Source organism: Rhinopithecus roxellana, chromosome 6, assembly GCF_007565055.1.
Source record: "Rhinopithecus roxellana isolate Shanxi Qingling chromosome 6, ASM756505v1, whole genome shotgun sequence".
NCBI classification, from domain to species: Eukaryota; Metazoa; Chordata; class Mammalia; order Primates; family Cercopithecidae; genus Rhinopithecus; species Rhinopithecus roxellana.
In genome coordinates, this window is record NC_044554.1 from 134,180,462 (window position 1) to 134,294,643 (window position 114,182).

The 114,182-nt window shown below is 41.4% G+C and overlaps 2 protein-coding genes and 4 pseudogenes across 6 annotated transcripts; 3 read left to right on the forward strand and 3 right to left on the reverse strand.

The window, feature by feature from the left end:
* Positions 1 to 26,155: 26,155 nt before the first annotated feature.
* Positions 26,156 to 69,846, reverse strand: CCDC126 (coiled-coil domain containing 126). 4 transcript variants are annotated; one of them, XM_010353045.2, is made up of 4 exons: positions 69,569 to 69,846; positions 69,127 to 69,211; positions 55,445 to 55,827; positions 26,156 to 27,941 (listed from the first exon to the last, which is right to left on the reverse strand). In XM_010353045.2, the coding sequence occupies exons 3-4, from the start codon at positions 55,680 to 55,682 to the stop codon at positions 27,757 to 27,759; spliced, it is 423 nt and encodes a 140-aa protein (XP_010351347.1). In that variant the 5' UTR covers positions 55,683 to 55,827; positions 69,127 to 69,211; positions 69,569 to 69,846; the 3' UTR covers positions 26,156 to 27,756. The 4 variants fall into 4 exon arrangements, with proteins under 4 accessions (XP_010351347.1, XP_030788176.1, XP_010351348.1 ...); XM_030932316.1 differs by having other exon boundaries at positions 26,960 to 27,941; positions 69,566 to 69,782; XM_010353046.2 differs by lacking the exon at positions 69,127 to 69,211 and having other exon boundaries at positions 26,960 to 27,941; positions 69,569 to 69,782.
* Positions 47,056 to 47,858, reverse strand: LOC115898251 (annotated as a pseudogene).
* Positions 69,847 to 80,347: 10,501 nt separating the features above from the next.
* On the forward strand, positions 80,348 to 82,083 carry LOC104653983 (annotated as a pseudogene).
* LOC104653978 (60S ribosomal protein L36) lies at positions 81,412 to 81,808 on the reverse strand. The gene has a single exon (XM_010353047.2). The coding sequence runs from the start codon at positions 81,773 to 81,775 to the stop codon at positions 81,458 to 81,460; it is 318 nt and encodes a 105-aa protein (XP_010351349.2). The 5' UTR covers positions 81,776 to 81,808; the 3' UTR covers positions 81,412 to 81,457.
* Positions 82,084 to 104,039: 21,956 nt separating the features above from the next.
* On the forward strand, positions 104,040 to 106,422 carry LOC104653984 (annotated as a pseudogene).
* A 1,407-nt stretch (positions 106,423 to 107,829) lies between these two features.
* On the forward strand, positions 107,830 to 109,570 carry LOC104653985 (annotated as a pseudogene). Its single transcript, XR_004058103.1, has one exon. The product of XR_004058103.1 is annotated as an alpha-enolase pseudogene (transcript).
* Positions 109,571 to 114,182: the final 4,612 nt, after the last annotated feature.

The window sequence follows — 114,182 nt, forward strand, 5'->3', positions numbered from 1 at the left end:
GGAGGACTTAAAGCTAACAAGGTTATTGGTCACGTAAACTCTATCCCACTACAGCCTTTTCAACCCAATGTGTTCATGAATCTCTGATGGTTTATGGAAGCATCATCTCCAAGCCAAACCTAGAAAAACATGTTTTTGAGACCCACAAGGTAAAGTTCCTGAGCCACCTCTCCTTAGTAGAGGGTTCCAAAGAACGTAACAACAGTTCTATAGTAGGCCAGGCATGGTGGTTCAGGCCTGTAATCCCAGCACTTTGGAAGGCCAAGGTGGGCAGATTGCTTGAGCCCAGGAGTTCGACACAAACCTGGGCAACATGGCAAAACCTCGTCTCTACAAAAAATACAAACATTATCCAGGTGTGGTGGTGTGTGCTTATAGTCCCAGCTACTCAGGAGACTGAAGTGGGAGAATTGCTTGAGCCTGGGAGTTTGAGACTGCAGTGAGCCAAGATGGCACTACTGCACTCCCGCCTGGGTAACAGAACGAGACACTGCTTAAAAAAAGAAAAGAAAAAAAAAAAGTTCTAGTTCTATAGTGAAACCTTCCTTCTCTCTAGTCTATCAGGGACATTTAGCAACTCTTAGAGTTCCTTGACTATTCCAAAGTCTTTCCACAGCTTAGGAACCCAAGCCACATTCCACCCAAGGGAGTTAGTGGAGTAGAGGATAGTAGTTCTTCAAACAGGTCACCCTGAGTATATTATCAAAAAGATCTTAGTTTAATGTCTAGCACTTCTGGGATTCTTTCCCAATTCTGTCTTCTCCCCACCCTGAACCACTAGCTGTACATGGCTGGGCAGGAAGAAACACAGGAGTAAGATAATGATTCTGGGAGACAGAAGTAACCTAATCAATAGTGAATTTGTCTTTATTATGGTGTAGAAATATCTCACTGGCCTTTACTGGAGCTTGGAATAAATATTCTATGCCTATTTCCTCCAAACAACTTTCTGAATCAAAATTTATCTTCTCAAGTATCTTAACATTTAAAAAGTACTGTGCTAGGAAACTGGGACATCAATAGAAAGGAACAAAGTTTATTCTGAATGAACAAAACAGCTTTCTGTTTAAATACCAGTCTCAAGTAATACTAGTAACTAACACTTATGTAGAGTTTCCTATGTACCAGGTCCTGTTCTCAGAGCTTTATCTATATTGACTCCTTTCATTCTTATAACGGTCCTATGATAAAGTAGATTCTGTTGCTGTTCTCATTTTGTGAATGAAGATACTAAATCATAAAAATGTTAGGTAATTTTTTAAGGTCACATTCACTGGTAATTAGTGACAGAGCTGAGATTTAAACTCAGGCAGTCTGGCACAGAATCTATTTTCCCAACCTCTGTGCTATTTGGTGTGGAATCTGCCTGACTGAACTGCAAAGTTAAGGCCCAAGCCTAGGACGTGAAGTTCTAACCAATATGCTGATCCTAACAAGCCCTGACAACACTTCAGGCCCCCAGTAATAATTCAAGAGGGTGATCCTTCATTGCCCAAAATGTGTGTCACATAATGAATAACTCAAAGACTGATGGAAAAGTTTTCATTAATGCTCAGATCATTTCAGATGTTAGTGCCTTCACATGTGGTAGCAATAATTTCTGCTCTTTTTCTCCACCTTGCAGACACCTACCCCTGTCAGTTTCAGGACAAGCATCTTGTCCTCTGGAAGGTCTTCCCTCATTGCTACCCCTAAAGGCAATCCTTCTGCACTCTCTGTTGTAGCATTTGGCACCTTCTATTAAGTTTGTTCTCGTCTCTTGAGGTGGTGAACTCTTTGCTAGAAAAACTCTTTGAAAAGTCTTTGTCTCCTCATTTGTGTATTTAGAATAATAAAATTACCTCTCCTATGAGAATTGACTGAGAAAATCCCTGCAAAGAACTTACTTGACATTGTTAGCTCTCAGCAAAGGATAGCTACTATAAAAGTATAATTTTTTGTCCTTAGGTAGTTGGCACACTATACATTTAATAAATGTTTTTTAAGTGACTACTAAATTATATATCCAAAAGCCCACTGGAGATAGACTTTAAAAGTATTAGTTAAAAGTCTTTAATGTACTGCTAGCCTTGATTTGTCAATTTCATCTATTTACATTTCATAGTCTGGCCAGGCATAGTGGCTTACACCTGTAATCTCAGTACTTTGGGAGGCCGAGGTGGGAGAATCACTTGGGTCCAGGAGTTTGAGACCAGCCTGGGCGAGCTAGGAAAACCCTGTCTCTACAAAAACTTTAAAAATTAGCTGGGCATGGTGGTACATACCTGTGGTCCCAGCTACTTGGGAGGCTGAAGTGGCAGGATCACTTGAACCCAGGAGGTGGAGGCTGCAATCAGCTGTGTTCATGCCATGGCACTCCAGCCTGGACAACAGAGCAAGACCCTGACTCAAAAATAAATTTCTCAGTCCAAATTGTCGTATATCACGTTGGTGTCATTTCATTTTTGGTTACATTTGAAGGGGATGCTGTGCTCAAGACTGAAATTGAAATAGAAAAGCATTAGGATGGTACAAAAGTAATTGCGTTTTTTGCCATAAAAGTAATAAAAAACAATTACTTTTGCACCAACCTAATAAATACATTCAGGAGAAGATCCCTTTGCTTTTATTTCATTAAGACATTTAATCATCTTACCTTTTATTTATTTATTTATTTGGAGACAGAGTCTTGCTCTGTTGCCCAGGCTCTAATGCAGTGGTGTAATCTCGGCTCACTGCAACGTCCGTCTCCCGGGTTCAAGCAATTCTCATGCCTCAGCCTCCTGAGTAGCGGGGACTACAGGCATGTGCCACCATGCCCAGCTAATTTTTTGTATTTTAGTAGAGATAAGGTTCCACCATGTTGCCCAGGCTGGTTTTAAACTCTTGAGCTCAGGCAATCCACCCACCTCAGCCTCCCAAAGTGCTGGGATTACAGGTGAGGGCCACCGCACCTGGTCATAGTCATCTTACATTTTAAAAATTAGGACACAGTTAAAAATAGTCCTCATTTTTCCCTTTTTTGTTCCTTTCCCTGCCTCATCGTTTAAGATTTGAATAAGGAATAATAACTGCTTTCAAAAATTTATTGTATAACCAGATTAAGTTTTGTTAATAATTACCAGCACAACAAAAATTTCAGTGTATCCCAAAAATTTCTAAGCTCCTTAACATTGTCCAGTTTACTGGATTACTATTAATACAATAAAAAATCCACAGCAACAAAAGAATTTGAAAAATTCCTTTGCCGGGCGCGGTGGCTCAAGCCTGTAATCCCAGCACTTTGGGAGGCCGAGACGGGCGGATCACGAGGTCAGGAGATCGAGACCATCCTGGCTAACACGGTGAAACCCCGTCTCTACTAAAAAATACAAAAAACTAGCCGGGCGACGAGGCGGGCGCCTGTAGTCCCAGCTACTGGGGAGGCTGAGACAGGAGAATGGCGTGAACCCGGGAGGCAGAGCTTGCAGTGAGCTGAGAGCTGGCCACTGCACTCCAGCCCGGGCGTCAGAGCGAGACTCCGTCTCAAAAAAAAAAAAAAAAAAAAAAAAAAAAAAAAAAAAAAAAAAGAAAAATTCCTTTGAGAAATGGGATTTTACCTATTGGAAAAAGTCATTTCTGACTCTATGTATCTCTTGATCTGTATTTTACTTACTTTCTTGAATTCCTCACCAGTATCTCTAAAACTCTGCATGCTACTAATTACAAATACATATAAACATCGAGTAGTACTAAGTTGTTTATTTTACCTTAATTCCTTTGAAAGAAATAAAAGAGCCATTCATTCCATCTTATTTTATAAAGCTTTTTTTCTTTTTTTTTTTTTCTTTTTTGAGACAGGGTCTCGCTGTGTCACTTAGGATGGAATGCAGTGGCATAATCACAGTTCACTGCAGCTTCAACTTCCCAGGCACAGGTGAGTGATCCTCCCAACTCAGTCTCCCAAATAGCTGGTACTACAGGCATGTACTACCACACTCAGCTAAAGTTTTATTTTATTTTTTTGGTAGAGATGAGGTTTCACCATCTTGCCCAGGCTGGCCTCAAACTCTTGGGCTCAAGCGATCCTCCAGCCTCAGCCTCCTAAAGTGCTCAGATTACAGACGTGAGCCACCATTTTAAATTTTCTAGTAGCCATATTTAAAAAGCGAAAAGAAGCAAGTGAAATTAATTTTAATAACACATTTTAATTGACCTTATATAACCAAAATATTATCATCTCCACACGTAATCAGTATAATAAAATATTAATGAGATCTTTTACTTTTTTCTTTCTTACTAAGTCTTTAAAGTCCAGCATGTATCTTATACTCACAGCACATCTCAATTCAGACTAGCCATGTTTCAAGTACTCAATAGCTACATATGGTAGCCACCATATTTAATTATGCAAGCATAGAAAATTGTAAAGCACTGAAAATTGTAAAGGGAAAATACACAAAAATAAAGAGAACAGCATAATGAACTCAATGTTGCTCTCACTAGATTTCAGTAATTAGCAATACATGGCCAATCTTTTTTTTTTTTTTTGAGACAGAGTCTCACTCTGTCGCCCAGGCTAGAGTGCAGTGGCACAATCTCAGCTCACTGCAACCTCCATCTCCCAGGTTCAAGGGATTCTCCTGCCTCAGCCTCCTAAGTAGCTGGGATTACAGGCACATGCCACCACACCTGGCTATTTTTTATATTTTTAGTAGAGACAGGGTTTCACCATGTTGGCCAGGCTGATCTCGAACTCGTGACCCCAAGAGATCTGCCTGCCCCTCAGCCCCCCAAAGTGCTAGGATTACAAGTGTGAGCCACTGCACCCGGCCAATACATGGCCAATCTTAATTCACCTGTACCTCCACCCACTCCTCCCAAACCCTGAATATTTTGAAGGAGTTGCATGGATGGAAACCTGAAGACTTATTACAAGACTATCACAATAATCCAGGCAAACCAGCGGCAACTTAGCCTAGGGCGATGGCAGTGGAGATGGCGAGAAATAGAAGGTTGATCGGATCCTTGGCATATTTCAAAGGTAGAAGCTGACAAGATATACTGATGAATACATGGGATGTGAGAGAGAAAATCAGGAATAACTTCAAGGTATTATGCCTGAACAAAATAATGCAGTTGCCTTTTACTGAAACAGGACGCTGCTAAGGGAACAGTTGGGTGGTAATCAAGAGTTCATTTTTGGACATGTTAAATTTAAACTACCTATTAGACACCCGGAGATGATAAATAAAGAGCTGGTTATCTAGATCTGCAATTCAGGAAAGAAGTCCAGGCAGCACACACAAACTGAAAGTCAGAAAGTCAGAAAATCATTGGTATTTAAAACCATGAAACAAGATGAGTTTATTTAGTAGGAGGTGAATGCAAATAGAGTAGAACGGAGGTCTTCGGACACTTCCAAGTTTAGAGCAGGAAAAGGAGGAACCAGGAAGAGAGACTGAGTAGAAGCCTTCAGTAAGATAAAAAAGAAAATGAAACACAAGAAAAAGTAATGCCACAGAAGACAAGCAAAAGAGGTGTTTCAAGGAGGTGTTTCAAGCCTGTCCTCCCAGGAGTTTCAGGTTTAATTCATCGTAACTACCTACTCTTGTAACCACCAAAATAAAAAGATAAAAATTAAACCTAGAGGGATAGCAACACTCCCAGGATACCTGGTAGAAAGCAAATGCAAAATGACTATCAGGATACAAACTTCAGCCCAGGCCTGGCAGGATTCCCACTACAAAAGGCACCTTGAACATGAGATCACAATCCAAAATTACAAAGAAATAAGAAGCAAACTCTCACTAATTAATATCCGTAGTTACAACAAACAGCAGGTTTAAACCATCAAGAACTTTAAACAATGAAATCACCTTTGCAAAAATTACAACAATGAGAAAATTATGACAGTGAAAGAGATCTGATCTATCCAGTTCCACCTTGCTTCTAACCTCCTAAACTGCCCTTGTTCATTCTTGGGTGCAGGCCAAGCTAACTTTGGAAGAAATTTAGTTTATATTTTAAATGATAATAGCCCTTCCCAAAAAATAAACTGCCTCTGTAAAACTCACTAAAGGCCAAGAGGTTAGGAAGATGAGAGGGGCCTGAATTCTGCTAAGATGTAAGCATAGTTAAATGATTACCAGCCATTATTCCAGCAGTCGCAAGATGTGCAACTTCCCCAATTCACTATTGTAGAACCTAAGATTGGCCTTCTGAGATCTCCTTTCAGGCTTTTGCATTTCTGATGACTAGATGGCCCCACCTAGACCCATGACTCTTGTCTCAACTGGTCCTGTGGCCCTCACCCAGAAGCAGACTCAGTACACGAGGACCGTTTTCCACACCCCTATGATTGTATCCCCAACCAATCAGCATCACTCATTCCTTTGACTGCCAAACTATCCTTGGAAAACCCTTGCCTCCAAATTTTCAGGAAAACTGATTTGAGTAACAACTCTGTGTCCTGTGTGATGTGGCTGGCCCTGTGTAAAACTCTTTCTTTATTGCAATATCATGGTCTCAGTGAATTAGTTTTGCCTGTGCAATGGGCAGGAAGAACCCATCAGGCAATTATAATAATAGAATTTTATAAATAGAGACTATGAAACAGAGAGAGGAATAGCACTGGGTATAAAACAGGAAGTAGGCAATGAAACCATAGATAACAGAAAAACCAAAATGAGGGAGAGAAAACAGTCAAAACCCTGGTCAGGGTGACATGTCTGTCACTCTCCAGGCAACCCCAAATAAGGGATAAAAGGGGGTGGTAATGAGGATGGGGAGGTCCCTGAAATCCCCTCCTTTTCCAGAATAACTAGTGATTATTCCATCGCCTAATTTTTAAAAACCTATAAAATTAGAAACCCAAACTCCATTGTGCACAACTCATTCTCACAAGCATGCCCACACTTCTCTCTTAAGTGTGTACTTTTACTTGGCAATAAAAGCTTCTTGCCTTTTGCTTCATTCCAACTGATCCCTGAATTCTTTCTCAAGATAATGTCAAGAACCTGGAAACCGGCTGGGGCTGGGGTCTCACCAGCTTCTGGAAACCCACCTAAGCCCTCCAGCAACAAAGTAAGTACATTGTCAACAAAAATAGTCAAACTCTGTAAAATATTTGAAGAGATTTATTCTGAGCCAAATATGAGTGACCAATGGCCCAAGGCACAGGCCTCAGGAGAGCCTGAGAACATGTGCCCAAGATGGTTGGGGAAGAGCTTGGTTTTATACATTTTAGAGAGACATGAGACATTAATCAAATACATGTTAGATGTACATTGGTTCAATCTGGAAATGTGGGACAACTGGAAGCAGGGGGCGCTTCGAGGTGATAGGTAGATTCAAAGATTTTCTGATTGGTCATTGGTTGAAAAAGTTACTGTCTAAAGACTTAGGAATATCTGGGTTAAGATAAGGGTATGGAGACCAAGATTTTATCATGCAGGTGAAGCCTCCAGGTAGCAGGCCTCAGAGAGAATAGATTGTAAATGCTTCTTATCGGACTTAACGAGTCTGTTCTCTCATTAATTCTAAAAGGGAGAAGAATATAATGAGGCATGTCCGACCACCTGCCTTCCCATCATGGCCCAAAACAGTTTTTCAGGTTAGCTTTGGAATGCCCTTTGTGAGAGGAGAGGTCCTTTCAGGTGGTCATAAGGCTTAGAATTTTATTTTTGGTTTACAACATTTATTATTATTTTTGAAAAAATCCAAAGCATGAGGGAAAAAAGCACATTTAAAAAAAAAAAAAAAAAAAACAGGCATATTCAAAAAAAGAACTTCCACTTCCAGCTGTGAGGGAGCAATAGGAACTGGATTTACCCTCTGTGGTAGGCTGAATAATGATCCCCCAAAATTTCCAAGCCCAAATCCCTAGAAGCTGTGAATGCTACCTTATGTGGCAAAAGAGGCTTTGAAGATTAAACTACGGATCTTGCAATGAGGAGATTATCTAATGGACACTAAATGTAGTCACAAATGTCCTTATAAGAGGGAAGCAGAGAGAGGTTTGACAACAGAAACAGAGGCAATGTGATGACTGAAGCAAGATGCTACACTGCTGGCTTTGGAAATGGGAAAAGGGGCCTAAAGCCAAAGAATGCAAGGAATGAAGCTCTAGAAGCTGAAAAGGCAAGGAAATATTCTCCCCTAGAGCTTCCAGGGGAGCTAAGTCCTGCCAACACCTTGATTTCAGCCAGTGTAACTGATTTCAGATTTCTGACTTCCAGAACTCTAAGAAAATAAATGTATTGTTTTTGAGAAAGAAAGGAAACTTTTTATGTGAGAAATTGAGCCTCTTCTAAATTACCAGGCCAGAGAGGCATGGGAAATGTGACAGCAGTCACGTCATGTCACCCTTCCCCCCTTTGAGCTAAGTAATCATCTCTAGAAGCTGCTTGCTATGTGGACTCTAGACCAGTGGTCCCCAACCTTTTTGGCACCAGGGACCAGTTTCATGGAAGACAAATTTTCCATGGACCAGGGAGGTGGGGCAGGATGGTTTGGGGATGAAACTGTTCCACTTCAGATCATCAGGCATTAGTTAGATTCTCATAAGGAGCATGCAACCTAGATCCCTCACATGTGCAATAGTGTCTGCACTCCCATAAGGATCTAATGCTGCTGCTGATCTGCCAGGAGGCAGAGCTCAGGTGATAGTGCTTGCTCACCGCTGCTCACCTCCTGCTGTGCTCCCAGTTTCTAACAGGCCACAGACCAGTACAGGTTCATGGCCTGAGAGTTGGGGACCCCTGCTCTAGACTGTCACCATGGACACCACAACCCACACCCTGTAGTTCAACAATGTATAGCCAATTACTAATCAGTGTTATTTTCTGGAAAGCAATGAGAATTCCTGACAAATAGCTTTGTAGCAGCCCACTCCTCCTCTCTGTTTTTGCCTTTAAAAACCTACTTGTAACAAAGGTCTAATGGAGTTCAACATACCCAAGGTTACTTGGGTCTGTCTTCCAGGCAACTGTCCTCATTCTGGCTCAAGTCAGCTCTTTGAAATTATATTTTGTGCCTCAGTTTCTTCCTTTAGACCGATATTTTAATCCACCAAATTTGTGGTGATTTTGTTAACATACCCTTCCTCCACTTTAAACAAACAAAAATCCAGAAAAAAACATGTAAAACAGTTTTTAGATGTTGAACAACAGGAACCACAGAACAGTGATCCCTGAGAGAAGGAAAACAAATGAAGGAAGCCCTATAATTGCCGCCAGCATACTGCACGAGTTTCCAGGCCACAGCACAGGGAAAGGGAACCCAAACAGGGCCATTCTCTCCAAATTGAAAAGGAAAGGTTGAGAATTCAGCAAAGCCAGTGCAGCTAGAATTTGCAAGGCAGGGAATTCTTCCACTGAGTACTGATCAGAATGCTTTATGACAGTGATTTAGTCATAGTGATTAGAATTGCTAAATTTTTTTAAACTGACCATATCAAATGCTGATGAAGAAGCAGAACTAGAGCTCTTCATACATTGCTGTTGGGAATATAAAATCGTACAGTTACTCTGGAAAACAGTTTCATGGTTTCTTATAAAGTTAAACACGCACTTATCATATGACCCAAAAATGCCAACACTCCTGGGTATTTACTGAAGAGAAATAAAAATCTATATAAACAAGTAAAGGCCTACACATAAACGTTTGTATTCATTTTACTCACAATCACAAGAAACTATAATAAAATAGCCCAAATGTCCATCAACTGGTGCATGGATAAACAAATTATGGTACATTTATACAATGGAATACTGTAACCACCCAAAGTGTTCATTTTGCCCACTGCCCAGATACAGCCAATTTATCAAGACAGGAGAAGTGCAAAAGATTAAAAGTTTGATGCACCTACATCCAGCTAAATGGGAGACTGGAGCTTTATAGTTACTCAAATCAGCCTCCTTGAAAATTTGGAGGCTAGGGTTTTTGAAAGATAGTTTGGGGAGAGGGGAGTAGCTAGGGAATACGTGCTGCTGATTGGTTGGGGGTGCAATCATAGGGGTGTGGGAAATGGTCCTCTTCTGAGAAGCACTGAATCTGCTTCTGGTCGGGTCCCAGGACCAGTTGCGGGGTGTGGGTGAGGCCATCAGTAGTCAGAAATGCAAAAGCCTGAAAATACATCTCAAAAGGCCAGTCTTAAGTTCTACAATAATGATGTTATCTGCAGGAGGAATTGGGGAAGTTGCAAATCTTGTGATCCCTGGAATAATGGCTGGTAACTGTTAATGTCTACACTTTAGCAGAATTCAGACTCCTCTCATCCTTCTAATCCTGCAATCTTTCATTAGCTTTACAAAAGCAGCATGGTTTTGGTGAATGGCTATTATCATTTAAATTACAAACTAAATTTCTCCCAAAATTAACTTGGCCCACACCTAGGAAGATTAAGGACAATTTGGGGGTTAAAGGGAAGATGGGCTTGGTTAGATCTCCTTCACTGTCATAAATTTCTCACTATTCTAAGTTTTGCAAGGGCAGTTTCAATACTACTCGGCAATACAATAAATGAACTACTGATTCATGCTACAACATCCCATAAACTTTTTTTTCTTTTTCTTTTTCTTTTTCTTCAGATGGAGTTTTGCTCTTGTTGCCCCGGCTGAAGTGCAATGGTGCAATCTCAGCTCATTGCAACTTCCACGTCCTGGGTTCAAGTGATTCTCCTGTCTCAGCCTCCCAAGTAGATGGGATTACAGGCATATGCCACCATGCCCAGCTACTTTTGTATTTTTAGTAGAGATAGGGTTTTTCCATGTTGGTCAGGCTGGTCTTGAACTCCTAACCTCAGAAGCTCTACCCGCCTTGGCCTCCCAAAGTGCTGAGATTACAGGTGTGAGCCACTGCGCCCAGAAACATCCTCCAATCTTAAAAACATTATGCTAAGTAAAAAAGACAGACACAAAAACCACATAATGTACAATTTCATTTATAGAACATTCTGGAAAGGGCAAAACTTCAGAAAAAGAAACTGGATCAGTGAATTTATCAGGCCTTGGGGAAAGGGACAAAATACAAAGGAACCAAGATAACTTTCCGGAATGGTGGGAATATTCCATATATCTTGATTATGGTAGTGGTTATATGTATGTATATATTGGTCAACACTTTAAAAAAAGTAAATTAACCTAAAATGTATAAATTTATACTTCAGTAAAACCAGCTTCAAAACTTTTAAGCAAAAGGCAGGAGGGAAATAGTTAGCATTAACACATTCTCAGATTCTATTGTTCTAGGAGAAGGTCAAAGTTTTTATTAACTTTAAAGTCAAGTAGGCATAAAATATTTAAAGAAAACTAGTATATTATTAGAAATACAATGTATCATTTCCAAAACAATAGAGGGGAAAGGAGATGTTGGATATAAAAATGCTCTAGGAATAAACGCTCGGTGCTGCAAAGTGAGACTAGCACTCAGGCAAAAGTTGTCTCAGCAAGGAAATTTACTTCTGCAGAAGGGTGCCACTCATGTCAATCCATATTGCTAGAGCACACCACACAGAGGAGAGCAGCAAGTTTTTATTCCTGATGCATAGTCCCTACTTCTGGGTCACGGCCCCATGGGCTGGGGCCGGACCGCACAATCTGAGCTGATCCGATTGGCTACTTGCAAATATTTTTCTAAATATGGAAGAGAAGGGGGACATGAGGTACAGTGGTGAAGCATGTGAGACCTGCAGTTTCAGGGCAACAGTGGGTGCAGGTAACCAAGTGAACAGATGTGAGTTATTGATTAGAGCTGATGGGAAGGGGGTAGGCTGCTTACAATAACTAGGGGTGAGGAGGAACAAGACAGGTGAGTTTGAAAACAAAGGACAAGGAAGTCAGCAGCCCAAATCTTTGAAGAGAAACTCAGAGAAATTCATTGTCTCTTACAATTCCTCCCTTTTAATTTTCTTACGATTCTTTCTCTTTAAACTTTTGTTTTTAACATGTCTTGGCTTTGCCAGTTGATCTTCTAAAAGGAAAAGTTTACTTGAATAAGGTGGAGAAGAACTAAGGGAGGCTTTAATAAGTGCTGTTTGTACAATCCTTTGTACTAGCCTACGGATGCATGATATGACACAACACCCAACAAGAATGAGTACACCTATTACGATTGCAAGAGAAATAACAATTAAAGCTATGATTTTTTTCCATTTACCAAACTACTTTCTTAGCCATCCTGAAATAGGGTCATTGACTCCCAAATTTTTAGCTAATTTATTGGATAAAGTGGTAAGTCCTTGTAAGGCCTTTGTTACACTCCCCTTGAGGGCAGTGTTGTTTGGATGAAGGTACAACATTGGGTTTTAATCATAACAAAAAACACATCCTTTTGGCTAATAACACGTTTAGAGCTATTCTGTTTTCCCAAGCCATTTGGCTAGTAGGCCCTACTTGGTTGGCTAGTCCTTTGATAGCATCCCTGATGTAATTAATAAACTGCTGCCAATTATAATAGATGTAATTTATCCAAGCTACATTTTTATTAATAGTTACCTGTGGAAATATGGAGTCAAATCCTGCAGCTATTTGGTCATGGGCTTTGAACCTGTCAGGCACTCCCCGTGGGACTCCAGTGGCATCTATGTCAACTTGAGAGTCAAAAGACCCATAAGGGGCTTCTCTTATTGTTTGGTGTTGTAGTTTTTCTTTCTCTGGTTGATGAAATGCCAGGGTGAAAGGGATAGTCAATTGGACAAGAGCACAAGTGCCGCTCAGTTACTTGGCAGAGTGTCCAGTAAGGGTCCACTGCAATACCACCATACACCCACTCAAGGATGACTAAGGGCAGACTGATGGGTAAGCTATTGGAAGGGCCTGAGCTCACTACATCCTGTTGAGCTTCCAAGGAACGCCAAGTTCTCCCCCTGTGGTATGAGACACAAGGTGAAATTGACGTTGGGAGATGGAAGCTGGATGACTCTTGGGGGCTGACCCACAGGGTGTTGAACTTCAGGATATAACAGAAAGAGAGCTTGACACGACTTGTTGCCCCAACTGTGGAATTCTGGAAAAGAGCTACCATACAGTCCATACCTGGTCAACTGAAGGACCATCCTAGTTTTGGAAAGAGGACAACCTGGGCCTCTGGTCTGCCATGTGCACAAGCATAACAATTGCTTTTGTTCTTGATACCCTGTTTCAATTGCTAGAGTTTGTCTTAGATCCTTCACTTCTACAATATTGACCTTGGCATTGTTGTTGGGCAGGGTAGAAGGTTTAGAAGGAGGAGAAGTGGGTTAATAAAGCGTATTTTAAAGAAGCCTATAGGGTAGGGTCATATCCATTCGCCTCTGCTCCTAAGCCATAAAAGTGTTCTAAAGGGGGTGCAGGGCTGGTGAAGGTAGGGGCATTAATAGAGATAGTTACTGGGTTACAATGGTAAAGTTGACAATTAGAGGGTGTGGTTCATTTGGTAAGGCGGAGGTAAGATTTTCGGTCCATACAGCCCTCTGGGGAGGTCCCGCCATGTTCACTGGTAGTCAGGATGACATCTGCCCATTGAGAACATATCTCCCAACTTGGGGTGCCTTGGTACCCATGCCATGAGCAAGGCGTGGGGTCAGTGGCATCTCTGAAGGGCAGAGGTATTTTTCTAAAGTAGAGACATACTTTGCCGCAAGGCAAGGCAAGCATCAAAGGTAATGATTTGGGGTGAGTCTGACTTAGTTGCATTGATAACAAGGTCAGCAATAGAATGAGGAAAGAAGAAAGGGTAATAGAAGAGATAAAAGAGTTAAACTTTTCTTAACCTTAGAGGAGGTTTTGCCTTTTTCCTGACGCATAGTCCCTACTTCTGGGTCACGCCCCCACGGGCTGGAGCCAGACCACACAATCTGAGCTGATCCAATTGGCTACTTGCAAATATTTTTCTAAATATGGAAGAGAAGGGGGACATTATTCCCTTGGATAATGGCCCATGACTTCGGGGATGGTGATGCCTTCTTGACTTGGATGTGATGTGTCCATCTTTTCTTGCTGTTTGGACTGCAGTTTTAGTGGTTAGAAGCACTAGGCCAGCTCCTTAGGCTGGTGTTGATGTACTGGGAACTCTAGGGGCGGCGCCTGTACCGGAAAATTTTGAGTTTTGAGGGAAGAGAAAGTGGAAGATAAACCAAGTATGTAGGAATGTTGGCATTGGATTGTTTTGAAACGTAGTTTGGATTTTTACTAGGGTAATAGGAAGATAGAAGACATTTGATTTATGGCAACCAAGTCTCTAGACTTGTTTGACTAAGGGTATAAATTCCTACACACATATAAACTTTGACTGTGCTATACGTAGCTTGGGGTCTTTAATGGGTAACATTTTTTGAGTTCCCTTTAGTGCCTACAGGAGAAACAGCAGCCTATTTGGCTTATCTGATTTGCTAGGTTATTTTAAAAGACAGGCTTTTCTGGTGCTTGGAGACATGGACCATAGACACTTGGGTGATTAACTCCTCATGAACAAGGTTTTGACTTTTACTATTAATTTAGTCTGAAATTTTCTAAATGTATGAGCCACTGTAAAGGTGTATTTAGAATTACTATAGATGGTTCTTTCCTAGTCCTGCAAGTACTTTAAAGCTTGACTAAGTGCATACAACTTATAAATTTGAATAGACTTTTATTAAACACTTTGACTTTATTTTTCCAGGAACTTCTTTATTAATTACTGAACACCTGTTGCATTCTTTTTCCCTTAGTCATTCCTGAAGAGGGTTTCTCCTAAGTTTGGCCAGATGTTTATAACCAGTCAAATCTAAATATGTGTGCTTTCTTTTCAGATTTGGATCTTTTGTTAAGAAACTTGCTAGGTTAGGTGAATTATCAGTAGTTAATGTTAAACCATCCTTTTTGACAGAATAGCCTTATACACATGTAATACTTTTCTGGTGGTACATTTTAATATAAGTGACCTTAAAGAATTAAAGTTCTTTTCTGGTGGATGTTTTCACTTTAACATTGGCCTGACCACAATATGTGCTAGCGGATATATCACCTGAAAGATTATCTACTACTTACTTAGGAAACTTAACTGCGGGGATGCTTAGCTGCTTGGAGCCGCGGCTGAAGCCCCATGTTACTTGGCCCTGGCAAACGTAAGGCAGATGTTCCCTAATGTAGTCGGCTTGGGGCATAGGCTGCAGCCTGGCCCGCGTGTCCCGCAGAGCCGCCATCAATATGGTGCCGGGACCCTGAACCAGCCCCGGGGACAGGAGCATAAGCTATGGGCTGGAGGACGCCAACAACATGTTGCAGCGGATCCTTGATGTTGCTAGCCCGGCAAAAGCCACCTGGTGAATTAGGAGCTTGGAGTCCTTTCAGAGAGGGGGACTTAGGCTGGACCTGATGGGAAAGGTTGGGGGGTATTAGGTGGGGGACTAGGGGTATTAGGTGGAGGATGATCTAAGGGATCCGGTGAGCTGTTCTCTTTGCCAGATCCCGGGAATCCCTTCCTTCACTGTCTTTACAGTAAGGGCAGGTGCATAAGGGAAAAGGGAGGACAGGTCTTTGCTTCCAGTGAAGAGCATAGTCCAGTTCTTCTTGAGAAACCGGGCTTTTATTATGTACATGTTGAATTAAAAGTTGACATAGTATCCCCTCAGTCGACCCAAACTTTGGCCAGAAAATTGAGGGATTGAGGATAGGTCTTGAGTCCAAATAGAACAGCAACATTTTATCATTTGTTGCCTTTCCTTATGGTCTTTCATTATCTTCCCAACATTTTAGCATGAGACTTAGGGGCTATCAGGTGGTATACTTTTGTTACTATTCTTATCTTTTTTCATGGGATCTAGGGAACTATCAGGTGGTATATCTTTTTCACTGTTCCTATCATTTTTGCTTTCCCATATTGGGTCTTGGCTAGGTGCAATCCCTCTTATTAGGAATTTCTTGCCTAGCAGGGGCTTGCTGTGGCTCAACCCCTCATATTAAGGATTTCTTGCCTATTTAGGGGGGTTCCTTGTGGCTCAACCCCTCATATTAGGGAATCTCTTGCCTATCCTTCACTGGAAGCTTTACTAAGGCTCAATGCTAACATATTAGAGATGTCTTGCCTATCCTTTGTTTTTTTTTTTTTTTGAGATGGAGTCTCACTCAGTTGCCCAGGCTGGAGTGCAGTGGCGCGATCTCGGCTCACTGCAAGCTCCACCTCCCGGGTTCATGCCATTCTCCTGCCTCAACCTCCCGAGTAGCTGGGACTCCAGGTGCCCGCCACCACGCCCAACTAATTTTTTGTATTTTTAGTAGAGATGGGGTTTCACCATGTTAGCCAGGATGGTCTCAATCTCCTGACCTCCTGATCAGCCCGCCTCGGCCTCCCGAAGTGCTGGATTACAGGCATGAGCCACCACGCCTGGCCTTCTTGCCTATCCTTTAGCCCTGTCTGCTGGAGGTTCCTTGCATCCTTTCACTTCATCCGCTCTGGCCACTTCCCTCAAGGGAATATTTCAGGTCCCTCTTAGCATTAATGACAGGTCAGTATAAACCCCTGATGGGACTCCCGGAGGGCCTCCCTAAGCTATATGAGGTGACCAAGGAAAAGCAGATTGGACTCACTTCGCACAGTAGTGTTTGTTACCATTCACACACTTTCAACCTCCAGAATGCCCCAACACCCATCCCGACCACCAAGGAAGTACTTTGTCGCCCCTGCAATGTTTCCTACCTTGATCTGCGCACAGAATTTACCTGCTCACCGTGGTATTGCAAGCCCCCCTCCCCACGTTGCTGAGAGTCCAGGTTTATTCATCACAATGGGTGGGTCTCAATCTCCCATCCCTGAGGCTACTGCAACGGGGCAGTGGAATGCATCTCCCCTGGGTAGGGTGATCGAAGACCCCTTCCCGAAGGTGAATGGGGATCCTGATGAGCCCCCAGAATTGCTGGATATAAAAATGCTCTAGGAATAAATGCCCGGTGCTGCAAAGTGAAACCAGCACTCAGGCAAAAGTTGTCTCAGCAAGGCAATTTACTTCTGCAGAAGGGTGCCACTCACATCAATCAAGATCACAAGAGCACACCAAACAAAGGAGAGCAACAGGTTTTATTCCTGACACATAGTCCCTACTTCTGGGTCACTCCCCCCTGGGTTGGGGCCAGACTGCACAATCTGAGCTGACCCAATTGGCTACTTGCAAATATTTTTCTAAATATGGAAGAGAAGGGGGATGTGAGGTACAGTGGTGCAGCATGTGAGACGTGCAGTTTCGGGGCAACAATGGGTGCAGGTAACCAAGGGAACAGATGTGAGTTATTGATTAGAGCTGATGGGAAAGGGGTAGGCTGCTTATAGTAACTAGGGGCAAGGAGGAACAATAAAGTTGAGTTTGAAAACAAACGACAAGGAATTTAGCAGGGTAAATCTTTGAAGAGAAACTCAGAAATTCATTGTATGTTACCAAGAAATACAAAAATAGAATTAATCTAATAGAAAGCAAGAAAGGGAAAAATGAAAGCATAAACAAGGATTGTGATATTGTGATTTAAAATAAATATAGATTTGGTTTTCACTCCATCCTGTTTCTTGACACACAGCTCCAAAAACCCTTGGAATCTCTGAAGTAGTGTCTTTTTCTATGGTAAGGTTAATGGATGGGGGGTTTGGTTGCCAGGCAAGCCAACTATTTGATTAGAGGGTTGGGACTTTCAGCTTCACCTTCCCTACCTCCAGGGAGATGAGAGGGGATGAGGGTTGAGTTGATTACCAATGATCAATGACATAATTAATCATGCCTACTTAATGAGGAACTCACAAAAGCCTAAAAGGACAGGGTTTGGGGAGCTTGAAAATTGCTGAACAAGTGGAGGTTCCTGGAGTGTGGTGCGCCTAGAGGGGGTATGGAAGCTCTCTACCCCTTCCCACATACCATTGCCCTGCATATCTCTTCCATCTGGCTGTTCATTTGTATATTTTAAAACATCCTTTTAGTAAATGGGTAAATGTAAGTGAAATGTTACCCTCTGTTCTGGGAGCAACCCTAGCAAATTAAACCCAAAAAGAGGGTAATGGGAACCCCCAGTTTATAGTCGGTTGGTCACTGATTGGCACCTGAAATGGCACTGTATGGGATGAAGCCTTTAACCTGTGGGACCTGACACTATCTCCTGGTAGACTGTGTCAGAACTGAACTGAATTACAGACACCCAGCTGGTGTCTGCTGAAGAACTGCTTGGTGTGAGGAGAAATCACCCTCCCATATTTTGGTCACAGAATTGTTCTGTGCTCTATGTGTGTAGTAGTAGAAAAAGCTGTTTGTTTTCCTACATCAAACAAGGATAGGCCGGGCTCAGTGGCTCATGCCTGTAATCCTAGCACTTTAGGAGGCCAAGGCAGGTGGATCACCTGAGGTCAGGAGTTCAAGACCAGCCTGGCCAACATGGCAACACCCCGTCTCTACTAAAAATACAAAAATTAGCCAGGCATGGTGCCAGGCGTCTATAATCCCAGCTACTTGGGAGGCCGAGGCAGGAGAATCACTTGAACCTGGGGGGTGGAGGTTGCAGTGAGACGAGATCAGGCCACTTCACTCCAGCCTGGGCAAAAGAGCACAACGCCATCTCAAAAAAAAAAAAAAAAGAATAAAGAGCACAAAATAAGACAAGTAAATGAAAACATATCAGTAATCATAACAAAGGTAAATAGATTAAGCTCACCAGTTAAAAGAAAAAGAATCTCAGATTAGAGAAATTAAAACATCTGAACATAGGCTATTGACACATCTAAAACATACAGGGGAAAAAACTTCAAAGGAAAAGGCAGGGAAAAAAAAACAAGCAAATATTAACCAAAAGAAATTACACTTGTATTTTGAGATAGTATATTGGTATTCTGAGATAATTATTTTAGTGTCAGACAAAATATACTTTTAAGAAAAAAAATCCTTATTATGGACAAAAAAAGTTACAACATGAGAATAAAAATAATTCATTAGAAAGATAAAACAAACTTTATATAAATTTTTTTCTTTTCATATTTTATAAAACTTACGAACACGTAAAAGAAAAAAAGTACAATGAACACCTAAAAATCAACAACTTAGGTATGAAAACTCACCTTTTTCACTTTATTTCAGCGTGAAATGTTATAATGTGTGAAACTTACTTTGAAACAGTTCAACCACAATTATAAAAAACAAAATATAGATAAATCAGGAAGCTATTATGACAAACTGTTAACAATGGATGACTCGCATTATCACCTCAACACATAAAAATAGCTCTATAATTTCATCTCATGCTCATTCTATAAATTTCCCCATTGTCACCAAAAATACCGTTTATAGCACATATTTTTTCATAGCAATATCCAATCAAGGATCATCTGTTGCATTCCATTGTTTTATCTTTTATAAGGAAGAAAAATCACAGATCATTTTCTTCTCATTACATGTAGATTTTTAAATTTCCTACGATGAAATAATAGCAAATTAACTCTAGTAAAATATAAAAATAATAATACAAACCTTTTGTACCAAGTTGGGTTTTTTCCAGGAATGCAAAATTGGCTTAACATCGATCAATGCAATTCACCGTATTAACAGAGTAAAGAAGAAAATAATGCAAACTGACAATAACATGGAATAGGAATCAAAAGCCCATTATAACCAGATGCCTCAGAGCACAGTAAGTCTACAACACAAGCAAAAACAAAAACAAGACAAAAGCCACATAATTATTTACAGAGAAATAGGTAGCAATTTGGTTTTGAATTTTGCCAAAGGACGAGTCATCTCTAGACTAGACCTTACTTTTTTTTTTTTTTTTGAGATAAGAGTTTTGCTTTTGTTGCCCAGGCTGGAGTGTAATGGCGCAATCTCAGCTCACTGCAACTTCCACCTCCCAGGTTCAAGCGATTCTCCTGCCTCAGCCTCCCAAATAGCTGGGATTACAGGTACCCGCCATCATACCCGGCTAATGTTTTGTGTTTTTAAGTAGAGACAGGGTTTTACCATGTTGGTCAGGCTGGTCTTGAACTCCTGACCTTAGGTGATCCACCCACCTAGGCCTCCCAAAGTGCTAGGATTACAGGTGTTAGCCACCACACCCAGCCACTTTCTTTATATAACAATTGACAAAACAAGTTTGGGGACACCAAAAGACAGTGACTGATCAAAAAGTCATTCTACTAGTACCTTTATTCTCTGTTTTAAAGACAATATTTTGCATTTCCCTGATGGAAGGAGGTATTATGACCCTTCTATTACCTTTTACCTACCCCGGGAATGAGGGAATATGGAGACATCCAATCATTGGGAATGTAAAATAGCACAAACATTTTGGGGAAAGATCATTTGGAAAAAGGTGCATTTCTCTTTGTTTTTTTGTTTTTTTTTTTTGAGGCGGAGTCTCGCTCTGTCACCCGGACTGGAGTGCAGTGGCCGGATCTCAGCTCACTGCAAGCTCCGCCTCTCGGGTTTACGCCATTCTCCTGCCTCAGCCTCCCGAGTAGCTGGGACTACAGGAGCCCGCCACCTCGCCCGGCTAGTTTTTGTATTTTTAGTAGAGACGGGGTTTCACTGTGTTAGCCAGGATGGTCTCGATCTCCTGACCTTGTGATCCGCCCGTCTCGGCCTCCCAAAGTGCTGGGATTACAGGCTTGAGCCACCGCGCCCGGCCAAAGGTGCATTTCTTAATGCATTATCCTAAGATCCAGTAATTTCACCCCTAGATATTTATCCAAAAGACATGAAAGGTTAAATTCACAAGAAGGCTTCTATTAGAATGTTCATATCAGCTTTATTCATGATAGCCAAACACTAGAAATAGCCCAGGTGTTCATCAATAGGAGAATGGATATACAAACTATGTCAGATTCACACAATGAAACACAACTCAGCAATCAATTACTGACACACGAAACAATGTGAATGAATACCAAAAACTGATGAGTGAAAGCTGCCAGACATGAGAATACATGTTTTATTATTACATTTATGTGAAATTCTAAAATAGGCAACACAAATCTATGGTAGAAAATTTTGCCTTGTGCGAAGAGAGGTGAGAATTGACCAGGAGGAGTATGAGGGGCCTTTTCGGTGTGACAGTCATGGTCTGTATCTATAGGAGTTTGCGTAAGCAGGTCAATGCATTTGTCAAAACTCAGCTAGTGCATACTTAAAATTTGTGCATTTTACTTTTATATCAAAAGAAGAAAACCTTAAACAAATACCAAATTTGCTAATGATTTACATGCTAAAGTGTTTATGGGGAAGTGTACTGATGTCTGTAATTTGTTTTGAAAAGCATTAAAGATAAAATGGATTAGTAGCTGTGGTGGAGTATAATTTAAAAACTAGCACTTTGGGAGGATGAGGCGGACAGATCACATAAAGGTCAGGAGTTTGAGACCAGCCTGGCCAACATGGTGAAACCCCATCTCTACTAAAAACACAAAAATTAGCCAGGCATGATGGCACGAACATCTCAGCGACTCAGGAAATTATATATATATTTTATATAATCTTATGTGTGTTCACTGTCATTTTTTTCAGTTTGGCTGCATGCTTGAAATATTTTATAAAATGTTGAAAAAAATTTTGAGCTCTATTGCCTCATTTGGAGCAAGTTAGTCAGGAAGTTTTCTCTAAGTTGATAGATTAAGTAGCAAGTAAGCATAATTTTAAGAGGAACTTGTAACAGGAATTTTTTAAAACATCAAATTTTCATTCCTTTTAAGCAACACATATAATTTGTCTTCAGGGTAGGGTGTTCACAATTCTTAGTGTGACTTTTAAAATGTTAGTTGAGGCCGGGCACGGTGGCTCACGTCTGTAATCCCAACACTTTGGGAGGCCGAGGTGGGCAGATCACCTGAGGTCGGGAGTTCAAGACCAGCCTGACCAACATGTAGAAACGAAACCCCCACCTCTACTAATAATACAAAACTAGATGGGCGTGGTGGTACATGCCTGTAATCCCAGCTACTCGGGAGGCTAAGGTAGGAGAATCCCTTGAACCCGGAAGGCAGAGGTTGCGGTGAGCCAAGATTACACCATTGCACTCCAGCCTGGGCAACAAGAGTGAAACTCTATCTCAAAAAATAAATAAATAAACAAACAAGTTAGTTGACAGTTAAAATGACAATTCCATTTTTTTCTCATAAGAAATGGGAGAAATCATTAATTGCATAGTATGAGGGAAGGGGGAAGGAAAGTCTTCAAAAATATTTGACCAAGAGTCTCCCAAAACATGACCTGAGCCTATTAGTAAAGTAGGTGTATTTTAGTTTCTTCTAATTACCTCCTCCACCTGAAAAATAGTCCCTTCTACATCCATTATTTTGTTTTTTAAATCAAGCAAAATGAGAACAGCACTGTGTAAATTATAATCTGTATAACTATACTGGGTCAACGACTTTTAAAACTTCAACTTACCTAAGGAATACATTTTATATCATGACCCAGCGCGCGCGCACACACACACACACACATACAGTTGAAGCTTCAGGAAACATTTACCCTTATAATTTATAACAGAATTTTTCTGTTTTTCTTACTGTATGCCCCAACTTAAAGCTCATGATATTTCATATTCCATTGCTTTAAAATGTTAATCACAACCCGCTAAACTGATAACATCTAGTGGATTGTAATATACCATTTGAAACACAATACTATGCATTCTTTAAGATTTTTTAGAAATACTGGATTTGGACTGTGTTGTGATACAGTCTAAGAACTGTAGGACCATGAAATATCTTTATATTGCTTTATATGTGCTATTCCAAAGATGCCTTTTCGCACATAACAAATATATATTGAACACCTATTTGTGCAAGGCCTCATACTAGAAACTTGTGAACAATCTGATAATTCTTTTATATATTTTCTTCTTAAGAATTGAAAGGGGCCGGGCGAGGTGGCTCAAGCCTGTAATCCCAGCACTTTGGGAGGTCGAGACGGGCGGATCACGAGGTCAGGAGATCGAGACCATCCTGGCTAACACGGTGAAACCCCGTCTCTGCTAAAAAATACAAAAAATTAACCGGGCGTGGTGGCGGGCGCCTGTAGTCCCAGCTACTTGGGAGGCTGAGGCAGGAGAATGGCGTGAACCTGAGAGGCAGAGCTTGCAGTGAGCTGAGATCCGGCCACTGCACTCCAGCCTGGGCGACAGAGCGAGACTCCGTCTCAAAAAAAAGAAAAAGAAAAAGAAAAAAACAAAAAAAATTATTAAATATCTGGCTATGGTGACCCATGCCTGTAGTCCCAACTACTCTGGGGGCTGAGGTGGGAGGACTGCTTGAGCCCAGGAAGTCCAGGCTGCAGTGAGCCGATTGCCCAGTTCACACAGCTACTGTACTGTAGCCTGGGCAATTGAACAAGAACCTATCTCAGAAAAAAAAAAAAAAAGAAAAAAGAAAAGAAAGCACATACATACTTGCCCACAGTCATACCATTAAATCGATGGAAGGACCAAATTTTCCCAACCTCTGTTCTAAAAATATAAGGTATTTTAAAACAACTTCAAAATAATATTTTCTATATTAAAATAAATGCTCTTTTTGCATAGAAACAATCACAAAAATGTGTCCTCTCCCCAAGCCTTGATATCACATCAACTGTATCACCCTCTCCCCTCCATAGACTCCTCAGAAAGTTTCTTTGCCTGAATAATTAGTAAAGAAAGGGTGGGTGGGTGGGTGGATGAATTAAGCACCAAAGAAGATTAAGTTAAAAACAGTGATTTATTCAAATAGATAATGCTGCTAACCAAAACTTAAAAGCAGTGTGAAGTTACATACACTTGCCCTACGAAGGACTCAATGGAGGTCCGAAACTCATCTGAAAAGATATGTGAAACATACTGATACTGGTAACATCTGAAGAACAATAATTTTTTTTAAATCTTCATGTCCTAACTTCCTTACTTAAATGCACAGTATTATTGATTCATTTAAACCAAAAGCAACAAACTCAATCTGATTCAAGCAAAAATCTGACCATTACTCAATCTCCTCCCCACTCTCAAACAAAATTATGAATTAGCCATTGTACATTTTATTCTGTCTTCTCCCTATGCTGCAAAATGCTTCTAGCCTGCTGCTCTTGATATAAAACAAAGTCTGAGGATGAACACCTATTTTGGATTTTCTATGTCCTTATATATCAATACAAATGGAGATATTTCACCATTCTGTCTTCCCCCATATGGGTATTAATCATATTTTGTTATGTTACCTCCAACATCTAAAATAACAGTAACAGCATGAAGCAATAAAAGAGTGTGAGTGTGAGTCTAATTTCCCCTCCCCACACTCTATTATAGACTTCCCACTTCTCTTTAGACTTGTCTCACACCTCGGGCTAAATCTTTTCTCTGCAACCAAAATGCTTAATAATTAAGTGAAAGATATACCAATGTGATATAGCCACACAATGGAGTAACTATGAAAGTTATTTACTTGCTGACTTAGAAATTCATCCTATATTGTATAAAAATGTATATTATTTTTAAAACATATGTATATATGCACAAAGCAAAAAAGTATAGAATGGGTTTAGTAACTCATTAACAAATATTAATTGGGTACCTATTATGAGCTAGACACAGTTGTAAATACCCAGGTTACATAAATGAACAAAATGAAGTCCTTGCCTCCATGGAGTTTATATTCTAAGAAACACGAGAGAAAACAAAATAAGTTAATATACCATTTAAAGTTGAGTATATCAGAACTACAAAGAAAAGTAAAATGGCTAAGCGTGCTGAGGCCTAGTATTTTAGGAAGGTGGTCAAAGATGACTTCCCTTAAGAAGTAACATTTGAATGAACACCTGAATGCTGTTTGGGAGGGAACCATGACGTTATCTGTGGGTGAGAGTGGTGGCAGGTAGAGGAATATCATGTTTGAAGTTACCGAGGCAAAAGCATGCTTGGTATGTCCTAGGAAGGACAAGTCAGTATGACTGAACAGGAATTGGGAAGGAAGAGGGTGGTAAGAAATGAGGTCAGGAGGCATCCAGGGGCACATTAGGCCTTTGAAGGCCACAGTGGGAACTTTGGATTTTAAGTAGAAATGGGAAGTCACTAGAGAGTGTAGGGAGGGGAGATCAGATTCACATTTATCTACTAAAATATCAACAGTAGTTATCCCTGGGTAGAAAGATTTCAGACTTTTTCCCATTGTGTTTCTCTATATTCTCATTGTTTCTCCTGGTTTGTTGTTGTTGTTACTGTTTTGGGACAGGATCTTGCTGTATCGCCCAGGCTAGAGTGCAGTAGTGCAATCATGGCTCACTGCAGCCTCCACTTCCCAGGCTCAAGCAGTCCTCCTGCCTCAGCCCCTGAGTAGCTGAGACTACATGAGCAATACCAGTTCCCTAAACAAAAGTTCTCAAGAATCATTCAGGGCTTTTAATTATGGGAGAAAAATGGTTTCAATTAACTATATATTTTTTGGTCTGTTTCATTACATCATGCTCCCTTTTCAGGTAGATACTTCTGTAAGAGAAAGGGGGAAAAATGGTAACTATATTAATAGCTACTCAGCTCAAAGTGTGTGGTTAAAAACAGAACATTGTTTACATTTAAACCAAAACTGTATGTGAGAGGTTCCTATGTAAGCTGCTAACACTTTGGGCTTCCAAGGCATAACTAAATGAGATGAGACAGATTTCTATAAATTCAAAATAAGTAATATGATCAATAAAAAAGCAGATTTGAGTCTCTGCAGTCTATGTAACTCCAGAGTCAAAATCATACGTGTTTCTTGAAAACTAATGAGACCTAAGTTATCTATCATTAACTACCTGAAATAATATTTAAATTACTTTTTAACTCATATATTTGCTTAAAGTAAACCCAAAAACACCCTGATGCAAGTTTGCAAGTTTTTAGTACCTTTAATGATGCCCTCTGTGCTAATGTCCAAATTAAGATTAACTGAAGATATAAATACTAAGGCTTGACTTCTTAAAATCAACAGTCTACTGTTGATTTGTAAATGTGGCTGCTACCCATTTCAGATTATCAGTTTACTGTTGATTTTTAAGAAGTCAAGCCTTAGTTCTCCAATCTCTCTCTGCACTCAGACTCTCCTACCCTAGGTACCAAATGAGAGGCACTATTGGGTAACCTTCAGTTTTTCTCTTTTGAAAAAGTTATCTGAAATTGAAACAAAACCAAAATTTTCTTAATATTCCTTTTAACTATTTATCATTTATTAAATGCACAACCAACATTAAAGAAAAAAGCCTGTAATACTTTGTAGGTAGAAATAATATATTTTATTTCATCCCTGAAAAAAAAAACCCCAAAAACAAAAATGTCCACATCTAATAGGAGAGACTAAACAATTATTCCAAACTTCTACCTGGCAATGGCATATAATTAATTTCTTCACGTAAGGGTAGAGAGTACAGAGAAGAGAACAGAGATTTGGAAATCTGTCTTTCATGAAACAATATTTCACATATTTATTTTAATAAAATATTATAATTATTGCTACTACATGTGGTAGCATATTATAATAATGAACAATACAATATCTAAACTAAATTCTACACAGTCTAAATCTAGAAGCTAGCTGCACTTAAGCAGTTATTATAGAGAATAAATACTATGAAATATAGGGCACCATGTGGCAATTAGATTTGCTACAAGGGAAATTTAAATAAAAGTATAATTTGTTTTATACCAGAATTACCCAAGATTAGGGTTCCCTGTACTATATACAACTTTTTTCCTGAAAAGATAGTCAATCTTCATAGTTTATACTTTAAATGTTCTTAATTAAGTGGCCATTATATAAAATGAATATCTAATGTATCTGTTATACAAATTCAAAATTTCATAAAGGATACTCTTATATAATATAATGTTAACATTTTCCAAGCAATTTAATGCAGCACAAAAGTACCTTTATTATATACATCTGGCTAAAGTCCTCAAGAATTCGTCTCCCAAATCCCTTCTTCCTGGACAAAAGCAAAATTAACCCAAATATAGAAATAATGTGCTTTCCTGATAGCATCACTCAAAGGGTTAAACTTTTAAAAGAACATTCATGTATGTGAAAAATCATGAATAATTTAGTTATTGTTACTCTCATCATAAAAATATATTTTATTCTTCAGAATATAAGAAAAATTTAAGTATGAGATTAGAGTTTACAACTATTTTAATGCTGTTATTAAATTGCCCCAATGTTTATGATAGGTAATGGACAGTGGCTGCTACCCATTTCAAGATTATACTCTTATAAGTGTAGTTTTTTAAAATATACAATAATTAACCTTCGGTTATTCTGAAGGATAGTGCAAATGAATACATTCTTTGGGTCATGATTTCAAAACATTACTTCCAACATTATATTTCCTTTCTCTGCTCATAATTGGAACAACAAAATATAGTACTAGAAATAAGCACATTTTCAAATAGCCTTAGTCTAACATGTTACATCATTGAGAACAAATGACAGAATGATTAAATATTCTCCACTTGTCCAAAAAACATGTTATATACTTAAATAAATATGTTATAGAAATGAATCCATGTTTTCAGAGTTTTCATTTCAGCTTGATCTCAAACACAAAAGATTTCTACAAAACTCACCTACCTGCTTATCACATCAACCAAATTACCAAATTCCCTTTAAGGACATAGTACAGCATTGAACAGACTAGCCTGAAAGCAAACAAATAACTTTAAAATTTTTATGTACAGAATTAGAGTTCCATTAATCCAGCATACTCCTTGAAAATGTGTAGAGCTTTTATTCTAAAGTATTACTCTGCCATAGGATATAAAGCTTTTCTGCCATAGGATAAAATCCACAGTGGATGGAGCAGCATAAGGTGATTTTCAACTGCTATCTGATACTGCCTGAGACATTCGTTCTTTTATTTGTGGTTACTGGCACCAAATTCCCACTAGTACCATTGGTGGTGTTGGTTGCTGAGCCATTCACAACAATATAGTCAACTTTGTTCTCCAGCTTCACCAATCGTTGCAAAATGTCATCCAGAAGGACAGCAATTGTTCTTTTCAGATCCGCTAGGGGAAAAAATCAGAATAAAATAAACATTAATAGAGCTCTTAATTTTTGTGTTTTTACAGTTTGAAGGAAAGAGGTGGACAACTACTGGGTCATCTAGAGAAAATGTACTAGAGAGAATGCACTCATACTACAAATAGGAAAAGCCTATTTTTTTTTTAAGACAGTTTCCCTCTGTCACCCAGGCTGGAGTGCAGTGGCATGATCTCAGCTCACTGCAGCCTGCACCTCCTAGGTTCCAGTGATTCTCCTGCCTCAGCCTCCTGGGTAGCTGGGATTACAGGCTCCCGCCACCATGCCCAGCTAATTTTTGTATTTTTAGTGGAGATGGGGTTTTACCATGTTGGCCAGGCTGCTCTTGAACTCCTGACCTCAGGTGATCCACACTCCTCAGCCTCCCAAAGTGCTAGGATTACAGGTGTGAGCCACTGATCCTGGCCCTAATTTTTAAATCAACAGCATCATTTACAAAGAGTTTCCAAAAGGAATTTTGGAGTTGTAAATGTGGGGGAAACTCTCACTTTTCCAGTGCGATATAATAGATTTCAAAGTCTGGTTCAAAACGTTAGTCCTGCTGTGAGTAATTCATTTATCTTGAGTTTCTTAAGCAGTTTGTAAAAAATACCACAGACCTGTAATCCCAGCATTTTGGGAGGCCGAGGCAGACGGATCACAAGGTCAGGAGATTGAGACCATCCTGGCTAACATGGTGAAACCCCGTCTCTACTAAAAATATAAATAATTAGCCAGGCGTGGTCGCATGCGCCTGTGGTCCCAGCTACTTGGGAGGCTGAGGCAGGAGAATCCCTTGAACCTGGGAGGCAGAGCTTGCAGCGAGCCAAGATTGCGCCACTGCACTCCAGCCTGGGCGACACAGCGAGACTCCATCTCGAAAATATAAAAATAAAAAATAACACAGACTAAGCCGGTAAAGTTAAAAGCTAGCTAAGTAAGAGAGTCCATGAAATACAGAAATAGAGAACCTCTACAGGGATGGAGTTGTGAGGGAGCCTAGGGTCCAGTGCAAATGCCAGGGACCTGTTCAGTGCAGTAGGACACTAGCAGTAGTTCTGACTTAAAGTTCCTACAGAAAAAAGGTGGGGAAGACAATATCTTCTAACCTCTTTGTAATGTTATGGAGTTTTAGTAAACTTTACTTGGCAAGAATAAAATTATGAGGCTTTTCTGCCTTAGAATTCTCTTTCTCAGGTTTCCCAAAATCATGTAGCATGTATTAGGTACTCAGTTAGTGACAACGGATACTGTTATTTTTGTTGATCATGTACCAAAAAATCAGCCCACGCCCTAATTCAGGATCACCAGGAGAGAAATCATCTAACAACTGATAAATGTGCTGATGGTTCTATCAGAAAACCACAAGCAACAAGAGAGAAAATAAATTGAACTTCATCAACATTTAAAACTTTTGTGGGAAAAAACTGCTTTAAAGTTCATATGGAACCAAAAAAGAGCCCACATTGCCAAGACAATCCTAAGTCAAAAGGACAAAGCTGGAGGCGTCACGCTACCTGACTTCAAACTATACTACAAGGCTACAGTAACCAAAACAGCATGCTACTGGTACCAAAACAGAGATATAGACCAATGGAACAGAACAGAGTCCTCAGAAATAATACCACACATCTACAGCCATCTGATCTTTGACAAACCTGAGAGAAACAAGAAATGGGGAAAGGATTCCCTATTTAATAAATGGTGCTGGCAAAATTGGCTAGCCATAAGTAGAAAGCTGAAACTGGATCCTTTCCTTACTCCTCATACGAAGATTAATTCAAGATGGATTAGAGACTTAAATGTTAGACCTAATACCATAAAAACCCTAGAAGAAAATCTAGGTAGTACCATTCAGGACATAGGCATGGGCAAGGACTTCATGTCTAAAACACCAAAAGCAACGGCAGCAAAAGCAAAAATTGACAAATGGGACCTAATTAAACTAAAGAGCTTCTGCACAGCAAAAGAAACTACCATCAGAGTGAACAGGCAACCTACAGAATGGGAGAAAATTTTTGCAATCTACTCATCTGACAAAGGGCTAATATCCAGAATCTACAAAGAACTCAAACAAATATACAAGAAAAAAACAAACAACCCCATCGAAAAGTGGGCAAAGGATATGAACAGACATTTCTCAAAAGAAGACATTCATACAGCCAACAGACACATGAAAAAATGCTCATCATCACTCGCCATCAGAGAAATGCAAATCAAAACCACAATGAGATACCATCTCACACCAGCTAGAATGGCAATCATTAAAAAATCAGGAAACAACAGTTGTTGGAGAGGATGTGGAGAAATAGGAACACTTTTACACTGTTGGTGGGATTGTAAACTAGTTCAACCATTATGGAAAACAGTATGGCAATTCCTCAAGGATCTAGAACTAGATGTACCATATGACCCAGCCATCCCACTACTGGGTATATACCCAAAGGATTATAAATTATTCTACTACAAAGACACATGCACACGTATGTTTATTGTGGCACTATTCACAATAGCAAAGACTTGGAATCAACCCAAATGTCCATCTGTGACAGACTGGATTAAGAAAATGTGGCACATATACACCATGGAATACTATGCAGCCATAAAAAAGGATGAGTTTGCGTCCTTTGTAGGGACATGGATGCAGCTGGAAACCATCATTCTTAGCAAACTATCACAAGAACAGAAAACCAAACACCGCATGTTCTCACTCATAGGTGGGAACTGAACAATGAGATCACTTGGACTCGGGAAGGGGAACATCACACACCAGGGCCTATCATGGGGAGGGGGGAGGGGGGAGGGATTGCATTGGGGAGTTACACATGATATAAATGATGAATTGATGGGTGCTGACGAGTTGATGGGTGCAGCACACCAACGTGGCACAAATATACATATGTAACAAACCTGCACGTTATGCACATGTACCCTAGAACTTAAAGTATAATAAAAAATAAATAAATAAATAAAAACTTTTGTGCATAAACGGACATTAATCAAGAAAATGAAAAGACAACCTATAGAAGGGGAAAAAACATTTGCAAACCATATACGTGATAAAGATCTACTATCCAGAATATATAAAGATCTCTTACAATTCGTGAACAAAAAGATCAATCAAGTTTTAAAATGGGCAAAGGACTTGAATAGACACTCTCAAAAGAAGATATGCAAATGGCCAATAAGTACATGAAAAGATGTTCAATATCACTGGCCACTATGGAAATATAAACCAAAACTCAATGAGATGCCATTTCACACTTACTAGGATAGCTGTCACCAAAGAAATGAAAAATAAGTGTTGGCAAGGATGCAGAGAAACTGAAACCCTCACACATTAGTGGTGGGAATATAAAATGGTGCAGATGCTGTAGAAGATAGTTTGTCAGTTCCTCAAAAACTTAAATATAAAATTGCCATATGACCCAGGAATTCCACTCCTAGGTATATACTCAAAAAAAAAAAAAAAAAAAAAAAATCAAAAGCAAGGACTCAGAGCTCACAGGGATACTTACACACCAATGTTCATTTCAGGTTTATTCACAACAGTCAAAAGGTAGAAACAACTCAAGTGTCCACCAACAGATAAACAGATAAACAAAATGTGGTATATATGTAAACACAATGGAATATTATTCAGCCAGAAAAAGGAATGACATTCTGATACATGCTATAACACAGATGAACCTTGAAAACGTTATGGTAAGTGAAATAAGCCAGACACAAAACATCACATATTGTACAATTCCACTTATATAGAATATGTAGAATAGGTATATGTATACAAACAGAAAGTAGACTACAGGCTATCAAGGACCAGGGGAAGGAATAAAGATTTACTGCTCAGATGTTACAGATTTCTTGTTTGGAGTGGTACAAGTTTTGGAAAGATACAGTAGTGATGGCTGCACAACACTGTGAATATAATGAATATTGATGAACTGCATATTTTAAAAACAATTTTTTTTTTTTTTGAGACAGAGTTAAATTCTTGTTGCCCAGGCTGGAGTGCAATGGCACGATCTTGGCTCATCACAACCTCCACCTCCCAGGTACAAGTGATTCTCCTGCCTCAGCCTCCTGAGCAGCTGGGATTACAGGCATGTGCCACCATGCCTGGCTAATTCTGTATTATTAGTAGAGGTGGGGTTTCTCCATGTTGGTCAGGCTGGCCTCAAACTCCCAACCTCAGGTAAGCTACCCACCTCGGCCTCCCAAAGTGCTGGGATTACAGAAGTGAGCCACTGTGCCCCGCCCCTGATTTTTTTTTTTTTTTTTTTTTTTTTTTGAGACGGAGTCTCACTCTGTCACCCAGGCTGGAGTGCACTGGAGCAATTTTGGATCACTGCAACCTCCACCTCCCAGGTTCAAGTGATTCTCCTGTCTCAGCCTCCTGAGTAGCTGGGATTACAGACATGCGCCACCATGGTCAGCTAATTTTTGTATTTTTAGTAGAGACAGGGTTTCACCATGTTGGCCAGGCTGGTCTTTGATCTCAAACTCCTGACTTCAGGTGATCCGCCCACCTCGGCCTCCCAAAGTGTTGGGATTACAGGCGTGAGCCACTGCAGCCAGCCTTAAAAATTATTTTAATGGCAAATTTTATGTTATCAATATTTTACAACTGTTTAGAAGTGGGAAAAAAAAGGTATCAGAAAGGAGTAGTACTACGATAGCGGTTGTGATAGAGGGTGATAAAAAATACTTACAAAAATAGAAATGTAATATAAAGTGAGGGGGAAACTATTTGGAGCAAGTCTTATGCTAAAATGAGATTTACCAAGCAGTGCATCTCTGGCATCATTCATCATGAACACCTCAACATTCTAGTTTAAAGGGGATATACAAGAAAAACATTTACAAAAATCCTTCAGCAAGAAGTACCCAGGAATGAAATATCATGACATATACTTCTTTCAGATGGTACCAAAAAGAAATAAACATAGATATTTGTATATATAAAGAGGATTGGGCACGGCGGCTCACACCTGTAATCCCAGCACTTTGGGCGGCCGAGGCAGGGTGGATCACTTGAGGTCAGGCATTCGAGACCAGCCTGGACACCATGGCCAACACGGTAAAACCCCATCTCCACTAAAATACAAAAAACTTAGCCCAGGCGTGGTGGCATATGTCTGTAGTCCCAGCTACTCTGGAGGCTGAAGCAGAAGAACTGCATGAATCTGGGAGGTGGAGGTTGCAGTGAGCTGAGATCGCGCCACTGCACTCCAGCCTGGGCAACAGAGCAAGACTTCATCTCAAAAAAAGAAAAGAAAAAGCAGACATTAAAAAAAAAAAATGTTAGCCAATTGTGAGCTTAGATGAAAGATATATGATGTTTACCATACAATTTTTAAATTTCTTCTGTAGAGCTGAAAATTTTCAAAATAAAACATTGGGAGAGGGGACATTTATTTATTAATACCTTTCAATCAAGAGTTGCAATAGTATTTGGTAAACAGGAGATAATCATATTTTTTAAAACTCTTCAGCAGTTAAGACTAAATCATAAATCCTGGATCTCCTTTTCCATGGCAATCACTCCTTTATAATACTAAAAGAAGTAGCAACCTAAAATGGGCAGGCAGGGGACAGTCTTAACACATTAATGAAACGAAGCTAAAGACCTTGGAGGTTTGACATTAAACTGAGGTGTGAGAATTATAAAGGTACAGTCTAATCACTTATTTCAGTCAGGGTTAGAAACTGGCAATTAAAGAAAAAGGATAAATGAGAAACAACTATATGATAACTTTACAATGTTCTAAATTATTATTAAATATAGAGCTTTTAAATTTTCTAAAATCGACTATTTTAATATTATAAAAAAAAGAGACGAAGAGATTATATCTGCCTTCCTCCATGATATAAAATCACTTAGTTGAATTTGGAGTTCTTTCAAATATACCAAATATCTTCCTTTCTCTACATTCACAATACAATTTTATGTTTACATGAGACGACATCTTTAAGGGAATTATATGCTTGTATTAATATTATATGTGCATCTATAATACTCTCCCCCATAAAGCTCCATCACTGAAGGTGCTAGCAGTAAGAACCCCTTCCCTATCTTAGACCTTGAACCCCTAAAAGCAACTTGGAAATAGAGATCCTGTCATATCTATCCTTTTAGGGTGCTTCATCACACAGTAGACACTCGACAAATGTTTGAAATGAACATTTGCTGAAGGTCTAATTCACAGGTTTGGTAGGTAGCATCATCACTGAGATAGAAATGAAGGATCCAATTTAAAAAATAAACCACTTTAAGGTTGCTCTGTTTCTACTTTAACTTCCTTATTCTGGGAGAAGATCAAATAGTTTAAGAAGGGGAAAAAAATCACATAAAAACATAAACCTAGCCTGATTATTTCATAGCACACAAAAATCAAAAGAAGGGTATATGATGCTATTAAATATGCTAAAGATACTGGGTATAAAAAGATTCTAACTATGCCAAACATAATCAGTGATTGTAAGGCACAGCAGGAAGCCATTATCATCCCTTGAACTATGGAACAGAGGGAGAACGCAGTGATTTACCAGAGGCCAAGTCCAAGCTCACCTTGTGGAAAAACAGAACCAAAGCAGGCTGTCTGGCAGAAGGTAGCACTACAAAACAATCATGGGCTCTGCCAGAGACCCCACCTGAAGCAGAGAGGGAGGGGGAAAAATACCTTCCCTTCTTCCTGCTTTCCAAATTCCTTCCATACCTCCCACTGGCTGAACCCAGGCAGAAGCCAGCTGATTTGGGAACTTGGAAAATGCCACCTACTGGAATCACTCACTCTTCCTTGAGAAATAGAACAGAGAAAGGGTAAGGAATAAATCTGAGGGCCACCAGCCACATGACTGGCACAAACATAAGCACACAGGCTCTTGCAGACCCCCTACTTAAGTCATATGTCTCTTATCTTTTTTTTTTTTTTTTTTTTTTTGAGACAGGGTCCTGCTCTACCGCCCAGGCTGGAGTGCAATAGCACAATCATGGCTCACTGCAGCCTTGACCTCCTGGATTCAAATGATTTCCTCCCACCTCAGCGCCCCCTCCCCACTCCCTGCCGAATAGCTGGGACTACAGGCACACACCACCATGCTGGGTTAATTTTTGTAGAGATAGGATTTCATCATGTTGCCTGGGCTATTCTCGAACTTCCGGGCTCGAGCAATCCATCCACCTCAGCCTCCCAAAGTGCTGGGAGTACAGGCGTGAGCCACCAGGCCTGGCCGTACTTTACCTTTTTATACCTAAATATTGTTTTCTGGTTTGTACTCTTAATGTCAGCTGTCTCAAATCTATTTAGTAGAGAGGCAGGTCTAAATAGATAAACCTGTATGTACACACAAAAGGAATAAAACTGTTGCAAAATGCAAAATGACACAGAAGTGTTTAATATACATTGTACAAGTCAAAAACTTTTCCTTATTAATACTTTTCAAATTCAAATCAATACTTTGCCACCACTACATATTAGCTTAATGGTGCGAGCAAGAAAATTTAGAAATCACTTCTTTTCTTTTTTCGGATACAGGGTCTCACTGTCTCTGCCCAGGCTGGAGTGCTGTGGTGCAATCTCGGCTCATTGCAGCCTCAACCTCTGGGCTCAGGAGGTCCTCCCATCTCAGTCTACCAAGTAGCTGGGATTACAGGTGCCCACCACCACACTCAGCTAATTTTCTGTAGAGACAAGATTTTGCCATGTTGCCAGGCTGGTATCAAAGTCCTGAGCTCAAGTGATCCTCCCTCCTTGGCCTCCCAAAGTGCTAGGATTACAGGTATGAGTCACCACGCCCAGCCAGAAGTTGCTTTTTGGTTATCAAAGTGAGTTACCCAGTGTAAAGTTTTATTATGAAGCTACTAGCAGTAAAGAAAGAATGCTTCCAAAGAAATACAAACTAAATATCATAGCAAAGAGAACACTGTTAGGTAAAAGTGCTTTCAAAGACTTCATTAATTCTATGATTAAGTGTACATTCATTGTTTAATCTTTTGTATTTTTAATATAGCTACCTTCTCCCACTGGGTGCTTAATAAATTATGTCACTCAACAATTACTTTATTCCTTCTCTTCTTAAGATTGCAAGGCAGGGCCGGGCACAGTGGCTCACGCCTGTAATCCCAGCACTTTGGGAGGCCAAGGCCGGCAGATCACCTGAGGTTGGGAGTTTGAGATCAGTCTGACCAACATGGAGAAACCCTGTCCCTACTAAAAATACAAAATTAGCTGAGTGTGGTGACCCATGCCTGCAATCCCAGCTACTCAGGATGCTAAGGCAGAAGAATCACTTGAACCCGGGAGGTGGAGGTTGTCATGAGCCGAGATTGCGCCATTGTACTCCAGCCTGGGCAACAAGAGCGAAACTCTGTCTCAAAAAAAAAAAAAGATTGGCCGGGCGCGGTGTCTCAAGGCTGTAATCCCAGCACTTTGGGAGGCCGAGGCGGGCGGATCACAAGGTCAGGAGATCGAGACCATCCTGGCTAACACAGTGAAACCCCGTCTCTACTAAAAAATACAAAAAACTAGCCGGGCGAGGTGGTGGGCACCTGTAGTCCCAGCTACTCGGGAGGCTGAGGCAGGAGAACGGCGTGAACCCGGGAGGCGGAGCTTGCAGTGAGCTGAGATCTGGCCACTGCACTCCAGCTTGGGCGACAGAGCGAGACTCCCTCTCAAAAAAAAAAAAAAAAAAAAAAAAAGATTGCAAGGCAGTTTAGATCACGAGTGAACTAAGATAAGTTCTCATCAAACATTAAATACAAATACCTTAGTTCCTAAAATAAGCCCAATTTTTCCTAAGAAATGCTAGATAATGGCTTTGCCTAAATGATACAAATCACCATAAAGAGACTATGCTGTTTTGTTTTGTTTTTTTTTTTTTTTGAGACGGAGTCTCGCTCTGTCGCCCAGGCTGGAGTGCAGTGGCCGGATCTCAGCTCACTGCAAGCTCCGCCTCCCGGGTTTACGCCATACTCCTGCCTCAGCCTCCTGAGTAGCTGGGACTATAGGCGTCCGCCACCTCACCTGGCTAGTTTTTTGTATTTTTTAGTATAGACGGGGTTTCACCGTGTTAGCCAAATCTCCTGACCTCGTGATCCGTCCATCTCGGCCTCCCAAAGGGCTGGGATTACAGCCTTGAGACACCGCGCCCAGCCAACAGACCATGCTTTAAATAGCTACATAAAAATCATATCTAATAGGAATTCTGAGATTGACTTTCCTTTAACATATCTGGAATACAAGGACCACGCATTTTACAGATTTGGCTTCGGGTTTTTTCCTTAATTGTTAAATTAACTTTTTGTTTTGAGATAACTGTAGATTTCCAAATAATGAATACAAAAATTCCAATGCCCCTTGCCCAGTTTTCCTACAATGGTAACATCTTGCAAAACTGTATACAAAATCACAAGAAGAATGCTGACATTGATAAGAGTTAAGATGCAGAATATTTCTATCACCACTAGGATCCCTATGTTGCCCTTCTACAGTAAAACCCATTTCCCTCCCATTAATCTGTTTATTTGGTATATGGTATTACAATGATTGATCTTCAAATACTGAACAGCTTTGCATCTTTGGAATAAATACCACTTTGTGGCCGGACGTGGTGGCTCATACCTGTAATCCCAGCACTTTGGAAGGCCAAGGCGGGCGGATCACTTGAGGTCGGGTGTTCAAGACCAGCTTGGCCAACATGGTGAAACACTGCCTTTACTAAAAATACAAAAATTAGCCAGGCATGGTGGCAGGCACCTGTAATCCAAGCTACTTGGAAGACTGAGGTGGGAGAATTGCTTGAACCTGGGAGGCAGAGGTTTCACTGAGCTGAGATCACACCACTGCAGTCCACCCTGGGCAACAGAGTGAAACTCCATCTCAAAAAAAAAAAAAAAACAACAACAACAACAAAAAAAAAACTTGGTGTTTAATTCTTTTTATATGCTGCTGAATTGTTTGCTAATATTTTCTTAAGAATGTTCACATCTATATTCGGGGGAATTTTGATCTGTAGTTTTTATTTTTTTATGCTGTATTTGCCTACTTGGATGTAAAGATAAACTAGCTTTATAAAATGAACTAGGAATTGCTCCTCCTTCTATTTTCTGGAAAAGACTGCATAAAATTATGCTAATTCTTCTTTAAACTGCAGAGAGAATTCTCCAGCAAAATCATCTGAGCCTAGAGATTTTTTTCTGGTGTGGGGGGGGGAACTTTTAAATTACAAATTAAGTTTCTTCTTTTTTTTTTTTTTTCTTTTTGAGATAGGGTCTCCCTCTGTCACCCAGGCTGGAGTGCAGTGGCTCTATCTCTGCTCACTGCAACCTCTGCCTCTCAGGTTCAAGCAATTCTCCTGCCTCAGCCTCCTGAGTAGCTGGGATTACAGGTGCGCGACACAACGCTCGACTAATTTTTTTTGTTTTTAGTAGAGATGGGGTTTCGGCATGTTGGTAAAGCTGGTCTTGAACTCCTAACCTCGTGATCCGCCTCAGCCTCCCAAAATGCTGGGATTACAGGCGTGCCCAGGCAAATTTCCTTAACAGTTATAGGGCTATTCAAATTATCTATTTCATATTGGGTGGACTGTGGCAATTTGTTTTTTGAGAAACTGATTCATTTCATCCAAGTTATCAAATTTATGTGCACAGAGCTGTTCAGTGTTCCTTTATTATCCTTTTGATATCTGCAGGATCTGCCGTGATATTCATTTTTTCATTCCTGATGTTGGTAATTTATGTCTTTTTTCTTTTTCAGTCTTATGAGAAGTTTGTCCTTTTTTTTTTTTTTGACACTATTAAAAGGACAAGCTCTTTGTTTCATTGATTTTCTCTACTGTTTTTCTGTTTTCAGCTTCATTGATTTCTGCTTTTATCTTCACCATTTCCTTTTTTCTACTTGCTTTGGATTTAGTTTGCTTTTCTTTTTCTAGGTTCTCTAATAGCTTAGATTATGGATTTGAGACTTTTCCTCTTTTCTGATTTATGCACTTAGTGCATAAATCTAAATTTCCCTCTCAACACTGCTTTAGCTGTGTCCCACAATTTTTTATGTTGCATTTTCATTTATATTCATTTCCCTTGAGATTTCCTCTTTGACTCATTATTTAGAAGTATGTTGTCCAGTTTCCAACTATTAGAGATTTTCCTATTATCTTTCCATTATTGATTTCTACACTGTGGTCAGAGAACATACTCAGTATGATTTCAATTCTTTAAAGTTTGTGAGGCTTGTTTTATGGCCCAGAACAAGGTCTACTTTGGTAAATATTCTATGGACTTTTTGTTTTTGTTTTTGTTTTCAGATAGGGTCTTGCTCTGTCACCTAGGCTGGAATGCAGTAGCATGCTCATGGCTCATTGCAGCCTCAACCTCCTGGGCTCAAGGGATCCTCCCACCTCAGTCTCCCTAGTTAAGAGCTCCTGTTCTCAAGCAATCTGCCCACCTTGGCCTCCCAAAGTGCTAGGGTTACAGGTGTAAGCCACCACACCCAGCCTTCACGGACGATTGACTGATTGACTGATTAACTGAAACAGTCTCACTGTCACCCAGGCTGGAGCGCAGTGGCACCATCTCAGCTCACTGCAACCTCTGCCTCCCAGTTCAAGCAATTCTCATACCTCAGCCTCCTGAGTAGCTGGGATTACAGGCATGCGCAACCACAATGAGCTAATTTTTGTATTTTTAGTAGAGATGGGGTTTCACCTTTTTGGCCAGGCTGGTCTTGAACTCCTGACTCCAAATGATCTTCCTGCCTCGGGCTCCCAAAGTGCTGGGATTACAGGCGTAAGTCACCACGCCTTGCCTCCATGGACTCTTGAAAAACGTGTATTCCACCATTGTTGGAATGTCATATATATGTAAATTGGATAAACAGAGCATTCTACATAAGTCAATATGTAAACTTTTTATGCACAAATTTTAAAACTTGTCTTTCTCTCATAGGTAAAGGCTGGTTGCTGGTCACTTCCCTTTTTTTTTTTTTTTTTTTTTCCAAATTTTAATTACTATGTTATCTTGGCATGAAGTTCTTAGCATGGCTTTATCCTACTTGGGGTTTGCTCAGCTTCTTAAATCTGTCTTTTGCCAAATATGGAAATTTTACAGCCAGTATTTTTTTGGATTGCTTTTCCAGCTCTGCTCTCATTCTCCTCTCCTGAAATTCTAATGACACAAATGTTAGATTTTTAGTTATGGTCCCATAGGTTCTGGAAGCTCTATTCTTTTTATTTATTTTTGTCTGTTTTTCTCCCTGTTATTTGGATAGGTTAATTACACATTGTTCTATCTTCCAGTTTACTGATTCCTTCCTCTGTCCCCTCCATTCTGTTGTTGAGTCCATTTGCTGAACTTGTTACTTTAATTATATTTTTCACTTCTAACATTTCCATTTGGTTTTTGTTTATATGGTCTATTTTTCTCCTGAGACTATTTTTTTTTTGAAGGTATCTTTTTCATTTGCTTCAAATTCATTAAATGCTCATTGAAGAAATTTTATCATAGCAGCTTTAAAATCTTTTTCAGATAATTCTAATATGTCCTTGTCTTAGCTTATTCAGGTTGCCATCACAAAACACCATAGACTAGGTAATTAATAGAAATTGATTTCTCACAGTTCCGGAGGCTGGAAAGTACACTATCAAGGGGCCAGCAGATTTGGTATCTGCTGAGGGTCTGTTCCTCACAGATGGTGTCTTCTAGGTGGCCTGAGGTGGCAGAGGGGTGGAAGAGACAAGGCAGCTCTCTGAAGCCTCTGTTTAAAGGGCATTAATCCCATTCACAAGGGTAGAGTCCTCATGACAGGATCATCTCCCAAAGACTCCACCTTCTAATACCACCAGATTAGGTTTCAATATAGGAATTTTGGAGGGACACATACACTCAAACCATAGCAGTCACTGTCATTTTTCAATCAGTCTGAGATCTTCCTGGTTCTTAGTATAAGTGATTTGTGTTTGAAATTTGGACATTTTCATATTATGAGACTCTGGACCTTATTTAAACCTCCTGTTTTAGGTGGTTTTCTCTAACACCACTCTGGCGGGGGAGGGGTGCCAACTTGTTACTGCCAGGCAGAGGCAGAAGTCCAGGTGCCCCATTCAGCTTCCATGATACTCAAGGGTGGTGGGCTCCTCATTCCCGCTGGGTGGAGATGGGAGTTCCAGGTCCCCAAGTATTCTCCACTGACAGTGTGGTGGGGATGGTCTCATACTCACTGGGGACAATGAGGGTCCTGACTCTCTGCAGGCTTCCCCCGACATCATACCAGAGGGAAGGGAGATGAACAGTTCATTACTGCCATGTGGAGGTAAAGTCCTGGTTCTCCATGTGGTCTCCACCGGTCCCATGAGTACAGTGGAGATAGTTCTCACTCCTGGCTGGCAGGGGTGACGTTTCTGGCTCCTACTGCCTTCTCTAACACCTCCATGGCAGGAATGTTGTATGCCTCACTGTAACCCCACAAGGATAAAAGTCTAGGCTTACCACTTGGCCCTTGATCAGGTAGCTGGTAGTGTAGCAATAGTTTTTTTCTGTGATGTTTGGCTAGAGGAGAGCTGTTATTGTCTACAAGTTTTCTGACTTGCTAGGCTGCCTTTTCTTGGCTAGAGAGAACAGGCTTTTGTTGGGCCTTTTTATGTCTTCGTCTGTTGGCAGTATCTAGGTTGCTGACTTCTTTAGCTTCAACTCTGAAATACACACAGGGAACATACCACTGTGTCATTCCTGGTCTCCTGAGGTCCCTAGATTGTCTGACTTTTTCTCCTCCAGAGTCTTATATAAAATGTCCAAGGCTTTTAGTTGCATTTGGAAGGAAAGAACAGGGGAGAGATGGGTAACATAGATGAGGATGGATCTCCATTTTCCTGGAAGTCCCTGGTGTAAGAAATTTTTAAAACTGGTTTTCTTCAAACTATAAAAAATAATCTTCAATAGCCTGTTTCTGAAAATGCATATAACACTGTTTTACATTCATTACTTATATAATAAAGTATATATTTTTAAAATGAATCAAATAAATTTTAATCTTGCTCATTTTACTAAGGAAAATTTTTGCTGGGTTTGTGTGCAAGAACAATAATTTTTAAACTATTATTTTCTGAAGAACATTTAAATAGTAACATTAAATTATTCTCCAGGCTGGGAATGGTAGCGCACACCTGTAATCCCAGAACTTTGGGAGTCCAAAGCAGGATTGCTTGAGCCCAGGAGTTTGAGTTCAGCCTGGGCAACAGAGCAAGACCCCATCTCTTAAAAAAAAAAAAAAAAAAAAAAAAAAAAACCTGACTGTGTGTTGTGGTGCACACCTGTATTCCTGGCTTCTAGGGAGGCTGAAGCAGGAGGATCACTTGAGCCCAGGAGGTTGAGGCTGCAGTGAGCCATGATCGTGCCACTGCACTCCAGCCTGTGTGACAGGGCAAGACTTTATCAAAAATTATTCTCCTGGCCGGGCGCGGTGGCTCAAACCTGTAATCCCAGCACTTTGGGAGGCCGAGACGGGCGGATCATGAGGTCAGGAGATCGAGACCATCCTGGCTAACACGGTGAAACCCCGTCTCTACTAAAAAATACAAAAAACTAGCCGGGCGAGGTGGTGGCGCCTGCAGTCCCAGCTACTCGGGAGGCTGAGGCAGGAGAATGGCGGGAACCCAGGAGGCGGAGCTTGTAGTGAGCTGAGATCCGGCCACTGCACTCCAGCCTGGGTGACAGAGCAAGACTCCGTCTCAAAAAAAAAAAAAAAAAAAAAATTATTCTCCTAAAATATTTGTAGAGTCTTTTTTTTTTTTTCTGAGACAGAGTCTCACTCTGTCACCAAGGCTGGAGTGCAGTGGTGCAATCTCAGCTCACTGTAACCTCTACCTCCCGGGTTCAAGCAATTCTTGTGCTTCAGCCTCCCGAGTAGCTGGACTACAGGTGCCTGCTGCCTACCTCAAATGATCCACCCACCCGGGCCTCCTAAAGTGCTGGGATTACAGGTGAGCCACCGCAACTGGCCTTTTTTTTTAGATCCAGGGTCTTACTATGTTGCCTAAGTTGGTCTCGAACTCCTGGCCTCAAGTGATCCTCCTGCCTGAGTCCCCCAGAGTGGTGGGATTACTGGCGTGAGCCACTGCACCTGGCTGGCATCTATTTTTTATTTAAAGTGTTCAGCTACAGTGATAAAGAGGAAAGCCAAAACCCTTAAAAGAAAGCAGGGTCAGTAGGAAAACCTGATGTGGTTAAGGACTGGTGTTGCTGGAGATTCAGAACCAGGTGTAGGAAACCATGCACCAACTGCAAGGTGTTCCAGAGCAGTCGGTGTGAAGCTGGAGCAAGTATTCCCAATTCACTGTTCTAGGCAAATCACAGAATCCAACAGAGAGAATATTACATAGGAAGAAAACAAAATTCCATCACAGAGGACTAAGAATGTGGAGGAAAAGATATAAGGCAGATGGAAATGATGATAGATTAAAGAGAAAGCACACATTACTGTTCAAAATGTACAGGTCATTATAAAATTGAATTAATCTGTCCATAGCCTTCAAAATAGTCACAATTTATTGTAGACTAGCATTTTAAAAAAATATTAGCTAATGCAGAAACAGAAAACCAAATACTGTATGTTCTCACTTCTAAGTGGGAGCTAAATGATAAGAACTTATGGACACAAAGAAGTAAACAACAGACACTGGGTCTACTTCAATGGGGAGGGTGGGAGGAGGGAGAGGAGCAGAAAAGATAACTATTGGGTACCGAGCTCGGTACCTGGATGATGTAATAATATGTACAATGAACCCCCATGACACATGTTTATGTAACAAACCTTCACATGTGCCCCCAAACCTAAAATAAATATTTTTTTAATTTCCATTAAAAAATATATTAGCTTATGTTTATTTTACCAACTGGAAAAAATAGGATAAACAGCTCAAAAGAGGTCCATTCAACAAATAATTTTGACTGACTAGCTTTTTTTGTATAGTAATGAAAGGCTATGGATAAATGGTTTCTATAGATAGCTAAAGGTTTAAGTTATTGTAGAATTCTAATCTTATTATAACTTGTACTCCCATTTCAAATTAATGGAGCCAAGGAAAAAATTCAAATAATGAAACTAGAATAACTGGCTAACTCAGCTGGAGAAAGGAACCTGCATCTTACTGCTTACATCAGAAGTCCCAACTATATTACAAATATAGATGTAAAACAAACAAAAAACAACTAAAAGCATAATACATCACAATATAAGTTATGGAGAAAAAAATTTTCAGCACAAAACTAAATCATAAAAAAGATATTTTACTACATAAAATTTAAAAACAGCATACCCAGTTATTAGGCAACTGAAAATCAGAAGAAGAACATCTGTAACACATGATAGCATTAGCATCTTTATAATCAGTCAAATAATAAACAAATTTCCCAGCAGAAAAATTGTCAAGTGACTCAAATAATTCACATTCTCATATGTACAAGAAATACAAATAGCCAACAAACATTTTAAAAAATCTTTTAACCTCCCTGAAAGCAAATAAGTCCAAAAGCAAACAATTAAATGTCATTTAAAATTAAATAGAATTGGTAAAGTCTGCATATAAATGGCGATCTTCCCACTGGTGGGAAAGTGGTATAGTAAGAATATAAATTGATAGAACCATTCTGGAGGGCAATCTGACAAATGTCTATTAAATTTAACGTGTGCACATCCTTGACCCCAAAATTCCACAATTAGGTAATCTATTCTTAAACATTCACACAAATATGAAATACATATACACACTCACACATATATTTCATACACACAAATATACCACAGCACTAAATAAAACACACAAAAACAGCACCAAATTATTCATCATTAGAGAAGTGAAAGAAAGACATTTATAAAATGAGGTAATAGGCCAGGCATAGTGGCTCACATCTGTACTCCCAGCACTTTGGGAAGCCATGGTGGGAGGATCGCTTGATTCCAGAAGTTTGAGACTATGCTGGGCAACACAGTGAGATCCTGACTTAATAACAACAACAACAACAAATTAGCCCGGCAGGGTGGCGCACACCTGTAGTCTACTTGGGTGGCTAAGGTGGGAGGATCACTTGAGCCCAGGAATTTGAGGTTATACTGAGCTATGATCACACCACTATACTCCTGCCTGGGCAAGAGTGTGAGATCCTGTCTCAAAAAATAAAATGAAATAATATTAAGTCATTAAAAAGGATAAAATAGACCTATGTGTATAAAATGGAAGTATATTTACAGTAAATTAGTGAAAATAAGTTGCAAAACCAACATGTACAGTACAATGCCATTTTTGTTCAAAATAAAGCAATGTGTTGGAATATGCATGCATATGTACCACAGGTTGGCAAACTACAGCTGAATGGCCACTTATCTCTGAAAATAAAGTTTTATTAGGAAATAGACACGCTCGTTTATTATAAAGACATCATATACAACCCACAAAACTGAAAATAGTTATGACATAGCCCTTTAAGAAAATACATAGCCAAATGTTGGTATATACCAAACTAACTGAAATTACCTCTTCTCTACTTTTGTTTCTTTATGTTATCTATTTCTGTAATATCTGGCTGGCTATAGTGGCTCACGCCTGTAACCCCAGCACTTTGAGAGGCTGAGGTGGGAGGATGACATGAGGCCAGGAGTCTGAGTCTGAGACCAGACTAACCATCATTACTTCAGGAAAATCAACATAAAGGGAAAAAGGAAAAATATGTGTCCAGGGCATACCCAGGTAAAGACAGTAAAGTGAACACAGGCATTTAGCCTAAGCTGACTCTAGGTACCCCACAAAAACAGTAAAGTGTTTTTCTCTTTTTAAGCACAAATCCTCAAGGCTAAAGATAACAAACAAGAAAGGAGACCACAGTGACAAAACTCCAGAGCTGAATGGTAACTGACTTAGCAGACCTGAAAAAGCTAAATCTTTAATGAGAAGTAAGAAAAGCCAAGAAGCAATCCTGTTTTCTCCATAGAATCCTACCCCGAAAGGTCCCAGAAATTTTACACCATGTACTACTGAAAACAGAGGTAAAGAAAGGACTAAAAACCTAGAAGGACTAGGTGCAAAGTTCTGGGATATCTGTGCAGGATGTGCAGGGGTTTTTTATTCCTAAAAAGATGCAACAAAAATTTTTATTGTAAATTGACAATTTATACTTGTATAAATTTATGAGCTACAAAGTGATGTCATAAATTGTGGATACAATGTGTAATAATTAAATCAAGCTAGTTAACATATCCAATACTTCAAATATATTTCTGTGATAAGAACATCAATTTTGAAATCCATAATACCCCATTATTAAGTATATGCACCATACTGTACAACAGAACTCAAAAAAGTACAAAACATATTCTTCCTGTCTGAGATTTTGAACCCTTTAACCATCATTAAATTTTTTTTTTTTTTTGAGACAGTCTCACTCTGTCACCCAGGCTGGAATGCAGTCGCACAACTTCGGCCCACCGCAACCTCTGCCTCCTGGGTTCAAGTGACTCTCCTGCCTCAGCCTCCACAGCAGCAGAGACTATAGGCAAGCAATGCCACACCCGGCCAACTTTCTTTGCATTCTTAGTAGAGATGGGGTTTCGCCATGTTGTTGTGGCTGGTCGCAAACTCCTGACCTCAGGTGATCCACACACCTTGGCCTCTCAAAGTGCTGTACCACAGGCATGAGCCACCATGCCTGGCCTAAAATTTTTATGAGACAAAATATCAATTTCAAAACAGCATCAAAAAGTGAGCAGGCCAGGCAAAGTGGCTCACACCTGCAATCCCAGCACCTTGGGAGGCCAAGGCATATTTTTCTGTACTAAAAATATAGAAGTTTTTGTCTCTACTAAAAACACCAAAAAAAAAAAAAAAAAAAAAATCAGCTGGGCATAGTGGCACGAGCCTGCAATCCCAGCCACTTGGGAGGCTGAGGCAGAAGAACTGCCTGAACCTGGGAGGCAGAGGCTGCAGTGAGCTGAGAATGTGCCACTGCACTCCAGCCTGGACAACAAGAGCAAAACTTCATCTCAATTAAAAAAAAAAAAAAAAAAAGAGTGAGCATATGTAACCTTCCTCAGCTCACAGTAGAGCAAATAGGTCAACAGAATAATAATTCATGCTATTGCATGTGTAATGAACTGGCAACAAGAAAACATTGGTTGCAGAAAGGCAGAGGAACTGTGTCTTGTAAGATTTAGAATGGAGGGGCTCCATAATCATCTGGCAACCATTCAATGTTGTATCTACTGTTAAAATGTACATGATAGGAACGCCAGGAATCTTAAAGGTCAACTGTGGTCACAATGTAACACTTATGCTGAGCTACTCTCTGTACTAAGCGGTCATTTGCATAGGTTCCTTTGTGTGTACACAGTTCAAATCTTGGATCCTTGGCAATCCTTAGAGCCACTCAATACTTCTGCCCCAATTTCTCAACTTCAGCCATTACACAATCAGTTATACAAGGGATACACTTGGCATACAGACAGTCCATCGTTGACTGCACTAAATCCAGTTTCGCTTTTAAGGAAAAGTTGATAAAGTTGATATCAATGAGGATGTAGTAAGGTGGGCCCAGCTGTGTATTACATTGGAAAAATAAGCAGGAAGGGTGTTGAGGAACTTCTCTTTCCTTTAATGTGCTGGGATCCTTCTTTTCTTTCTTTTTAGGTTTTAATCTATCCTTTTCTTTAAGCCTCTGATCTCTGACTCTAAGCATGCACTTCATGGTTGCATACTTCCTTGTTTTCTTTTGCTTCCCCATGGTCACACCACACTCCTGTTTCTTCGGATGTGCAGGTTTGTTACATAGGTAAACGTGCACGATGGTGATTTGCTGCACCTATCAACCCATCACCTACGTAAGTATTAAGCCCAACATGCATTAGCTATTTCCTATGAAGCAATTTCATCCTTAAATTCTGTGCACCACTCCAAAACCTCCCCCACTGCAGGAGATCTGAGACGTATTTTCTCAAGGGGATAGAGCAGTTGAGGGCCTGGGTTTACACTGGAAACTGGAAGAGTAAATAAAAGTAGTGAGTGCTGAGATCACTCTTCCTTGCCCGGCCTTTTTCTCTCACTCAGATCCCAGAACACTTACAGGCCTATACTCTCCAGCAACAGATAGGAAGTGCTTCTCCAGGGTATCTGACCAGCACAACAGGAGAGACCTAAATATACTGATATCAGAGAGCATCTCAAAGGAATAAAATACATTGATACCATGTAATAAAAAATTTAGGGCAAGTGCGGTGGCTCACCCCTGTAATCCCAACACTCTGGGAGGTGGAGGCAGGTGGATCACATGAGGTCAGGAGTTCAAGGCCAACCTGGCCTTGAACATGGTGAAACCTCATCTCTACTAAAAAACATAAAAATTAGCCAGGCGCAGTGGTGCATGCCTATAGTCCCAGCTTCTCGGGAGGCTGAGGCAGGAGAGTCACTTGAACCCAGGAGGTGGATGTTGCAGTGAGCCAAGACTGCACCACTGCACTCCCGCCTGGGCAACAGAGCAAGACTCTGTCTCAAATTTAAAAAGGAAAAAAAAAAAAATTTAGCTGATCTTTTGTCTCCAGTTCTTGGGAGGTAGCCACTAAGTGCCTGGAATTTCCTGAGTGACGAATGTCTTTGTTAGTCATGGTAGACCCCTGGGACCACACCTGTTAGTTTACCTTAAGGAGGCAACTCAGAGTGGGGCCCCGAGATATTTTATGCTAATGGGATGACTCAGAATCGGGGGTTGGGGAGCTGGCCATGTCAGAAAGGACGACCATTTGATTAGAGAGTTGGGGATTTTCAGCTGACTTCCAGGGAGGGGAGGAGGGGTAGAGATTAAGTTCAACCACATGGGCAATGATTCAATCATGCCTACATAATGAGACCCCAATAAAACTGTACATTGAAGTTCAGGTGAGCTTCCATAGTTGGCAATATTCTGCATATTATCACACACTGATGTGTGTTGGATAGGCCAAGAGGGTAATGTGTCCTGGTTCTATGAAGAGAGGATAACAGAAACTGCATCTCGTACCCTCCCAGACCTTGTCCTATGCGTATCTCCCTTTGGCTGGCTCTAGCATCTATCCTTCTTCTATAGTAAAACTGTAATAGTAAGTATACTTGGCTCTCTGTATCTGTAGGGAATTGGTTCTAGGACCCACCATGGATACCAAAATCCATGGATGCTCATGTCCCTTAGACCTCTGTATCTGTGGGTTCTGCATCCACAAATTCAATCAATCACAGATTGAAAATAAAGTATTTATATCAAAAGTAATGCATAATTCTTTTCAGTGAGTTTTATGGGTGAATCTAGTGAATTGTCAAACATGAGGAGGTAATGGGAACCCACAAATTTGTAGCCACTTGGTCAGAAGTGAAAGTGGCCTGGGAATACCCTAACTAGTGCTTGGTTTCTGAAGTGAGGGCAGTCTTGTGGAGCACTGTGCCCTTACTGCAGGCCTAACTGCAGGTAGTTGGTATAAGAAGTCATTGTAAATATTAAGGATATACCCAAGGAAATGTCCCAGCCAGATCATCCTATAGTGAATACCACACAAAAGCTCAGCATTTGCCATCAGCCTTTTAGTGTCTCCTTTCTCAAATACAAAGAAAAAGGATCACCAGATATATTTGGAAGAAACATAAAAACACTTCAGAAAAGCTACCATTGGTAACCTCAGAGACGTAACAAAAGACAGCTTTTTTTTTTTCTGGAGACAGCGTCTCACTCTGTTCCCCAGACTAGAATGCAGTGGTGCAATCTCGGCTCACTGCAACCTCCATCTCCTGGATTCAAGTGATTCTCCTGCCTCAGTCTCCTGAGTAGCTGGGATTACAGGTGTGTGCCACCATGTCCAGCTAATTTTCGTATTTTTAGTAGAAGCGGGGTTTCACCATGTTGGCCAGGCTGGTCTCGAACTCCTAACCTCAAGTGATTTACCTGCCCAGGCTCCCAAAGTGCTAGGATTACAGGTGTGAGCCACCGCACCCAGCCCAAAATAAAGCTCTTAGAAATTAAAAATATTAGATGAGATGAAAAACTCCATAAAGATCTGGAAATTAAGCTAAGGAAATCATCTCAAAGAATGAAGTAAAAAGATAGAAATGGAAAGTAAGGTAAATAAGGGAAAACTGGAAGACAACAGTCCAGAGAGCCCAAATGCTGAATAACAGAATGCCAGAAAGAGTGAATAAAAAACATAGAAATCAAATTAATGAATTAAGAAAATATCCCAGAATTGAATGACATAAATTGCAGGATGTCCTGCTGAGGGCCCAACACCTGTACGAAAGAGACCCGTACCCAGTCACATCATCGAGAAATTTTAGAATGGTGTGGGACAAAGACCTTACAAGTTTCCAAAAATTAAGTCACATAAAAAGGATAAAGAACAGCATCAGCTTCTCAAAAAGAACACTGGAACCTAGGGGGATGAGGAATAAAACAGAACAGAGCAGAGCCTTTAAAATCTCAAGGAAAATTATTTCCAACTTAGGATTCTGTACCCAGCCAAACTTACAATGAAGCATGAGGGTTGAGGGAAAAAAGATCTTTTCAAGATATGTAAGAACTCAAAACTTTTACCTATCTGCATCTTTCTCAGGAACCTACCAGAAGATCTATTCCCTTAAAATCAGGGGATAACCAATAAATGGGAAGCTAAAAAAATTCTAGAAAATAGGAGATCCAATATAATAGAGTAAAATAAATCTACAAGATGATGACAAATTGTGATCTTAAAACAATTCACTGTTGCAATCCTATAGAGAGCAAATAGTCCAGGCCAGAGCTGATTGGAAGGCATCGGGAAAGATTTCTTCAATATACAGGAAGTGCTAAAAGGCCTAATGTGTCTGAATATGCTAGGAGAATATTTAAACAACTGTAGGGGGATGCCGTAGAAAACTAGGCAAAGAAGCAAAAATCAATACTTATTAAATGCTAGGGTGAAAGTTTATAGGAAAGTAACCATAATGTAATAGAGGAATACATGGTTTTATTGCACTTCACTTTACAGATACTGTGTTTTTACAACTGAATGTTTGCAGCAACTCTGCATGGAGCAAGTCTATTGGTGCCATCTTTCTAACAGTATCTGCTCACTTTGCGTCTCTGTCACATTTTGGTAATTCTCATCATATTTCAGACTTTTTCATTATTCTTGTATCTGCCATGGTGATCTGATCAGCAATTGCTGATGTTACCATTGGAACTGTTTTGGGACACCTTGCATTGTACCTATATAAGACAGCAGACTTAATTCATAAATGTTACATGTGTTCTGACTGCTGCATCGACTGGTCTTTCCTCTGTCTCTCTCCCTCTCTTCAGGCCTCCCTATTCCCTTAGACATACCAATATTGAAATTAGGCCAATTAATAACCCTACAATGGCTTCTGAGTGTTCAAGTGTAAAAAAGAGTCCCTTTTCTCTCACTTTAAAAGCCAGAAATGATTAAATTTAGTGAGGAAGCATGTTGAAAGCTGAGATAGGCTGAAAGCCAGGCCTTGTGCCAAACAGTGAAGTTGTGACTGCAAAGGAAAAGTTCTTGAAGAGAATTAAAAGTGCTACTCCAGGGAACACATGAATAATAAGAAAGCAAAACAGCTTTATTATTGAAATGAAGCAAGTCTGAGTGGTCTGGATAAAACATCAAACCAGCCACAACATTCTCTTAAGCCAAAGCCTAATCCAGAGCAAGACCCTAACTCTCTTCCATTCTATGAAGGCTAAGAGAGGTTAGGAACCTGCCAAAGAAGAGTTGGAAGCTAGCAGAGGTTGCTTTTGAAGTTTAAGGAAAAAAGCCATCTCCCTAAGATTCAAGTGCAAGGCGAAGCAGCAAGTGCTAATGGAGAACCTGCAGCAAGTTATCTAGAAGACCTAGCTAAGATAATTGATGAAGGTGGCTGCACTAAGCAACAAATTTTAAGTGTAGACAAGACAGTCTTCTATAGGAAGAAGATGCCATCTAGGATTTTCATAGCTAGTGAGGAGAAGTCAATGCCTGACTTCAAAGCTTCAAACGACAGGCTGACTTTCTTCTTAGGGGGTAATGCAGCTGGTGACTTAAAAGTTGAAACCAATGCTCATTTATCATGTTGAAAATCCTAGAGCCCTTATAAATTATGCTAAATATATTCTGCCTGTGCTCTATAAACGGAACAACAAAGCCTGGGTGACAACATATGTTTACTGAATGAGTTACTGAACATTTTAAGCCCACTAAGACCTACTGTTGAGACCCACTGTTCAGAAAAAAATGATTCAAAATATTACTGCTTCTTGACAATGTGCCCAGTCACCCAACAGCTCTGAAGAAGATGTACAAGGAGATTAATGTTTCCATGGCTGCTAACACAACATCCATTCTCCTGCCCATCGATAAAGGAGTCATTTGGACTTTTAAGTCTTATTATTTAAGAAATACATTTCATAAGGCCAGAGCTGATGGGTCTGGACAAAGTAAACTGAAAGCCTTCTGGAAAGGATTCACTATTCTAGATGCCATTAATAATATTTATGATTCATGAAAGGAGGTAAACATTTACAAGAATGAATGAATGAATTAGAAGGTGATTCCAACCCTCATGGATGACTTTGAGGGGTTCAAGACTTCAGCAGAGGAAGTAACTGCAGAATTAGAAGTGGAGTCTGAAAATGAGACTGAATTGCTGCAATCTCATGACAAGACTTGAACAGATGAGGAGCTGCTCTTATGGAAGAGCAAAGAAAGTAGTTTTCTGAGATGGAATCTACTGGTGAAGATGCTGTGGACACTGTTGAAATGACAATGAAGGATTTAGAATATTATGTAAAATTTATTGGTAAAGCAGCAGTAGGATTTGTGTAGATTGACTCCAATTTTGAAAGAAGTTTTACTGCAGGTAAAATGCTATCAAATAATCCATGCTACAAAAAAAAAAAAAAAATTTCATGAAAAGAAGAGTCCATCAATGTGGCAAACTTCAGAATTGTCTCATTTTATGAAATTGCCACAGCCACCCCAACCTTCAGCAACCACCACCCTCATCAGTCAGCAACCTTTAACATCAAGGCAAGATCCTCCACCAGCAAAAGGAGTATGACTTGCTGAAGGCTCAGATGATTGTTTGCATATTTTAGCAATAAAGCATTTTTAATTAAGGTATGTACATTGTTTTTTAAGACATAATGCTACTGCACACTTAAGAGATTACAGTATAGTATAAACTTAACTTTTATATGCACTGGGAAACCAAAAGAGCTGTGTGACTTGCTTATTGTGATATTCAATTTATTGTGTGGATTGGAACAGAATCCACAGTATCTCTGAGGTATGCATTTACATGGCTCAATAATGAATACCATCAACATGGTCATAATAGTACAAATACTGAATATTATTCTAAACAAAATTATGAAGGGAAAATGAAAGGACAAGAAGGATATGGATGTGACAATAGCCTGGGGGGTGGATGGAATGCATTTTTAGGTGAGAAAGAAAGCTAAACTCTCACCTTGCATAGTGAAAAGTTAACAAATAACACCTAAAACTGAAAAATCTAAAAGTAGCTCACAGAGCATATTATTTAGATACAGAAATAATCACCAAAAAAAATGAGATGAAAGAATTTAAAATGGGTGGCTCTAAAGAACAGGAAATTTGAGGACTTTTATGAGTGGAAAAAACTGCCCTTTTTCATTACAGGAATCATAACATACTTTGATTATTTAAATACATGCATGTATCACTTTTTTTTGAGACAGGATCTCATTCTGTCACCCAGGCTTAAGTGCAGTGGTGTGTGATCACGCCTCGCTGCAGCCTCAACCTCTCAGGCTCAAGCACTTGTCCCACCTGAACCTTCCAAGTAATTGGAACTACAAGTGTGCGCCACCACGCTCCTCTAACTTTTGTATTTTCTGTAGAGAAATGGTTTCACCATGTTGCCCAGACTGGTCTGAAACTCCTGGACTCAAGCAATCCGCCTACCTCAGCCTCCCAAAATGCTGGGGTTACAGGAGTGAGTCACTGTGCCCAGCTATAACTTTTAACTAAACAAACAAAACTGAAATAGAGAAAATGTCCACACATTCATGTATATACATTGTTCCAGACAGAACCATACGATCTGTTCTCTCTCCTTTTTAAGTCTTAAAGGAAAGAAATAACATGTCATGAGAAGAAACTTAAAACACAGCAGGACCCAGTAATGTGGAAGGGAGAATAGCAATAAACAATACTGGAGATATATAGGCAAATCCTGCTTCTTAGGAAATAATAAATGCTATACAATTGATGGCTTATATTGGGATAATCAGGAAAATTTAAACACAAACTAGATATGATACTGGTATTGTATTATGTCCAAAGAGGTCATTTTTTAAGACATTTTTTTTAAGAGATGAGGTCTCACTGTCTTGCCTAGGCTGGAGTATAGTGGTGCAAACATGGCTCACTGTATCCTTGACCTCCTGGGCTCAAGCGATCCTCCCACCTCAGCCTCCCAACTAGCTAAGACTATAGGTGTGTATCACCACGCCTGGCTAATTTTTTTTTTCTTTGAGATGGAGTCTCACTCTGTTGCCCAAGCTAGAATTCAGTGGCACTATCTCGGCTCACTGCAACCTCTGCCTCTTGGGTTCAAGCGATTCTCCTGCCTCATCCTGCCTCAGTCTCCTGAGTAGCTGGGATTACAGGCACCCGCCACCATGCCTGGCTGATTTTTTTTTGTATTTTTAGTAGAGGTCTCACTATGTTGCCTAGGCTACTAGGCTAGTCTCAAACTCCTGGGCTCAAGCAATCTTCCCACCTTGGGCCCCCAAAGGACTGAGTACTGAGATTACAGGTGTGAGCCATCAACACCAGGCCAAGATACATTTTTGGTTTTTCTTTTTTGTTTTTTGTTTTTTTTTTGAGACGGAGTCTCACTCTGCCACCCAGGCTGGAGTGTGGTGGCGTGATCTCAGCTCACTGCAACCTCCACCTTCCAGGTTCAAATGATTCTCCTGCCTCAGCCTCCCAAGTAGCTGGGACTACAAGCACGCGCCACCATGCCTGGCTAATTTTTTTTTTTTGTATTTTCAGTAAAGATGGGGTTTCACCATGTTAGCCAGGATGGTCTCGATTTCCTGACCTCGTGATACGTCCGCCTCGGTCTCCCAAAGTGCTGGGATTACAGGCGTGAGCCACCACGCCCGGCCTCCAAGATACATTTTTTTCAGCAATATATATCTAGCAGCGAAATGTCACAATTTCTATAAATACTCTTCAACACTTAGATAAAACAAATGTTGCCAAATGTTAATAACTGTTAAGTCTGGATGATGAATATGTACATATTTATCATAGTACCTCTATTTTTCAGTATATTTGAAATTTTCATAATAAAAAGTCAAGAAAAAATTACTTTGCAAAGACCTATGCATGAAGTAATAAGTTCAATTTCCACAACCATCTTTAAACAGGGATCGGAGGAGACTAGAAATATTCCACAGTTATCTTACCATATCCTGCCATAGAAGCACCATTCTCGACATCCACTGTGTTCTTATTTTCCTCTGCTAGAGCTTTAACATATCTTTTGCTTAAGTCTAGTATTTGCTCACGTAACTTGACACTGCTTTGATGTCTTGGTTGTTGAAAAGTATAGTGCAGTAACATCAATCCCCAAATGAGTCCAAATACAAGCAACAGTAAACTCAATTTCTGGGACATATTTTTTCTTGAGATTGTAAAAAACATTTCTGAAGAAGCAAACAAACAGACTTGACTGAAAAGTGGTAACTTGAGACAAGCCACAAATCAAGACTTGAAAGAAAGAAGAAAAAAATCTCCTCAATATTGTATATTCTTCATCTTCAGAAAGGTTGTATCCACTCTATTAACTCTGTAAAATTAAGAAGAAAAACAGTATTAGTGTTAATCTGTATCAGTAACAGAACAGATGACTACAAAGAAAATATTCTATAATTTTTATTTGGAACTATATATTTGACAACTTTCTCCACCACTAAGTAAGCTTTCTAGTCTTTTACCAGTCTCACTTATGTGTCTTTTCAAAGTTTAAACTAGAAACAAATGTCAATTCATTGAAAATACCTGAAAACACCGCAACCATGGTCATAAAACTCTTCAAATGGTTTCTCATTTGTAACTAAAACCATGGACATTATAATGAGATATATAGGAGATCTTAGTCTATTCAAATACATGTCACCAACCTAAATGCCTAAAAGCTATTCTTCCTCAAAAAAAAAAAAAGAAAAGAAAAAACATCAAAATGAAAGTGAGGAAGTAGGAAAGAAAAAGGATTGGAAAATCAAAATGCCTGTCTAAAAAGAATTCCCACAATATAAAGAGTGTGCCAACATTTGAAAATGCCACTAGAAATTATTACTAATGGGAATAAGGTAACCTTAGGAAGCATCCAATCTAAGACGCAATCTAAGATAAAAAATAAGTTACAATTTCTAAGTTTATATCATACAAAAATATGCCAGACATAAAGAATGATGATTATTTAATGGCAAGTACTAAAACACTTAAGAGACCAGGGGCAGTGGCTTACACCTGCAAGCCCAACACTTTGGGAGGCACAGGAGGGAGTATCCCTAGAGCCCAGGAGTTTGAGACCAGTCTGATCAACACAGGAAGACCTCATCTCTATAAAAAAATTCTAAAAATTAGCCAGGCATGGTGGCATGCGCCTATAGTCCCAGCTACCCAGGAAGCTGGGGTGGCAGGATTGCTTGAGCCTGAGAGGTCAAGGGTACAGTGAGCCATGATCATTCCACTGTACTCCAGCATGGGTGACGGAGCAAGACCCTGTCTCTCAAAAACAAATAAATAAACAAACTGGTTGGAACATTTTTCTATATTTCCAAATTTACAATTTCAGATTTCAAATGAGAAAGGTATGTATTTATGTAATTTAAGAAAAAATTAAAAGGTTATACTTCAGGTTTTTAAAACACAGAAAGGTGTTAACAATCACAGAATCTAGAAAAACCAGGAGAGTAAGAAAGGTGTGAATCACCAAAGTGTCCAGTGAAAAAACTCTTTGACTACATCAAATGGAGCAAAATTCTTTAGGTAGAAATATATCTTGAGTCAGAACAGTGCATTTCACAAAGATATTTCGCAGCTTACTGAAAATAATCCTTAAGAACTTTTTTTTAAATTTATTTATTTATTTATTTTTAAAGACAGGGTCTCGCTCTGTCACTCAGCCTGGAGTACAGTGGTGCAATCTCAGCTCACTGCAGCCTCCATCTCCCAGGCTCAAGCTATCCGCTGGTCTCAGCCTCCCAAGTAGCTGGGACCACAGGAACACGCCACCACACCTGGCTAATTTTTTTGTAGAGAAGGGCCTTTGCCATGTTGCCAGGCTGGTCTCAAACTTCTGAGCTCAAGCTATCCACCTGCCTCAGCCTCCCAAAGTGCTGGGATCAGAGGCGTAAGCCACAGCACTGGCGGGAACTTAGGTTATAGTTTAACTTAGTTTTTAGTTTAACTTTCCCAAAACAAACCCCCTTCCTGTCTGAGGACTAGACTCCCTTTGCAGGACTAATAAATTAGCTATAAAATTAGAAATTGGCCAGGCGTGGTGGCTCACACCTGTAATCCCAGCACTTTGGGAGGCCGAGGTGGGTGGATCACCTGAGGTGAGGAGTTCAAGACCAGCCTGACCAAAATGGTGAAACCCTGTCTCTACTAAAAATACAAAATTAGCCGGACGTGGTGGTGCATGCCTGTAATCCCAGCTACTCAGGAGGCTGAGGCAGGAGAATCGCTTGAACCCAGGAGGCCGAAGCTGCAGTGAGCTGAGATTGCATCATTGCACTTCGGCCTGAGCAACAAGAGTGAAACTCCATCTCAAAAAAAAAAAAAAGAAAAAATTAGAAATTAAGGTTTAGAAACAGCTGGAGGCTGCAAAATTCTGAATCTCCCCAAATTGTTCCTGGGGGTAATAACACTACTGTCAAACTGAAGATCAGTGCTTTAGATAGACGGATCAGCTGACACCGCCCAGATCAATGAACTGGCTCATCTGGTCTTGTGCCCCCACCTAGGAAATGACTCAGTGCAAGAGGACAGCTTTGAAGAGTCATGATTCTACGATTTTGTCTCCAACCTGACCAATCAGCACTCCCCACTTTCTGACCCCCCACCTACCAAATTATCATTAAAAACCCCAATCCCTGAGTTCTCAGTGAGATGGGTTTGAGTAATAATAAAATTCTGGTTTCCCATATGGCTGGCTCTGTATGAATTAAACTCTTTCTCTATTGCAATTCCCACCTTGATAAATCGGTTCTGTCTAGGCATCAGGCAAGGAGAACCCATTAGAACCGCCATTAGGCAGTTATAATAGGATGGGCGGTCAGATACACTTCATTATACTTTCCTCCCTTGATAACCGACATTATCATCATGCCATTAGGCATTATTCTCTAAGGGCTAAATTAGGGGTGTCCAATCTCTTGGCTTCCCTGGGCCACACTGGAAGAACTGTTCTGACCACACATAAAATATACTAACACTAACGATAGCTGATAAGCTAAAAAAATTTAAAAATCACAAAAAAACTCACAGTGTTTTAAGAAAGTTTATGAATTTGTGTTGGGCCGCATTCAAAGCTGTCCCATGCGGCCCATGGGTCGCAGGTTGAACAAGCTTGGGCTAAACAGAAGCCAGACCTTTCAAAAGACTCCACCACTGATCTCAACCAACTGCCTGACTGCTGCCCCTCCATTCTGCAGTTTCAACAAAACAACCTACAAGCATTTCTTCCTGATAAGACACAACCAGCCACAGAGTAGTTCTGGCCAGTCTACAGAGGAAGCACAGTAAGGGTTTTCGTGTCCTCCGCTTTACCTTTTGACATCAGAGGGCTGAAAACTCCACTCTGGAATCATGCTAACGCCACAATTTTTTTTATATGTAAGACCTAGGAAGGGGCATGAAGTTCAATTGTGCATGCACGTTTCTCCTTTCATAAATATTCATGATGCCTTAACTTATTAAATATGTATATTTGGCCACTCTGCTCAGCATAAATTCCTGTTTCCTTTGTCCCTCTCTCCAAGTGTCTGTTTCTGGTTTCTGGCCGGAGGCTATGCTTCCCAGCCTGTCAGAATGACCACTCTGCAGGCTGCAACCCTTTATAAGAAATAAAGCTCTCCTTTCCAAATTTATGAACCTTGTCATTCTTCAGCTGACACCGTGAGGACCCTGAAGAGGAAGGGGTGAGGGGGATTGAAAACAGGTGACCACTGCTGGAACCTGAGTCATTACCCCCAGGGTAGGCTAGGCCCTATATTTATAAGGCAAAAGTAGAAGTAAAGTGAAGAGGAAACCATTTCCACTGGTATTACTTTATTCTCCAGGGCTGATATGAATACATTCACTGTTCTATTCTCAGAGAACTGTCTGTGATTTCACATAAGAAAAAAAAAAAAGATAAGAAGTTTTGACTTCTTTAGCAACTGAAGGTAATTTACTTATGTACTTTTAATTTAGTGATTAGAAAGGAAAATGATTATTAGCCTCAATCCTTAGGAAAAGAAAAAAAAGGAAAGATTCAATGTCTCTTATTTCTGTGCAATGTTCAAAACTGCAAACAACAGAGGAGCTTGCACTTTGAACCTCCCCAAGTTTTCTTTATGTTTCAAGTACTGATCCAGCCCCCAGAAGGCCACTGAGATAAGGACAGAGTCACTAACTAGAAACCTGACAGGCCAACACTGAGGCCAAGGGCTTATGGCTACCATCTGGCATAGTTTTTACTGGAGTACTTCTTCCATCAAAACAGTCTATAATCTAAAAACTTTTAAATCTTAATTTCTAGGCCATTATATTAATTTTCTATTAATCACTTAAAAAAAACACAAAACTTGAAATTCACCAAATTAACAACTAGAGAGTTGTTTTTTGTTTTTTGCTTTTGAAACAGGGTCTCGCTCTGTTGCCCAGACTAGCAGTATAGTGGCACAATCTCAGCTCACTGCAGCCTCGGCCTCCCGGGCTCAAGCAATCCTCCCACTTTAGCTTTCTGAATGGCCTGGGACTACAGGTGCACACCACCATGCCTAGCTAATTTTTGTATTTTTGTTTTTTTAGAGGGGTCTCATTACATTGCCCAGTCTGGTCTCAAACTCCCGGCCTCACGTGATCCTCCTGCCTCAGTCTTTCCAAAGGGATGGCAGGTGTGAGCCACTGTGCCTGGCCTGGAGTTTTTAAGGCAAAAAATAAATCATCATCATCATTATTTTGGCCCAAGATGAACTCTTGAATATTTTTAAGATTCCCAGGAGAAGGCTGGGCACGGTGGCTCACGCCTGTAATCCCTGCACTTTAGGAGGCCGAGGCGGGCGGATCACGAGGTCGGCGGATCACGAGGTCGGGAGATTGAGACCATCCTGGCTAACACGGTGAAACCCTGTCTCTACTAAAAATACAAAAAAAAATTAGCCGGGCGTGGTGACAGGCGCCTGTAGTCCCAGCTACTCTGGAGGCTGAGGCAGGAGAATGGCGTGAACCTGGGAGGTGGAGCTTGCAGTGAGCCGAGATAGCGAAACTGCACTCCAGCCTGGGTGACAGAGTGAGACTCTGCCTCAAAAAAAAAAATTAAAAAATTAAAAAAAGATTCCCAGGAGACAGTTCTCAACCAATTGCCAAAATCACAAAAGTAATTAGTCTATATGGCACAAAAGTAGACTAACTAAGGAGAGGGGACACACTTAAAATGAAGTATCAGTAAAGCACTAGACCTGAAGAAGGGCAATAGAGTGTGATCCAACTATCATCACCTCCAAGTGGATTCTTATAGCTGCTTGTCAAGTGGTTTGCCAGACTCCTCTCCAACCCTACTTCAATCCGTTCTTCTCAGAGCAATCAAATATTATTCCAAAATCAAAACTCATAATTTGAAGACATTTTGCCAATAAAAAAAATGCTCAACCTCATTAATCATAGGGAAATGTAAATTAAAACCACTATGAAATACCACTTCACACCCATTAGGATAGCTATCATAAAAAAAAAAAAAAAAAAAAAAAAAAAAACAGAAAACAAGTGTTGGCAAGGATGTGAACAAACTGAAACTCTTCTGCTCTGCTGGTGGGCACATAAAATGGTGTGGCTGCTGGGGAAGACAGTATGGCATTTCCTCCAAAACTTAAACACAGGATTATCATACAATCTGTAATTGAACTTCTGGATATGCACACAAAAGAAATGAAAGCAGGAACCCAAAGGGATATGTGTATGCCAATGTTCACTGCAGCATTATTCCTAACAGCCGAAAGGGGGAAACAACCCAAGTGTCCAACAATAGATAAACAGACAAAATGTGGCATCTACATACAATGGTATATTATTCAGTGCTAAGGAAGTAAGATGTTCTGATACATGCTACAACATGAAAGAAGATAATAGAAAGTTATGATTTAATGGGTACAGAGTTTCAGATGGGGATGATGAAGAAGTTCTGGAGATGGATGGTAGTAATGGTTGCACAATGATGTGAATGTACTTAATGTCACTGAACTGTACACTTAAATGTTAAAATGATAAATTTTAGATTATGTATTTTTTACCACACACACACACAAGCATATCACATTCTCCTGATTAAAAACCTTTCAACAGTTTCACACTGCACTTAAAATCTAACATGCAAACTCAGTCACAAATATATCTCCTCCAATCCAGCCAGTCTTCTCTCTGCTTCATACAACAGTAATAATTATATCTTACATTTATATGATATTTTTATTTGCCCAGCATGTGTCTTTACATGTTTCCTGACATCCTCTCATTCAGTTAATAACAGTCAGCTCTCAGGGAGGCTACAAGCTTGAAAAAGTTTCTACTCAGAATTTGTGGACAACATGAAAATGTCATTGGTATGAAGTCACTGGAGCATTACCTAGTCCTAAAAGATGACATAACAGCATATTGCTGATGACAGCAGTTCATCTTCCAAGTAGTCTGAAAGGAGACGAGGTAGACTATCTGTTTAAATCTTACCTCAGATAGAAGGATTTCAAAACCTCCTTACCTTATTCTACCCCACACTGATCTTCTTCTAACTCCCACAGCATGTTACTTCATACCAATTAATTTGATACATCACATCGTCCAAGCATGTGTGTAAGCCGTGTCTCCTTGTTTAAGTCCCAGGTCCCTTATGGGCAAGAACAACAAGACTTACACTGCTGCCACATCCCCCACAGAGCCTTGTGAACAATCAGCCATCACTAAAAAATGCCTTATGTTTACTTTAAAACACATCCCTGAACCTAACCCCACCTTCTCCCACGCAGCAATGTGACCTCCCTGCAATGAGTTTTGGGGTAGAGGAACAAAGGATAGAAATTTGGGGGTAAAGTATCTTCAATTATCCTTTTCTAGACTGGAAGAACCTGAGAAGAAATCTAATCCATTTCCCTCGCATTTCAGATGAAGAAACTGAAGCCCAGATATGTTAAGCGTCTTGCCTAAAAATGAAACAACCAGTTAATGGCAGAAATCCTACTGGTCCAGAATACAGGTCCTGACTCACTGTCTAGGGTTTTCTCTACACCACACTACCTTCCTTACTTCCACTAGAAAGACTGTGTTTGTAAATACAGAATAAATTGTATCAAATGAAACTTTGTTCTTTTTTGCTTTAAAAGAATGTAACCAGAAAATAGTAATGGCAGTTTAGGACAATGATCCTGAAGATGCCTAATTTGAACTATTCACTAAATTATTAACCTGGCTCTTAAAGTTTCAAATAAACTGTATTCACATAAATCCAAGTATTACAAAGTTGCTACAAGAAGGATTTCGGAAGTCTTATATGCTAGTTTTTATACAGGCAAAAAACTAGAAGATAAAAACATATGAAGTAAAACAAAGATAAATACAAAGTCTTCTAAAGGTAGAGACCTTCACCACGATCAGCAAACATAGCGATAACACATTTCCAGAAAAAAGAACTGGAGGTGGAGTGTGGAGGCAGCGCATAAACGCCCAGGCTCAAACACAACCTTTACTACATGCAGTTCCATTTAAGGCATGAAATAACTTGGTTTACTCATTCATTTGTTCACTAATTCATTCACAATAGCAAAGTACCTACCATGTGCCAGGAACCAGAGATGTGAAAGGTAAAGCAAGATATGAAAGACAAGATTCCTGTTTTTCTGGACACTATTTTAATAGGAATGGGACAACAAACAAGCAACTTATCTCAGCTTGTGATAAACTGCTATGAAGGAAAAATAAGGGTGATGTTTCTTGGAACATCTACCTGAGGTGTGAGGTCAAGGAGTAATGAGGGGGTAATATCTGATTTGAGAAAGAAGAGGAAGTACAAAGTCTGGTTCCAATTTCCTTCCAATAAAACCTTTAGAATTCTTCTTTTACCAGAATCTTGGGAGCAGGCAACAAATTCCTTATTTCTATTTTCCTCAATACAAACAAATGAGAATGAGAGGGTTCCCAAAGCACAGCATGAAATGGCCTGGTCTGGAGAAATCATACAAAGTGAACAGAAGGAAACCCGCAAGCAAAGAAAGCTTTGTGTTCCCCTGTCTTATGAAAATGGCAGTTCCACTGTTGGTAATATACAGGAATAGTAATGATCTGATATGGTGGTGTTTACAAAGAAAAATATATTCTTATTGGTGTTCTCTAACCTGAAAGGGGCAGTGGCAAGATCAGGTATGAAATAAGGTCTAGGTAGCAATCTGTCTGTGCATTTACTTAAAACTCGTATTAAGCATTTTAAATACAATTTTTGAAACTCCAAAATATTCCCTGTTAAATAACACAAAAGTAGAGAAACAAACATGGATAAATTTTTTTTCTAAATTTTTATATTTATTACAGGCATTAACATGTCTACTCCACTTTACAAGATCTTTAGAGAAAAGTGCTGTTCAAAGCTCTGTTATGCCACTTGCCAAACAGCACACTATGTAAACAACCAAATATTTAAGCCATTTTTCAGTGGTTTCTCCCTAGCCAGAGACATAAAGATATATACTTGTCTTTAGTCCAACATTATTTCCAGAGAAAAGTAAAACAGGCTGGGCATGGTGGCTCACACTTGTAATTCCAGCACTTTACAAGGTTGAGGTGGGGGGACTTATTGAAGTCAGAAGTACAAGAAGACCATCCTGGGCAACACTGCAAGACACAGTCACTATAAAAAAAAAAAATTAAAAATTAGCCGAGCATGGTGGTGCGCACCTGTAGTCCCGGCTACTCTGGAGAGTGAGGCAGGAGGCCCACTCAAGCCCAGGAGTACCAGGTTTCAATGCGCTATGGGTGACAGAGTGAGACTCTATCTCAAAATTTAATTAATTCATTAAATCAAACAAAAAATCAGGAAATATTTAAACTAGAACACTTTCATTATAAAGATAAGAAAAATGAAGCACAAAGAGAAGTAACGACCACTCAAAGTCAAACATACAGAAACGTTAGGCATCCAAACTCTCAGCCCGGGACTCCACCGTTTTTCAAAAGCGGGGAACAAAATTAACAGTTTGCAACGAGCACTTTTTCAAAACACAAGATAAAGTAGAAACCATCAGAGTAAACTGTACACATCAATTTTGTTTTGTGAAATTTCCAGTTTATTTTTACATATACAGACACATGCATGCATACACAGTTGTTGCTGTTTGAGACAGGGTTTGGCTCTGTTGCCCAGGCTCTAGAATGCAGTGGCCATGGCTCACTGAGCCTTGATCTCCCAGACTCAAGAGGTCCCCCACCCTTGCCTCAGTCTCCTAAGCAGCTGGGACTACAGGTGTGTGCCACCACATTTGACAAACTTTATTTTTAGCAGGGACAAGGTCTCACTATGTTGCCCAGGCTGGTCTCAAACTCCTGAGCTCAGGCAATCTTCCTGCCTCACCTTCCCAAAGTGCTGGGATTACAGGCATGAGCCACTGAGTCCAGCCTATGCACACACAGTTATACACGTATGGAGTCTTTTTTTTTTTTTTAATTATTGAGACGAGATCTACCTATGTCACCCAGGCCAGTCTCAAACTCCTGGGCCCACGTGATTCTTCCACCTCAACCTCCCTAGTAGCTAGGACTGACTACAGGCACACACTACCATACCCAGACATCTATGGAGTCTTGATATAAAAAGATCTCTTGGCCGGGCGTGGTGGCTCAAGCCTGTAATCCCAGCACTTTGGGAGGCCGAGACGGGCAGATCACGAGGTCAGGAGATCGAGACCATCCTGGCTAACACGGTGAAACCCCGTCTCTACTAAAAAATACAAAAAACTAGCCGGGCGAGGTGGCGGGCGCCTGTAGTCCCAGCTACTCGGGAGGCCCTGGCGGGAACCCGGGAGGCGGAGCTTGCAGTGAGCTGAGATCCGGCCACTGCACTCCAGCCCGGGCGACAGAGCGAGACTCCGTCTCAAAAAAAAAAAAAAAAAAAAAAAAAAAAAAAAAAACATCTCTTACCATGGATTGTAACAAAAAAGTTAAAAAAATACTGCATTTCACACTCCCTGTCATCTGTCATGAAGTACTTCCTTTTATTTTATGCAAACATAGCAACAGCAACATTAAAAAGACAAATAGATGGCTAATCCTACCTTATAATCTCTCATTCAAATCTCATTTTTGCATCTATTCAGTGGTCTACATTTTGTGCCATTATAACTATAGCTACAGTAACTATCAACAGCAATAGCAGCAACTAGCAGGCAGAGAAGCTTTCACTCAGCCAAAGGTACTAGAAGAACTACTGCCTATTAGTCTCCAAAGGAATTTCAGCTAAAGAGGCATAGATTTACTACAAAAAGACACAGTATGTTCACCACAGCTCAGAGGTTCAAATAGTTCTCTCCAAAAACAAACCAAAAAAAAGTCCTCCACAGACTTGACCCCGGAATGTAATTTCAGGGGAAAAGGAGCATTCCTAAAATATTTTCTCTATGTAATACTCCCTGAGGTTAATATTGTTTGGAGGGGGGGGGCGGGATTAACACAGAACACAGCCCCAGTCACTCCATAATAAGGTCTAAGATTTAAAATGCACTGCCTTGAAAGAAACTACACTAAAATTCCAGCTAAGATACGGAAATGAGTGTCAAAACATCAGATCATTTTTAGATGGCACATTTGGGAGACGGAAGAGAAGACAACAGCACTGAATATTACAAAGACAGATAAAAGAAAAATGGTACAGTGAGGCAGGGATAAAAACAGAAAATGTTAAGGCAAAAAGAAAACTAAGCATTATGCTACAGTAAAAGTTTAATCTAAAATACGGACTGGCATAGTGGCTCACGCAACCTTGGGAGGCTGAGGAGGGCGGATCACTTCAGGTCAGGCGTTCAAGACCAGCCCGGTCAACATGGTGAAATCCCATCTCTACTAAAAATACAAAAATTAGACAGGCATGGTGTTGCATGCCTGTAAACTCAGTTACTTGGGTGGCTGAGGCACAAGAATCACTTGAACCCGGGAGGTGGAGGTTGCAGTGTGCCAAGATCGCACCACTGCACTCCAAGCTGGGTGACAGAGCAAGGCTGTTTCAAACTAAACTAACTAAACTAAAATGTACAATAAAATAAACTATGCAGGCTGGGCTCCATGGCTCACACCTGTAATCCCACCATTTGGGAAGCCGACACAGGCAGATCACTTGAGGTCAGAAGTTCAAGACCAGCCTGGCCAATATGGTAAGACCCTGTCTCTACTAAAACTACAAATATTAGCCGGGCATGAGGTACAAGAATTGCTTGAACCCAACAGGTAGAGGTTGCAGTGAGCCAGCACCACTGCACTCCAGCCTGGGTGACAGAGCAAGACTCTGTCTCAAAAAAAAAAAAAAAACCCTATATATATACATATACATAGACACACACTATGCAGCACCAGATACTTTAATCACAGAGCTTGACCTGTCACAGCCTTGGCCAATCACGTTTTGTGCCACATGACCCCACATTTTGTGCCAGATGTGCCACATGGACCCTAGTTCCACAGCCTAGAATCTGTGGCCTCAAAGAAAGAGGCCCCAGGGAAAACCAGGCAGTTGGCAGAAGGAGCTGAAGGAGAAGTCATGAAAATAATAAAGTTGGGTGAGGGGATTGACAGGTAAAGTTATGAAGAATCAGGCACAATAGGTATAGAGGCTATGAGCAAAAGATACAGAGTAGGGAGAAAGAGAACAAAGCATGTCAAAAATGCAGAGAAACTGTGCAGCTCACGAGAGAGTGATAACTGGCCAGTAGAGATTCTGATTTCTGGCAGCTTTCTTGTTGTCTCATATGTATTCCTTCCTTCAAGGTAGTCTGAAAGAATTATATGACCTGAAGCAGGAAGAAACACTAAGAACACAAATGACTAAAAGGGTTTACACCAATTTTGTTTACGCATTTTAAAAAACCTCTAAAAACCTTTATCATTGAAAGTCTGAGCTAGAAAAGTCCTTGGAATCAGACCAATTCACTATTTTAGAGATGAGGAAACTGAGGACCACAAAGTAATCTAAGGTTTCACAGATAGTGACAGAGCAAGGACAACACTAAGGACTCCTATTTCCATAGCCATTACTGTCTGTCCTACACTGCACTAAATAACACCAACATAGAAACATTTTCCTCAAAACAAGTATTTTTGCAACACGTTTTAGAGTGAGTCAGAGATTTTACGTGCATATGCCTTTTTCCACAGTTTAAGTAAGTTTTCTATAGTTTAAATAAGTTTTCCACTTATTTATTCTCTGGCTCTCTGTTATGCTTATAAAATACATCATTAGATTTCTCCTTTTCTTCCTCACATATATTTTAAAAATTAATCTGTCACTAAAGAAATAACACCAACAATTCATCAGGCCCACTGGCTTTTTCCCCCTACAACTGCGTGTTTTAAAACAGTATTTACTCAGGATTGTTATTGCACATACTGTGTAATAGTGTTTGAACTCAAAGTAGTACAGAGCAGATATTTTAAGTGAAAAATAAACTTCAATTAAGGATCATAGAGATTTCCTTGAAGAAAAATTTATAACCAACGTCAGTAAAATTCAGGAGAAAATAGTGCAAGAACAACTGAAACTGAAAAGGGACTAATGTGAAATTATCAAGTCATTCCTGACGGAATGTATTGCATTCACTCAGGGTGTCTTGTGAACAAAAACTACAACTTGTAAACACAAATCCCAAACTGGGGAAATTACTAATCAGTGAGAAGATGCAGACGGAAGTAGAAAAAAGTTGACCCAGGGTAAACATGGTGAAGCCCAGAGGCAGGACTGTAGAACACCTGGATGCCTACTCTGACGAAACAAACACTTAAGCGCCTCTAAGGATCCCCAAAGACACATCTGACGTGGAGGGGAAACGTGAATAAATACTTGCATCTCTAAAGCTGATCCACAGAAAAGCAGAGTCATCCATTTCCTAAGAACAGTCTCAGCCATCTTAAAACAGCAGAAATTAGAAAGACGGCATATTTTAACGAATCCTTTCGTTAGGTTTAAGATAAAGTGAAGAACACAAAACCCAGGTATTAATGACTAAAAAAAGAAAAGCGCCGGGCGCGGTGGCTCACGCCTGTAATCCCAGCACTTTGGGAGGCCGCCGTGAGGCGGGCAGATCACGAGGTCAGGAGATCGAAACCATCTTGGTGAACACGGTGAAACCCCGTCTCTACTAAACATACAAAAAAATTAGCCGGGAGTGGTGGCGGGCGCCTGCAGTCCCAGCTTCTCAGGAGGCTGAAGCAGGAGAATGGCTGAACCCGGGAGGCGGAGCTTGTAGTGGGCCGAGATCGCGCCACTGCACTCCAACCTGGGCGACAGAGCGAGACTCCGTCTCAAAAAAAAAAAAAGAAAGAAAGAAAAGAAAAGCACAAAACTCAAGTCCAGAGGCCACTTCGGTCACTTCAGTCATAGCTAATAAAGTATCACAAAGGATCTTTTCATCAAATGAAGACCTAATGACGTTATAGGTCTATATTCTTAATTCTAACAACTTAAAGGTATGTGTTTTGATGGATGAGAAAACTCTGGCTTAGAGCCTTTAAGTAACCAAGATCACCAAGGCAGGCAGTGAGAGAAACCCAGGCAGGATTCGAACCCTCGCTGCCTGAGCCATTCTCATTACCGCCACAGTCAACAATCAACACGACAGTTTAAGTTCATCCTTACCAGTCACCCAGGAGATGAGTTTTGAAGAGGGAGTTTAAAACGGGCATCTGACTTTCTCTCTCTCCCAAAGTATAAGAGAACTGAGCTGTCAAAAACAGAAAGTGAGTGCGGTGCCGCCCGGACTCTCCATCCCGCAGCTCCGGACCGAGCCCGCCCCGCTCGACTCGCGCAGCCCCAGCCACGCTCGGTTCCCCGCCCGGGCCAAGGGACCGCAGCTGTCAGACGCGGAGGGGCAGAGGCACGGCCCAAAGAAAGAGACAAAGAGCCTTCCCGGCCGCGGCCGGAGGCTGCCGGCCCGTTCCTAAGCCGGGTTTCCGCGGCAGCGGCCCTAGCTGGGCGGGGACCGGGGACGGGGGCGCGGCGGGGGAGGAGCGGCCGCCGAGGCGGAGGGGCTGCGCTAGAGGTGCGGGCCCGGCTGGCTGACTCGCCCGCTACTCACTACCTTGCCGCGGGCTTCCCGTCACGGTCGCCGCCGTCACGGAGCTTCTGAGCCGGGGCGACGCAGCGAGAGCTGATAAGCGGGCGTCAGCTGCGTCCCGCGCTGGCGAAGCAGCCTCCAGATCGGGCTGGAGAAAGGCCGGGGGGTGGGAGTCGGGACGAGGTTTGTTCCCAGCTTGTGGAGATTTTACTCCGCTCGTCCCTCGCACTCGGCTTCCGCTCCGCCTCCCGGCCGGCCCTTCCCGCACTCGGGGGCTAGCAGCCCACGGCGCCCAGCATTGTGGGAGATGTAGTCTCAGAATGAGGAAGCGGCGACACGTGCTTCCAGCCGCCCTGCACCTACCCTGGATCAGAACGACGCCGTTGCGCGGCAACCAGAGAGAGGCGGCAGGCTCTTGTGTGTTGGAAGATGAGCCCGCCAGAGGCATACCCTCTGCCTTAACTCGCTGCAGGCGCTGAAAGAAGGGCTCTGGCATCTTGTTCCCGACCCTCCAGTGAGAAACCAACCTCCCCATACTGTTGACCTGAGGCTGGGAAAGCTTAATGATGATTAAGTGTGCTACAGATGAGAATACCCATCATTGCAGCCGAAGGTCCTTAGCCAGTGGAGTGAGGCAAGAAAAATGAAAGGATTGAAGATTAAATAGTAAGAAACAAAATTATTTTTTCATAGATGATATAATTATGTACATGGAGGCCGGGCGCCGTTGGCTCATGCTTGTAATCCCAGCACTTTGATTAGATGGGAGGATCACCTGAGGACGGGAATTCGAGACCAGCCTGGCCAACTTGGTGAAACCCCGTCTCTACTACAGATATGAACTTAGCCGGGCGAGGTGGCGGACGCCTGTAATTCCAGCCTCTCGGAGGGCTGAGGTGGGAGAATTGCTTGAACCCAGGAGGCAGAGGTTGCAGTGAGCTGATATCGCACCACTACACTCCAGCCTGGACGACAAGAGCAGAACTCCGTCTCAAAAAAAACAAAAAAAAATATGTTTATGGCACTTCAAAACAATCTGCAGATAAACTGTTAACAATAAAAGAGTTTAACAAGGTTAATAGATACAAAAATCATATTTTAAAAATCAATATTTATTTATATATGCCAGTAAAAAAAATAATTTTTTTTAAAGATACCATTTACAACAGCTCCAAACAAATATCAAGTACCGAGGGATAAATCGATCAAAGAAATGCAAAACCTGACTGAAAAAAACATTGAAAGACCCTGAAGAAGACCTCAATAAAGATATAACATGTTCATAGATTGGAAGAGTCAATGCTGAAAAATGCCAGTCTCTCCAAACCTACCTACAGAGCCAGTGCAATTCCCAACAAAATCTCAATAAATTTCTGTGTATGTGTGAGAAACTTGACAAGCTAATTTAAAATGCTATGGAAGAGCAAAGACAAGCATTCATGAAGAAGAGGGGGAAGAAAAAAAAAGAAGAGGAGAAGGAGTGGGAGGAGGATAACTTGTGCTACCAGATAACAAGCTTTATTATAGAGTAGGCATGGTGGCCCATGCCTATAATCTCAGCACTTTGGGAGGCTGAGGCAAGTGGATTGCTTGAGCCTGGAGTTCAAGACCAGCCTGGGCGACATGGCAAAACCCCATCTCTACCCCCACAAAAAAAAAAAAAAAAAAAAAAAAAAGTTAGCCAGTTGTGGTGGCATGCAGCTATAGTCCCAGTTACTCAGGAGGAACACTTTGAGGCCAGGAGGTAGAGGCTGCAGTGAGCCATAATTGTGCCACTGCACTCAGGCAACAGCAAGACTCTTCCTCAAAAACAAAACAAAACAAAACAAAACAAAAACAAGCTTTATTTTAAAGCTGTCAATCTAAATAGGACCTCTAAAAGAAAAAGACATTCATTTGAGAATAGGGCGTTGCAATGGGAATACACATGCCACCGTAAACTCTGTGTGTATTCAGGGAGGTAAAGGAAGACAAAGAAAAAATAAGAAAGATTAAATAATTGCTTTGAAATTATTATGCTTGGCTACAAAGATCAATAATAAGGGTGACTCCAGTTCTAGGTTGAACAGGCAGTTGCTGGGCAGATGTCCACACAGAAGTACTTGTTGTGTAAGGTTGCAGTGGTCTTTGTGTACGGCTGTGGTTTTTGCAGTCTTTTGCAATAGTTTAGTTATCAGGCATACACTTGTGAAAGCCTTCCCTTCTTAGCCTTCCCCAGCTCTGTCATGGTGTTTTGTTTTTTAACACAAGTGACTCCATTTTGATTCTGACAATTTTCACATTTCCCTTTTTTGATCAAGATCTTTCTCAGAATGCATCACTGATCAGTCATTTTGTAGTTACATTCTGATGTCCCTGGAGGCCTGGTTGCTGGTTTCTTCCCACATTGTGGGGAGTGATTGGTGATGAGGAGTCAGTGTCAAAAACCATTTAGCCACATTTAGGCAATAAGGGAGATTTGAAGAAAATGACTCTCAGGCTAAGTCTACCTGGAGTTTATTATTAAGGTCTATAGTCTTTTGCTGTCATCTCAAAGTGCTGGCCCAGCATTATTTTGTTAAGACCTATACTTCTGGCCGGGCGCGGTGACTCAAGGCTGTAATCCCAGCACTTTGGGAGGCCGAGACGGGCGGATCACGAGGTCAGGAGATCGAGACCATCCTGGCAAATACGGTGAAACGCCGTCTCTACTAAAACAATACAAAAAAAATAGCCGGGTGAGGTGGCGGGCCCCTGTAGTCCCAGCTACTACTCGGGAGGCTGAGGCAGAAGAATGGCGTAAACCCGGGAGGCGGAGCTCGCAGTGAGCCGAGATCCGGCCACTGCACTCCAACCTGGGCGACAGAGCGAGAGTGTGTCTCAAAAAAAAAAAAAAAAAAAAAGACCTATACTTCTGCAAAAATTTAACAAGTAACATGTAAATGAAATTACCATAGAGGATTAAGTGAGACCTGTTGTAACAGTTTCATAAACCCATCAGTTTTTTAAGTGTGCGTGAGAATGAGCCATCAAATGTAGCTGGTTGGAGTCTCAGAAAACTTGGCATGCCTTAATGTTTGAAAATCCTAGGCAGAGTACAGTGGCTCACACTTGTAATCTTGACACTTTGGGAGGCTAAGGCAGGAGGATCTCTTGAGGCCAGGAGTTTGAGAAGCCTGAGCAACAGAGTGAAACACCGTCTCTACAAAACAAAACAAAACAAAAGTAGCTGGGCATGGTGGCATGCACCCACAGTCCTAGCTACTTGAGCCTAGGGGTTCAAGGCTGCAATGATCTATGACTGCATCACTGACCTCCAGTCAGCTCTGTTTCTTAAAAAAAAAAAAAAGAAGAAGAAGAAGGAGGAGGAGGAGAAGAAGAAGAAAAGAAGAAGAAGAAGAAGGAGGAGGAGGAGGAGGGGGAGGAGGAGGGGGAGGAGGAGGGGGAGGAGGAGGAGGAGGGGAAGGAGGAGGAGGAGGGGGAGGAAAAAGAAAAGAAAAAAACGAAAAGAGAAATTAGGAAAACCCCATTATTACTTATCAATCTCTCAAGAGCAAAGAAAATTATCAATAATGTTAGAATGTCAGAAGTTTGGACCAATGTATTTGATGGTAGCAACCACTCTAGTGGCTTTTATTTAGCCATCCTGTGTCCATCATTTAGAATGTGTCCATTCTAAAAGAATGTTTATTTTTGTTCTCAGAAGATTTTCAGAAACAAGCAAGGGAAAAGAGCTAAATCAGTTGTACATAACCAAAATAAAACCAAGAATATTCATAAAAAAACTTTAACCCAGGCATGTGGATCAGACAAAATATTAAAGTAGTCACACAGACCAAAAGTAAATTCATCAGAAAAGACATGCCTCACAGACAGAATGGAAATTGTGTAGAAATCAGAAAAGACTTACCAGAAAATACAAAAAGTCTTTGTTTAATCCCCGGAGGGATGTAAAGTCCTTTATTTAGGGCTGCCTTATTCAAATCAGACCTCAAATAAAGTCAAGAGCTTCTACCATAAAGAAGGAGGGCGTGGTCTTAGAGAAGACTCATCAGGGTAGAAAAAGTGAGCCATGGAAGCAGAGAACTGAAATGGCTTAAATGAGTATGGCACCAGATTCAAGAACTGCCAATTCCTTGTGATAGTGATCTTTTTTCAGGTCCTGTTTCTGGCACCATTTATGTCAACCTAAATAACAGAAAGAGGCTCTCTAAAAGAAAAATATGTTTATTTGGGAATAGGGCATTGCAATGGGAATACACATGCCATAGTAAACTATGTGTATATTCAAGGAGGTAAAGGAAGATAAAGGTTTTTACAGGAAAAATTAGGGGCATTACATAATTGTTTTGAAATTATTATCCTTGACTACAATAATCTTTAATAACAAGGGTGGCTCCAGTCTGAGGTTAGACAGACAGTTGCTGAGCAGATATCCTCATAGAAGTACGTTTTGTGTAAGGTTACAATGACCATAGTTAATGTTGTGATTTTCTGGAGTCTTCTGTGGTAATTTTGTTATCAGGCATGCAAGTGTGAGAACGCTCTCTTCTTAGCTTTCCTGGCTGTATTTCTCAGGGTGTTTCGGGGTTTTTTACACAAGTGATTCCATTTTGATACTGTCAACTTTCATAGTAATTAAGGCAGTGTGGAAGGAGATCAAGAATAGAAAAATCTACCAGTAGTACGGAATAGAGAGCCCAGGGATCTGAGTGTGGTGGTGCACACCTGTAAATCCAGCTATTTGGGAGGCTGAGGCAGGAGGATCACTTGGGCCCAGGAGTTTGAGACTAGCCTGGCAATGCAAAGCAACACCTAAAGAACAGTGTTCAATGATTAAATGGTGCTGGAACAAATAGTGCTCTATTTGGAAAAGAAATGAAATTGGACTCTTCACATTATACACAAAAGTCAATTTCAGGTGGCTAACAGACACTTTTTTTTTTTTTCCTAAGAGACAGGCTCTCGCTTTGTTGCCCAGACTGAAGTGATCGTAGCTTACTGCAGCCTCAAACTTCTGGTCTCAAGCAACCCTCCCAAGCAGCTAGGACTACAAGCATGTGCCACCAAGCCCGAGCAATTTTTTTTAACAGACAGGATCTTGCTGTGTTGTCCAGGCTGGTCTCAAACTCCTGCCTCGGCCTCCCAAAGTGCTGGGTTACAGGTGTGAGTCATGATGCCCAGCTGAGACATAAATTTTAAAGGCAGAAGAATGAAGCTATGTAGAAGCAGACTTTAACGTAAGAAGAAAAAAAAAAGGAATAATGCTTTTATTGTTTTTAAAGATAATATAACAGTATATTGATCTCAAGGGTAAGGGGATAGACTTTTAAAACTAATCCAAAAAGCACTACCGATAATAGGAAAATAGATAAATTTGACCACATTAACATTAAGACAGCCAAGTGCAGTGGCTCACACCTGTAATCCCAGCACTTAGGGAGGCCAAGGCAGGCAGATCACCTGAGGTCAGGAGTTCAAGACCAGCCTGACCAACATGGTGAAACCCCAGCTCTACAAAAATACAAAAATTAGCCAGGCATGATGGTGGGTGCCTGTAATCCCAGCTACTCAGGAGGCTGAGGCAGGAGAATCGCTTGAACCCAGGAAGCAGAGGTTGCAGTAAACCGAGATCACACCATTGCACTCCAACCTGGGTAACTGAGTGAGACTCTGTCTCCAAAAAAAAGAAAAAAAAAAAAAAAACCTTAAGACTTGGTTTTTATCAAATTATACACCATTAAAGGAGTTAAAAGGCAAGCCTCACAGATGATTAAGAAATTTACAACATGGGCCAGACGCAGTTGCTCACTCCTACAACCCCAGCATTTTGGGAGGCCGAAGCGGGTGGATCACCTGAGGCCAGGAGTTTGAGACTAGCCTGGCCAACATGGTAAAACCCCATCTCTACTAAAAATACAGAAATTAACCGGGTGTGGTGGCGGGCGCCTGTAATCCCAGTTACTCAGGAGGCTGAGGCAGAAGGATTGCTTGAACCTGGGAGGCAAAGGTTGCAGTGAGCTGAGGTTGTGCCATTGTATTCCAGCCTGGGTGATAAGAGTGAAACTTAAAAATACAAAAAACTAGCCGGTGATGTGGCGGGCGCCTGTAGTCCCAGCTACTCGGGAGGCTGAGGCAGGAGAATGGCGTGAACCCGGGAGGCGGAGCTTGCAGTGAGCAGAGATCCGGCCACTGCACTCCAGCCCAGGTGACAGAGCGAGACTCCGCCTCAAAAAAAAAAAAAAAAAAAAAAAAAAAAGATAAGAGTGAAACTCTATCAAAAGAAAGAAAGAAGGAAAGAAAGAAAGAAGGAAGGAAGGAAGGAAGGAAGGAAGGAGAGAGAGAAAGAAAGAGGAAGGGAGAAAGAGAGAAAGAGGAGAGGAGAGAAGAGAAGAGAAGAGAAGAGAAGAGAAGAGAAGAGAAGAGAAGAGAAGAGAAAGAAGAAAGGAAGTTAATTTACAACATGTATAACCAAGAAAGGTCTTGTATCTAGAATATATAAAGAACTATAATCATAAGAAAAAGAGTTGAGGCTGAGCACAGTGGCTCACACCTGTAATCCCAGCATTTTGGGAGGCCGAGGTCGGCAAATCACTTGAGGCCAGGAGTTCGAGACCAGCCTGGGCAACATGGCAAAACCCTGTCTCTACTAAAAATACAAAAACTAGCCCAATGTGCTGATGCACGCCTGAAGCAGAGGTTGCAATGAGCCAAGATCATGCCACTGCACTCCAGCCTGTATGACAGAGCGAGACTCTGTCTCAAAAAAGAAAAAAAGAAAGAAAATAAAAGAAAAAGATAAAGAGCTGAACAGGCTCTTAACTAAGGAAGAAATCCAAATAACCAATAAACATATGAAAAAGCATCAACCTCATATGAGGACAAGAAAATTTAAATCACAATGAGAGAATAACATGCCACCCACCAGAATGGCTAAAACAGAAAAAGATTGACGATTACAAATGTTGACCAGAGTGGAGCAATGGTAATTCTCATACTTTGCCATAGGGAAAGTAAACTCATACAGCAGTTTGGAAATAGGAACAAGCTACATTCAACAATATAGATGAATCCTAAAAACTTAATTATTAAGAAAAGGAAACTATTCACAAAATAATATATACTGTGTTATTCCATTTTTGTAAGGTTCAAAAACAGGAAAAAAAGAATGTATACTTAGGTGTTAAAGCTATAAAGAAAAGCAAGGAATTGATAATCATAAAAGGGAGATTAGTGGCTACCTCTGAGACCAAAGGAGTCCTGTGAGGAGGGATTTGAGAGTGTGAAGAGGTAATAGGGTTGGAATTCTACAAATCTTCTATTCCTTGGTATGGGTGGTAGTTACACTGCTGTGGGCTTTGTAATAACTCATTAGATTATGTATTTATTGTTTATGCATTTTTCCACATGTGTGTTATGTTTCCCAGTTTAAAAAATAAAGAGTAGAGGTCTGGAGTCAGATTGCCTTCATTCAATTCCAAGCGCTACAACTGTGTAAACTTGGGCAAGATCCATAGCCTCTCTAAGCCTCCATTTCTCATCTGCAAAGTGTCAGTAATAAGAGTACATCAAAAGGATATTGTGAGGATTACAATGAGAATGTGAGCTGATGTGTATAGTTTCCACAGTACCGCCATCCCTTGGTATCCATGGGGGATTGATTCCAGGACTCCATAGGATAACAGAATCTGCAGATGCTCAAGTTCTTGTAATTGGCTCTCCATATCCACAGGCTCTGCATCCACTATTATCATTGTAAGCACACTAAAGCATTAAAGAAAGACACTGAAGCAAGTAACTCATGAAATGGTCCTCTATGCTAAAGTATGTATGTTAAGCCAATGGCCTATATTTGATTCTAAACACCTCACTATTCACTGTTTCCAAACACTTCTAGTAGCACTCAATAAATACATCGTGGCCAGGCACAGTGGCTCACACCTGTAATCCCAGCACTTTGGGAGGCTGAGGCGGGTGGATCACAAGGTCAGGAGATTGAGACCATCCTGGCTAACACAGTGAAACCCCATCTCTACTAAAAATACAAAAAATTAGCCGGGCATGGCAGCGTGCGCCTGTAGTCCCCGCTGCTGGGGAGGCTGAGGCAGGAGAATGGTGTGAAACCAGGAGGCGGAGCTTGCAGTGAGTGAAGATCGTGCCACTGCACTCCAGCCTGGGCGACAGAGCGAGACTCCTCTCAAAAAAATTAAATAAAAATAAATAAATAAATACATTGTGAATAGCCAGGCATGATGGCTCACACCTGTAATCCCAGCATGTTGGGAGGCCAAGGCAGGCGGATCACCTGAGGTCAGGAGTTCAAGACCAGCCTCGTCAACATGGCGAAACCCGGTCTCTACTAAGATACAAAAATTAGCTAGGCATGGTGGCGGTGCCTGTAATCCCAACTATTCAGGAGGCTGAGGCAGGAGAATTGCTTGAACCCGGGAGGCAGAGGTTGCAGTGAGCCGAGATCGCGCCACTGCACTCCAGCCTGGGCAATAGAAACAAAAAAAAAAAAAAAACACGTACACACGCAAACAAAAACCAAAAAACATTGTGAATGAATTATCACTTCTCAGCCTTTTGGCTAAGATTAAGTGTGAATGAATGAATTTTTCTGCTAACCCTAGTACACAAATCTCTGGACACTGTATATATTTAATACATGTTGTTTGGCTCTCTGACAGAGGTTTTCCTGGTCTCTAACGATTCATGTAACTTTCAAGATTTCCTGTTACTTCCATAGTATTCCACACCTTGGTAGACAAGAGTATATTAATTTAGAAGGTTCAAGAGATGAAAATAATAATAATAATAAAAATAATTGTTATGATCTTTCATAGCACTTTTCACTTTAGAAACCATTTTCCTAGAAGTAATGGGAGGTATTGCCAAACTCCACCCACTCATCTGTCAAAGAAAGACCTAGAATCAGAACATAATTAGTTGCTCAAATTAATTCAATCAGAATTGAAGCCATTCCTTTCTGGAATCAAGGAGAATAACCACAGTCAACTCGTATCAGGCCCCAGATAGAAAAGTGTCACCTTTCTCAATGCCATAATAGGGGAGAAAGTAGTCTATTCATAAAAGGCAAGCTCAGAATATCATGGTAACAAGAAAAAATAACCTTTCCAGAGGTTAATGGTTGTCTCTGAGGAAAAGAGTTAGAAACTGGGCCGGGCGCGGTGGCTCAAGCCTGTAATCCCAGCACTTTGGGAGGCCGAGACGGGCGGATCACAAGGTCAGGAGATCGAGACCATCCTGGCGAACACAGTGAAATCCCGTCTCTACTAAAAATACAAAAAACTAGCCGGGCGAGGTGGCAGGCGCCTGTAGTCCCAGCTACTCGGGAGGCTGAGGCAGGAGAATGGCGGGAACCCGGGAGGCGGAGCTTGCAGTGAGCTGAGATCCGGCCACTGCACTCCAGCCTGGGCCACAGAGCAAGACTCCGCCTCAAAAAAAAAAAAAAAAAAAAAAAAAAAAAAAAAAAAAAGAGAGAGAGAGAAACTGAACTGGGAGAAAAATTGAAATTGGAGTACCTACTTCTATACATACATACATATATATATATATACACACACACACTTTTTTTTTCTACTTCCATATTTTTTTTCTTTTTCTTTTTCTTTTTCTTTTTTTTTTTGAGACAGGATCTCATTCTGTCACACAAGCTGGAGTGCAGTGGTGTGATTTCGGCTCACTTGAAGCCTCAACTTGCCAGACCCAAGCCATCCTCCCATCTCAGCCTCCTGAGCACACGGGACCACAAGTGAACACCATCATGCTCAGCCAATTTTTTGTATTTTTTTAGTAAAGACGGGATTTCACGATGTTGCCCAGGCTGGTCTTGATCTCCTGGTTTAAAGTGATCCACCCACCTCAGCCTCCCAAAGTTCCGGGATTACACATGTGAGCCACTGTGTTCAGCTTTGGCGACAGAGCAAGACCCTATCTGGGGGGTGTGGTGGGGGAAGAGGTAAAACGGACAGCAGCAAACCACAAGTGTGATAGGAGAGAATACTGAGCTGAGATCAGTCTCCTAAAATATGAATCCGATTTCAGGATTATTCATTTATCTGACTGTCAAGAACGCCTTTGAACAGAAGAAAGACTTTGGGGAGAGGGTGGGGTTTGTTGAAAGGGCACCGAGAAGGGAAGGGGGTGGTACCCAAACAATTTGTCTACATAACATTTTTTTGGACCTGAAATATGTAGAAAAGTACTTTGAAAATAAACTACTGTACTAAGTTTAATTATTTTTCTTATTGTTTTCATATTCTCCCTCCCAGATAATTTACAGAGGGCGCTAAAGCTGATCCCCTGGGAGCTTCAGAGTTTAATGACTCCGCCTGATGATTTCCCCTATTCTTTTCCACAATGTGCTAAGTCAAATTATGGCCAAATTACCTATTCCATGGTAATTCAGCTTCTAAATATATTTTGCAGAGTGCTTCCAAAAGTTTAAAGAAAAAAACAACTTTACATAAATTGTTTTTACTTGCTTCACCTTAAATCAGTTATTCGGTTCCTTTGAAAAACATGCTGCTTTAGCAACCCCCAAAGTGAACCCAGATACCCAGGACTACTGATTGTTGCATCAGAGGTTTTGAAAGCGCCAATGCTAGAAACAGGCCGACAGTTAAGCAGAGGCGGGCAGGACTGAAGCGGAGCCCGAGAAAGGGGCGGGAGGTCCCAGGGTCTCGGGTTGCGGGGTGGAGCAGCACTTCGTCGCCGCTGGGGTGCCGGGACTCCAGCGGCAGGGACGCCGCCATCATGGACTTCCTGCGGGACACGCGCGCGGGTCTCGCCGCCAGAACGATGCCTCATCCTCGAGGGTACCATCCCTCAGAGCGAGGCAGCAGGGGGAGTCACCGTGAACACTATCGGAGCCGAAAACATAAGCGACGAAGAAGTCGCTCCTGGTCAAGTAGTAGTAACCGGACACGACGGCGGCGGCGAGAGGACAGTGACCATGTCCGGAGGAGGCGCAGCCGGACATACGGCCGCTCATCTTCGCAGCACAGCTGCCGGAGAGCCAAGAGTGTAGAGGACGACGCTGAGGGCCGTCTCGTCTACCACGTCGGGGACTGGCTACAAGAGCGATATGAAATCGTTAGCACTTTAGGAAGGGGGACCTTCAGCCGAGTTGTACAATGTGTTGACCATCGCAGGGGTGGGACTCGAGTTGCCCTGAAGATCGTTAAAAATGTGGAGAAGTGTAAGGAAGCAGCCTGACTTGAGATCAACGTGCTGGAGAAGATCAACGAGAAAGACCCTGACCATGAGAACCTCTGTGTCCAGATGTTTGACTGGTTTGACTACCATGGCCACGTGTGTATCTCCTTTGAGCTTCTGGGCCTTAGCACCTTCGATTTCCTCAAAGACAACAACTACCTGCCCTACCCCATCTACCAAGTGTGCCACATGGCCTTCCAGCTGTGCCAGGCTGTCAAGTTCCTCCATGATAACAAGCTGAGGCATACAGACCTCAAACCTGAAAATATTCTGTTTGTGAATTCAGACTATTCACCTACAACCTAGAGAAGAAGCCAGATGAGTGCAGTGTGAAGAGCACAGCTGTGCGGGTGGGAGACTTTGGCAGTGCCACCTTTGACCATAAGCACGATAGCACCATTGTCTCCACTCGCCATTACCGAGCACCAGAGGTCATCCTTGAGTTGGGCTGGTCACAGCTTTGTGATGTGTGGAGTATAGGCTGCATCATCTTTGAGTACTGTGTGTGCTTCAGCCTCTTCCAGATCCATAACAACAGAGAGCATCTAGCCATGATGGAAAGGATCTTGGGTCCTCTCCCTTCCTGGATGATCTGAAAGACAAGAAAGCAGAAACATTTTTTTTTTTTTTTTTTGTGTGTGTGTGTGTGTGTCAAGCTGTTCTTTATTTCAGGGAGAAGCCAGGGGAGAGGGCTCAGTCTTTCTTGGCAGCAGCTTTCCTCATAGCGGCTAACACGTTGCTCAGCCCCTCCCGCTTCCTCTTGGCGCGGATGTGCGTCCCCACCCTTTTCTTGATAAACTTGAGGGCCCGTTTGTCCTTGGAGACCTTCAGTAACTCCATGGCGCGCCGCTCGTACGGGGCAAAGCCACACACCTCCCGAATCATGTCCCGCACGAACTTCGTGTGTTTCGTCAGACGCCCGCGGCGGCGGCTGTGCCTGGGCTTGCTCACGTTCTTGGTCACCTTGTGGCCCTTGTTGAGGCCCACGGCCATAGGGTAGCGTAGAGCCATGGCTACTGCTCTCCAGTGGCGGCCGTGACGGAAGGCAGCAGAAACATTTTTACCGGGGTCACCTGGATTGAGATGAGAACACATCAGCTGGGCACTATGTTTGTGAGAACTGCAAACCACTGCGGCAGTATCTGACCTCAGAGGCAGAGGAACACCACCAGCTCTTCAATCTGATTGAAAACATGCTAGAGTATGAACCAGCTAAGCAGTTGACCTTGGATGAAGCCCTTCAGCATCCTTTCTTTGCCTGCCTTCGGGCTGAGCCACCTAACAAGTTATGAGACTCCAGTCGGGATATCAGTCTGTGACCATCAGGCCCTGCGCCACCTTGCATCTTTTATAGCAGTGGGTGTCCAGTCCAGGACACTGGTCCTTTTTTTATAAAAGAGAACAGAACCAGAGTTCACTCCTTCCTCCTGGTTCTCTGTATACCTGTGAATATGTGAAATAGAGTAAATATGAAAGAATTTGTACCTATCACTTCAACTCCTGCCTTGTACATAATGCTGTTTCATTCACACACTTTCCACCCTCATCTGCCCCCTCATACAGAGTTGGATGGGGGCCGAGTGAGGTAACCAGGTGGCATCTACCCCATGTTTTATAAGGAATTTTGTAAAGTTTTATAAGGAATTTTGTGAAATGAAATAACGTACTTCATTTGACCCAAAAAAAAAATTAGTTGGGCGTAGTGGTGCACACCTGTGGTTCCAGCTACTCAGGAAGGTTACACAGAAGATTGCTTGAGCCTGGGAGGCAGAGGTTACAGCAAGCCAAGATTATGCCACTGCACTCCAGCCTGAGTAATAGAGCAAGACCCTGTCTCAAAAATTAAAAAAAAAAAAAAGTGAAGTAAGCCTCCCTAAAGGGCACCATTGTTGGGAAGGCCTAAATCTGGAAGTGCCTTCCAATGGGCTGTGAGGAGTGCCTGACCCTTCATGGAAGTTCTCTTTTTCCACATAATAGTCCAAAAGGTTTGGTCTGGAGGAGTCCTGACAGGTCAGGGGAGGGAGAGGCCCAACCTGCCTCTTAGGGTTTGAGAATGTGAGAGAGGTCTGTCAACCATGAGAAAAACTCCTAGTCCAAAGCAACATAAAGAGAAGAGCTTGGGCCAAGACAAATATTTTAATTCTCTATTCCTTATGCTGGGAACTCATCTTGCCCCAATTCAAATGTAAGCCTTGCCTATAGAAAGTAATTTTTTTTTTTTTTGAGACGGAGTTTTGCTCTTGTTGTCCAGGCTGGAGTGCAATGGTGCGATCTCAGCTCACCGCAACCTCCACCTCCTGGGTTCAAGTGATTCTCCTGCCTCAGCCTCCCAAGTAAGTGGGATTACAGGCATGTGCCACCATGCCCAGCTAATTTTGGAATTTTAGTAGAGGCAGGGTTTCTCTATGTTGGTCAGGCTTGCCTCAGACTCCCTACCTCAGGTAATCTGCCCCCCTTAGAGTCCCAAAGTGCTAGAATTACAGGCATGAGCCACCGCACCTGGCCTAGAAAGTAAATCTTAATCTCTAAAACTCCCAGATATAAAGGGCAAAAAGGCAAAGGTGAACATTCAAATAATCAAGATCATAATGACTATTATTTTTCCTAGCAGATTCAAGGTCATGCTCACACACATTTGGTGAGATGTATTTTAACCAAACAGAAGGCACAAATATGTATCTTTTCTCACTAATTTGCCTGACTGCAAAAATTACCTACATTGTGTTCATTATTATAAAATTCAAAATAATTATCCCATGTAAAGTAAATGAAATGATGAATGCTATTTTATTTAAAATTCATTACTATAACTTTTTTCCATATAAGGAGCTAGGTTTAGAAATTAAAGCCTCTGAGGCCGGGCGCGGTGGCTCAAGCCTGCAATCCCAGCACTTTGGGAGGCCGAGGCGGGCGGATCACGAGGTCAGGAGATCGAGACCATCCTGGCTAACACGGTGAAACCCCGTCTCTACTAAAAATACAAAAAATTAGCCGGGCGTGGTGGTGCGCGCCTGTAGTCCCAGCTACTTGGAGGCTGAGGCAGGAGAATGGCGTGAACCTGGGAGGCGGAGCTTGCAGTGAGCCAAGATCGCGCCACTGCACTCCAACCTGGGTAACACAGCGAGACTCCGTCTCAAAAAAAAAAAAAAAAAAAAAAAGAAATTAAAGCCTCTGAATAGGCCAGGCATGGTGGCTCATGCCTGTAATTCCAACATTTTGGGAGACTGGGGCAGAAGGATGGCTTTTGGCCTGGAGTTCAAGGCTGCAGTGAGTTATAATAGTGCCATACCACACCAGCCACACCAGCCTGGGCGACAGAATGAGACCCTGTCTCTTAAAAAAATATATATATATATATGGCTGGGCACCGTGGCTCATACCTGTAATACCAACACTTTGGGAGGGTGAGGCAGTTGGATCTCCCAAGGTCAGGAGTTCCAGACCAGCCTGGCTGACATGGTGAAATCTCATCTCTACTAAAAATACAAAAAATTAGCTGGGCATGGTGTCGGACGTCTGTAATCTCCATTTACTCAGGAGGCTGAGGCAGGAGATTTGCTTCAACCCGGGAGGCAGAAGTTGCAGTGAGCTGAGCTTGTGCTATTGCACTCCAGCCTGGTCAACAAGAGCAAAACACTGTATAAAAAAAAAAGTATATATATATGTGTGTTTGATAAATCCCAAGGATAAAGTCATTTTACTTGGCTAATTGCAATTTTATAAACTAAAAGGACAAAAAGAAATCGCTTTGACAGACGTTTCTAATGAATCATCTTTATTGCTGTAAACTCATAGAAAACTGTTAAAATTGTTACTATAGTGAATAATAAAAGGAAAGTATTTTCAGAACTTCCAGGCCAAATTGATGTGCAGAGTTTTCTTAGATTCCAAAAACTGTAAGGGTAAAGGGACCCACACAAGACTTGAATTCATTCATTCTACACTATCCCTGACATTTGAAGGTCATCCAGCTTAAAACAAAACAAAACAAAAAACTCAAGTGATAGTAAACTCACTACTTTCAAAGGAACTTTATTTAATCTTCAGGAAACTTCATTTTTAAAGTTCTTCTGTATATTGAAAATAAATCTTTCTTCCATCTACCTCTTGGCCTGAGTCCTATCCTTTAGGACCATACCTTCAGGAACAATCACTCTTCATGCTCCCTCTGCATCTGCTCTTTTCCAGGGTCTATCAGGTTCTTTTTTTTTTTTTTTTTTTAAGAGATAGGGTCTCCCTATGTTGCCCAGGCTGGTCTTGAACTCCTGGGCTCAAGGGATCCTCCTTCCTCAGCCTCCCAAAGTGCTAGGATTACAGGCGTGAGCCACCACACCTGGCTCCAAGGCCTTTCAGTTCTAAGGATCAGTGATTTGGGTTGAGTTTGGCTGTGTGGTTCTCCTGCCAGTCTTACTGGGAATCACTTATGCAGCTGCAATCATCAGGCAGTCTGACTGGGGCTAGATGGTCTAAGATGACCTCATTCCTTATATCAGACACTGTGCTGAGCATTTTATTTGCATTATCTCTGTTACTTTCTCAACAACCTAGGAGATAAACCCTATTATTATGTCGTATTAGAAATGAATATAGGTGAAAAAGAAATTTAAAAAAATAAAAAAGAAATGAATATAGGTGATACACTGAACAGGTGGGACTCACAGTTATATTTGGAAAAACAACTGGCTTTCTTTTCTCCACTTTTCATTCAAACCTGTTTTAGTGGGATGACTTGCTTTAGAAGCAAGCCCTGTGACTTATCTGGTCACTGTTAGATAATAAAAAGTCTGATTTTTGCTGGGCACAGTGGCACACACTTACAGTCCCAACTACTCAGGAGGCTGAGACAGGATCATTTGAGTCCAAGAGTTTAGATCCAGCATCCAATCTGGGCAACATTTGAGAACTCCTATCTCTTCTGTTTTGTTGTTGTTGTTGTTGTTTAAGAGACAGAGTCCCACTCTGTCACCCAGGCTGGAGTGCGGTGATGCGATCACGGCTCATTGCAGCCTCTATCTCCCAGGTTCAAGTGATTCTCCCACTTCAGCCTCCCCCGTAGCAGGGAATACATGCACATGCCACCATGCCTGGCTAATTTTTTTTAATTTTTTGTAGAGATGGGGGTCTCACTATCTTGCCCAGGCTGGTCTTGAATTCCTGGGCTCAAGCAATCCTCCCATCCTAGCCTACCAAAGTGTTGGGATTACAGGAATGAGCCCCTGCACCTGGGCTTTTTTTCTCTCTCTCTCGAGACAGGGTCTAGCCAGGCACGGTGGCTCGTGCCTGTAATCCTAGCACTTTGGGAGTCCAAGGTGGGAGGATAGCTTGAGCTCAGGAGTTCGAGACCAGGCTGGGCAACATGGTGAGACATCATCTCAAAAAAAAAAAGAAAAAAGAGAGGGAGAGAGACAGGGTCTCACACTGTCACCCAGGCCACAGGCCCTCACCACAATGCTCAACTAACTTTTTAATTTTTTGTAGACAGGTTCTCTCCATATTGCCCAGGCTGGTCTTAAACTCCTGGGTTCAGGCAATCCTCCTGCCTTGACTTCCAAAAGTGTTGGGATTACAGGCATCAGTCACCACACCCAGCCATATTTATTTTATTTTTTTTCTTAAATATTTTCACATACCCAGGAAAGATCTGAGAAAAGAGTCCTATTGTTTTTTTGTTGGTTTTTTTTTTTTCCTTTTTTTTTTTTTTTTTTTTTTTTGAGGTAGAGTCTCGCTCTGTCGCCCAGGCTGGAGTGCAGTGGTGCAATCTCGGCTCACTGCAACCTCCACCTCCTGGGTTCAGGCCATTCTCCCGCCTCAGCCTCCCGAGTAGCTGGGATTACAGGCACTCGCCACCAAGCCTAGCTAATATATATATATATATATATTTTTTTTTTTTTTTTTGTATTTTTAGTAGAGATGGAGTTTCACCATGTTAGCCAGGATGGTCTCCATCTCCTGACCTCGTGATCCGCCCACCTCCGCCTCCCGAAGTGCTGGGATTGCAGGCGTGAGCCACCACCCCTGGTCAAGAGTCCTATTTTAACATTCCATTACATGAGGAAAGTAAGGCTTTAAATTTTTAAATAACTTGTTCTAGGTCACAGATAATAAAAAGAAAAACTGGATTCAAAAATTAATGTCATGGGTACTATGTTCAGTACCTGGGTGATGGAATCAGTCATACCCCAAACCTCAGCATCATGCAATATAACCAGATAACAAACCTGTACATGTATCTTCAAATCTAAAATAAAAGTTAAAAAGAACAAAAGAAAGATATTCTTATTTTTCCTTGCCAAAAAATTAACATCTTAAATATGCTTACAAATTTCATCTTGGGAGATTTAGCCTATTGTTCTGGGATTTATTTTATTTTATTTTATTTTATTTTATTTTATTTTATTTTATTTTTTGAGACAGTCTTGCTCTGTTGCCCAGGCTGCAATGCAGTGGTGCCATCATAGCTCACTGCTGCCTTGAACTCCCAGGCTCAAGTGATCCGCCCACCCCCACCTGCCCCTGCCTGAGCCTCTTGAATAGCTAGAACTATAGGCACGCCCCTCCACACCCAGCTAGTTTTTAAAAATTTTTGTAGAGACAAGTTTTTGCTATGTTGCCCAGGCTGGTCTCAAATTCCTGGCCTCAAGTAATCCTCCTGCCTCCGCCTCTCAAAGTGCTGGGAGGCATGAGCCAGTGCCCAGCTGCATGCAGTGTTTTTTATCACAAAGGTAATACCTATTCACCTATCACATAGCTACTTACCAGCTATGTGACCCTAGGCAACTTACTTAGTCTCTATATGCCTCAGTTTTCTCATTTAAAAAAAAATTTTTTTAAATACTAGTATTTACCTCATAGGATTGTTATAAAGAGTTAATATTTAGTTTAATGAGCTAATACTTATTAAGTGCTTAGAATAGAGTCTGGTACATAGTAGACGCTATATAGGTATTAAATAAATGTCAGCCAGGCAAGGTAAGTCACACCTGTAATCCCAGCACTTTGAGAGACCTAGGCAGGTAGATCGCTTGAGCCCAGGAGTTGGAGACCAGCCTGGCTAACATAGTGAGACGCCGTCTCTACTAAAACATACAAAAAATAGCTAGGTGCTATGGCGTGCACCTGTAATCCCCTGCCTCTCAGAAGGCCGAAGTGGGAGGATTGCTTGAGCTTGGGAGGCCGAGGCTGCAGTGAGCCATGATTGCACCATTGCAAATCCAACCTGGGCCACAGAGACACTGTAAAAGAATGAAGGAAAGAAAGGAAGGAAGGAAGGAACGGAGGGAGGGAGGGAGGGAGGGAGGGAAGGAGGGAGGGAGGAAGGAAGGAAGGAAGGAAGGAAGGAAGGAGAGAAGAGAGTCAAATAAATGTCTGTTATTGAAAAACAAGTAATATTCATTTTCTTCTTTATCTCTTTCAATATTATTTTTTGAGATCTACCCATATTATGATACATAAATCTAACTCCATGCCCCAGTTTACCTGTCCATTCCCTCAATCACGCCCACCCTTAACATTTGTGGGGTCTGAGGCAAGAGACCAAATGCATTTGGTCCAAAAGACCAATGCCTGTATATCATAAGTTTTTTTTTTTTTTTTTTTTTTTTTTTTGAGACGGAGTTTCGCTCTGTGGCCCAGGCTGGAGTGCAGTGGCCCGATCTCAGCTCACTGCAAGCTCCGCCTCCCGGGTTCCCGCCATTCTCCTGCCTCAGCCTCCCAAGTAGCTGGGACTACAGGCGCCCACCACCTCGCCCGGCTAGTTTTTTGTATTGTTAGTAGAGACGGGGTTTCACCGTGTTAGCCAGGATGGTCTCGATCTCCTGACCTCGTGATCCGCCCGTCTCGGCCTCCCAAAGTGCTGGGATTACAGGCTTGAGCCACCACGCCCGGCCCATAAGTTTAAATATTTAAAAGTATTAAGTGATGCGGGGCGCGGTGGCTCACACCTGTAATCCCAGCACTTTGGGAGGCCAAGGTGGGCGGATCACGAGGTCAGGAGTTCCAGACCAACCTGGCCAACATGGAGAAACCCCATCTCTACTAAAAACACAAAAATTAGCCAGGCGTGGTAGCACACGTCTGTAGTCCCAGCTACTCAGAAGCCTGAGGCGGAAGAATCACTTGAACCCGGGAGGTGAAGGTTGCAATGAGCTGAGATCACACCACTGCATTCCAGCCTGGGCAACAGAGTGAGGCTCCATCTCAAAAAAAACAAAAAAAAGGCCGGGCGCGGTGGCTCAAGCCTGTAATCCCAGCACTTTGGGAGGCCGAGACGGGCAGATCACGAGGTCAGGAGATCGAGACCATCCTGGCTAACATGGTGAAACCCCATCTCTACTAAAAAATACAAAAAAAAAAAAAACTAGCCGGGCGAGGTGGTGGGCGCCTGTAGTCCCAGCTACTCGGGAGGCTGAGGCAGGAGAATGGCGTGAACCCGGGAGGCGGAGCTTGCCGTGAGCTGAGATCCGGCCACTGCACTCCAGCCTGGGCGACAGAGCGAGATTCTGTCTCAAAAAAAAAAAAAAAAAAAAAAAGTCATAAGTGATAATAACGTACTGTAAAATTAGATATTTCTTCTTCTTCCTTGCCAAATATTCCTTTGTAAAGAAAGACAAATTTCACCTTTTCATTCAGACTTAGATAATTTTTAAAAAATAAAAATTGAAACCTACCTGTAAAACTCTGATTTTTATATGACTTAGAATTGGCATAACATCCAAGAGAGCTAAAATTAATTATTTTTACACACATCTTCTGTCAATGGACGATGACATCTGGATGAGTTTTAAAGACATATGTAATTCAAAAATTAGATATTTATTCTAAAACTTTATTTTTCTTGCCTTTATTTTTCAGCAAAATCACTATAACAATCAAAACTTTCCCCTATTTTGTTTTCTACTGGCAAGACCTGTGCAGACAAACGTTTTTGAGTGGTTATAGATACATAATTTTTTTTGCGAAACAGAGTCTTGCTAAAACGCCCAGGCTGGAATGCAGTGGTGCTATCATAGCTCCCTGCAACCTCCACCTCCCAGGTTTAAGCGATTCTCCTGCCTCAGCCACCCGAGTAGCTCAGATTACAGGCGTGCATCATCATGCCCAGCTAATTTTTGTGTTTTTTTTTTTTTTTTTTTTTTTTTTTTTTTTTTGAGGCGGAGTCTCGCTCTGTCGCCCGGGCTGGAGTGCAGTGGCCGGATCTCAGCTCACTGCAAGCTCCGCCTCCCGGGTTTACGCCATTCTCCTGCCTCAGCCTCCCGAGTAGCTGGGACTACAGGCGCCCGCCACCTCGCCCGGCTAGATTTTTTGTATTTTTAGTAGAGACGGGGTTTCACCGTGTTAGCCAGGATGGTCTCGATCTCCTGACCTCGTGATCCGCCCGTCTCGGCCTCCCAAAGTGCTGGGATTACAGGCTTGAGCCACCGCGCCCGGCCATTTTTGTGTTTTTAATAGAGACGGGGGTTTCACTATGTTGGCCAGGCTGGTCTCAAACTCCTGACCTCAGGTGATCCACCTGCCTCTGCCTCCCAAAGTGCTGGGATTACAGGCATGAGCTACTGCACCCGGCCAATTTTTTTCATTAATTTGAAGAAATTTCACTCCTCTGATGCCATACTTATATTCAGAAATGAACCATGGTCCGGGCATGGTTCCACTTTGGGAGCCCGAGGCAGGTGGATCACTTGGCATCAGGAGTTTGAGACCAGCCTGGCCAACATGGTGAACCCCGTTTCTACCAAAAATACAAAAATTAGCCAGGTGTGGTGGCACATGCATGCAATCCCAGCTACTCGGGAGGCTGAGGCAGAAGAATCGCTTGAAGCCGGGAGACGGAGTTTGCAGTAAGCTGAGATTGTGCCGTTGCACTCCAGCATGGACAACAAAGCAAGACTCCATCTCAAAAAAAAAAAAAAAAAAAAAAAAAGAACCATGAATTTTTAAACATTTACATTGAAGTACAACCTGTATATAGTAAAGTGCACAAAACTTAAGTGTATAACTCAATAACTTTGTGCATGTTTATGCCCATGTAACCCACCACCCAGAGCAAGAAATAGATCCATTCCCCAGTAAGATCTCTCAGGCCCCTTTCTATTCTGTACCCCACAAAGTAAGCACTATCCTTTTTTTTTTTTTTTTTTTTTTTTGGAGACAGGATCTCTGTAGCCCAGGTTGGAGGGCAATGGTGCTATCTGAGGTCACTGCAACCTCTGCCTCCCAGACTCAAGTTGTCCTCCCACTTCAGCTTTGTATTTTTTGTAGAAACAGTGTTTCACCATATTGCCCAGGCTGAACTCAAACTCCTGGACTCAAGTAATCCACCCACCTCGGTCTCCCAAAGTGCTGGGATTACAGGTGTGAGCCACTATACCCGGCCCTAAAGTAAGCACTAATCTTATCTCTAGCATCATATACCATGATAATAAAATGATGCCATTGTTTATTGTAATGCATATAATAATTATAACAAAAATATTGCAAATATTTTAATTTTACTATACAAATTGCTTTCAGTTATATTGCAATTTTCTTTTTCTTCTTTTTTTTTTTTTTTAATTAGAGATGGAGGTCTGGCTATTTTGCCGAGGCTGATCTCGAACTCCTGGCCCCAAGCAATCTTCCCACCTTGGGCCTTCAAAGTGCTGGGATTACAGGCATGAGGCACCATGCCTGGCCTATTATCTCTTTAAAACAATATATCCATATAATATTTATTAAGTTCTGGCCGGGCGTGGTGGCTCACGCCTATAATCCCAACACTTTTGGAGGCCGAGGCGGGTGGATCACCTGAGGTCAGGAGTTCAAGACCAGCATGGCCAACGTGGATGAAACCCCATCTCTACCAAAACTACAAAAATTAGCCAGGTATTGTGGCCCGTGCCTGTAGTCCCAGCTACTCGGGAGGCTGAGGCAGGAGAATCATTTGAACCCAGAAGGTGGAGCTTGCTGTGAGCTAAGACTGACACCGCACTCCAACCTGGGCAACAGAGCGAGACTCTATCTCAGGAAAAAAAAAAAAGAAGGAGAATATTTATTAAGTTGTTCCAAAGGTTTTAATGCTGGGGCATTACAAAGAAGACTAAAATTAGGAGTATGCTAATCAATTTGTTCAAATGTCTCTTCAATCTATCATAGCTAGAAAACATGCTTTATGGAAATGTTTGATGATTATTAGTACATGAATCAGCTCATTTATGAAATTTATATAAACTTTTTTGTTTCTTTGCTCTAATTTCTGCATATTTTATTGGAATGTCATCTTGTTCAATATGTTTTGTTTTAGAGCTATTTTCTCTTCCCTAGAAACAGACTCAGAAAAAAAAGAACTATTTTCTCTAAAATTTAAAAAAATGTTTTCTCAAAAGTGAAACTTGGATATGTAAGGTTTTTTTGCTAAAGCTTTGCTAATATTAGTAATAGGAATGAATAGGAATTAATGACATTAGAAATAGTAATACCAAATAACTGTGCCTAGTGCAACTTCAAAATAAATTTCATTCTCCCAGAAAGCTCACAAATTGCTCTACGTTTAAAGATCTTTTTTGTTTCACTTTTCTAGTGCATTGTATATCTTGTCTAAATTAAATCTAATTATGTTAACAAAATTTAATAAACATTTTCCTCATGTGTTCAAAAGTGATTTTGTCAGCCGGGCGCGGTGGCTCAAGCCTGTAATCCCAGCACTTTGGGAGGCCAAGACGGGCACATCACGAGGTCAGGAGATGGAGACCCTCCTGGCTAACACGGTGAAACCTCGTCTCTACTAAAAAATAAAAAAAACTAGCCGGGCGAGGTGGCGGGCGCCTGTAGCCCCAGCTACTCGGGAGGCTGAGGCAGGAGAATGGCTTAAAAACCCGGGAGGCGGAGCTTGCAGTGAGCTGAGATCCGGCCACTGCACTCCAGCCTGGGCGACAGAGCAAGACTCTGTCTCAAAAAAAAAAAAAAAAAAAGTGATTTTGTTTATGCTTCATCATGGTATTCAGTGTTTGGGCAGATCAAGAATATTATATTTAGGCCAGGCACAGTGGCCTGTAATCCCAGCACTTTGGGAGGCCAAGGCAGGTGGATCACTTAAAGCCAGGAGTTCAAGACCAGCCTGGCCAACATGGCAAAACCCTGTCTCTACTAAAAATACAAAAATTAGCTGGGCATTCTGGCATGCACCTGTAATCCCTACTACTGGGAAGGCTGAGGCATGAGAATTGCCTGAACCTGGCAGTGGAGACTGTAGTGAGCTAAGATCGTGCCACTGCACTCCAGCCTGGGTAACAGAGCGAGACTCCGTCTCAAAAAAAAAAGAAAAAAAAAAGAATGTTTCTGGCATTCTTATATATCTGGCAAATATATATTATATATATTATATATATCTGGCAAAATTATAGCATGTATACTTTATTTTAGCAAGGCCTTTATTGTAGGCTTTACTGTGGGGTGGAGGATATCACAAAGTTACAGACACACACTATAAGTGCCATATGTGCATCTATAACAGAATTTACTGGTAGAGCACACATAGTCCCCTGAACTCTTGCTATTTCATAACACAGGCCTGGCCTAGATGTCCTTTTTTTTTTTTTTTTTTTTTGAGATGGAATCTCGCTTTGTCACCCAGGCTGAAATGCAGTGACACGATCTTGGCTCACAGCAACCTCTACCTCCTGGGTTCAAGCAATTCTCCTGACTCAGCCTCCCAGGTAGCTGGGATTACAGGCGTGCACCACCATGCCCAGTTAATTCTTGTATGTTTAGTAGAGATGAGGTGTCACCATGTTGGCCAGGCTGGTGTCGAGCCCTTGACCTCAAGTGATCCACCCACCTGGGCCTCCCAAAGTGCTGGGATTACAGGCATGAATCACCGTGCCTGGCCCTGGCCTAGATGTTCTGAATGCACCTTGGCCACAGTCTCTGGGGCCAGCCTAAGGCAAAAGACTAGACATGCCATGAACAGCAGTCAAGAAGACAGGACCTTGCCTCCTCACTGTTATATACTTATCAATTTTTGAACTAAAAGGGAGTGGGGACAACCTAGTTTCTCCAAGAAAGAAAAAATGTATATACCAAGGGATCTCAGGTCCAGGAAGAACACCAAGGCTTGAGTGACACATCAAGGGTCTTGGGAACAGCCCTGAAGAATCTCTAGCTCCTGGGAATATTAGCATCAGCCAGTGGCCTAGCTGTCCCTCTGCAGACAGGCTCAGTCCTGATGAGCCAGCTCCCTGCTAAGCTACCAAAGGAGGGAAAGAAATGCACTTCCAGGGCCATCCAGACTTCTTAGATGACTGGCTTTGGGCAATCTTTTGAATCAATACTTAAAACTGAAAAATGTTTTCTCACTTTGTGACTTAAGCCAAAAGCCTGAACTTTTTTTTTACAGCAGGTATAAATCAGTGATGCATTCCTTAATTTTCTACTTCTTTGTGGATTTTTTGGTAGTTCAAATATGTGTGTATATGTAATTATTCAACATGACTTTCTATAATCTAGTTGAAGTGAATAATGTAAATATTTCTATTTTTATTTTGTATATGATTTCTTTTCTCAGTTTATTAACCATTATTATTATTTTGAATTATTTTGAATTTTCATCCTGGACAGTGATTGTTATTTATCTGTCTTAAATGTTTAGCCATTCAAAATAATTATTATTTTGGATTATTTTGAATTTTTATCCTGGACAGTGATTGTTATTTATCTGTCTTAAATGCTTAGCTTCTATTTTCAAAATAATTTATTCTAAACCTAGAAAGGTCACACTGTTTTCTGTAAACATTGTGCTGTTAAAATAATATTGGGCAGGCATGGTGGCTGCCACTTACTATCTGGCATTTTGGAAGGTCAAGGCAGGTGGATTGCTTGAGCCCAGAAGTTTGACATTAGCCTGGGAAACAGGAAAATCCCATCTCTACAAAAAATAAGCAACTTGCCAGGTGTAGCAGAATGCACCTGTGGTCCCAGCTACTTGGGGGGCTGAGGCAGAAGGATCATTTGAGCCTGAGAGGTTGCAGCTGCAGTGAAGTATGATCAAGCCTCTGCACTCCAGCCTGGGCAACAGAGCAAAAAGCTATCTCAAAATAAATAAAGGCAATCATTCATCTCACTAAAAAAAAAAAAGAATATGTGGTTAAAATAGTTTAAATGAAGTGGAATTTTAAATCTAGTTTTCTGGCTGGGCGCAGTTGCTCACGCCTGTAATCCCAGCACTTTGGAAGCCAAGGTGGGCAGATCACTTGAGGTCAGGAGTTACAGACCAACCTGGCCAACATGGTGAAACTCTATCTCTATTAAAAATACAAAATTTAGCCGGGTGTGGTGGCACGCGCCTGTAATCCCAGCTACTTGGGAGGCTGAGGCATGAGAATTGCTTGAACCCGCTAGGCGGAGGTTGCAGTGAGGTTTGTGTGTTGCAAATACAGTGTTAATTTGTGAGTAACCTGAATTGGCTCACCGAGAGAAGCAAAGAAATGGATCCCCAGCACTACTGCGAAAAGATGCTTCATTATGTGAGACTCTAATGTATTTGTAGCATCTGAGAGGAAGGATTTGTCAAGTTCTGTAATTAATTTATTTTATCCCTTACCTGAGTTTGTTTGTTTGTTTGTTTGTTTGTTTGTTTGTTTGTTTTTGCCACTCAAGTGTTTTCTATGCTCCAAAGCAGTGCCCATCTCGAAGGCTGGCAACAGTACAACCTAAAGACCTTTGTAACATTCTAATTCAGCCCCCTTTTTTAAGGACATAGAGCAAGATATATGGATGCATTGCCCTGGAGCCTGAATAACATCAGTCCAATAAAGAATATGTAGGGTCACAGGTCAGGCTGTGCCACCCCTAAATATCAAGTCAGTGGCCAGGGTGCCCATGTACTTTTTATGTCATTGTGATACACCAAGAATTCTGAAGCGAAGAAGTCCCTCTTGTCCAGGTCTAAGGTACTGCCTTTATGTTGCTTCTTGTTTGCTACAAACAAAAGTATGATGAACATCCTTATTTCTGTCTCCCTGATTGTCAAGGAAGGGTTCCTCTGGGATATATTCTCAGGAGTCAAATTGTTGTAGAGTGTCATAGAGTGCACACATTCTTTTTTTTTTTTTTTTTTTGAGACGGAGTCTTGCTCTGTCGCCCAGGCTGGAGTGCAGTGGCGGGATCTCAGCTCACGGCAAGCTCCGCCTCCCGGGTTCCCGCCATTCTCCTGCCTCAGCCTCCCGAGTAGCTGGGACTATAGGTGCCCGCCACCTCGCCCGGCTAGTTTTTTGTATTTTTTAGTAGAGACGGGGTTTCACCGTGTTAGCCAGGATGGTCTCGATCTCCTGACCTCGTGATTCGCCCGTCTCGGCCTCCCACAGTGCTAGGATTACAGGCTTGAGCCACCGCGCCCGGCCGAGTGCACACATTCTTAACATCACTGAGTATTGCTCTGTTGGACAGCTCTGCTACCTTACACTGCTGATAATACATTAAATATATTTTTTCTCTTTTGTTTTTATGGTTGCTTTTTTTTTTTTTTTAGAGACAGGGTCTCACTCTGTCACTCAGGCTGGAGTGCAATAGTGTGATCATAGTTCACTGTAATCTCAAACTCCTGAGCTCAAGTGATCCTCGCACCTCAGCCTCCCTAACAGGTACACACCACCATTTCCAGCTATTATTTTTATTTTTTATAGAGACAGGGTCTCACTATGCTGCCTAGGCTGATATTTTGAATTCAAATATACCATTTTCTTTTTCTTTTTCTTTTTTTTTTTTGAGACGGAATCTCACTCTGTCGCCTAGGCTGAAATGCGGTGGCGCGATCTCGGCTCACTGCAACCTCTGCCTCCTGAGTTCAAGTGATTCTATTGCCTCGGCCTCCCGAGTAGCTGGGACTACAGGTGCCTGCCACCACGCCCAGCTAATTTTTGTATTTTTAGTAGAGACGGGGTTTCACCATGTTGGCCAGGATAGTCTCGATCTCCTGACCTCGTGATCCGCCTGCCTTGGCCTCCTAAAGTGTTGGGATTACAGGCGTGAGCCACCGTGCCTGGCCCGAAATATATCATTTTCAAAACCAAAATGGTATTGTTCTCAACTTACTGTTTCACAATTTGAATTTTTCATTTGTCTAGTTTGATATTGATGCATTGGCTAAGCACTTTATAAGCAAAGTTATCTAACCAATAACCACTCATTTGTACTAGTATCTGATCTATATTTCTGCCTCCTTTACCCAAGTGGTACATTTGCTCATTTGCTTGCCAGAGCACAGACTTCAGCAAATTAATAGGAACTGTTTCAAGGCAGGTGGAGCAAGATGGCTGAAAAGAACCCTCCAGCAATCGTCCCTGCACGGGAACCTCCAACTGGACAAATCTCCACGCAAGAAAGCACCTTCGCAAGAATTAAAAAATCAGAGGAGATCGGCCGGGCGCGGTGGCTCAAGCCTGTAATCCCAGCACTTTGGGAGGCCGAGACGGGTGGATCACGAGGTCAGGAGATAGAGACCATCCTGGCTAACACCGTGAAACCCCGTCTCTACTAAAAAAAAAAATACAAAAAACTAGCCGGGCGACGTGGCGGGCGCCTGTAGTCCCAGCTACTCGGGAGGCTGAGGCAGGAGAATGGCGTAAACCCGGGAGGCGGAGCTTGCAGTGAGCTGAGATCTGGCCACTGCACTCCAGCCTGGGCGATAGAGCGAGACTCCGTCTCAAAAAAAAAAAAAAAAAAAAAAAAAAAAAAAAAAAAAATCAGAGGAGCAATCATAGTACCTGGTTTTAGCATAATAACAAGAAAATACACGTTGAAAAGGGTAGAAGGGACAGTCTCACATTGCTGACACCACTCCTCCCTTAACTCCAAGCAGCTAAAGCAGCTTGTAGGAAGAATCTGTGTGCTGGAGGGGTGGGTGGGGAAGGAAAGGGTGGTAAGGCTGAATAAATGTTAGTGGCAGACAGGCCATAGGGACCTTGGTCTTTGTGTGACCCCTGGTGCTGCACTGGTCAGGAAGCTATGTTCTTGGGGTGTAACCTAGCATAACACCAGCTGTGATGGCCACAGAGGTGCCCGTATCACCCCTCCCCCAACTTCAGGCAGCTCAGTGCTGACAGAGACTCCTTCTATTTGGGCATTTGGGTGAAAAAGAGGAAAATGAATGAGGGACTTTCCCTTGGAACTCAGGGATTTCTCCCTGATCATTCCCACATCCATCTGGGCTAAGTTATCTAGGAGGCTGCAAGAGAGTGACAGCATAACTGGGCTTAGGGTGCCCTCTGGTGCTGAAATGGCTGCGGTGACCATAGACAAGAACTCAATAGTTCCTTTTGAATCTTTTGAAGGCCCGCTGAAGGACAGAAACAAACTAAGTCAGACTGTGAGAATTGGAATAAATACCCACCTCTCCAACGCCTGGACATCAATGAATGTCCACAAGCATTAAGAACATTAAGAACAAGGCCGGGCACGGTGGCTCAAGCCTGTAATCCCAGCACTTTGGGAGGCCGAGACGGGGGGATCACGAGGTCAGGAGATCGAGACCATCCTGGCTAACACGGTGAAACCCCGTCTCTACTAAAAAACTACAAAATAACTAGCCAGGCGAGGTGGCGGGCGACTGTAGTCCCAGCTACTCGGGAGGCTGAGGCAGGAGAATGGCATGAACCCGGGAAGAGGAGCTTGCAGTGAGCTGAGATCCGGCCACTGCACTCCAGCCTGGGCGACAGAGCAAGACTCCGTCTCAAAAAAAAAACATTAAGAACAAAACCGGGTGCAGTGGCTCATGCCTGTAATCCCAGCACTTTGGAAGACCAAGGCAGGCAGATCATGAGGTCAGGAGTTCCAGACCATCCTGGCCAACGTGGTGAAACCCCATCTCTACTAAAAATACAAAAATTAGCTGGATGTGGTGGTGCACGCCTGTAATCCCAGCTACTCAGGAGGCTGAGGCAGGAGAATTGCTTGAACCTAGGAGGGAGAGGTTGCAGTGAGCCAAGATCATGCTATTGAACTCCAGCCTGGACAGCAGAGTGAGACTCCATCGCAAAAAAAAAAAAAAAAAAGGAACCTTAAGAATAAATATGACCTCACCAAACTGACTAAATAAAACACCAATGGCTGACCGTGAAGAGATAGAGACGTATGACTTCTCAGACAGGGAATTCAAAATAGCTATTTTGAGGAAGCTCAAAAAACTTCAATAAAACACAGAGAAGCAATTCTAAAATTTATTAAAGTTAACAGAGATTGAAATAACTTTTTAAGCACAGAAATCTTGGAGCTGAAAGGTGCAATTGACAAGTTTAAAAATGCATCAAGTGTGTCAGCAGAAGAACTGGGATCAAGCAAAAGAAAGAATTTGTGGCACATATACACCATGGAATACTATGCAGCCATAAAAAAGGATGAGTTTGTGTCCTTTGTAGGGACATGGATGCAGCTAGAAACCATCATTCTCAGCAAACTATCACAAGAACAGAAAACCAAATAATGCATGTTCTCACTCATAGGTGGGAATTGAACAATGAGATCACTTGGACACAGGAAGGGGAACATCACACACCGGGTCCTATTGTGGGGAGAGGTGGGGAGGGATAGTATTAGGAGATACACCTAATGTAAATGATGAGTTAATGGGTGCAGCACACCAACATGGCACATGTATACATATGTTACAAACCTGCACGTTGTGCACATGTACCCTAGAACTTAAACTATATTTAAAAAAAAAAAAAAGAAAAGAAAAAGAAAGATTTTGTGAGCTCAAAGGCTATTTGAAAATACACAGAGGAGAAAAAAGGAAAAAATGAAAAAACACTTAAAGATATAGAAAATAGCCTCCAAATAGCAAATCTAAGAGTCATTGACCTAAAAGAGAAAGTAGAGAAAGAGATAGGGATAGAAGATTTATTCAAATAAATAATAATAGAGAAGTATGCAAATCTTGAGAGAGATATTAATATCCAGGTATAAAAAGGTCAAAAATCACCATGGAGATTCAATTAAAATAAGACTCTCCAAAACAGATAATACTGTCTCAAAGGACAAGGACAAGGAAAGGATCCTAAAAGCAGCAAGGAAAAAAAAAAAAAGTAACACATAAAGGAGATCCCATATGTCTGGTAGCAGACTTTTCAGTGGAACACTTGTAGGACAGGAAGGAATGATATGAGGTATTCAAAGTAAAGGAAAAAAACTTTTGACTGAAAATACTGTTTCCAGCAAAGCTGTCCTTCCCATATGAAGGAGAAATACTTTTCCAGACAAACAAAAGCTGAGAGAATTTATCACCATCAGGTCTGTCTTACAAGAAATCCTAAAGGAAGTTCTTCAATCTGAAAGAAAAGGAATGCTAACAAGCAACAAGAAATTACCTGAAGGTATAAAACTCACGGGTAAAAACAAGTACGTGGACAAATTCAGAATACTCTAAAACTGTGATTGTAGTGTAGAAACCACTCATGCTTTAAGTATAAAGGTTAAAAAACAAATATATCAAAAATAATAACTACAGCAATTTATTAAGTGGAAGACACTATAAAAAGATATAAATTGATGCATCACACAGACCAATGGGAAACAGAAATTATTTTAAAATTTAAAAATTAAGATAAAGGCTGGGCGTGGTAGCTCATGCCTGTAATCCCAGCACTTCGGGAGACTGAGGCAGGTGATCACCTGAGGTTAGGAGTTCCAGACCAGCCTGACCAACATGGTAAAACCCTGTCTACACTAAAAATACAAAAATTAGGCCAGGCACGGTGGCTCACACCTGTAATCCCAGCATTTTGGGAGGCCAAAGCAGGCAGATCACGAGGTCAAGAGATCAAGATGGTGGCCAACATGGTGAAACCCCGTCTCTACTAAAAATACAAAAAATTATCTGGGCATGGTGATACGCACCTGTAGTCCCAGCTATTCTGGAGGCTGAGGCAGGACAATCTCTTGAACCTGGGAGGCAGAGGTTGCAGTGAGCTGAGATTGCACCACTACACTCCAGCCCGGGTGACAGAGCGAGACTCTGTCTCAAAAAATATATATATAGGCCAGGCGCGGTGGCTCAAGCCTGTAATCCCAGCACTTTGGGAGGCCGAGACGGGCGGATCACGAGGTCAGGAGATCGAGACCATCCTGGCTAACACGGTGAAATCCCGTCTCTACTAAAAACTACAAAAAACTAGCCGGGTGAGGTGGCGGCGCCTGTAATCCCAGCTACCCCGGAGGCTGAGGCAGGAGAATGGCGTGAACCCGGGAGGCGGAGCTTGCAGTGAGCTGAGATCCAGCCACAGCACTCCAGCCTGGGTGACAGAGCGAGACTCCGTCTCAAAATATATATATATATATATATATATATACACATATATATATATAACAAAAATCAGCTGGGTGTGGTGGCGGATGCCTGTAATCCCAACTACTCAGGAGGCTGGGGCAGGAGAATCACTTGAACCCAAAGGCAGAGGTTGCAGTGAGCTGAGATTGTCCCATTGCACTCTAGCCTGGGCGACAGAGCAAGACTCTATCTCAGAAAAAAATAATAATACTAAGATAAAAAAATATAAATTGAGACCACAAAAAAATGAAAATGTGAGAGGACTGCAGTAAAAGTATAGACTTTTTTCGTTTTGTTTTAGCTATTTATTTCTTTTCTTTACAAAGTTGTCATCAGTTTTAAATGACTTCTTATAACTATAGGATTTTTTTGTAACCCCCATGGTAACCACAAAACAAAAACCTATAGTAGGCACACAAAAAATAAAAGCAAGACAGTGAACCACACTACCAGAGAAAATAACCACAAAGGAAGACAGTAAGAAAGAAGAATTAGAAAACAACCAGAAAACAGGTAACAAAATGACCGTAGGAAGTCCTTACCTACCAATAATAGCATTGGCTATAGATGGACTAAACTCTCCAATTAAAAAACATAGACTGGTTGAATGGATAAAAATAAGAAGAATAAACTACATACTGCTTACAAGAAACTCACCTCACCGTCAGGACGCAGTGGCTCACACCTGTAATCCCAGCACTTTTGGAGGCCAAGGCGGGTGGATCACTTGAGGTCAGGAGTTCGAACATGGCGAAACCCTGTCTCTACTAAAAACACAAAAATTAGCTGGACGTGGTAGCAGGTGCCTGGAATCCCAGCTACTTAGGAGGCTGAGGCAGGAGAATTGCTTGAACCCAGGAGGCGGAGGTTGTAGTGAGCTGAGATCATGCCATTGCATTCCAGCCTGGGCAATAAGAGCAAGACTCCATCTCAAAAAAAATAAATAAATAAAAAATAACAAAACAACAACAACAAAAAGCTTTGATGAAATAAACGGAAGAGGACATTAAAATAGAAAAATATTTTATGCTCATAGATTAGAATATTGTTAAAATGACAATACTTCCTAAAACAATTTACAGATCAATGTAATCACTATCAAACTACCAATGACATTCTTCACAAAAATAGAAAGAGAAATCCTAAAATTTATATGGAACCACAAAGACCCCAAATAACCAAAGCAATCCTGAACAAAAAGAACAAAGCTAGAGGAATCATACTACATGACTTCAAAATTTATTACAAAGTATAGTCACCAAAACAGCATGAGGTACTGGCATAGAAACAAACACACAGACCAATAAAACAGAATAGAGAACCCAGAAATAAATCCACACATTTGCACAACTCATTATTGAGAAAGGCACCAAAAACATACAATTGGGAAAGGATAGTCTTTTCAATAAATGCTATTGGGAATACTAGATAACTCTATGTAAAAGAATGCCACGAGACCTATGTCTCTCACCATTCATTAAAATAAATTGAAAATGGATTAAATAGTTGATTCTAAGACCTGAAACTATGAAACTACTGGAAGAAAATATTGGGGAATTGCTCCAGTACATTCATCTGGGCAAAGATTTTTTTTCTGTAAAACCTGAAAAGCACAAGTGACCAAAGCAAAACAGAAAACTGGATTATGTCAAGCTAAAAAGCTTCCGTAAAACAAAGGAAACAATGAACAATGTGAAGAGACAACTCACAGAGGCCAGGAGCAGTGGCTCACGTCTGTAATCCCTGCACTCTGGGAAGCTGAGGCGGGCAGATCGCTTGAGCCTAGGAGTTTGAAATTAGCCTGGGTAACATAGCAAAACTTTGTCTCTACAAAAAATTACCCAGGCACGTGGGCACACACCTGTAGTCCCAGCTACCTGGGAGGCTGAGGTGGGAGGATCACCTGAGCCCAGAAGGCTGAGACTACAATAAGCTGAGATCACAGCACTGCCCTCCAGCCTGGGCAACAGAGTGAGACCCTGTCTCAAAAAAAAAAAAAAAAAAAAAAAAAAAAAAAAAAAAAAAACAGAGACAGAGAGACAATCCATGGAATGGAGGAAAATATCTGCAAACTATCCATCTGCCAAGGGACTAATAATCAGAATATGTAAGGAACTCAAACAGCTCAATAGCAAAAAGTAATAATCATCTGATTTTAAAATGGTCAAGGGATTTGAACAGACATTTCTCAAAAGAAGACATACACATGGCAAACAGGTATATGAAAAAAATGCGGCCGGGTGCGGTGGCTCAAGCCTGTAATCCCAGCACTTTGGGAGGCCGAGACGGGCGGATCACAAGGTCAGGAGATCAAGACCATCCTGGCTAACACGGTGAAACCCTGTCTCTACTAAAAACTACAAAAAAACTAGCCGGGCGAGGTGGCAGGCGCCTGTAGTCCCAGCTACTCGGGAGGCTGAGGCAGGAGAATGGCGTGAGCCCGGGAAGCGGAGCTTGCAGTGAGCTGAGATCCGGCCACTGCACTCCAGCCTGGGCGACAGAGCAAGACTCCGTCTCAAAAAAAAAAAAAAAAAAAAAATGCTTAATATCACTAGTCATCAGAGATATGCATATCAAAACCACAATGCAATATCATTTCACCATAATGAGACCCCGTCTCTATGTAAAAAAAAAAAAAAAAAAAAAAATGGCCGGGCGCCGTGGCTCACGTCTGTAATCCCAGTACTTTGGGAGACTGAGGTGGGCGGATCATGAAGTCAAGAGTTTGAGACCATCCTGGCCAACATGGTGAAACCCCATCTCTACTAAAAATGCAAAAAGTAGCTGGGCGTGGCGGCACACACCTGGAGTCCCAGCCATTCGGGAGGCTGAGGCAGGGGAATCACTTGAACCTGGGAGGCGGAGGTTGCAGTGAGCTGAGATCAGGCAGCTGCACTCCAGCCTGGCGACAGAGCAAGACTCCGTCTCAAAAATTAATTAACTAATTAAATATATAAAATAAATAAAACAAAAAATTAGCGGGGCATGGTTGTGGGTGCCTGTAGTCCCAGGTACTCAGAAGGCTGAAGCAGGAGGATTGCTTGAGCCTAGAAGTTTGAGGATGCAGTGAGCTGTGATTGTGCCACTGCACTTTAGCCTGGGTGAGTGCAGAATGAGACCCTGCCTCTATTTTAATTTTTTTAATTAATAAAAAAGAATAGGCCAGGCATGGTGACGCCTGTAATCTTAGCACTTTGGGAGGCCAAGGGGGGTGGATCACCTGAGGTCAATAGTTCGAGACCAACATGGTGAAACCCCGTCTCCACTAAAAATACAAAAATTAGCCGGGCGTGGTGGCAGTGGCCTGTAATCCCAGCTACTCGGGAGGCTGAGGCAGGAGAATCGCTTGAACCCAGGAGGTGGAGGTTGCAGTTAGCCAAGATCGCACCATTGCGCTCCAGCTTGGGCAACAAGAGTGAGACTCCACCTCAAAGGAAAAAAAAAGGCTATTTTGGCCGGTGGCCATGAGAACATGCTGTGTGGCTGATAAGTGAAGGCAAGAGCTGATTTGGCCTCTGCGCTCCCCTCCTCAAGGTGATCATTTTCTCCAGAAGAGCTGGATATTCTTTTGCACAGTTATAGCACACAAATTAATGAGAATTGCTATTGTCAACCATGACAAATGTAAACCTAAGAAATGTCAACAGGAATGCAAAAAGAGTTGTCCTGTAGTTCAGATGGGAAAATTATGCACAGAAGTTCCCCCCAGAGCCAAGTTCTGAAACTCTTTGTATTGGTTGTGGTATCTGTATTAAGAAATGCCCCTTTGGCACCTTATCAATTGACAATTTACCAAGCAACTTGAAAAAGAAACCACACATCGATATTGTGCCAATGTCTTCAAACTTCACAGGTTGCCTATCCCTCGTCCAGGTGAAGTTTTGGGATTAGTTGGAACTAACGGTATTGGAAAGTCAACTGCTTTAAACATTTTTTGCAGGAAAACAAAAGCCAAACCTTGGAAAGTATGATGATCCTACTGATTGGCAAGAGATTTTGACTTATTTCCATGGATCTGAATTACAGAATTACTTTACTGAGATTCTAGAAGATGACCTAAAAGCCATCATCAAACCCCAATATGTAGACCAGATTCCTAAGCCTGCAAAGGGGACAGTGGGGTCTATTTTGGACCGAAAAGATGAAACAAAGACACAGGAAATTGTATGTTAGCAGCTTGATTTAACCCATCTAAAAGAACGAAATGTTGAAGATCTTTCAGGAGGAGAGTTGCAGAGATTTGCCTGCGCTGTCATTTGCATACAGAAAGCTGATATTTTCATGTTTGATGAGACTTTTAGTTACCTAGATGTCAAGCAGCATTTAAAGGCTGTATTACTCTACAATCTCTAATAAATCCGGATAGATATATCATTGTGGTGGAATATGACCTAAGTGTATTAGACTATCTCTCTGACTTCATCTGCTGTTTATATGGTGTACCAAGCGCCTATGGAATTGTCACCTTGCCTTTTAGTGTAAGAAAGGGCATAAACATTTTTTTGGATGGCTATGTTCCAACAGAAAACTTGAGATTCAGAGATGCATCACTTGTTTTTAAAGTGGCTGAGACAGCAAATGAAAAAGAAGTCAAAATGATGTGTATGTATAAATATCCAAGAATGAAGAAAAAATGGGAGAGTTTGAGCTAGCAATTGTAGCTGGAGAGTTTACAGATTCTGAAATCATGGTGATGCTGGGGGAAAATGGAATGGGTAAAACGACATTTATCAGAATGCTTGCTGGAAGACTTAAACCTGATAAAGGAGGAGAAGTACCAGTTCTAAATGTCAGTTATAAGCTACAGAAAATTAGTCCCAAATCAACTGGAAGTGTTCACCAGTTACTACATGAAAAGATAAGAGATGCTTATACTCATTCACAATTTGTGACTAATGTAATGAAGCCTCTGCAAATTGAAAACATCACCAATCAAGAGGTGCAGACATTATCGGGTGGTGAATTATAGTGAGTAGTTTTAGCCCTTTGTTTGGGCAAACCTGCTGATGTCTATTTAATTGATGAACCATCTGCATGTTTGGATTCTGAGCAAAGACTGATGGCAGCTCGAGTTGCCAAACGTTTCATACTTCATGCAAAAAAGACAGCCTTTGTTGTGGAACATGACTTCATCATGGCCACCTATCTAGCAGATCATGTCATCATTTTTGATGGTGTTCCATCTACTAAGAACACAGTTGCAAACAGTCCTCAAACCCCTTTGGCTGGCATGAATACATTTTTCTCTCAGCTTGAAACTACATTCAGAAGAGATCCAAACAACTGTAGGCCACGAATAAATAAATTTAATTCAATTAAGGATGTAGAACAAAAGAAGAGTGGAAACTACTTTTTCTTGGATGATTAGATTGAATTTGAGAATATTGATAAGCCACTTATTAAAAAGAATATTTACTAGAATTTTTGTCATATAAAACTCGAATCAGGATTTTATGCCCCACTTACTCTGGAGCTTGATTTTATGCCCCACATACTCTAGAATTTACTTAATATAACATCAAAGCCAGTTGGGTTCTAACTTGTAGTCGAAACACAAAAAAATGCCACTTTTCTGTTCCTGATGAGTCCCTTTTATGCATAATATTCTAAAGTCATTTCAAGCTATACAAATTACCTGCAAGTTTTCATGATGTATGCGAAGATTTTCAGTAGGTGTATTATATTCACATACCAAACGCTGACCAGTGTTACTCCATTTTTAAAATCTTGAACAAGGTTTCTGTATTAACCTGGTTTGCCAAGTATGCCAGTGTAATGAAACTGCCCTCATTTTAAAAGCCGGTCAGAGATTCCACTGACTGGCATTTGATAAATAAACCTCAGGATTATGTTAGTTATTTGTTTACAGTCTTTGCCCTATATTATCAGTACATGGCTTCCGAGGAAGACTACATACTGCAAAACACCACTGGTGCAAAAATAGGTATTTTAAAATTGTTTTTCATCTTTTTTGGTGCTTTTGAATATGTTTAGCAGAAACCAATTCTGTTCCCTTCCTCCCAAAAAAACCCTAACTTTACTCTGAATTTTTTAGCTTTTGCATTCCGTAAGGTTCTGTATTCAGTCATTCTCTGGGTAATGTCGTTTTTTTACACATATAATCACTGATCGAGATTTAGGAAAAAGCATTTCTTTTTTCTTCTTCTTCTTAGGAAAAAACATTTCTAAAGAACATTTGCTTCCCTGACAACTATAGACTCGAAATCTTTAAAGATGGTGCCTAAGCATCTATGTATTTTTTAAAAGTTCCACAGATTTTTCCAGTGGGCACCCAAGGATTATAAACCACTTCCCTAAAGGCAACATTAGTGCAAAAGTGCCTAGATAGCAATACAAAGTATCCCTTGGTACCACATATATTCATTTATGAGTTTAGATATAGAACACATTATCTAAACCTTTTTTTAGTTACAAAAACCCATCCAAATTTCTTGAGTTCCTGAATTTTGAACAGGATTACCTGGAGCCTGGAGCCACTTTAAGTTGTACTTCTGACAAAACTGGAATTAACTTGTGAGTGAGGAAAAGGGTTTACTAAATAAATGACTGGGGCAAGCAAAATTGAGGGGGAAATTAGAAAGTATTTCACAAACTTTAAGAGCTACTTGAAATAATAGAAGTCTTGATTAATATGCACACAATGACTAGAAAGTATGGTTTAACTGAATCCCATTATGCCTTTTAAAAAATAATTTATGTGATTAGGTGTGGGGACCCGGAGCACGCAGACCTCGCAGACCTCGCCGGCTTCACACTCACCTTGGTGTCTGCTGCACCCGCCGCTTCCTCTCCTAGGCCACGAAACCCAGCAGCTAGAAATTCACCATGTCTATTCTCAAGGTCCATGCCAGGGAGATCTTTGACTCTGGTGGGAATCCCACTGTTGAGGTTGATCTCTTCACCTCAAAAGGTCTCTTCAGAGCTGCTGTGCCCAGTGGTGCTTCAACTGGTATCTGTGAGGCCCTAGAGCTCCGGGACAATGATAAGACTCGCTATATGGGGAAGGGTGTCTCAAAGGCTGTTGAGCACATCAATAAAACCACTGCGCCTGCCCTGGTTAGCAAGAAACTGAACGTCACAGAACAAGAGAAGATTGACAAACTGATGATCGAGATGGATGGAACAGAAAATAAATCTAAGTTTGGTGCGAACGCCATTCTGGGGGTGTCCCTCGCCGTCTGCAAAGCTGGTGCTGTTGAGAAGGGGGTCCCCCTGTACCGCCACATTGCTGACTTGGCTGGCAACTCTGAAGTCATTCTGCCAGTCCCGGCTTTCAATGTCATCAATGGCGGTTCTCATGCCGGTAACAAGCTGGCCATGCAGGAGTTCATGATCCTCCCAGTCGGTGCAGCAAACTTCAGGGAAGCCATGCGCATTGGAGCGGAGGTTTACCACAACCTGAAGAATGTCATCAAGGAGAAATACGGGAAAGATGCCACCAATGTGGGGGATGAAGGCGGGTTTGCTCCCAACATCCTGGAGAATAAAGAAGGCCTGGAGCTGCTGAAGACTGCTATTGGGAAAGCTGGCTACACTGATAAGGTGGTCATTGGCATGGACGTAGGGGCTTCCGAGTTCTTCAGGTCTGGGAAGTATGACCTGGACTTCAAGTCTCCCGATGACCCCAGCAGGTACATCTCACCTGATCAGCTGGCTGACCTGTACAAGTCCTTCATCAAGGACTACCCAGTGGTGTCTATCGAAGATCCCTTTGACCAGGATGACTGGGGAGCTTGGCAGAAGTTCACGGCCAGTGCAGGAATCCAGGTAGTTGGGGATGATCTCACAGTGACCAACCCAAAGAGGATTGCCAAGGCCGTGAAGGAGAAGTCCTGCAACTGCCTCCTGCTCAAAGTCAACCAGATTGGCTTGACCGAGTCCCTTCAGGCGTGCAAGTTGGCCCAGGCCAATGGTTGGGGTGTCATGGTGTCTCATCGTTCTGGGGAGACTGAAGATACCTTCATCGCTGACCTGGTTGTGGGGCTGTGCACTGGGCAGATCAAGACTGGTGCCCCTTGCCGATCTGAGCGCTTGGCCAAGTACAACCAGCTCCTCAGAATTGAAGAGGAGCTGGGCAGCAAGGCTAAGTTTGCCGGCAGGAACTTCAGAAACCCCCTGGCCAAGTAAGCTGTGGGCAGGCAAGCCCTTCGGTCACCTGTTGGCTAAATAGACCCCTCCCCTTGTGTCAGCTCGGGCAGCTCGAGGCCCCGACCAACGCTTGCAGGGGTTCCTGCTAGTTAGCGCCCCTCACCCACCGCCGTGGAGTCCGTGCCGCTTCCTTAGAACTTCTGCAGAATCAAGCTCCCCGGAGCCCTGTTTGGCAGCTCTAGCTTTGCCGTCGTGTAATTGGCCCAAATCACTGTTTCTCTCGCCTTACTTGCCACCAAGTGTCTGGAGTCATGTGAGCCTCGTGTCATCTCCAGGGTGGCCACAGGCAAGATGCCCGGTGGTTTTGTGCTTAAAATAAAAAGCCTCAGTGACCCATGAAAAAAAAATAATAATTTATGTGAATAATCCATAAATACATGTTGTAAAAAATTCAAATATACAGAATGAAATAAAAAATGATCTCCCTTGGCCGGGCGCGGTGGCTCAAGCCTGTAATCCCAGCACTTTGGGAGGCCGAGACGGGCGGATCACGAGGTCAGGAGATCAAGACCATCCTGGCTAACACGGTGAAACCCCGTCTCTACTAAAAATACAAAAACTAGCCGGGCGAGGTGGCGGGCGCCTGTAGTCCCAGCTACTCGGGAGGCTGAGGCAGGAGAATGGCGTAAACCCGGGAGGCGGAGTTTGCAGTGAGCTGAGATCTGGCCACTGCACTCCAGTCCGGGCGACAGAGCGAGACTCCACCTCAAAAAAAAAAAAAAAAAAAAAAAAAAAAAAAAAAAAAAATGATCTCCCTTTATTACCCTCCCAAATGTTACCAGAATTTGAATTTAATAATGTATATTCTTTCAGGCTTTTTTCTGTGCACTTACCTAAGTGTGAATATGTAAAGGATTTGTTTTGTACACAAATAGGATAATATAAAATAAGTAATGCCTACTTTTAAGGATAGGTTAAATTTGTGAATGATTGAGTTCAAATATATTGAATAAAATAAGCAAAAGCTATTTTAAAAAAGCAGAATTAAATGAAATGGAGACTTAAAAAACAATACAAAGGATCAATGAAACAAAATTTGGTTTTTTGAAAACATATACAAAATTGATAAACTCGGCTAGACTAATCAAGAAAAAAAAGGAAGGAGACCTAAATAATCACAATTGGGGGGAAAAAGGAGACACTACAACTGATTCCACACATATACAAACTATTATTAGAGACTATAACAAGCCACTATATGCTAAGAAATGCAAGGAGATAGAAAATTTTGGGGGACACAACCACCAGGATTGAACTGCAAAGAAACAGAAAACCTAAACAGACTAATAATGAGGAATGAGATTGAATCAGTACTTTTAAAAAACTCCCAATAAGGAAAAGTCCAGGACCAGATGGCATTGCTGCTGAATTGTATCAATCGTATACAGAACAAAGTACACCAATTCTTCCCAAACTATTCCAAGGAAATTGAGAGAAGGAAGTACTTTCTAACTCATCCTGTCAGATCAGCATAACCCTGATACCAAAACCAGACAAGGACATCACAAAAAAAGACTATGGGCTGAGATACCTGATAAACATAGAGTCAACAATCCTCAACAAAATGTCATCATATTGAATCCAAAAACACATTAAAAAGATATTTAGACAGATACCATGATCACATGGGATTTCTCCAGCTGATGCAATAATGGTTCAACATGGGCAAATCAATGTAAACATTATAAGACCAGGTGTGGTGGCTCACACCTGTAATCCCAGCACTTTTGGAGGCTGAGGTGGGAGGATTCCTTGAGGCTGGGAGCTTGAGATAAGCCTGGGCAGAATGGTGAGACCATCTCTACAAAAAATTTAAAAATTAGCTGGACGTAGTGATGCCTGTAGTCCCAGCCAGTTAGGAGGCTGAGATGGGAGGTCGAGGCTGCAGTAAGTTTTCATCATACCACTGCAGTCCAGTCTGGGTGAGATCCTGCTTCAAAAAAAAAAAAAAAAAAAAAGGTCAACATCACTTATCATCAGGAAAATGCAAATCAAAACCACAATGAGATAACATCTTACCCTAGTTACAATGGTCATTATTGAAAAGAAAAAAAAAATAACACACCAGGCATGGTAGCTCACGCCTATAATCCCAGCACTTTGGGAGGCCGAGGTGGGTGGATCATTTGAGGTCAGGAGTTCTCGACCAGCCAGCCAACATGGTGAAACCCCATCTCTACTAAAGATACAAAAATTAGCTGGGTGTAGTGGCGGGCAACTGTAATCTCAGCTACTCAGTAGGCTGAGGCAGGAGAATCGCTTGAATTCAGGAGGCAGGAGTTGGAGTGAGCCAAGATGGCACCACTGCACTCCAGCCTGGGGGACAGAGTGAGAATCCATCTCAAAAAGGAAAAAAAAAGTTATGGTAACATACAGTTAGATAGTAGGTAGTGTAAACCTACCTAGTAGGTACCATACCTAGCAGGTATGGTAAACATACAGTTAGATAGTAGGTAGTGTTCAATAGCCCAGTAGGGTGACTATGTTTAACAACAATATATTGTATATTTCAAAATTGCAAGAAGGGAAGATTTGAAATGTTCCCAACACCAAGAAATGATAAATGTTTGAGGTGAGGGATATCTTGAGTACCCCTAACTTGATCATTACACATTCTATGCATATATCAAAGTATCAGTTACTTCATAAATATGTACAAATATTAGTATCAATTAAAGAAAAATAGCCAGATATGGTGGTGCATACATACCATCTATTTGGTAGGCTGATGCAGGAGGATCACTTGAGCCCAGGAGTTCAAGGCCAGCCTGGGCAACATAGCAAGACTCCATCTCTAAAAAATAATAATAAAAAAACAAATAAATAAAAATAAAATGAATGAAATCTGAGATGAGAAAGAATACACTACAACTGATGTCACAGAAACATAAAGGATTATTAAAGAATGTTATAAACAACTCCATGCTAACAAATTGGACAACTTAGAAAAATATATATATATATTCCTGGACACATGCAAACTACCAAGATCAAATCATGAAGAAATAGAAAACTTAAACAGACCAATAACAAGTAACAAGATTAAAGCCATAATAAAAAGTCTGCCAATAAAGAAAAGCCCAGGACCAGATGCCTTCACTGATAAATTCTACCAAGCTTGTAAAGAAATAATACCAGTTCTACTCAGACTATTCCAGAAAATTAATAAGAAGGTACTGCTTCCTCTGTGAGGCCAGCTTTACCCTGATACCAAAACCTAACAAAGACACAATAACAAAAGAAAACTATATTCTACTACCCCTGAGAAACATAGTCAACAATCCTCAACAAAATATACTAACAAACTAAATTAAATTAAAAATAAATATTAAATGAATTAATATTAATATTATTAGGCAGTCTCTTCACTAATAATTACTTATTAAATTAAGAATTAATATGTAAAAGATCAAGTGAGACTGATCCCAGGGAAGCAAAGATGGTTCAATATATGCAAACCAATAAACATGATACACCACATTGACAGAATCAAAGACAAAAACCATATGATCATTTCAATAGATGCTGGAAAGCATTGAATAAAATTCAACATCCCTTCACGATAAAGACTATTAACAAACTGAGTATGGAAGGAACACACCTCAAACAATAAAGGCAATACATGACAAACCCACAGCTAACATCATACTGACTGGACAAAAATTGAAAGTCTTTCCTTGAAGATCTGGAACAAGACAAGGGTGCCCATTTTTGCCAGTTTTATTCAACTGGAGGGCCTAGCCAGAGCAATAGACCAGAGAAAGAAATAAGGAACACTCACATTGGAAAGGAAGAAGTCACACTGTCCTTCCTTGCAGATAACATTATCTTATTTCAAGAAAAAACTAAAGATACCACAAAAAAAGTTTTAGGACTGATAAATTTCATAAAGTTTGCATATACAAAAAGCAACATATAAAAATCAGTAGCATTTCTGTATGCCAGCAGTGAGCCATCTGAAAAAGAAATCAAGAAGCAATCCCATTTCACAATAGCTACAAAAATAAAATAAAATACCTAAGAATCAATTTAACCAAAGAAATCAAAGATCTCTACAATGATAACTATAAAACATTAATGAAAGAAATTGAAGAGGACACAAAAAAAATGGAAAGATAAATGATGCTCATGAATTGGAAGAGTTAATATTGTTGAAATGTTCATACACCCAAAGTAACCTATAGGCTCAATGCAATCCCTATCAAAATACCAATGACATTTTTACATAAACAGGAAAAGCTACCTTTTTTTTTTTTTTTTTTTTTTTTGAGACAGAATTTTCCTCTGTCACCCAGATTGCAGTGCAGTGGCGTGATGTTGGCTCACTGGAACCTCCGCCTCCAGGTTCAAGCAATTCTTCTCAGCCTCCTGAGTAGCTGGGACTATATGCGTGCACCACCATGCCTGACTAATTTTTGTATTTTTAGTAGAGATGGGGTTTCACCATGTTGGTCAGGCTGGTCTCAAACACCTGATGTCAAGTGATCCTCCAGCCTTAGCCTCCCAAAGTGCTGGGATTACAGGCGTGAGCCACCACGCCAGACCAGATTGTTACAAATTTTAATCTTAAAATTTTTACAGAACCATAGTAGATTCTGAATAGCCAAAGTAATTCTGAGCAAAAAGAACAAAGCCAGAGACATTACACTACCTGATTTCAGTAGTATACTACATATACTACAAGGCTATTGAAACCAAATCAGCATGGTACTGGCATAAAAACATACACATAGACCAATGGAACGGAATAGAGAACCCAGAAATAAAGCCACACATTGCAGCCATCTCATTTTCAACGAAGGTGCCAAAAATTTACACTGGGGAAAGGGCAGTCTCTTCAATAAATGGTGCTCAGAAAACTGATATCCACGTGATTAAAAATAAAACTAGACCCCTATATCTCATCATACACAAAAATAAACTCAAAATGGCTTCGAGAGCTGATTCTTTTTTTTTTTT

What these genes read in the sequence shown, in the direction of transcription:
- LOC104653978 (XM_010353047.2), bottom strand. Translation starts at nt 81,775, where the DNA reads ATGGCTCTACGCTACCCTATGGCCGTGGGCCTCAACAAGGGCCACAAG.
- CCDC126 (XM_010353045.2), bottom strand. Translation starts at nt 55,682, where the DNA reads ATGTTTTTTACAATCTCAAGAAAAAATATGTCCCAGAAATTGAGTTTA. An exon ending in TGCTTCTATGGCAGGATATG is followed by an intron (nt 27,942 to 55,444) that starts GTAAGATAACTG and finishes TTTTTCCCCTAG; the next exon opens with CGGATCTGAAAAGAACAATT.